This window comes from Hyaena hyaena, unplaced genomic scaffold, assembly GCF_003009895.1.
Source record: "Hyaena hyaena isolate Hyena2069 unplaced genomic scaffold, ASM300989v1 scaffold_242, whole genome shotgun sequence".
Lineage (NCBI taxonomy): Eukaryota > Metazoa > Chordata > Mammalia > Carnivora > Hyaenidae > Hyaena > Hyaena hyaena.
The window spans coordinates 68,233-189,650 of NW_024080869.1; the positions used below are offsets into that span (position 1 = coordinate 68,233).

Genomic DNA, 121,418 nt, shown 5'->3' on the forward strand with positions numbered 1-121,418 from the left:
GTCTCCCTCTCTCTCTGACCCTCCCTTCTTCACGCTGCCTCTCTCTCTCTCTCTCTCTCTCTCTCAAAAATAAATAAAACATTTTTAAAAAATTGCCCAAACTTGAAAGGCAACCAAGATGTCCTTCAATAGGTAAATAGGTAAGTAAACTGTGGTACATCTAGACAATTGAATATTTTTCAGTGCTGTCAAGTTATCAAGGCATAAAAAGACATGAAAGAATCTTAAATGAATATTCCCAAATGAAAAAAGGTCATAATATATGATTCCAACAATATAGTATTCTTAAAACCACAAAACTATGAAGAAAGAAACTGAATTAAAGAATATATGTGCTTTCCAGGAGTTAGGGGATAGAGAAGGATGAACAGGTAGAGCACAGAGGATATTTAAGGCAGTGCAAATACTCTATATTATAGTATAATGATAGACACATGTCATTATACATTTGTCCAAACTCATAGGATTTACCATACTGAGAGTGAGCCCTAATGTAAGCTATAGATTTTGGGTGATTATGATATATCAATGTAGGTTTCTCAATTGTAAATAATGTACCTCTTTGGTGGAGGATGTTGATGATAGGAGAGGATGTGTGTGTGTGAGGGCAGGGAGTATGGAAAGTTGTATACTTTCCTTTCAGTCATGCTGTACACTTGAAACTACTCTCAAAAAATGAAGTCTTTAAAAATAAATAAAATTAATTTTGTGACACAGTAAAGTGGATAATGTATTTTATATAGGAAATCAGATCATGTGCCTTAATGATTACATGCCAAGTCCACTGCTTACCGAAGAGTGAATTGCCACTATTTCAGCCAAGTGTTATTTTTAAGGAAGAGAGACCCAGTAAAATGAGCTCAAGAAAAAAAATAACATTCAATAAAGAACATAGGGGTAACTCAATGAACTCAAGCCCAAAAGTATAGCAGGATCTCATGCAGCCCAGAGACTGATGTTTGGAAAGGCAGGTATTGCACTAGTACTCTCCTTCTTCATAGGCCATCTTTCAGTGTGGCTGAGAGTAATGTGTAGTTCTCCCCAGAAGTTACAGTCTGTACTTTTTATAGGATTGCTCTGAAACTCATTATCTTTCTCTGCTCCCTGTTATTTTTCTATTTTAGCCATTTGCTACTGTAAACAGGAAAACGAACCTTTACATTATGGAAAGAAATGAATTAATAGAGTAGTACAATAGACAAAAAGATTATGTCCTTTCTAAGCTAAAGATTTAGTAACAGGCAACAATATGCTTATGTCTTCAGGAATTTCCGTGGTTTTACATAAACCAAGATGACACATGTATAATTTTTCATAAAAATCACTTTTTTGTAAAGGACTCTTCTGCAATTCAGTTCAGTCTATCAACAGGTAGTGATTGACCAATAGCTACATGCCAGTACTAGGTTCTAGGTACAAAAAAAATTAGGCACATTTATGCCTTTAAGCATATAATAAGAATATTATGTATAGCATTTACACCTAAGAGCACATAGAAGGATATTTATTTGCTTTGGGAAATAATATCACCTTGAGGGTATAACAATTTCCCTTCAATTCTGCTCTTCAACACAGCTTAAAAGTATAATCAGAATTTTTTAAATATATGAAATGTATACAATTTTACAATTGTGTTCTTTAAGAATCCAAATTTTATAACATTACTACTACTAATAAAGAAAAGATCTGGCCATACTGAAAACTTTTTGGTTCTTTACTGTGGGGAAAAAATAGAGTAATGGTAAAAAAAAAAAATAATTCTAGAATTGGATCATGACCACTCTGCTCAAGGATTCTGCCATTTTCTAGCTTGGGAAAATTACTTAACTAACTTCTACATGTCTCACTTTCTCCATCTGAAAAAATGGTGTGATAACTAATAAGACCTACCTCATAGAGTTGTCAACATCAACTGAGTTAATAAACATAATGTGATTGGCACAGGACTTAGCTCAGGTAAGCACTCATCGAATGTTGACTCTTCATGTTGTCTCACAAACAAGTCACTTGCTTCCATTCTGTTATCAACTCTCACAACCCTTCCACTGGAGGCTATCAGTCTCTATTCTTCAGTTCAGAACTTAAATAACATCCTCCTCCATTGACCCCACTTTGTCCTAGTAGATGTCTCTTCCTGCACTTTCAGACCATTTTAGATGTACACATACGGGCATTTGCTTTATTGAATTGAATCACTTACTCCTCTATGCTTCATGTGACAAAAATTGAATGAGAGAACACTGTTTGTCTGTGTTCAACATGGGAGAGCAATAGAGCATGACTTCTAGAGACTGTGGAATAAAAGAACCATTCAGGGAACGTATCAGATCTGATCATACAGGATAGGAGGCAAGAAGGGACAGAAAGAACCTAGTCTGAAATAAGACGTAAGTAAATAAAGGAGGGAGTAAAAGAAGAATGGGAAGAAAAGGAGTCAGAAATGATATGGAGTAATTTGCATCATGAAGTTTTGATTATTAACATCTGAGTCTTCTAGGCATGAGGTTATTTCACCTCAGTAACCCACTCCAGAGTTTCTCCTAAGAGGAACAAGTTATTGGAAGTAACTTCCCCCTTTTTTCTTGAAAAATAGATTTCTAGCCCCTCCCATGATTCAGAGACTTTTCCAGAAAGATTTAGCAAGGCTGTCTTATAAGAAACTGTAGTGTTTGGAGTCAGATAACTTTCTGCAAAACTAATGCATTTATTTGGGGAATATGTAAGCTCAGCACAGTCATTACCAAGAGTGCTCAGACTTGATTTTATTTTCATTCCAACAGAAAAGAAGGAAGGAAAACAACTTCTTTTCAAAACCTGAAAAGTCACCTCTCTGTTCCTTGCTTCAATTTATTCTTCAAACTACACAGCAAAACAGAGAAATAAACTTTAAACATACTATTACCATGTAGTCAGCCTTCTTCAAGAAAGTAATAAAATAAGATTGCTGCCTTCTGGATGATGTCTATTCAAACCACTTTTTTTGTTTTGTTTTGTTTTATTTTCTTTTCTTTTAATATCACCCATCTCCTCTCAATCCCCAGAACCGCTGCCTTTCTTATGACAAAAGGATCTTTATACTAGTCTCCCACCTACTACCCTGTCCTCAGTCTTATTGTTCTGTAATCCATCTTCCACACCATTGCCAGAGATGTTGTGAAAGCCTGACCTTGTTCACTTCACCTTGCTTTTGTCTATGCACTCCCATGTTTTCTCCTGTTTCCAAGTTCACAAAATGCTGCCACCCCTTCCCCCTCCCCCCACCACCTGAATACCTCCCATTCCTAACCATCTAGTAATCTTCTCTTTCTCTTCAAGGAGTCAGCAAAAGAGTGCCTTTCCCTGTGGGGAGCCATTTATTTTGGTTTTCTCCAGCCTGAATTAGGTGTTGTTTCATGTTCTTGTGATACTCTGCATCCTTCTACCCAGAAACTCACAGGGTGATTCTATAATCATAACACTTCTAATCCACTGGTGTACTGTACGATCATTGGTCTGGACTATGTCTTATTGATCTTTTTGCCTCCAGCTCTTACTAAACTCCTGGGAACATAGGGAATACTCAGAAATATTTAATGAAATAGGTTCATATAGTTATTATAGGCTGCAAAAAGTATGGTCAGGCATCAGGAATAAGAATATAAAAACTGGGACAGCCCATGTAATCTGAGATCTCTGAGTAACTTAACTACAACTACTGAGGGGGCAAAATCTGGTTTGGGGTTTTATTTTCCTTTTCTTTCAAATTGTTAATATTTTCAGGTTAGAGAGTTAAAAGTGACAGAAAAAAAACTTAAGATGGGTAGTTAAACAGAATTACTTAGACTATTGTGAGTTACATTTCTTTAAAAATATGTATTAACACTTAGAGGAATTGATATGTAAAGCAAATAATATTCACACCAGGAAATCACATAGTTCTAAATCTTATTCAACAACGTTTTCAAATCTCTCCTATATACCAGACACTGTTCTAAAAATATTAATTCATTTAATTCTTATAACAACCTTAAGAGGTCATCACTAGACAACTTTGGAACTTTCTGTACTGTCTTGTGATACTGGGCTGACTCCTTTCCTCTCCATCCAGAAGAAAGATTCTGAATTGAAGGAACAATATCTACCGATCTAAAAAATTATGTCTAAAATGATATCTAAAAGATATCAAAGCATCTAAGGAAAGAGATCACATCAAAATGAGTACTGCAATATTTATCCTCTCTAACATGCTTGCAAAAAATAAAATAATACTTTGAAGGTCTGAGTGAAATTTTTGTATGGTAATGGAGTACCACATACAAAATAAATCACCTATAAATTATGGACAAAAAGAAATGGAACACTCTTCAAGATAAATCCAGGCTTGTCACAACATAAAACACATATCAGAAAGAGATATATTCTCATTTCTCCTTATTTACACTTCTAGTAAAGAGTGATGATTAGTTGCAGGTAGAAGATTTAAAGAGTGGACTGAAGTATAGGTGACTTGAAGAGTCACACACACAAAAACACTGAGTACTTAGAAAATAGCCTCCTGGGTCCATATTTGTATATTGTCAATAACAAGAAATTTAAAGACATCAAGGAATATAGATTGCAACTAAAGTAGCAACAGACTTTCCTGTGTTGAAAATAATAGCACATGGAAGAGGAAAAAACAGACATTAATAAATCAGAGGGACACATTATACCATAGGATAAAGTTAGCAGATTTGTATCAGTGAACTTGAATGAAACCACAGAAGGCCTGCTTGTCAAATTTACGATGACAATAGGTCTGGCGAAATGGCTCATGCTTTGGATAATAGCATCAGCATTTAAGATCTGGTTAAACTTCAAATTAGAAAAATTAAACTAATGTGTGCATATATCATGGGAGCATCCTACTTACATGTCATCTCTTCACACGGACCTTTTGATCATGTTTCTAACATGGCCTTTAGGATTCTCCCCTCCCCATCACTTCACTGGATTTTGTTTTAAAACATAAGATTTATCCCTTCCTAATATTTTCGTATGTATTTATTAGTTGATTTGTTCCCTTTCTGTCTTCCCTAGAAAGTAAAGTACATGAAAGCAGTAACCTTGTTTAACTTGTATCACTGAGAGTGGAATAGAAACATTAAGTAAATATTTGTCAAAGAAATCAAATGCCTATTTATTTTCCTTCTCTTAAATGACTAGTGCAGACTGGAAAAATAGAACAATAGTATTTCTTGTGAAATATGACATCTGTAGAATAATGGAAACCCCAAGCTGGGATGTGAAGAACAAAACAGTCTTGTCACAGATTAGTCACTCAACCTTTGGTAAATTGTTTAATTAACTCTAGAACCATTTCCTCATCTGTAAAACAGGGCTAATCACAGTCAACTCCTCAGTGGTCTTAAAATGAGTATGAAAGAATTTTGCCCAATGTAAAGTGCAAAACAAATGGTTAATATAAGTATGACTATCATAGGGTTAGGAGGATTGACTTAACATTAAATGGGAACCAGCAGTGTCTTGTGACAGTTGAAGAAAGTAATTAGTCATAGGCATTGGTTGCATCCACATGATAATGTATATTTTGTACCAGCAAGACACAGACAAAATTACTATATCTCCTAGTTTCATATTATGCAAGACATTGACAAGTATCTAAAGGAAGACCCAATGAGTAGAGGTCATGGGGATAGTGTCATTTGAGAAACAGTGGAAATGTAGAGGAAAATGGGAAGAAAGGAAACAGGGCTGTGATACTTATTTTGAGTATGTGAAGGATTGTCACGTGGAAGATTTATTCCATTTAGGACCAAGATGCAAACTAGGAATTGAAAATAAAAGACTAAGAAAGTTATATGTTGGTTTAATATCTTACTTTGATGTAAAGAGCAGTTCTCTAAACCTTAGAGCAGCCCCGTGATGGTGAAAATCAGAAATTGAGGTGGTCCATCCAAACTAGGTGGCGAGAACATCAGCGAAGTTATGAGAAGGCTTCTGATACTCAGCTAAAGTTCAGGCTAAGTGATGTCTGAGAACCTTCCCCTGTACAAAAGTATAATCAAATGCAATATTCCTATCACGGTTATTGAGAATGAAAGGATCCTGAATTCATACTATGACATATCCCAAAATACCATTTTTAGAGACAAAATCAATTTCATTAGAGAGCGTCAGGTGACACCAGTCCTGAGTCAATAAGAAGAAAGACCAGTGGGGTGTGGTATTCATCAGAGAGCGCTTCTGCGTATACCACTACATCCCTACATCCTGCTAAGAATCTTGTTTCACCCTGTTTGATATGTAGATGTCTCCTTTGCTTGACAACATTAACTAGGAGCACATTTATGACCCTAGTGTCCTTCAAGGAATTGCTGCTGTATTTCCTATGACACTTGGTAGTGCAAGTGCAATTCCAGCTAAGTATATCCTTCAGTTCAAAAATGGTCTCATTTCCCAGTTTGGAGAAGGGGGAGAGGAGGTGCTATCCTTAAAATTCAGCAAGTGCTAAGTTGGCAAAGCCAAAGAAACCTTACAGTGTTTGCCTGAAATGACTTTTGCATGGTCCTCCTCGAGGAACCCAGTGGCCTCTCATTACTTTTATGTTTACATTAAAAAGAAAAAGGCATCAACAGATCCTGTATTAACCATATGTTGACATGATGTCATGTCCACAGACCTACACACGTCTGTGCATGGATTATGGGAACTGCGCGTGAGAAATGGAGGAGAAAAGTAGAAAAGAGTGAGAAACAGGAGAAAATAATTTTCGTAACTCGCCTCCGCCCCACCCCCCTCACCCCCACCCCCACCCCACCCCCAGCTCCAGCTCTCCCTCAGCACAGGCGGAGGCTGTGGGCTGTGGACTCCGTGCTGGAATGAGGAGTAATTGAGCCTGAGCGGAGCCCGAGGTAGCTTTCTCCCTCGGTGTCATTGCTGCAGCCTCCAGTGCCCTGTCCCTAGTTCCTCAGCCGCCTCTCTTGAAAAATCATCTGCAAAGACAGCGAAGCCGCCGCAGAAGTTGCCGGGCACAAGACTCCGGAGGCATTGGCTCAGGAACTTTTCACGTCATTTTCTGCTCGGAGCCCCTTCTCGCGTCTCCGCGCCGCCTTTCCCACCGCAAATCACAGCGCTCATGGGGCAGGGGAAGAGCGGCTTGCGGCACTGAGCGGAACCGGACTCGAGCCCGTGATGTCCGGTACCAAACTGGAGGACTCCCCCCCTTGTCGCAACTGGTCATCTGCTTTGGAGCTGAATGAAACTCAAGAGCCCTTTTTAAACCCCACCGACTATGACGACGAGGAATTCCTGCGGTACCTGTGGAGGGAATACCTACACCCGAAAGAATATGAGTGGGTCCTGATCGCCGGGTACATCATCGTGTTCGTGGTGGCTCTCATTGGGAATGTCCTGGGTGAGTGTCGTCCCGGGCAGCCCTCCAGAGGGCTGTCAAGTCCCCTCCGCCCCTGGCTGCAAAGGCTCAGAAGACCCCTCCCTCCCCTTGGGATGCAAACAAAGAGGTCGCTGCTCTCGGGGTGGGGTTTCCTATTAAAAAAAGGAAAAAAAAGTTTTCTGATTTTTGGAACCAGGACCCAGCCCCTGGAGTGGTAATTCCTTTTTGCATTTGCAGGGAGAAGCAGGGAAGCGCGTTTCTTTTGCGATCACCTCGGTTACAAGCGCCAAGACAGGGGGCAGTGACGAGGTCTCAGGTGGATTGTGTTGAGTATGGGGAAATTAGTCATCCTTTTGTGTAAAGTAGCCGGTGTTTCGGGGGGTTTTCCCCGAGAGGTAAAGCTGACAAAATGCAAAGCTGTGCTCCTGAGTAGCAAGCTCTCTTTGGCCACTGGAATCATAAAGCATTTGTGAGCTAGGTAGAGTGCCCTTTGGCGAGGAGATTTAGGCTCTGTCTAGAGGTGGTAATGAAAGGGCAGCGAGTGGAGACAGAGGCAAAGCACAGAGATGCACTCGCGCACTGAAACAGAAACCATGCCAGGAGCAAGCAAGAAGGAGGGGCATCTGAGAAAAGTACCGAAGAGATCGCAGTCATTCATCCAGCCATCCATTCATTCATTCATCCACTCAACCAATATATATATATATATATTTTCCAGAACATGCTTGTTGCCAGGCTAGGGAGAATTTTGTAATATTTTTTTTCCCCCTCCAAGAGGAGATGGCAAGCTTAGTGCTAAGCTCTCTATTTGTTCCTGTCTGTGTTCCTATGCAAACATAGATTTCCTCGTCCATTTCCCACCTTGGCATAATTTCTGAATGTTGGGGAGGGGGTGCAGTGTGGTATGATGGTGGAGTGTATTAGGGCAGCTGGAGAATCCACTTAAAGAAAAGGAGCTTTGGAAGGGAGGGATGGACTTAACATGAATTGTGAATGGAAGGAGCATGTACCTTGATGAATGGAGAGTGGGAGGCGTTTCAGATGCAGAGGGCAGTGTAGAGGCAATCTCTGTTGAAAATGACAGTAGGAGATGAGGGAGGCTACAAGATAGATGCTCTTGATTTTTAGTTATAAAAAGGGAAGAAGATGGGTGAGGTGAGGATAGGCTGAATAGTTTTGAAGTCCAAAGCAAAGAATTGGTAGCTGCAAGGGAGGATGATAAGGAACTTACTAGGCTTTCAGCATGAATCTGATTTTTACCTTTTCTCCCCAAGTGTGTCAGTCTGGGTAGGAAGCATGCAAAGTAGTCTCTTACCAATTCATCAGGCAGAGTAGTTGCTAAGTATGTGACTGAGAAGCACTCCAGAGAGAGTTGGTAAAATATTATTTTTGAAGAGAGGTAAGAATCCTCTGAAAACTTTGTTGTTGTTTTTTAATTCTTGCTGTATTATTTTCAGGATACTTTCCTTTTGTTGATTTTTTAAAGGTAGTCATAAAGGGAATCTTCGGGCGATGCAAATAAGGTGGATGAAGGTGAAAATACACATGCTTAGGGTACTTTGCTATAAACATTGTCTGTTAATAATGATCCCTTTCTTGTTTCCCTTCTTGGACTCCATTCTTAGAGTTTACACTTATTAAAACACATGGCCACTAGCATAGAAACCTATCACTGTATTATTCCAGCACTTAATGAGAAGTAAATAATCTAAATTGAACATCCATTGAGTACCTACCAGTATGCCAGATCTCTTTGCATATACCCTCACTTAAACCTCAAAGTAACCCACATTTGACAGGAGAAGACACAGGACTTAGGGAAATGAAATGGCTTATTAAAGAATATGATTCAGATTCCACTCCATTTCTTCTGACCTCAGATCCAGAATTCTCCATTGATATTCCACTCTAGAGCTAGAAAGCATAGAGAGAATGAATTCTTTGCTCCTTGTTGTCTGCAAGCTTATTAAATGCACTTCCTGTTCTCTCTTGCATCTATGTCCACTGTTAATAAATTAACATGAAGGGTTAATGGCTCTGTCATTGTCTCAAGAAAAATCCTATCCAGAGAGGAATGTTAATGCATTGCAGTAAAAATTTGACCTGTTTTGCAGGAATAGCTACTAATCATAACTACTTCCCTTCCCTAATATTTATTTCATACTTAATCTCTGTGATAAAATTTGTTTCCCTTTGCTTTCACTTCATCCAGGCCTTACACAGGATGTTGATGCATAGTCTCCATATTCTAACTGCATAGTTTAGGGATATAGGTTTGTTAGCCTGGAGAGTGTTACAGTTTCCAAAAGGAAACACCTCTACAGTAAGACTACGTGTTTCATAATATGAGGAAGAGAGCACTGTCCACAGCGCCAAGTGCTGAAATGGCCAATTCCATTCAGCTTAAAAAGAAAAATTTACTCAAAGCATTATGCTCTCAAGCTAACAGCTATTTTCTTCAGGACTAAATGATACTGAAATCCTCTCTGGCTCAACGGAAACCTATTCTTTACTGACATATTCTCTGAAAGTTGATGAAGTTTAAGTTTGACATTTAAACAAATGATCAGTGTCATTACTCACAGACAACTTCCTGCTCTTTAATGTCACTGTCAAATTTGCAAAACGGATTAGATTGAGAATTGCCTTTTTGCCCCTTTAGTGTAAGTAATTTTACGCATAGAGTAGCAGGACAAGGAATCACATTATTCATGTAGGATAAAGAGGCAACATTAGGCATGAAGGTGAAAGACCACAGTGTAGGCAGCAGATGTAATCCCTGACCCTTTGGGTCCATTCACCATTTGCACTTTTATGTAACTGACTACTTGGAAAAATCTCAACCTTGTTGAACTTACAAATATAATGTGATCAGTTAGAAGTCATTTCCCCCACACTGTCATTTTGTAAAGTGATGTAACAGGATATGCCCTGAGCAGAATGACAAATTCTTGATCATATCTATGTTTTTTACTTCTTTCCACAGTTCAACTCTTTCATTGCGTACCTTCTCCCATATGTATCAGATATTTCTTCCCAATGATGGAAAGCAGTTTTCCGAGGAAAAAACAACTGCAACACAAGTCATTCAAACTAAGACAAAAGTTACTTTACATGAAATTTAATGAGTATATGCATTCTAATAAAAGACTATAGGCATGTCTGCTTATAGAATTTTAGGTCATGGGAAGAAAGGACAGAGTTCTTTTTGGAAACAGTGTTTTTCCAGTATCTTCAAAATTATTCCATATCTAACCTATTCCTAAGTATGTCTTGTACTATAGCCAAGTAGATGCATTCAATTATTTGACCAGTGCATTTTGAGCAATGTTTTTAAAATTAATGTGTATTGAGGGGAGGGCTTTTGGGGAAACTAAAAGTAACATATTTGATGTTATACCTATTTCTTTTCCCTTGAGTTGAAACTGTGTGGAGTGATGGTTTCTGGTCAATTCAAACATTAAACATCTGGAGGATATGGGCAAGTCTCTGCCTCTCTTACTTCTGCATTCAAAGATATCATGATTTTTCACCTGGAATGCTTCTAGCTTCCCTATTGCTATCCCCATGTGAAAAATGAGGAGAACATTCACCAAATGACATCAGTCCAGCTGTGCTTCTTGCTTCTTGTGTGACTATTAGCAAGTTATTGAACTCTCCAAATCTCTCTTTTTCTAATTGAAAATGAAGGTTAATAATCCCTGCCTTGTAGAAATCTTATAAGAATATAATATATTCAGGAGTATATACACATACATATGTGTGTGTGTATTTTACCTGGCATATAGTAGACATTAAACGCCAATTTCTGTCTCTTCATTCCCATTATTGAAATCTCCCCCTGATGTAGTTTGCAGCCATCTTCTGCCTACACAGCCAGTCTGTAGCTCTTTGTGACCTCTGTCCTAGCCTTTTTATCATTTCAGAGGTTTCCTAAAAGCTATTAGTAAAATAGAGTTGGCACATGTTGTTCACCTTTTCCATACCAGCTCCACCTACTGACCCACTAACAGGTGTTTAGTGCCCTCATACTAACTACTTAATATTACCTTCTCACCTCTCAGTGAAAGACTTTGCTATCATGATAATACTCTGTCCTTCAGTTTAAAGTTACCTGCATAGGGTTCCATATACTGAGTTATGGGTTGTTGTTGGGTTGTTGTTTGGTCTCTTAATGTTTTATATAGAATGTGTGCATGCACATGCGCGTGTGGGCGTGCGCGCGCACGCACACACACACACACACACACACACACACACACACACAATATGTTGATTTAACTCAGTTGAAGCACAGGGCCTATTAAGAAATTTACCCAGTAATGGTTAAGCTAAATTGGATGGATGAGATGGAGGAATATCTGTAATGGGTTGCTTCTTACAGAGCTAATCATATGTCACAGATATGGAACTGGCAGAGTTACAAGTTCCCACTACTCTTAACCCTACAACACATTTCTTTCCTGCTTATCCTAATGCCCAGTTCACAGTTGTGGGTGTTTCTAAACCCACCCTTTCCTTTACAGGCAACAGAAAGAGGTTAGAGATAATACATTACTCATTTCTACCAAGACCTGATAGAAGTCATGAATGATGCCTATAAAAGCTTATATTAACCATTGAGCTTTAAATTTGTGTGTTTTCATTACAGAACGTCAAATATACTTATCTGAATATGAATTAAACAGATGCCTCCACACTTTTACTAAACTCATAACCACCCAGTTTTATTGAGTAAAATACATTATGTTTTTGATTTGAACAAAATCTCAGTGGTCACTTTTTAAATGCCTGTTTCATAGATAACAGCAACATTTATCATGTTCAGAAAGAATGAGATAACATGTCTTACTGATAATATAAATGTAACGAATTCTTCCTATATTTGAAAAAAATGAGGAAAATTGAATAATGAAAATACAAACTTTCAAAAGAGGAAAAATCTAGCACTCAAATACAAATACAATATTCTAGTTTTTAAAATTGTATTGATTTCATTAGGACATATATATTTTTTATATGTTTACATTAATATTCATCCTTTTGTATTCTAGAATATATTTGCAAATCCTCATGTACTCCAGCTATATTAGCATTCCAAAGTTCCTGAATCCTCATTCAGCTCCCCAGAGTATCCGTTGCTGGTGTTATTTTACAGGCGAAAGAAGATTTTGCCATCTTTCTTCTTATAACATTGAGACATAGCCTGCTCCCGTAGGGATTCAGGTTCTGTTAAGTATGGGCTCACTAAGAGGAGTCAGTCAGTGACCTGTGATGGGGGAAGCTGAAGATTCATCTCTAGTTCTTTTTCTCACTGCAAAGGAAAATGAAGAATATTTATTTAGTACTATATGCCAAGATCTGAATACTAAGCTCCACAATGAATGTATGTATTTTATTGATGCCTCATAACAAACCTATAAGGAGGAGATTAATAGCTTTGCTTTACAAATAAGTAAAATGAAATTCAAAGCTATTTTAACTTGTTCCAAAGTTTAGTCAGACAATAAGTGACACCACTAAGTTTCAAATATGGGTTGAGCAGTTCCCATGGCCCACCTGCTTTCCATTACTTCATCCTGTCTCCTTTATTTCTAATCCTGACTCAGAAACACAGACGAAAGAAGAGTAGAAATGATGCTTAGATGTGTCCTCTAGACGATTTACAGAGTTGTTCTGGCATGTTGCCATGCTATATCTCTGGTAGACTACAGTTCTTCAGCTATGGGGATGAGCTCATTTGATAAGCTAATCAAGGGCAGGCTAGGGTTACTTTACAAGAGAAAATTTCAAGGTAAAATAGGTGCTGCCAAAAATGCTTTTGCCTGTTCAGGTTGTGTGTGGTGGGGGTGACTCATTGGATAAATGCTAGATAATTGTGGCCCAGGATTATTTTGTTATTGAATGTGCTATCTTTAGACACACCTTAAGACTGAGAACCTAAACATTTAATATGTCAAATATTCTAAAAATCTTTTTTATTTCTTTTTGGTTTTCAAAAAGAAATATGTATTTTGTTTTTTCTTTTTCTGATATAATAATTGTTAACTTTAAAAAATATCTTATGTTTCTACTGATTTGAGTGAGTAGGTCAATCTTTATGTCAAATAATTATGTTCCTGGAGCATAATGGTGTTATATATGTCCAAAAAACATTGCTCTTCACACCAGACATAAAATGACCTTTAAACACAGACAAGAGAACACTTTGAGATGCTATTGGATGAGATAATATGGCATATATGACCAGTGTTGAATTGCTGACTCTTTGAGCTGAATTTATTCATTTTAATTTTGTTCTCAATGAGAGATTATCTTTTAGCCAGGTAAATGGATATAGGTTATATATTTTAAATAGCATTAAGTTTGTTTCCAACAGAATATGTACTTTATTCTTAAAAATATTTTGATATTTCTTCACTGAGTTTTTTCTAGTAATTTTCTTTCAATATAAAATACATATGAACAATATTTAATAACTGTATAGTATTTTACTCTTCAGAAGACACTGTTACGTTTATACTGTCTCCTTTATTCTCTGCAACAGTATTATGAGGTAGGTATTACTTAGTGGATCAAGTACTTGAAGTGAGTTAAAATTACTTTGAAAGAAAAGTTTGAGTACATGGAAATATCAAGGGGTTATGTTTCAGCTTGGGAACAGCTTTCCAGTCATGTATTCCAAGAGTCCAGGATGAGGGATGCTAACTACTTTTGTCTGGCCTTCAGCTGTGATGTGTTTGATACCTGATTTTGTCAGTTTTCCGAGTAAAGATTAACCAAATTCATGATCCCGGCACAAAAGAAAGAATGGGAAGGATTCCAGTGTTTTGATTTAAAATAAGAACTTACTTTTTATAAATCTTAGAATATTTGAAGTTCTTTCAATCATCATATCTCTTTCAATCGTCATAGGTACAGGAAGAGCTTTATTGCCTAGAATAGCTAAGCTATGCTATGGTAGCAAATAAACCCTGAATTTTCATTGGCTTAATGTCACACAAGTTTATTTATTGTTTATTTAACATTTAATATGGATGGGAGAGTCTGTTTCATACAATGACTCCTGGTTGAGCGGTCCTTCATGTTTCATGCACCACCTCAACATGTGGCCTCTGTCGTGACCAGCCTCTAAAATGGTTCCCAGGAATTCCCCATCAACTCATCAACTGCAACACTGTGTAACTTCCTTTCACATTGTGCCAGAATTGGTCTGGGTGGCCAACAACATACAGCAGAAGTGATAGTATATCAGTTTCAAGATTACATTATAAAATGTTACAGCTTCTGCCTTGAGTTCCCATTCTCTCTCTCATTCTTGGATATCTTGCCTTGGAGAAAGTAAACTGCCTTGTTATAAGCAACCCACATGGTGGGAAATTAAAATATCCATCCAAAAGCCAAACAGGAAATATGCTCTACTAACAACCACATGTATGATTTTGGAGACAAATCCTTCAGCCAGAGTCTGAGATAATATAATAGCATCCTCCCCCAAACCCCTAGCTTAACTGAAACCTAATGACATACTCTGAGACAGATCTCACTAAATTCCCTATAGATCCTTTAGAAGCTGTGAGATAATAAGATTATCTTGTTTTAAATTTTTAAATTCAGGTATGAGTTATTAAGCAGCCTATAAAGTGTCAAGCATCCTCGTTGTAGGAGAAGAGTGAACTGGAAACATATACTGGCTCTAAACTACTTTTGCCAAATATCAACACATGTTAGTTATGTCAGTGATCATTTGGCCAAAACCAATCACATTTTGTCACCCTAACTCCAAGCAGGACTGGAAAGTGTAAGGGAACACTGTCTCTGTTGCAGAGACCATGCAGTGGATAAAAATATTTTTAACATTCGTAGGCTGAGAATAAGGAAAGTTAGAGGAATCAAATACCTAATGGCATAAGCCTAAGAGAAGCTGATAGATATATCCATTTCACATTTTGGATCTCTGCCAATGGAAATAACATGATATTGGGAGACTTTGTGCCAATTACTGTGCTAAGAATCTAGGGTACAAAGATAATAGAAACGAAGGAACCTACACTTCAGCTGCAGACAGGCATATTAACAGATAATCTCAATATAATGTGGCAAGTGCTTGATAAATGGGTTACAGGATGCAGTGGAAGCATAAAGAAGGACACTTAGTTCCATTTGGGGGATTAGAGAAAGATTCAGGAGGAGATGACACCCACGCTGAGTATTAATGCATGGATTCAAGTTCCACAGGTGAAAAAAACTGGGTAAGGATGTTCTAAGCAGAGGAAACAACACGAGGGAGATCAAAGAGGCGTGAAATAGCATGGGCTATGAAGAGAATGCTAAGCAATTAACTTCAGTGTACGTGCAGAAGAGGAGAATGTAGAGATGAAGTTGGCACAGTCGATAAGGATTGGGTTAGGAAAGAAAGGCCTGTGTATCATCCTGAAGATTTCAGCTTGCTTTGACACTGCAGTTTAGAGTGAGCCCTTTGAGGATTTAGGGAGAACACCATCATGAGTTTGCATTTTTCATGAGACCATGGTAGAGCTAATGTAAAGAATAAAACCAAAGGGAGAAATATTTGTGAAGGTTTTCACACTGGGTTTTGTGTCCTTTTTGGGGTTCATTTAATCAAGTTCAATGAAAACAAAAGTGATAGTAAAAGACATAATCAATATTTTCTAGATAGTTACTTCTAGGAGGCTAGAAATGTCACTTTCAATATCCCATTCCAAAACATTATAGCTTCCATATTGCATTCCCATTCTCTCTCTCTTACTCTTGAATTTCTTTCTGTTATGTTGCATATGGAAGGAAAAGAGAAAAGGAGAAAGTGAGAAATGAAGAAGAAACAAATTAAGGAAGGGAAAAGGAAGCTGACTAAAATATAGCAACTGTTGCTATGTTTGCTTTGTAGAATGTTTCAATTTGAGAAGTAATTTATCTTTAAAATAAGTTTCACGTCTTCCCTGAAATATGTAATTATGATTCTTTTTTTTTGTACTTTATGATTCTTACATGCCATAGTTCTAATAGCATTTCCAATATTACGTATAGTTTTTCACAAAATAATTTTTGTAACAACTTAGTTTTGAGATTTTGATAGGTTGCTGTACTCTTAGCTATCCACCTTTCTGGTCTTTCAATTATGCTTTGACCTCACACTGAGGTCAAAAGATTTTTAAAAATTGGAAATCTAAAGAACATTTTTTTATATTTTCCAACCAAAGCCCCCAATTTTTACTCCAAATTAGTTGCATCTTTCTAAATATGTTCATTTGAAATTTTACCTTAAATGGACATTTTTGTCATTCAAATAATCAAAGATGGTAATACACTGACCCCAGGGCAGCCCTTAGGGAATTACCGGGAATAGTTCTTCACAAGCTGACATGGTAACACTTCAAAATTTCTAAAACTGTAGTTAGTTTAAAACATTTTATTTGCTCTTCCTAGCTCACAATGGGAATTCAGCAGTTATTATAGATTGTAATATCCATTCCTAGATTTTCAGTGAGTTTTTATTCCTACTCAGTGACTATAAGATGTATTTATAAAGCACATGGTTTACAAACCATGTAGGGCTTTGATTTTATCATTACATTGCTAGAAATGGGGTTAGAAAGCCATTGTCTATAATAATTTATTTTATCAATTTAGATTGAATTTAATGAGTCATCCACTTTGGTAGAGAACCATATTCCTCATAAATATCATTTTGAAGCCAATTTGTCTTTCTTAAAATGTGCAGATTGTGCTAATCTTTTAGAGACAGAAGTAGAGAGATATGGTTAAATGGTTATGAAACAATTTTGTCAGTGGATGAAACTAAGTCAACTTTTGGTTCTAAAAGAATAGCTAAAACCTAGTCTCTCCAATGAAAATACTTACTATAAAGTTTCCCAGTCTTAGAAAGCTCAAAAAAAAAAAATTAACAAATTTCACCAGCTGGTGCAGGAAAAAAGACTTCATAATTATTGGAACATTTATGTACTTGGGGTTGATTTATATTTTAGACATAGGAAAGCCTAGAAAGACCTTGTTCTTTGAAGTCATCAGAGATGATGATGGTGACTCATAGATTCCTGAAAGTCAATAAGATTACCTAGTGTATAAATCTATGTTTTTTTTTCTCCCCCAGATGTAATGAACTTTGCAACTGGTCACTGACGGGAAGCAAAACTATCTCAGTGGAAAAGGGGAATATAAGAATTTAAGAACTTAAAAATGCATAAAAATAAAAACACATAAATCAAAAATAAAAACACTGTGTGTGTGCGCGCGTGCGCACGTGCACGCACACGCACACAGTCACACAGGTATTTGCATTACATGACTAATATGATTTCAATACATCCTAGTTTTTTCATGCAGGATTAAGAAGCTACGTTTGAAACTTGAAAAAATCTAAAAACTCTATATAAGACCTTGACTTTGACAAGGTAAAGAGATATTTTCAACTATCCCTTGAGTAATTGAACTAGCCTTTAGGGAAGCAAAAAGAATAAATACACAGAGATGAGTAAGTCCTTGAATGAACACTCATATAAGTAGGAGTATCCCTTGGGTGATTGATCATTGTAGCATAATTTCTTTTCCTTGACCTGATTCAGTGTATTCTTGCTTTAGAGTCTTCACAATTTCCAACTCCCTATGACCCTCTCACAGCTGGCTCCTACTCGGTTCACCTGTTTGTTCATTTTTTCTCAAAGTCGTTTTACCAAGATCCTTCCAAATAACATGGTATATTTCCAAAATAATGAGAAGAACATGTAATATACAAAAGCCTTACTTAAGCTGTGTTTGCTTCAAAGTAATTTTAGTTGTTTTTATATTTAATGAAAGTCTAAGGAAACATTTGACCATTCGTGTCCCAGATGAAGTAAGAGAGCTGTGACTGAATATTACTTTGATTCCATACTTTCAGAAATTAAAAGGACTAAACATATCCCCATCTGAGCCCAGAATACTTCGGAAATGCCCACCAAGTCTCATGTTTAGGAATTCTTTGTCATTTTCTTCCATTGCCAGAGATTTATGCCAGTTCTGGTGCACTAGCCACACCCAGACAATTGAAAAAAATAATTTCTAATTCAGATGGAGTGCAAGAATAATGTTGGGAATAGCTGGATAGTTCCAGATGTTTCATTTAATGGGGAATAAGGGCAACAATAAACCCTTTTGACTAACTTCAGTCTTCAGTTTCCTGAAATATCAATCAAATTATACATTTCAGAAGATTGAAGTTCAGTCATTCCCAGAGTTGGGAGGTATTGCTAATTCTAGAAGACCCTTGACCTTTTGAACCAATTTTATTAATATTTCTCATGAATGAAGTGAATTACAGTAGAATTTACATTTTAGGCTTTTTGTAATTGTTATAGTACCCTAGTTAGGTAGCTCTTTAACAAAAGTATTTGCTATTCATTCCCTTAGTTAATCCTACAACAATTTGTGTGATAGGGTTATTATTTTCTCCTTTTCCCCAGATACTGAAATTTTGTATTAGAGAGCTGCTATCATGTTGATTGTTTGAATAGCTTTACGCATTATCATTTGGCTTGCCCATTTCTGAACAGCAGCTAAATACAAATCTGTTCTCCATTTCTATTCCTCCTTTGATAGCACAGCTATGCTAGTATGCATACCAAGTTGAAAAATATGTGTGTAATATAAGGAAAATGCAAATTCTCATGTACATTATTTTGTAAAGTCTATTGAAGCTTCATTGTCTAATTGCCACTGCCTTAGTGATCTTTAACTCATTGTCAGTACCTGGCCACAGAGACTAGAGGGGAAGAACAGCAATAGCAAGTCAAGCTTGGCATAGATTTTCTTTCTTGGTAAACAGAAGTTCATTTCACCTCTCTGAATGCTGAGTCACTATCAGGAACAATGGCAGTATCTACAGACTGTTAGTTTGAAGTCATGCACATACTTCTTTATCATTTGGAGGTAAAAGCAACATAAGAAAATCAGTGGTCTCAGTCCAACTGTAGCTGCAAAAGATACATACACCAAAAAATAAAACAGCCTGAGTCAACACACTGGTTTTCTAAGACTTATTTAATTTGAAGCTATTTCCTTTTCTTATTTCATTCAGCAAATATTTATTGAACATCCACAATGTGTAATCTGTTCTATTACATTCTGTGGAGGAAATACAGAAGTGAATGAGACATTGTCCTTACCTACAAGGAATTCCTAATCTTGTAGGAGAGACTAACATGTAAGCAATAGACTATAATACGAGTGTTACTGAAGAGGCATATGTTAAATGTTAAAACACAGATACATAAAAGTTGGATCTGGCTTGGGATAAGAGGTACACCTTCACTGAGGAGGTAGCATTTGAGGTGTATTTGACATGAGAGTACAATTTTAGAGAGTTCCAAATGATGAAAAGATGTACACCTAAGTTGATGAAGTAGGAAGAGTAAATTTATGATTGCTTGCAGATATATAAATAGCTGTGATGAAATGTCATTCAGGGAATTGCATTAAAACAGGATTTCATGAACTTTTCTGGGTGGTTTCAAAAAATAGAAACTTTAAGTCATCTCCTTTGATGCTTTACATTACTCACATGGTCTTTTTTGGTGGGTATCTGCCACAGTCTTACCTGCAGTGTTATATCATGCTGGATTAGATTTTAAAAGTTTGAAAGCTCTAAAGTTATTTGAAAATGAGTTCTAATATGTCACAGCTTCCTGAAGGAAAACTAACCTGAGCAATGGTAAGAATGGATTGACGTTATGAGAGACCAGATACTGGGAAGATAGAAGTCTTTTGAGACTTTTCGGGAAAGTAATTATGAGGGTAAAACCAAGGCAGTAGAATTGAATATGGGAAAAAAGGAAACAAATATAAAAGGCATTCTGGATATAGAAATTAGCAACTCATCAGAAGCAGAGGTTGATAGTAACAAAAAAGAATCTTCTGGTTAATAGAAGTTTTTAGGTTAAAGAGAGTACAGTGACTGGGGCACATGGGTGACTCAGTGAGTTAAGCATCTGACTTCCGCTCAGGTCGTGATTGCAGTTTGTGGGTTCAATCCCCACGTTGAGCTCTCTGATGACAGCTTGTAAGCTTGAGCCTGCTTTGGATTCTGTGTCTCCCTCTCTATCTGTCCCTCCCCCACTTGCACTCTGTCTCTCTCTCAAAAGTAAACAAACATTTTTTAAAAAGTACAGTGATTATCTTATTTGTCTTTTTCTTAACTTAGAACATGTAGAAAGAAACAGTGTCATTAGTAGAGGGGTCATGATGAATTTGGCCAAGGAAGCTTTAGTTTGAATTGCTAGAAGAGTATTCATGTATAACTGTTCACTAGGAAGTAGGGCTTCCTCCCCCATGTGCAATTCATAATTAATTTACTACTCTGAGTGATGTCTTTCTTTGTGCTGTACAAGCAGTGTATACAGTTTATGTGAGAATTTCTTAGACATTGTCTTCTGGAATAATAAAAGTAATAATATGATTTTAATAAAATATGCTTTTAAATAAATGGCTTTAAAAATAATAATATGCTTTTAAGAAAAGCATACACAGACTATAAACTTCTCAATGGGTACATTGGGTGGTAAGACCTTTTTTGCAACACTCATTAAATTCATTGGTTCAAAAAAATATTTATTGTGTGCCTACAGCAGCAAACAAAATAGACAAAGCTTCTTCTCTTAGGAAACTTATATTCTAATGGTGATATTTAGGATATATATTGATAATATAATCAATAGGATTTGCTGAGGGACTGCATATCAGTGTCAGTGAAAGAGAGAAGTCAAAATTTTCATATCAGGATGGATGATGGTACTACTGAGATATGGGATCCTAGGTGAAGGGCAGGTTTGAAGCAGGGAAGGAGAATCAAAAGTTTGGTGCCACCCATTCTAAATTTGATGTAATAAAATTAGGTATATGATGAGCACTTGAATATGAAGTCATCAGGTTAAGTAAGTCAAGCCAGGTGAGACAAACCTGAGATTTATAACAAATATCATTTTTTATGCCCATATCTTTTTACATAGTCCCCATAGATATGGAAGACTATGGCAGGAAATTCATTAGGGAATTAAAAAAAATAATGTCTTACAGATTATTTTACTCTTGGCTTCCTCCTATTTGGAATCATCACAGCTTTATTTCCTTAAATCTTGAAAATTATAACCTTGAACCATGCATTAAAAAATAAAACCAACAAACAAAAATGGGTACATGGTAAAAATCTTGATTTTAGAACCTGTGTCTGACTTATTGAGTCAGAATTTCAGGGGGTGGAGACTCTAGAATCTACATTTTAAATAGGATTCCAGTACACTCAATGTGAGAATCCTTGCCATTGGAAAAAGTGAAGGTAAACCTCCTATTATTTGAGGCTTCCTGTTTTTGGAAGCCAACTTGAAAGCCAGGTGTGTATACAATTGACACAAATATCTCAATAAAGAGATATCAGAGGAGAGAAGATTAAAAGACCTGCCTTGAAATGGGATTAAGCAGAAAGACAAGAAACTATAGCTTGATGCCTATTGGAGAAGTTAGAAAAGAAAAGGAAGGGTTAAATATGCCAGAGACTTCCAAATTCTGTCAGTGATAACTTTGAAATTATAGGGATGGAAAAAAATTCCCTTCTTTCTCTCTTAAGTTCTTTGGCTGATCTAATAATTAAATTCACATAAAACAGATTAATTAGACAAAAGCAAATTTAATTTCTTATGCATGAGAGCCCCAAATATACTTGACCCAAAGGCATGTTGTGCAATTGAGGCTTGTATGCTGTCCTGAACTAAGGAATGGGATAGAGGCCTGGGACTTCACAGGGGGAAAGGGTGATTCACAGGGCAATAAGAAGAGCAGATGTTTGGTAATTAGATGTTTGTGCTGCTGTAAAGATAGACCTTTCAAATAAAAATTTATCTCCGTAATAGATCTCTTTCTGAGAGAGGCCCCCTATTCAAATTCTTTTAGGTAGTTAAGGAAGAGGTGAAAGGTTTTCATGAGTCTTCTGTGTCTTGATTGTCTTTAACTCAAAATAATCCACATACTAGTAGTATATTTTGGGACCACATATCCTGCTCCTCCTCAAAGTGATATTTAGTTATGTAACACTTTAAGCAGAGATATTAGTGTGTCTATTGGCTTAATTTATTATTATAGTAGTTAGTACATAGTTTTTGTTCTACAGCCTTTCCAAAAAAGAACATTTTAGAAATATGGCATGATAAGGAGAATCCACTACATATAGAATTAGTGTTGGAAAGTTCTGGAAAAAATCTAAAGAAAGAATTAGTAATGCAAATTCTTTTCTGTGCTCTCTAATTTATAATGTTTCTATATGAAGTCATTGCTTCTGAGTTAAAGTGAAATTTACTTTCTTCTGCTGTGTGTCCCTTGAGTTATTAAACAAAATCCTCACAAATATTGTTAAATATAATAAAGGTAGTTAATCACTTATATCGTGGAAAGTATTGGAGGGTTGCTATGAGAATAAAAGCTGTTTGACCATGCAAATGCATGCAAAGAATGGGCTCTGATTTAGATCTAGTGGTGCTGATTTTTAAATAATAAATATCAGGAATTGCTGGTCACTGAATAGATACTAGGATTATGTGAAATTCTAAATCATCAAAAACATTTTGGCAATAATATCAAAGATATGGAAATATTGGATGGATATGGATTAAGTCAAGGAAGAAAAACTCTACTCCAAGGACTCGTCCAAACTATGATTTTAGAAATACAAATTTTCAATGAGATATCCTTAATCCTCTGTATGCAGACAAGGAGGAAACAAACATAAGACTCTAGCAAGCTCTATGTAGTCAATTGCAGGCAGATGATTACCTACATTTTCCTTCAATATACTGGAGTTTACAGAGACTCTACCTCCAAAGGATAAGTGTCACAAAAATATTAGAAAAAATTTAGAAGACTTGAGACATATTTGACTATAGCAGGTTAGAAAAGAGACACTTTTATTTTGGACTATAATAATATGGATTTGGACTATGTAAGTCTAATATTTTTCATATAATTGCATGTATATTGTATACACACTTAAAAACTTATGTATGCTAATATCTATTTTGAAGAGTTGTTGATGTTGTTACTTACAGATAATTTGATTCTCCCTTATATTTAGCTCAAGTGACTCAAATTTAAAGCTTCCACTTTCATTTCAAGAAAAATATTTAGGAACTTTTTCAAAAAACTATCTTAGGTTTATCAAAAAAAAATAAAAGAAAAAGAGAAAAAAAGAAAAAAGTTATTATCTTCGACTTTCCTGCAACTGGGTTCCAAGTTATTATTTTGTGGTTACTTAGAGTATTGATAAGTAAGATAAGTATAGATTGATAAAACATATTAAATTCATTCTTTACAAAATCTAGTTGTCCTCCTCTCATAGGTAATCTCTAAGTATTATATATTCATCTAAATACCTTGAATCTAACACAGGAACAGGAGAGGATATATGTTTTAGTTTTTATGCTCATTTTTCTATTTAGAATTAAGCACCAAAAGTTCTATTGTTAGCATTGTGTGAGTATAAGAAAATATAATCTGTTCCCATATTTAAGAAGTGAAGAATTTACTGAAGGCTTCTGGATAATGATTGCAAGCTCATAGGGTCTGAATTCCTTTGGAAGGTCATGGACTACCATTTTCTTGAGAGAAAAATCAGTATCCTGCAGCCTGGATACTGATGTTCTCCAGAGATCTAATCTGGATGGTATGCTACTGTCGAAAGGGTATTATTAACTCTGAGTAATGAGAGAATATTCATTCATTTGTTCATAAAATAATTATTGAGCATCTATTTGTTACCAGTCATTCTCCTTGACGTTAGAAGGAACAAAAATCAAAGAGATATTATTATTTTCCTCAGGGTTAATGGTCTCCTGGAAAGGACAGAAATGCAATATATTACATAAAAACACAATGTGTTATGTACTATTAGACAGATATGAATAATGCACTGAAGTATAGGAACATATGTATAAAATTTACTCAGCAGATAAAAAGGAAACAGTAACACAAAAGATGGGGCATCAAGAAATAGATGCTGGAGTGACAAAAGATGAAGCACAAAGTGCAATAGAGACACAGCACAAACAAGCTAAACTCTAGCAACATTTAGCTTTTAGTATCCTTAAAAACACCCTTGTCCTTGAGAATTCTTTTAAATCAATTTATTTAAATTAAGTTAGTTAATATACAGTGTAGCACTGGTTTCAGGAGTAGAACCCAGTGATTCATCACTTACCTATAATACCCATTGCTCATCTCAACAAGTGCCCTCCTTAAGGCCCATCACCCATTTAGCCCATCTGCCCAATCTACCTCCTCTTCAGCAACTCTCATTTTGTTCTCTGTATTTAAGAGTCTCTTATGGTTTGCCCCCCTCTCTGTTTTTATCTTATTTTTCCTTTCATTCCCCTATGTTCATTTGATGTGTTTCTTAAATTCCGTGAATCACAAATACGTGAAATCTTTCTCTGACTTTTTCATTTAACATAATATACTTCAGTTCCATCCATTTTGTTGCAAATGGCAAGATTTCATTCATTTTGGAGAATTTTTTTCTCCCTTCCATCCCAAGTAGTAAACCTTGGGGTTTAATCACCTCTCAGACAAACCACAGTCTGTGGAGGAATTCCCACTGCCCCTACTCTATCTTCCTGTTTACCTATGAGACTTGATAGAAGGATCATTATCTCCGAATTTCTCAAACTATTACTAAAATGAAATAGTTGGGTTGTTTTATTACAACTTTTTAAAAATCGATTTTTTAAAATAAGTCATGTAGAGTTAGTATTACTAATTTTATCATTGTAGGCCTGTGGTGCTACAAAGTTAATTCCTTTAATGGATACATTAATACCATTTGGTTTCTGACCTTTGCATGTCCTTTCCTTCTCTATTGCTATCTTAATACTAATTCTCAGCTTGTTATCAAATCAGCAATGGCACATAAGTGAGTGAAACATCTCAAATTGATAGTCCACCCCTGTAACACTGATAAGGTTTTATTATCTCATCATGAAATTTAAAAGAGTGTCCTATATAAATTTTTGTTTTATTTCCTAAATTCCCTTTGTTTTTCATGGTCATAGAAAATTGAGCTAAAAAGGCTGTATCTCTTGCATTTGTTAGTAGTAACTTAACATTAGTTAAGGCGAGTAAAATCTCACAAATCTTAAAATAGGAGTCTCTATAGCTAGCTTAAATGCTTAGATTTTTCTTATTTGCAGTAACTTTAGGAATTATAAGATATTATTGGAGACATTGGTCATTTGGAAGTTCATTTAATTAAAATTCTAATAGGAAAAAAGTATTATGTTGTTGAGTTTTAAGTAATTATGTGACCTCTCTTTAAAATAAAATAATGCTTTATATTTGAACAATAATAGTAAAAGAAGTAGAATTTCTTTTAAACATATACTTTTATATTTTAATGCATTCCATTTAAAAAATAACAAGTATGTCTTACAGAGACTCTACTCATATAGTGGAATTTTGAAAATAATTCAGTATATAATTAAATATGGATGTTCATTTTTAAATTTCAAATTACAAAATATATCTGCGATGCTAACTCTGTTATTCCTACTTTACCATCAACACTATACATCTTAAAATATTAATACTAGGACCCAATTTTATAATAACCATGATGAGCAAAGTCATAGAAATAAACTTGAAATTTACTTTGGGAGATTCTTTTCTATTCAACTTCATAATGTTCAGTTTCTGCAAGTTTGGTATTTAATTATATGTCTGTGTCACTGAGTGGGCTGGAAATATGACTTTTGGGACACCAAAACAATGAGATATTAATGATAGTTCTTTATCATTGAATCTGGGTCCTTTTTAATGAAAGAGATGTTGGCCTCTTGAATTTCTATAAAGCTAAAAATTTTACTGCATTTAATGAAAATATAATCATCAGGGAAGACAAAATTAGATTAAAAACAAACATGGAGTGACTCATATAAAATATTTTAAAGTTTAATAATGCAGACAGAGACACATTGTTTCTAGCGGTCTTGTTTTACAGTAAAATTATCACCAACACCCCTGTGGAAAATGACAAGTTAGAAGTTATTAACTTTTAGAATAAAGGGCAGGAAGAGAAAAGAATGAATGAAGATACCGAGTAACAATATAGAACAGAAAGGGTAAATGACGAGAAAACGAAAAATCAGTAGGATATTGACTTAAAACACACACACACACACACACACACAACGGAAGCATCACAATATAAAACACCTCAGGGAGGGAAACACACACATACGGACACACAGAGACACACACAAAATGAAGGGGAAAACATACCAAAATGACTTGAAGACTAGCTTAAAACTTTTAAAATGCATCTAGGTAACAATATCATTATAAAAATGTTGTATTAAGTTTTCTAGGTACCTACTGAAGATGAAACCAGACAAAATGCCTTAAATTAAAACCAGAGAGAATGAAAGTAGTGGAAATAGGCCTAGAAAGAATATAGAAGTGACATATCTCAACAATGCCTAAAATGGCAAAGATTTTAAATTTCACTGTATCATAGGGATCTGTAATAGATACCTGCTTTTTGTCTTCCCAATAGCCACATTTGCCCTTTTTTGACATATCAGTATTACCCCTTCATTTCAGAAACTGTATTTCTATTTCATGTAAACGTGGTGAGAGGCAAGAAAGTGTCAGTAAAAGTACTACCCCACCCTCAAGATCAGAAACAAAGGGACTAATCATTTCCCATCCCCTAACTACAGTGCTTGACAAAGGAATGATAATTTGACCCAAATAGAAACATAATTTGTCTGTTGGATTTTGCCTGTCACTTATGAGAGATAAATGAACTTTTTTTAACCTAAGATTTTGCTGCTTGGGATGATTAGACTTAGAGATTCCTAAGATCTTCCCTTTTGCCACATAGAAAAAAAAAATCTACAGTTGGAGAGTTAGGCTATCTTCCAAAGATACAGACCAGGAAATGGAGAAAACCCTAATGATGTTGTTGGAAATCCTAGAACTAATGAGACCACTCCTTCCCAGGTACATGAGTTTTATTTTGTTTATATTCATTAGATTTGGATAATCAGGACTGGACAGTACTGATTAAAACTGGAACCAATCTGCATTATATTGGTAAGTGAGAAGGAAGGAGGAGAGAGAAAATGAGAGTAAAAGGAGAAAAAAAACAGGAAAAACTGGAGAGGAAGGTGAGAAGCCATAGACCTTTATTCTCTGGCATAGTTTATGCTCCTCAGAGATTGTTCTTCTCTGAGTTCCTGTAGAAAGATGAAGATGATTCTATGTGGTTGCAGCCTGGGTGGTCCTCCAAGGAATCCTGACTAAATGTGTAAAGGAGTATGTTGTTTCCTCAGGAACCTCAAATCTGTCTTTAAGCCTAACCATACAGTAACACTAATGTTTAACCTGATCCTTCCGATATACCTACCTGTACCCTAACATTAACAATCCTACCTCTAAGCATAACCTAACATTAAACCCCAAAATAATGCTGATTCTGATTATAGCCATAACCCCATCCTAACTGTGACCCAAAAACCACCTGTAAAATTAAACCCAACCTTATGTCTAAACCTAAGCCTGAAAATAACCACAAATCTACCTCTGTATCCAGTCATAAAACTAGCCCCAACCATATCTCTTACCGAAACCCTAACACCACCCCTGTACCTATCTCTGATCCTACCACTAACCATAACCTTCATATTAACCCCAAACCTACCTAACACAAGCTCTAACCCTAACCATAATTGTAACCCCAAACTTAACTTTGATTCTAATTATAACTCAAACTCCAACCTTAGTTATTGGCTCAAGGAACTGTAAAATCCAAGATTGCATTTCACAGATACCTGGATTCAGAGGTTCCAATGCTGCCATCAGGAACTGGTCTGTTTCCATCTCCAGACTCTTCTTTCTTCGCTTCATTTCCAAGTTCCCTATGTCAAGATGGCTGTCAACAGCTCCAGTCCTTAACACTGTAGGATCAACTCCAGTGGAAAAGTCTTCCTTTTCTTCTGGCTCCTCAAGCCCAAATACCAGGATTGGTTTAGACTGAACCTGGTTGATTTTGCTTGGGTCAAGGTTCAATCCTTAATTAATGAAGACTAAACTGAAATGATGTCATGATTGGCCAGTTCTAAATTATGTGTCCATTCCCAGAGATGGGAAAAGAGAGGAGCAATGCCTCTGGATCCAGTTATGTGAAAAGAGGAGCTTGAGGGTTTCCCCCAAAAGAAACATCAGGTCACTGTTCACAGGTGAAAAGGAAATGGATACTGGATGGCAAAAAGCATGAATGTCCACTACAAATTTTGAGAAAGAATTTCCCTTCATTATCATCCAGTCTAACTTTCTAGTTTTACGAATGAGGATATTATATGTTTTACTATTTTTTTTTAATGTAACGTGTCACAAAGTTAGCGATGAATCAGCAGCATCTTCAAAATGTAAAGACTGCTAACTAAAGATGTTTAGAAAGAGAAACGTTGAATACATTCAGGAATGTGAACTTTCTATCTTGGGCAATATAAGTGCTTGCTAGAAAAAACTGATTTATGACTTTGTTTTGTTTCTAAATCTTTAGTATAGTTATGTTTTTTAAGTCTGTGAAGTTATCTCCTTTCTTGTCCTAATATATCTACCCTGACTACACATATCCAAATTAATGTTTTCAATTGCTTTTTCTAATAATATATTGCATCTTTCAGAAAAAAAGGCAATGGGAAGAATACTAAAAAATACAGTTATGCATTTAAAGATAATAGTGGTAAATGTCTCTTATGTGCACTTTAAAATAATTACATTTGTCTTATTTTGAAAAAACTTAGGAAGAACATGTAATTTGGGTATAATTTAAACTATGAAAAAAGCATTCAGTATAATTGATGATGTGAGAAAAATATTATATTAAAATTTTCGGTTTCTCCTATCCTGTGAATGAAATGAAAAATACATAAGGGAAGGATTTAATCAGTCAGTCAAAAATCTAAAACCATCAAAACGTTATTCACTGTGTACTCTCAGTGTGTTCAGGACTTGAATGAATACATTTAAAAAATCTATATTCTGTGCCATGAATGTGAATGAGTACAGAATAATGGTTAAGGCTGGTCTTCGGTACCTGATAGACCTAGGCTCTGGCATTTACTGCCCCAGGTGAACATTTCCATCCATCTGATTTTTCCACCTGGAAGAACCACATTGATTGCAGCAATCAAGATGAAAATGCATATAATTTAAGATAGATTTGTAAAAAATTTTAGTTTAATCTAGGTGTTCTTTTACTGTATATTTATCTATACTTAAAACATCTTTTTCCCCCAATTTTACTGTATATGTTTTTTATGCTTGTTTATTTTCTTATTTGTTTTTAAAAAATTTTTAAATGATTTTGAAAGTGGGTCTTACAAGCTTATTCTACAATGGTTGTTTTTAAGTCTACCAACTGTTGAATTAGTAAAGGCATTCCCTACTTTCCCTCTTCCCTGCTTATAATTTTTCATGATTCCACACACTTCTTTATAATTTCCTTGATCCTATTCTCAAAATTAAAATCTAAAGAATAATTTCTGATTTTTGGCATTCATGACAAGACATTAAGTACAATTTTGATTCTTCTTGTCTGTAAGTACAAGCTTACTATATTTTATATAATATTATTTTATATTCCATAAATCATATTTTATACAGTAGTTTTCAGTTTATTTCAAATTCTGTATATAGTTTTACAAATTATTCATTATTATATGATATAATTGGTTTCAATGTTCATGTATAGTTACTCATACTTTGTTTTTCCAGTTGTTGTCTTGATTTTGATATATCTATTAGTTTTGTGAATCCAAATTTTCCTTTCCCTGAAGAGAGTATAATTTCACTAGCTTTGCAGATGAAAGCAAGATTGATTTGACATAAAATTTTTTAGTAATGAATTTTTAAAACCTAATTGTATATACATTTTCCAAAGGTCTTTGCATGTTAGTGCTGTGGAGAAATAATTTTAGTCAAATACTAATCATTTTTTCTTTTTGAGATCTAATGTTTTCTTCCCTCCTTGGTAACCACTCATATCTGAAATTGTGTGAACATATTTCATCTGATTTGATTTTTATAGTTAGAATACATATATATTATTTCATATATTCTATATGCTTATTTCTGAATTTTCATCAATAGTACATATAATTCTTAAACTGTATATCTGTTCTATTTATTATCTTCTCTTACATAGTTTTTGTTTTTCTTTTGAATTCTGGGATGTTTCTTTGCACAGTGTTGGTTCTAGTTTTCAGTACCTCTTGCTTTTAAAATCTTCCACTGAATTTGAAGTTTTATTGCACTATTTTATTTTTAATTAATCTCCTTTTTGTTAAACTTCACTTCATTTGTAAGTCCTTTTTCTTCTTCCAAAGAGGTCACCATACTTTTCCACTTTTGGACAATTCAAGCAAAATGTTGCTCAAGATTTTCATCTGCTTCTTAGAATAACTTTTAACTAAGCTTTGTTTTTGGTCTTCAGTCCGAATTCTTTTTTCTTTACTCGTGCATTCCCCTGCCACATATACTTTGTCATTCATTTTTAAATTTGAGGAGTGATATCCAATTTACCCCAGTGGTGAGTTCCAGAGGAGTGCTACCTCCCCTTCCTGCCCACTTGAATGCTGGCAGCTTTTCTTTCTCAGATTCAATCTACAGTGTCAAGTTTATGAACACACTAATCATCTAAATTTCTGTAATACATAATGCCGACTTTGGGGGCTAGTATTGAAGTTTTTTCCTCTACGGATTATGACATATTCTAACTCAAGTAACATTAGTTATAGTTTTTTTTAATTTTTAATGTTTATTCATTCTTGAGAGACAGAGACAGTGTATTAGTGGGGGAGGGGCAAAGAGAGAGGGAGACACAGAATCCGAAGCAGGCTCCAGGCTCTGAGCTGTCAGCACAGAGCCTGATGAGGGGCTCGAACCCAGGAACAATGATATCATGACCTGAGCCAAGTTGGACACCCAACTAAATGAGCCACTCAGGCACTCCAACATTAGTTATAGTTTTTAATTCTTGAAATAAATTTAAACCTAAAAGATAAAAGATTAAATCACCCAGCAAATATAGATTCTACTTACTCTTCTTTGCTCTATACCTATTTACATTTTTTTACTTGCATAAATAAGAATCCTATCTTTCTTCTGCTTGCTTCCATGCTGTGTGCTTGCATGGGCATAGAAAGAGTTGAACTGATGACAGAAGCAATTAAGGTAGATGTTTGGTAGGTTTTCCCAAATTTTAGAGGATGACCATCTTCTTTTCCTTCTTGGTCATTGAAGCTCCTTGTATATTGGAATTAGGTGCAGGCAGAACAGCCCTATCAGACTTTCCCTGTCTTCCTTGGTACCATTGTTCTTTGTTTCTGTTTGGATCATCCTAATTATTATGGAAGTCCTGTACAGAAAACGTAGAGAAGGTGCATCAAAACACACATATATTCATTTCTAAAACATGTGTGTGAAATTCTAAAAGTAAATTTTCAGTGACTCAATTCTAATTTACAATGGAAAAAATGAGATGATTTTTTGGTGCATTTATAAACATATTATTAAATAATAGACATAATGCATAAATTATCCTTTTCTTTTCTAGACACACTGATTTGTTAGTAACAAAGAGAAAGCCATGAAAAGCTAATTTTTCAAGAGAATTAATGAACCCATATATGAGACATACAGTGCTTAGGTGGAATTTACATAAGTCCAAGAGTTACATTTCACCTTCCTCCTAGCAAGAAGTTAATTTAATATTCTATACTTCAGGAAAATTTTGGATAGGCCTAGCATTTTGCAGACTATTTAGATCCACATACTACGTACACATTTTATAGCAAGTATTAGAAAATTAAGCTAGAAACGTCTACTAACATCTCTTATTCAAATGTACGATATAATTGTTATTTTTATTGGTTTCAAAATGTTTCTTGACAATATATCTAAATAATAAATTTATTTAAGAAGCAATTTTAAGAATCCAATATTAGAAAAGAACTTGAAATAAAATAAAATTTAAAAAATTAGTTGAAAGTCCCTGCACTTACAATAGAAGTGAGTTCCAGGTTATATGAAAGCCCATAGGTGCTCATATTTGGAAAGAAGAGTAGAGAAAACTTTTCAAATCAAATAACATATTAATTAAATTTTAAAGAAAAGCTTTGATAATCTGGATAATTTTTTTTATTTCTGTCTTTGCTTTTAGGTAAGAGATGATAGCTACTAGATACATAGATCAGTTTCTTTTCTGTCTACCATTGATTCTTGCTATTTTCTTTTTGCCCTTTCACAAAATTAAGTATCACTGGAAATATTAAATATTCATAAGTAAGATACCTCTTTTTTGTGGAGGTGATAGACCTCATTAAAGAAACAGTCAATCTGAATCCTAGGCTTCATGATATTTGCCTTATATATGCCTAACTTTAGGAGCTGATCCGTCTTCCTAGACTAAATTTTTTTTTGGATATAGCTCTGTCAAAACTATGACAGGGAAAAATAGTATCACTACACACACATAAACACATACCACTTTAGCCTTAGCAGTTCGAATTTTATCTATGTGGCATTTGGCTCAACATCAAAGTTGTTTAAAATGTATTTGAATTGCTTTAAAATGTGAAAACAACTACTTTAGAAGGAATAGTTAACTTTTAATATTCAGAGTTCTCCAGGTTTTATTGATATGTCAAAATCAGAACTAGGAAAAACAACATAATTAGATCTAGGTATGCTAACCTCCCCCCCAAACTGTATCTATAAAGAGGTAAACTATGTGCTCTAAGCTTTATGAAGATAATATCTATGTATGAGTGTATACTATAAAATTTTTTCAAGGATGGATTTTTTCCCTGTCTGGCATATATATAAACTCATCTGACAAGTAGCCTGCATAATTCATGCTTGAGAAATATTTTTCCTGATTATTGCCTATCTCTCCTATTAAACAATGATAGTCAATGGCATTCAATATTGTAGTTATGGTTGAGGGTTTATGTTTTTGTTTTTATTTATTTCATGGTAGATCTATTAGGTGCCCAATCGTATTGAAGTATGGAGAGTAGAGAAATGAACTAGACAAAAACAGTTGCTGTCCTTGTGGAACTAATTTCTTTTGAGAGTTGAGAGACAATCAACAAAAGTGATAAGTAAAATATGTACATTAAAGTTATAGATGCAGTTAAGTGTTATGGAAATAAATAAAATGGGAGAGGGGGTAGGGAATACACAGGAGGATACGGAGTCCCTTCAAGATTGGATGGTCAGTGAAGTTCTCTCTGAAGAGTCACATTTGAGCAAAGATTTTCAGAAGGAGTGAGAACCCATAAAGATATACTAGGAAAAAACATTCCCAACAAAGGAAACATCTATTGTAAAAGCCCTGATGTTGAATCAGATTATAAGGGTTATATGAGGAAGAGTGAGGAGTTTAGTGGCAGTGAAAAGAGAGGTAGTTGGGGAACAGATGGAATATCTGATAAAAATTTGTAAGCCATTGTAAAGACCCAAGATTTTTTTCTTCCAGTAAGATGGGAATCCATTAGAAGAGTTTAAGCAGAAAAGTGAAGGATCTTATTTACCTTTCCTGGGATCACTCTGTGGCTGTGTTGAAAATATACTTTGAGGACATATAGGAGATGCTGTGTTGACTCTACTTTTATCTGTTCAATGCTTAATCCCCCAATCTGACTTTCAAATCCTATGATGTTTTGCATAAAGGTTTTTTCTTTGTGTTCTCATAAGGGCTGTAGCAGCCTAATCTGCCCACATATCTAATAGATACATGGAGTCTTACTCCATGACGTAATTTTTATTAGTTTTTCTCTTTCTAAATCCACTTCATTATTTCTCAACAGTGTTTCTAGGGAATACTTCCCAAATAAACTACATTTGTTTGAATTTTTTCTTAGAATCTTCTTCTAAGAAGACTCCTAGGTAAGTCTGAGCTATGACTAGGACCAAGAGTGGAAGCAGAGAAATATTTTTTAGGCTATTGCAATGATACAGGAAAGAGCATGTTAGCTTAAGTAAAGGTGGGAGCAATGGAAATGGTGATAGTGAGAATTATCATACTCTGGACATACTTTGAAAGCAGAGCCAACAATATTTGTTGACAAACGGATTGTAGAAAATGATTTAAAAAGAAAGAAAGAGAATTACGAATGTTACCAAAGTTATTTTCATAAGCAAGTAGAAACTTGGATTTGGGAGAGTTCTAAGCAAAAATAGCAAAATTTTATCTTCAGATATTTGAGTTTGAGCTGTCTATTAGCTATCCAAGTGGAGAATCCAAGTAGACAATTAAATGTATGAGAATGGAATGTAATAGAGAAGTACAAGTTGAAGATATTTTTAGGGAAATATCAGCAGGTACTTGGTATTTAAAGTGGTGAACTTGGATGAGATCACTAGGTGAATATAAAGAAAAGAAAATATCTGAGGAGTGAGATATGAAATACTCCAATAAAATGTTAGAAAGAAAACAATGAAACATTGAGAGGAGACTGAGAATAGTCAGTGAAGAAGAAATCCAGGGAAGCTAAGATCTTTAACTATTTTAAGGAGAAAGTAATTGGCTGTTTTAAGTTCTACTGATAAGTCAAATGAAATGGGAGAAGAGAATTCACGAGAGAATAGAAGAGAGATTAGAGATACTGATATGGAAAATTCCTTCAATAAGCTTTACACTTAAAGAAAAGAAAAGAAGAAATAGGAAGTGCTTGCAGAGCAGAACACTCTCGAGTGATTTCTTGAATTTTTTTTTTTGTTGTTGTTGTTGGTTGGTTGGTTCATATGTTTGATATTTAAGTAGAAGAAATACCATCATTTGTATTCTCGTCCATGTGCTTATCCTTACTCTGGCCTTCTGGTATAACACATGTCTCTTGTTAATCTTTTATAGTTTACTTAGCCTGAATTTTTGCATATACTTATTTGCATTCTCATTTTTTAAAATTATGAACTTTTTATACTTGGTAAAGTTTACTAACTTTTAAAATTATTGAAAGTGTTCTCTCATTTTTCGGAAGATCAGGGCCTAAATAAGTATTTACTAAGATTTTGAGGGGTACCTAGGTGGTTCCAACAGTTAAGCATCTGACTCTTGATTTCAGTTCAGGTCATGATCTCATGCTTTGCGAGTTCAAGCCCTGCATCAAACTCCACACTGTCACTGCAGAACCTGTGTGGGATTCTCTTTCTCTCCCTCTCTCTATGCCTCTCCTCTACTTACTCTCTCAAAATAAATAAACTTAAAAAAAAAAGTCTTTGGGGCGCCTGGGTGGCTCAGTCGGGTGGGCATCCAACTACAGCTCAAGTCATTATCTCACAGTCTGTGGGTTTGAGCCTCGTGGTTGGCTCTGTGTTGATGGCTCAGAGCCTGTAGCCTGCTTCTGATTCTCTGTCTCCCTCTCTCTCTGTCCCTCCCTTGCTTGTGCTCTGTCTCTCTCTGCCTCTTAAAAATAAATAAACATTAAAATATAATTTTAAAAAAAGGCTTTGAGAAGTACTTAATGAGACTTACAGAAGGCCAAGTATTGGTTGAAGAAAATTTCAGATATTTTGATAGTAGAAAGGACTAAGTTATGGCTCATACAGTTTTAATACAAGAATGGGTGTAGTTACACAAATTAGTAGTTTTTATTAAAAATTATTTGAATTGATAATATTTGAAACAATTTGAAAATCATAGAATCAGTATGAATGATTATAAAAATGTAAAACTGCAAGGTAATTATACACAATAAATGATCTCTTGACTGAGGTTACACCTGAACATTTTCTTCATGTTTGAAATAAAAATATTTAGTCTCTTATTTTTATTTATTTTAGAAACTAAGATAAAGTGTAGGAAAAGACACAGATTCTCAAACAGAAACTGGAGGTTATGGAAACCATGTGAAACTACTAAGAATTGAAGCATTTGGCATATTTTAAAAGAAAAATGAGGGACACCTGTGTGGTTCAGTCGGTTAAGCATCCAACTTCGGCTCAGGTCATGGTGTCATGGTTTGTGGGTTCGAGCGCAGCGTCGGACTCTGTGTTGACAGCTAGCTCGGAGCCTGGAGCCTGATTCAGATTCTGTATCTCCCTCTCTCTCTGACCCTCCCCTGATCACGCTGTTTCTCTCTCTGTCTCTCTCTGTTTCTCTCTGTCTCTGTCTCTCTCTCTCTCTTACTGTCTCTCACCCTCTCTCTTTCAGAAATAAATAAAACATTAAAAAATTTTAATAAAAGAAAAATGAGTGCAAGAAATATACTGAAAAGTAACATCTACCTGTCAGGATTTGCAAAACCACTGATGTTTTTAAAAATAGCAACAAATTGAGAATTAAATTTCATGTCCTTGGCTCATCCTAATTATACCCAAAATAATGGCTGCAAAAATAAGATATGTAACATTTACTGAAAACATGAAAGGTTCTGTATGTATTATTATACATCAGAAAGATTTTATCATTTAATTAATTTCAGAAACTTTTAACATGACCTGGTCCTCTTTAAAAGATCACATCACAAAAGGCAAAAATAATTGAATGATTATTGTAAAATAAATTTCGTATGTGTGAGAATTATCATTGACTTGGGATAATTTTTCAAGTTAAGGATTTGTCATGCAATATGAAAAAATATCTTGTTGAAAAGACAAGAGATTTCACAGTATTCCTGTCTTTACAACTAATGGATGTGTGATCATATAAAATCTGCTTAACTGTCTTGGCCATGCTTTGCTTTTCTACACAATGGGAGAATGGAAGATAACTTCCAAAGTATCTCAAAAGTCAAATAACCCTTTTATTTAAATATAGAAATTTGAAGGCCTGCCTGAGTGACTTAGTTGGTTAAGTGTCGGACTCTTGATTTAGGCTCAGGTCATGATCTCATAGTTCGTGAATCTAGTGTAGAGCCAACTTGTGGTTCTCTCTTCTTCTCTCTCTGCCCTTTCCACATTCTCTTTCTCTATCTCTCTCAAAATAAATTTATAGTCTTTTAAATATAGAAACTTGTAGATTATGAGATTAAGTCCTTTTATCAGATTTTATAGCAGTATTGAAAATTAGTTCTGAATTCTTTCCAAATTACATTCAACAATAAATAAACACATTTCACTAATAAGCTAAGAACAAATGATTTTACAAGTGTGTGCTTCTAGTTTGTAAAATAAAAACACTCAATTTCAAAGCATTTGTTGGCATTCTAAATGAAATATGTAATATGCATAACAAAATGTTTTCTTTGCTTTGAACTCAATTAAATATAGAAATTAATAAATTTGGAATTTGATTTTCCATGAATTTAATGATTCTCTCTCTTTACAATATTTTCCATATCAAGTCTAAAAAATATGCATCTGATTTCTCTTAAACTTGACATCTGAAATAAACCTAAAAATCTTATTAGATTATGAGATGAGATATAGGAAACAAGGACCAAATTGATACTCTGTGGAACTGTATTAGGACAAAAGGGTGGAAACTAAAGGGAGAAAAGTTTAGGTTACAACAGAGAAGAACATGCAATAATTAAGTGAAAGAATAGGTTGAAATGATGACATCGTTTCCTAAACATTTTCAGTTTTTAAACAATTCACTGTATTAGGGCTAGATTTTTTTGCCTTGAGTGGGAGGTCAGATCAGGTGACCTATCAATTTTCTTGTAACAGTAAAATAGCAAAACTCACTTTTTAAATTATCCTCTAAAAGTATGTACTATTAAGAGAGGGCATTCAATAAACTATTGCTAAATGTCTGTCTGTATTCATTTTTAAATATGCCACAACTCCAGGTATTAAACAGCTTGTAATCTGTGTGATCCTATAACAAATATAGTCTTTAAAATCATGCTACCCTTTCTTGTTTTAATGTTTCTTCTTTGGATCTAGGTGAGTTTTAATGGCATCATCATGGGATATGGCTTGAGATTTATATTTGGAAAACCTGTGAACAACCATGGATTGGTACCTTAATGAGGTGACATTCAATCTGTTTAACAAGAGCTATTTTTTATCTAACAACCCCCATTTAAGAATGTATTACTTATAAATTTCCCTCATTCCTGATTAGATCTAATCCTGCAGAGATATGTATTTTGATGGAAACAGGAAGGTTATTCCAGGGTGTTATCCATGTCATCTCTTGATTTCTGTTCTGATTCATATGGATGAAGTTGCACCTCACATTTTAAGCTGGTATCATTCTTGCCCTTTTCTGCTGTGATGCGCATTTCAGGACCTCCAGATTAAATCTGTAATAGAATTCAGCCATGATAAATATGTATAGGTGTATTTAGATGGGCTTAATGATGAGCTATGTTTTAATCAACATCAGACTTAGATGAACTACTTAAATGAAAGAGTCATGCATTAAATTGCCATTTGTGCAAAAGCATTACTTGCTAGGGTTCTCAATAAGTTAAACAGAGTCCTTAGAATACAAGGACTATGTTGAATTACACTGTCATTTTAATCATGTCTTTTGGGACTTAACTGAAGGCCCCCAAACAGGTATTGCTACTGAAGCATCTCTCAGTGAGATAATGTGAAGTATTGAAAAATGTTTGCAAATTGAAAAATTATTTTTATGTAACATACCATGATTCTTTTATTATAGATGTATTTTTGAAGTTAACTCTTTTCATATTAAGGTATGTGCTGTGCTAATATAATCATAACATAAGTCAGACTATTTTCTAAATCCATTACAGTAGAGTCCCCTAAGGGAGTTCTAAACAATTATATTCTTCCATATGTTATTGGCATGCTTCATGAGATAATGATTTAATCTCTAGGCTACCTGAATTCACGTACTAATGAGTCAGATAATAAAGGAGACTTCATCAGGCTATCTAACTGCCGATGAAAAAGGTTTAGCGATCAAGAAAATTGACTTAGAGAAAGATTATAGAATACCTCATTGAAGGGAGCAGTCCTCTCACAAATGTCCTTTGGTTTTATCTTTAAGCATGGCAGCATTCAAAACTATCTAACTCAGGGTAGCTTCTCTTATTTTAACAAATAAAATACATAGATACAGAGGATAATTAGAAATGTGTTATATCTTGGGGTGCCTGGGTGGCTCAGTCAGTTAAGCATCTGACCTCGGCTCAAGTCATGATGTCATGGTTCGTGGGTTCAAGCCCCGTGTCGGGCTATGTGCTGACAGCCAGCTCAGAGCCTGGAGCATGTTTAAGATTCTGTGTCTCCCTCTTTCTCTGACCCTCCCCTGCTCACCCTGTCTCTCTCTTTCTCAGAAATAAATAAAACATTAAAAAAATAAAAAAGAATAAACACTTGAAAATTAAAAAAAAAGAAACATGTTATATCTTTGCCATGTATTATCATAGCCATAGTATAACTACATAATTTAATTAATGTAATTAATAACACAATTATTAGAATATGAGAAGTCTTTAGCCTCTTAGTGCTATAATAGAATTTTGAACTTTTATTTCCTAACTCAAAATAACATCTTTTTTGGGGACCTGTTCCTTAAAACTGTGGGCCCAGATGACCAGCAGATATCAACTCTGTAGCCCTGTAGTTCTGATCTTCACTGAATAGACCAGGATGAACATCTGCCATGGGGCTACTCAGATTGTTTCTTCTTAAAATTTATCATATGAAATGAGAAGCTGTAGCTCGTCTCTGACATCACTTATATTAGAATAAGACAGGTACTTGTATTCCATTGCTGCAGGGGTGATCTGAGAAACCTAGTCCACAGAGACAACAAAGAGAAGAATAAAATAGTTCAGCAAGAACAGGAAAGAGTAGAAGACACACAAAAATGGCCTTGATGGTTTTTCATTTCCTGAATACAGTCCCTTTTGGTGGCCAGATATGAACATGTCTCTGGATTCTGTAAGACATGGTTGCATTCTTACAACACATCTCTACTTCTTTTCATATGCTAGAGTGGTTTCTTTTACTTACAACAGAAAGACCTTGACTGGTAAACCCTGATTTTGCCACATTTAAGAGATCTGGATTTAAGAGATCTTTTGAACGTCAATTGACATTGTTTTTTTTTTTTTTAACTTTTTAAAGGTATTATTGTCTATTTTATTTAATAGAATTTGATCATGAGATCAAAAATAAGTAAAACTTTTGAAGGTACTTTAAATTTCAAACTATGAATATCCTGGACCTTCAGTTTCACAAATGTCTTGCAAATGATTATAATTCATATCACTGCTAAAGTGCCTTCAAGTAATATCCTGCTTGTTTCTGGAAAAGACATATTGTCTAAGTACTGATAGAAGAAGGTGGAGCCCTTTTTCCTATTCCTACACATTCCATTATGCTCAGCACTTCATTTAATTCAAGGTCTAGGTGTTACCTGTCCCTGTCTGTTGTAGCTGGGGACAAATTACAAGTGCCTTGTTATTTTTGAAAGCCCTTCATGATCTAGTCCCATCTTTTATGACTGTCCTTTCCAACTCTGCCATCCAGCTTCATCTGATTTCCCTCAGATCTTTGAATACACCATTCTTCCCTGTCCTTAAGCCTTTGCACTTAGAGCGTTCTTGATGTAGAGCTGCTTGGCAAACTCCTACTTCTCCTTTAGGTCTCAACTTGAATATCACTTCCTCTGAGAAGCTTTTGATAATTCCCAAGATACTGGGATATGTACTCTCACAGCATGCTGGACTGTGTACCACAACGACACCTACCTTATTTTATTGTTATTATTTGTTCAACAATATCACCTGGCCCATGAGTAGTGTGACAGTAGAAACCATAGCTGTCTCATCCCTTTTATTACAAGCTCCAGTACTAAGGATGCAGGATGAATATGACATGTCCTAAGAAGTTCTCAATGGCTGCAGTTCTATCTTGGGTATGAGGTTTGCTTCTATTGTAAATGGAGAAATTTTGACCCCTCAAAGCAATACATATTTGGAATGACACTGAGGTGGACTTGGGTAGACACCTACATGTCATTCCTTATTTTTCCTTACTTTAGGCGTCCCAAATTTGTTCAAATGTCTATACATTCAGGTTTGGTGATGATTCATGATTTTTCTAAAGCAACCATATAGATCCGATTTCCCTTTCCCAATGATAGATATGGAGGTGGACATGCCAATAACTTTTACCTAATGGGATTTAAATTTTGGAGATTCTAATAAAGGTTTTGCTGTTTAACAAAAAGCAAAAGCAGCACCAGGAGATGATCCTATTTATAATGCTCTTCTCTTTGGCTTGGATGCAGTTATAAGAGAGTATGATACCAGGATTTGAGGTAGATATTTTATACTTATCTGATGACTAAGTTTAGGATAAAAGCCATATGCTGAAATGGTAGAGTGAAAGAATAGAAAGAGACTGGGTCCTTTTTACTTCACAAAATGTTGGCCCAACCTTAAGACAGTATTTGCCTGGATCCTTGTTAAATAATGTGTCCTTGTAGTTTAAGTTATTCTCTCCTAACAAACACATCATAACTGATAACACATATTTCCTTGGCCTAATAAAAATTACCTGACAAGGGATTGACTAGTTTAAAAGTTCAACAATTTAGTCATCCTAATAAAGTCAGTTCCTCAAAAATATACTACAAATATGTTCATCTGTTCAATGCGGATAAGTTGTCATGCTCTTTCTTTGTTATTATAACTGTGAATCTTGGTTTTTATTACAGTCTGGATCAGATTATGGCTGGGTGATTCTCAAGGGAGAGAAGAAAAATTAAAGTACAAGAAAAGAAAGAGAGGTAGGAGGAGAGAGGGCTGACAAGAAAAAAGGACAGAAGAACAAGGTCAAATCCTGGGTAGGAACAAGAAGGTGCCAGTACAGAGCACAAAGGCCTGCCTGATGTATTGGAGAACTTGAGAAGGTAGAACAGAATAAAGAAGAAAGAATATGAAATGGCAACATGTAGAGTCTTGAGGAATATAAAGGGTGCTGGCTGTTTATTAAAGGTCAGGTTTCAATAAAGTGATAATCTGTGACATCTTAAGATCTTTAACATAGAAAGCAAACAACGATTATTATTTGCTGAGTTTTGCTACTTATTAAAAATTTGGGGAGAATTTAAAATGAATGAGTAAGTGTATAGTAACATCAGCAAGATATAACATAGAAAGCCCCAGACCCTCCTTCTTCACTCAACAGAGATGCCAACTCAGCAACAACACATGGGCCAGTTCGCTTTGTGAGAAATTCAGAGACCTATTAAAAGACTTGCATCCCAGGCAATCATGAAATGAGTCCCATTAGTATTGGTAGGAAAATTTGTGCCACTCACTCACCATAGCCCATCTTCACGGTATGCCACAGAACAACTGGAAAATAAATTTCTTATTCCAGGCTTTTCTTTAGGAGAAAAGAGGAGACTAAAATATACGCCTAACATTCAGACTTCAGGGACCTGCTGAAAGGACTTGTTTCTGTCTTGCCTAAATCTAAGCACTGACAAGGAATGGCACCAGGTTGAGGGCCACTGAGAAGATAGGCAGTGATTGGACTAGCATCAACTTACTCACCAGAGTCCCTCCCCCTGGTTTAGTGTGGAATGAGCAGGAGAAAATTCCAAACAACTATTTTTTCTCTGAGGAAGGAAAGACTGGGGGCATGTGTATAAAGTTCCAGCATCTCTGGTGACTACTAGAGGCACTAGTTTTTGCCTCACCTGTCTCAGAGAACTGATGGAACCCCACATACTCTAGATGCCTAGGGACCACTGAGAACTAATGAGAGGTTGGCAGCTTGCTACTGCTCTGAAAGACCCAGAGTACCATAGATAGGCCCAAGAAGGAATAAGAGATTACAATCTCCTTAAATAAAAGCCAGTGTGGTGGGGGGAAACTTACACACAAAGTCCAGAGAAGACTCATCAATATGCAAGGTTTGAGAGGTCCCCAGAATCTCTAGTTGGGCTGATGGGTGAAGGCCATTCCCTGTACAGAGCCAGTCCATAAAGATTGGATGAGATTGCTTGTTTTCTGTTTGGTTTTGGTTTTGGTTTGTTTTAATGTGTGGATGCCAACACAAATTTACAAGACACAAAGAAACATGAAAGCTTGGCCCAACTAAGGGTATTAAATAAATCTCCAGAAACTGACCCTAAAGAAACAGAGGTATATGATTTATCAGAAAAATAATTCATAATAACCATCAGAAGCTCAATGAGCTCAGGAAAACTATGCATAAAAAATGATAGTATGAAAAAAGATAAAACTATTAGAAGAACCCAACAGAAATTCCAGAGATGAAGAAACAGTAATTGAATTAAAAAATTGTTAGAGGTGTTCAGTAATGAACTAAATCAAGCAGAATAAAAAGTTAGTGAACTTGAAGACAGGTCATTTGAAATTATCCAATCAGAAGAACAAAAAGAAACAGTAATGAGAAAAGTAAAAAAAGCCTAAGGGATTTATAGGGCACCATCAAAAAGATTATTATATGCAAATGGAAGTTTTGAAGGGAGCAGTGAAAGATAAAGAGGCAGAAAGCTAATTTAAAAAGATGATGGCTCTAAACTTCCCAAACTTCACTTTCCTCTGGGAAGGAAAATGAACATCCATATTCATTATGCCTACAGGATTCTAAATAGGAGAACCCAAAGAAGACAACAGTGAGAAACATTAAATTGTCAAGCCAAAGACAAAGAATTTCAAAAGGATCAAGGGAAAAGTAACTTATCATGTACTAGAAAGCACCTATAAGACCATTAATGGATTTCTCAGGAGAAATCTTGCAGACCAGAAGAGTGTGATAACGCATTCAAAGTATAGAAAGAAACTACCAAGAAGAAATATTTTACCTGGCAAAACTGTTCTCCAAAAATGAAGGAGAGATAAAGTCTCCCAGAAAAACAAAGATTGAGGGAGATCATCACCACTAGTCCTGCCTTACAAGAAATGCTAGGAGTTCGACAAGTTGAAAGAGCACTAAACAACATCACAAAGTATCTATAAATATAAAACTCACTAGTACAGGTAAATAAATAGACAAAAAAGAATAATTCAATACTACAATGGTAGATTATAAATCATATTAATTCTAAGTTAAAAGACAAAAAGTATTAAGAATAAATATAACAACGAAATATGTTAATGGATATATAATGCAAAAATACGGTAAGTGTAATATCAACAACATAAAATGTGTGTTGAAGGGGAGAAGTAAAAATGTAGAGGTTTTGCATTTAGTTGAAGTTGTTAAAAGGTTAAGATGGACTTTAATAACCATAAGCTGTTTTATGTAAGCCTTATAGTAATTACAAAGAAAATACCCAAAGAAGATACACAAAAGAAAAACAGAAAGAAATCAAAATATTACTACAAAAAAAATCAACAAATCACAAAGGAAGTCAACGAGAGAAAAAGAAGGACAAAAACAGATAAACTGTATAAGACAGAAAAATAATCATATTATAAAATAGTAAGTCCTTCCCTATAAGAGTTACTTTAAATGGATTAAACTGCCAACAAAAAGGCTAGATGAAAGGATTAAAAAAAACCAAGATGTCTACAAAAACTCAATTTAGATTCATGGATACACATAGGCTGAAAGTAAAGAATGGGAAAAGATATTACTTACAAAGGTTAGTGAAGGGAGGCTGTGTAGCCATACTTATATCATACAAGAGCTTTCAGTCAAAAACTATCACAAAAATCAAAGAACATTATATAATGATAAAGGATGAATTCAACAGGAATATATAAAAATTTTAAATATAAACTCAATATCAGAAACAAAATTATATGAAGCAAACATTGACAGAAATAAAAGGAGAAATACACAGCAACATGATAATAGGGTATTTCAGTATCTCATTTCAATAGAGATAGAACAGCAATAGAACATCCATACAGAAGATCAAATAATAAAACAACAGACTTGAACAACACCATAGATCAAATGCACCTGATAGACATAACAAACCATTTCACTAAGCATAGCAGATCATATATTTTTCTCAAACACAATTTGGAACATTCTCCAGGAGAGAGCACATGTTAGATCACAAAACATGTCTTAACAAATAGGAGATTGAAATCATACCAAGTATTTTTTCTGACCATGATGGAATAAAGCACAAGATCTAGAAGAGATATTTGTGCTCGTATGTTTATTGCAGGATTATTCTCAATATTTTCATCATTATTCTCAATAGCCGAGAGATGAAAAACATCTGCGTGCCCATTGATGGATGAATGAATAAAGAAAATGTGAATTATCTATACATTCATTCGTTCAACAATGTTCAAGTTGCTGGTATGTTATGATTCCATAATACATATTTTTTTTTACTTTTATTTTTATTTATTTATTTATTTATTTTTACAAATAGTTTATTGTCAAATTAGTTTCCACATAACACTCAGTGCTCATCCCCAAAAAAAACAACAACAAAACCAAACCCCCCACCCCCCCACATCCAACAGTCCTCAGTTTTTGTCAGCATTCAAGAGTCTCTCATGGTTTGCCTCTCTCCCTTTCCCCCACCATTTCCGCCCTTCTTCTCCCCCTTGTTCCTCCGTCAAGTTCCTCCTAATCCTCCTATACGTGCAAACATATGATATTTGTCCTTCTCTGCCTGACTTATTTCGCTCAGCATAACACCCTCAAGGTCCATCCATGTTGCTACACATGGCCACATTTCATTGTTTCTCATTGCCATGTAGTATTCCATGGTATAGATAAACCACATCTTCTTGATCCATTCATCTGTTGATGGACACTTAGGCTCTTTCCATGTTTTAGCTATTGTGGAGAGTGCTGCTATGAACATTGGGGTACATGTGCTCCTATGCCTCAGCATTTCTGTATCCCTTGGGTAAATTCCTAGCAGTGCTATTGCTGGGTCATAGGGGAGTTCTATTGTTAGTTTCCTGAGGAACCTCCACACTGTTTTCCAGAGGGGCTGTACCAGTTTACATTCCCACCAACAGTGTAGGATACATATATTTTTCACATGAATGAAGAATGATGCTGTAATTGATACATTGTAAGTACATTTGAAAATTTTACTAAAATGGAATTAAAATTATTTTCTTAATCAACAGAAACTAAAATATAATTTCTGTTAAGTTAATGACTTAAGCATAACTTCTATTAAATGCTCTTGACATTCTTTGCTTATATAAGAGTTTTTATACTTAAAATGCTTGGTAAGCCCTATTTCATCTGCTTATCATTGACAAAACATTTTCATTTGGTCCCTACCATACTGAGAAAGAGGCCAGACTGTTTTGTCATAACTTAACTGGGCATTAATGTGTAATGGAAGGGGTACACAAGATGATTTTAAGTTCAGGGACATTGGGTTATGAGATCCTTGAGGGATTTATAAGAGCAGCAGTTATCAAATATCACCAGGCATATACATTTAGACACTGTGTTGATCCTTATGCCTCCTCCCTTTCTCTGGATTTTCTCCTTTCTTATTCTCCTCCTTTTTCTTTTTACGTCTGTGGCTTAATAAGTGTCATTAAGCACATATTACAATATAAGATGCATTAAAGTGCTCTAAAATGCTTTCTGTTTGTTCAGGATGGATTCAGAAAGGGAAAAATATAAAAGATCAATATGCATAAAGGAAGTTTAAGACACCTAGAGTCTCATTGAACTTATGTTCAGTCTCTGAGCTATATGAGCTTATTGGGTGATATCAAATCACAAAAGACTCTGTGTAGTATGAAAGAACTCATGAAAACAGAATGTAGATATTACTGAAGCATTTTTTTCATTAAAAATAGCTCTTCTTATTTCAAATTTAATGTGTCTATTTTGTAGAAGTGATAGAATTTAGATATTAATTATAGATGAAGTAAAACAAAGAAATATTATCATAATCTAACTACAATGGATGTTTATAGAGGATTTCTTTTTAGATACCAGGCATTGTTCTGTTATTTGGATTTCCTCATGTAGTCCTTACAGCATTCTATGAAATCATTCCTATTTGTATCCCAGGGTTGCCTTTAGGGCTTAAGAGATTTAACTGATGTGGTAAGATTATACCCTTGTAATAAATAATTGGCACCCACTCAGCTGGAAAATATTTACTGTCTGTTTACTGGGAGTCAGGCCCATGGAGATATCAACAGGTGTTATATCCATTAATTTTTGTATAATTCCATGTGGTTGGAATTGGTGGATCCATTAGTTTTAGATCTTTGAAATATGTTGATTGACGTCACAGAGCTTATGTATTGAAATCAGAATTGGAATTCAGTTCTGTCTGATTCCAGTTTGTCTCCCCCATTTCTTGAGAGTATGTGTATGTATGTATGTGCATTCACACACATAAAACCCTGCCTCATTTTCTGTAACATAAAAAGCATTAATGTTCTAAAATGTGTGTTTGGATTGGGAATTTGGTACTGCATGGAAAGCTATTCTTGCACAATATATCTAACCAGTCACACAGAATTAAATATTTGAATATTGATTGTCTTTGTATGTTTCTTTGATTGTTTTCAATTTCTATGGAAACTGGATTATTCTGAGGACAGGTACTGCATCATATATAATCTCTAGTTTCTCCATGGTGCATTGTACTTGGTTCAAAACACATGCTCTTCGTTATACTTGGTGACAAAAAATGGAGGAATTAAAAATGGAGAGTCAATTTCTATTGTGAACAAGGAAAGGAGAAAAATGAAAGATTAACTGAATTAAAATGAAATTGAGATTTAGGAGGATATATAAAGCCATAGAATAAAGATATCAATGTCCTGAAACCGTGAGTTCAGAGAAGATATATAAAGATGGACATAACAATTATTATTTATCTAAATAAGTAATAACTTGACAATTGGAAGACAGGAACTTATTTAGACACTGGTTAGAGTCTGAAAGATGTTTCACTAGGTTAGTTTGTTTGGGCTCAAGTCACTGTGATATGAACAGACATTGAGGGAGGATTCAGTTAACACTTAGAACAAATGGAGAAGTCATGGTTGAAATAGTGAGAGGATTACTCGGACAGTGAGGAATAATGGAATTATAGCAGAAAGAGCATGTGGACGTATAGCATAATGAGTAATGATAGACGAGAGGAAGATAAAACAGAATGGGGGTGAAGTTTTGAAATTTGTGTGTAAGATTCAAAGAAGCTAAAGCCTGGAAAATGAGAGTTTTTTACTTACAATGTAGAAAGAAAATAAGAGAATTTAATTAGCAAAAATCAAAATGTGAGGGTTCAATATGTGTGATATTGTAGAGCTTGGCCACTCTTAGCTTGTGAATTCAGTTCATGATGCTATTTAAAGCATCTTTTGCTTGAGATGTAGATTGAAATGATGTGTAAGACTTCCTATGTTGTATAGTCTGTGACTGTTGACAAGTAAGGGCCATAATATTGATGACATCCATTATTTTTTCATCGAAACTTCAATGATTTCTTCAGTACACTACTAGTTATAATGTTGATAGACATTATAAGTGAACCAAAAATTTTTCCAATAACACATCCTGATATTCTCCCACAAACAAATGGCCCCTGAGATCTCACCTACATTCCACTTTTCTGTTGAGCTCTCATTCAACTGGTTGTATCAAGTAAAAACAAATGCCTTACACACTAAGTTCACTTGCATTCTTAAGCTTTTTTAGATTTAACAATTTAATTTGTTTTGCCTTTATTCTGAAATGACACCTTTAACAACAAAACAACTGAAACTTTTTCAACATCTCTCCATTCAATTTTAAATTCTGTAGTACAGATCTAGATATAACAAACAACTCAGATTTGACCAATGGCCATAAATTTCATAAATTTTATAATTTATAAATAATATATTAGTGCAATATTATTGTAATAATAACAACAATGGCAACAACAAGGAAGAGTTTGTGATGACGAGATCCTCGGAGCTTCAGTACCCACAGTCTATGTCATAGATCAGCAGCAGTTATGACTTAATTCAGAAATTTCAAGAAATTTTTAAAACTTCATAATATGAAGAAAAGATGAGATTATGCAAGAATTGAAAGGGAATCCATTTAAATGAACTAAAATGAATTTAACACATACAAGATGGATTACAGAGATGAGTTATGGAAATTATATTAGTTTTTCTGAATTGATCTATCCCAGCATGGGAATGGGGAAGTATTCAAGGAATGGCATCAGAACATTTTCACCATCACCAATTGTAGTGACTGGCATATATTAGTTAGTATATAAATCTCCACATAATATGAATGTATACACAAATACTCGAAAACAGATGAAAAGAATTCAAACCACAGTACATGGTTTTGTGTTTCCCACAAAATGAATGATCATATGGCAAAACATGTAAATTATTTTTGCAAACTGAAATATGATCTTTAATAAATGTATGTTCAAACAGTGAATTAATGAATAAGAATTCAGGCAAAAACTCCAGTGTAGCACAATCATCGGAATGCTATTACCCAGGGAAGTAGTTAAAAGCCTTCCTTTCTAATTCATTTTTAGGTGACAAGAACAAGGCTCATACCACATATTAGCCTCTGTATCTTTCCCTGTTTCAGAACCAATCATTCCCTCTTAGTCTACCCTATGTCTGGAATGGCAGAGAATTTGCTTCAGTCATGTACATATCTTGTACTGGGGGCTATGAGTTGGTGAGAAAGATCAGGTAATTTCATATTTCCATGATTTGCCCAGGCAATTTCTGCTTCCCGTAACTACTATGCATCTAGGCTCTTCCCCATACCACTTCTAGAATATAGTGTCATTGAGACATGAGGTATGGGTAAGCACTGAGAAAAAGACAAAATTTTGTTAAAAAACACAGTTCCATCAATGTTCTACTTATAGTGTCTACACACATTTCAGTAACTAAGCAAAATGCATGAAATTATAAATAGCACTTATAATAATTGGCATAGACTTAGATGTTCTATAAGAGTACTTTTTAATCTTTGACCTTCAGAAATTTCAATATCCATTTTTGTTTTTTAGAGTTACTATAATAAAATTAAACATGTGTAGAGAAAATAATACTGTCTTGTAAGAAGAGCCTGAAGAACAAAATATCCATATAAAATTATACACTGGATCATTCTCTTAGTTTTAATAGAGAACAGAATCAAAAGAAATACAATTAAAAGTGTCAAGGTTGTTGATTTATCATTTAAACTATGGGACTTACATTTTTTAAGTCAAGGAAGCAAGAATTTGTACCAACAAATGTCTATTTCATGTCTTTTCAAATTAGAGATGTATGACCCTAAGATAGCAGGTTCAGTTATTATGAAGTATTATTTGGGAGGGAAGGGAGGAAGGGAGGAACGGAGGAAGGGAGGGGGACGGAGGGAGGGAGGAAGGGAGGAAGGAGGGAAGGAACCCAGGCATTAAAAGAGAAAGATGGCCAAGTCTTGCAAAATTATGAGGTAGGGAAATACAAACTTTAAGACAAGACATTGTGGGCTTATTTTGACAAGGCTTCCCTTTAATAAATGCTGTATCATCCTAGATGAGTCTATCTTTAATCATACATTTTTTGTTTGTTGTTGCTCTAAATTTAACTACACCACAGCACATTTCCTGATGGATGATCCTTCAGCACATCAAATTTAACATTTTCAAAATGAAACTCATAATTTTCTCACCTCTACCTTGCTTCTCCTACTGTGATTAATTTCTCCCCTTTTGTTAATTGTCCACCATCTTCTACAGAACAGATGTGCCCTAACCCATTTCTCTAAACATTTTTTTGTGTATCAGATTATTTCTTTTTTTTATCTCAAAGTTCCATTCTGACAGAAATATTTAGTTTCAGTATATAATTAAAAACTTAACAATGCTAATAGTTGCCTCAAAGAGCATCCTCTCTGTGTCAGTGTGCAACTATTTACATTAATTTTCATGTAATTCACTTTCATATCCATTCATTGAGGTATGAACATTACTTAGTCAAATGGACAATGAATTAATACAATCTTTACATATTCACTTATATTAAAATGCACCACAGAACTCTTATTTTCCTGGGAGTTCTCACTGAATCCATGGGATGTGATTTTTGAACAGCTGCAGGTGTTTATGCCATTGCTCTTATCTAGAGGGGTCAGGGGGACATTCTTTTTTTTTTTTTTACTCCATTGACTTAAAATAAAAAATCACTTTATCTGACATGCTTTCTGTCTAAAAGTATGTCATCTTACCTTACCCAGTGTGAGCACTAAAACTGGGAAATGTTTACCGATCACTGATTACAGGTGAAATTTTATCTCCTCAGTAAAGATTAAATTCTCCAATGAAATTTTAAAAATATCCAGTGTTAGAAGTCTTTGTTTTTGAATAACATAGATAATTTGGGGAGACTTTTATTAAGCTTCACTCTATTGAAAACTGTATAATTTTTAGTGGACATCTTTTGTGCATTTATGTTATAAGATCTGTGCCAAGTACTTTTATGTTCATTAAAACAATCTTATGGGATAGAGAAAAGCATCTCAATCTTACATATGTCAAAACTGAAGCACAGAGAGCTTGAAAACTTTCCAAAGGTTAAAAGACATTGAATCTGGGATTTGAATTTGGTTTTTTAATTCTAAAATGTGTGACCTTACCTCCATAACAGGTATTTTTATTTTAAGAGAATAATTTCAATACAAATAGACTGATGATTTAAAAAGTAGTCTATTTCAAAAATGATATTTGTATACCATACCAGACTCTTCACAGTAATTTGGATAATTCTTATGATCCAAGAAAAATGAGATACATTTTATATAGCCAAGTGGGAGACAAAGATACATTTTTGAATATTAATAAATCATGTTTTTTAAAAAAGAGCACTAGGTGATATATGGAAACCGACTTGACAATAAACTATTAAAAAAAGAGTTATTATAGAATATTATCAAACTTTATTTGAATGTCACAATTCAGGATAAGACTAAAATTAGTAATACTTGAAAAAAATGCAAATAGTCCCTTTATTTCACTTCTTTGCTTTGTTATTGCAGCTGTATTCAGTGGTAGCAAGTGAAATATGGTTTTAAATTATTTAGTAAAGTATGTAATAATAAGTAGTTGATCTACATATATTCATTAAATAAAAATTACTTTAATGTACAAATCAGTATGCTTTGTAGCAGAGAGTGGACTTTTTATAATTATAATGTATCTATGCTCCAACAGAGAGATTTTTCTTCTGTTGCTAGCTTGGGTGAAAACATAGTTAATGTGGTCCATCCTGTTATCCAGAAGGTCATTCTATTGTTTTCAGTCTCCATCTAAGACACTCTTAGACACTAACTCTTCCAGGGATTTATGTGAGCAGAATTATATAAAGTGCCAATGTATAAGTTGGTACTATGTTTTACCTGTACTGAATTCTTTTTCTTGATATCCTCTTTTACTTTCAAATATCCAATAAACATATAAAATGTGTTAAACCTGATCCAATGGAACATCTGACATGAAAAAAGAATGACAGTAACAAGTGTTGGTGAAAATATAAAACAAGTGAGACACTCACACCTACTGATGAGAGTAAAAACTGATACTGCAACAAGCATTTTGGCACTTATGTAGTAATGGTTGTCCTATGCATATTCTATGATTGCAATCTCACTCTTAGATATATAACTGACAGAAACCCATATATGTGTTCATCAAAAAGCATATACAAGACTGTTAATAGAAGCCTGGTTTATAATAGTCCTGCATTGGAACCAACCAAAATATCCATCAATAATAGAGAAGGTAAATGATAACCTAATTATGCATTGGAATACTATACAAAATGAAAATTAAATAACTGTAGCTACACATATAATATGAATGAACTTGCAAATATAATGGTGAGTGAAAGAAGATAAAATATAACACATGCCTCTTGATTCTATTTTAATCAAGTTGAAAACAGGTAAAATTATTCTCTGCTGTTACAAATCTTTTTGATTGCAAGAGCATATTGGTAGGCAGGAAATGTGAATAAAAGCTTCTGGATTGGAGTTTGAGTAGTAGTTACAAAGGCATGCACACTTTGTCTTGTGATATATTTATGGTGTGTTCATTTGCGTATTTTTCCACGTGTGAACTTCAATAAAACATATTAAAAGCAACAAACAAACCCCATTAACAACAAGGAGTAATGATACAAATTGATCTTTTACAAATAAATGCATTGGAAATGTACATTCCTACTTTGTGGCATGTATCTTTATGCTCTTTTGATGTAACTTAGAGTTGTTTAACTGATCAAATTTTTCCTTTATGTTTAATTTTTTTGAGAGAATCTTTTAAAAACATGCTTATCTATCGCAAGGTCACATGATGTAAGATTTGTCAGTCTTCAACAGAATATGCTGAGATTTTGATTAGAAAATCTGCATTGAAATTATACAAGTTTAGAGAGAATGGACATCCTTATAATAGTTATTCTTCTATGAATATTCTATGAACATAGTTTTATCCCCCCATTCATTTGTTTTTCAGTCATTCTCATGGTATTTTATAATTTTCTCTGTAGAAGTTATATGCCTCTCTCACTAAATCTTGTCTAGATATTCATTATTTTTATGCTTCTATAAATGTTATCTTTTTAGATTGCATTTCCTAGTTGTGGGTGGTTTACAGAAACAAAATTTGTTTCTCTATTACACATTTCATATGTTGCTTTACTATATTTTATGTATTACTTCATGTTCAACTGTGATAAATTCATTTAGTAAGAGTAATAGTTTATCTGCTGATTCTTCTGTACTTTTACTAACAAAATTATGCCCTCTGTAGACAATAGTAGGCGTTATTGCATCATTTCTAAGCTTTCTGTCTTTTACTTCTTTTTATTACTTTATCGTACTTGGTCCAGCACAATGCTGAACTGATATGGCCATTGGAAGGAATTATTTACTTATTCCTGATTTGAGGGAAAGGCTATGAGTATTAGTAAATTTTCTTGTCGTTGTTGTTGATAGTATTTTTCAGATTGAGGAAGAGCCTTTCTACTCCTCCTGTGCTAAGAATGTATTTATTAGTGGATGCTGAATTATAGCAAGTGTTGTTCCTGCATTTATTGAAAGATCATATAAATTCTGTGCATATTTTTCTGTCAATATAGTGAATTACACTGAGCGACTTTTGCACATTAAGCCAAATATATATTGGTAGTAATGAATTATTCTTACACATATCACTAGATTTGTTTTGCTGGTATTTTTTCACAATGTTAAATTTTTTTTCAAAGGAGTTCATGAGATCATGACTTTTTTTTTCTTTGAAATATCTTTTTCAGGTCTGTAGTACCAGGATTTTTATTAGCCTCATAAAGTATTGGAAAGTATGCTCCTTGCCTTAATTTCAAAGCATTTAATTTATACCTTTAATGTTTAGAACAATTCATCAGTGAAGCCATAGGGACTTGGAGCTTTCCTTATGGAAAAGTTCCTTTTTTCCAATTATAGATACAGTTGTTTCAAACTGATAGGTCACCTCAGATTTTCTATTTCTTCTTGTGTCAGTTATGATGACCTATATTTTAGGAAAAGTGGATTCATCTAAATTTTTAATGACATATTTTTCTTGTATTTGCTATACCTTAACGCACATAATATGTATGTTACATTTATATATATATTTATGTATTATGTAAAAGTTACATTTTTTAAATCTTGATTTTAATATTTCTGAATTCTTTGTTTTTTAGTCACCTTGCTATGAAATTAATAATTTTACTAGTGTTCAAAAAAAGCCACTTTCGGCTTTTGGTTCTAGTTCTTGTATATTTATCTATAATTGATGATTTCAGTTCTACTGTCTTTGGTTTTAGTTTTTTGTTTACTTTTCCCATTTTGAAATGGATACTTATATCATTGACTTTCAGCTTTTGTTTTCAAATAGATTCATTTAACCATATTAATATCCTTTTGAACACAAGTTTAGGTTATCCATTCTATGGAATTTGATAATTTGCACTGTATTATTCAGTTCAAAATATATTAATTTTTATTTTAATTTAGTTTATGTCTCATGCATTATGTAGAAGTGCATTATCCAAAATTCAAATATCTATTTTTTTTGCAAATTTTTATTGTTTTTTAATTTTGTCTCAATTTTCCTAAGTTTAAATATGATATTCTTTATGATTTTCATCCTGTGAAGTGTGTTGAGATTTACTCCATAGTCCCAAATATGGAAAATTTTGTTTCAGATATAATGCATACTCTAAAATAATGCATATTTTTCAGTTTTGGGATATAGTATTCCAGGCAGATTGAGATTGTGATTGAAATTTATAGATATGTTAAGTCAAGTTTGTTATTTAAATGAATCTGAAATGTATTTTGTTTTGTTTATTCTATCAGTTACTTAGAAAAATATTGTATAACGTACCTCTCTGAGTTCCACTTCAGCTGTATTATCTTTAGCTTTGTATGTATCATCGAGGTTAAGATTTTAGAAATGTTCGATCTTCCTGGTGGATTGATTCTTCCATTTTTAAAAAACTTTCCCTCTTTAGTAAATCTTTTTGCCTTAAAATCTATTGCGTTCAAAATTAGTTTAGCTATATCACAATTACCTAAGTAGGTATTGGCAACGTAAGTGCTCTCCATCATTGCATTTCAAGTTTTGTTGCTTCCCTTTATTAGGAGTGTGTTTCTTATAAGCAGCATATGGTTGAGTTTTCTTTTTATCCTCTTTAATAATCTTTTTCTTGTAATTGGAGTTTCAGATCCTTTATATTTAGTGTAATTACTGGTATATTCAGTTTTAAATCTATCATCCTATTCTTTGTTTTCTCTTTGTCCCATGTATTCAATTTGTTTTGATGACTTTTACCTTTAAAAATTATTTTCTTCCCATTTAGCTTGTTAGTTGTATATTCACTTGTTATTCTTTTTATTTTTTTATTTGTTTTTCATTTTTTATGTTTGTTTATTTTTGAGAGAGAGAGAAGGCACACAAGCAGGGAAGGGAAGGGCAGAGAGAGAGGGAGACACAGAATCCGAAGTAGGCTCCAGTCTTTGAGCTGTCAGCACAGAGCACAACGCGGGGCTCAAACCAACAGACTGTGAGATTATGACCTGAGATGAAGTTGGTTGCTTAACTGACTGAGCCACCCAGGCGCCCCTCACTTGTTATTCTTTTAGAGATTTCCCTAAAGATGACAATTCTGTCACTGATACTACATTTAATATAAATTAGTACATTTAACAATTATTAAACACTGCAATAAACTTGGAACACTCACCTGACTTCACTTACCCCTGCTTCTTTTCTTCTTTGTTATTAAAACCTCACAAATTATGATAATGATGCTGTGATGTTTATTATTTTATATAGTTAATCATAATTGATGTTTAGTCACATATTTATCATTTCCACTATTCTTAATTACTTTCTATGCTTATATCTTCACCTGAGATGATTTTCTTTCTAACTCCCTTTGGATTCTCCTTTGATTTGAAATGTAGTTCACAAATTCTTTCAGCTTTTGTTGTCTGAAAACAATTTTATTTCACCTTTATTTACCAAACATGTGTTCATTGAATATACACTTTTAGTTTTTTTTTTTCTACTTTCAATATGCTGATGACATTTTATTGTCTTTACCTTCTTATTTTTTTCTTTTGAGATTTTAGCTGTCGATGTCATTTTAATGAATTTATAATGATACATTTTCCCCCTTGAATTAAGATTTTTTCCTTTGTTACTATTTTCAGCAGTTTTGCTATAACTGTGTGTCCTTTAATATTTCCTGTGGTTGAGCTTTGTAGCACTTCTCTTATCTGTGGTTAGATGTCTTTAGTCTTTGTTTTCTTTTTGGTAAAATATAGTGTACCTAGAATGGGTTTTTGAAGATAAGTGCAGGAATACATTTATTTCCATCTTAGCTCATATTAAGTTTTCCCCATTACTACACCCTGACAGGGATTTTTTTTTTTTTACAAATAGTTTATTGTCAAATTAGTTTCCACATAACACCCAGTGCTCATCCCCATCCCTCCTCCCCCCCACATCCATCAGTTCTCAGTTTTTGTCAGCATTCAAGAGTCTCTCATGGTTTGCCTTTCTCCCATTCCCCCACCATTTGCCTCCTTCTTCTCCCCTTTGTTCCTCAGTTCAGTTCCTCCTAATCCTTCTATACGTGCAAACGTATGATATTTGTCCTTCTCTGCCTGACTTATTTCACTCAGCATAACACCCTCAAGGTCCATCCATGTTGCTACACATGGCCAGATTTCATTGTTTCTCATTGCCATGTAGTATTCCATGGTATAGATAAACCACATCTTTTTGATCCATTCGTCTGATGATGGACACTTAGTCTCTTTCCATGTTTTAGCTATTGTGGAGAGTGCTGCTATGAACATTGGGGTGCAAGTGCTCCTATGCCTCAGCATTTCTGTATCTCTTGGTTAAATTCCTGGCGAAGAAATGGGCAGAAGATATGAACAGACACTTCTCCAAATAGGACATCCAGATGGCCAACAGACACATCAAACGATGCTCAGCATCCCTCCTCATCTGAGATACCACCTCACGCCAGTCAGAGTGGCTAAAATGAGCAAATCAGAGAACTCTAGATGCTGGAGAGGATGTGGAGAAACGGGCACACTCCTACACTATTGGTGGGAATGTAAACTGGTACAGCCCCTCTGGAAAACAGTGTGGAGGTTCCTCAGGAAACTAACAATAGAACTCCCCTAGGACCCAGCAATAGCACTGACAGGGACTTTTGAGTCAAGTGGAATCCAAAATATTGTTTCTCCCAGCTTTGTGCCATCTTCAAGGTTAACAAATATGCCCTCTTATTTCATCTTTTAAGTAACTGTTTAAAAGTTTGAACAATAAGATAATGTGATATTGATTAATTACTAATTTTAATCTTGAATGAGATCTCTAGTGATGTGTTTCAAAACTCTACCTTTGATTTTGAATTTTTAAAAAAAACACCAGATAATATCCTTTCTTGACTAATTATCTTTGTGCATACATCACCCTACTTCTGTTTTCACACATTGAAAACCCAATTACACGTGTTTTAGAATTTTCACCATGAATTACTCATACACCAGGAATTACTCTTTCCTATTTTCTCAATTTTTAGCTTGGATATTTTTCTATTAGATTTAGTTTGAATAGTCCTATTAGAGAGCTCTATCTAATCTTCTGTTAAATTCATTAACATGTTTCCAGTTAACATATTTTTAAGTTCTACAGGTCTCTTTGAACATTTTTCCAATTCTTTATTAATATTCTGTACAATACCGTGTAATTTCTTGAACTTATTATTTCAACTCTTTTAAAATTTCTGATGAATTTATCTATGTATTTCAGAATAGACTTTGGTCAAGTGGGATTGACTTATTGTATGTGCCTGATTATTTTTTTTATTGAATAACATTTTATATGAAAAGTTGTAGAAGTTATTTGATGTTATAGTTAATATTTTCTTCTTTCATGGGGAATTTGTTTTTTTGCTTTGTCAGGCTGTTAGTGTTGGAACAAAAAAGAACTTCTATTTGGTCAGTAAATGAAGAGATTTGAAGTTAGGCCTCATTCCTTAGGAAAGCTTATCTCCATCAGGTTCATCCCTACTAGAGTTTGCACTTTAGGGGTGTGGCTGAAGATCAGAGCTCTTTACCTAGTTGATAGACTTTGAACTCCAATGTTGCTCTCTGTTCAGAGGACTACTCAAGTTCCTGCTCAATTTCTCATATTATTGGCTGCTGCTTTTTCTTCTGTACTTAGCTAGTGTATGCAAATTGCCAAAAGCTTTGAGAAGATAAGAAGTCCTAAATGCCAGGTGAACATCTGCCCTCTTTCCTTTTCTCCAGGATATTGTCCCTTCAACTCTTTATTGCAATGGTAGTGTTCAAGGTCTTAACGACATGCTGGTTGTTTTGGATGGGAGGTTTGGTCTACAGTGAAGTTATCTGTCATTATCAGATATGAGAACTATTTTGTTATAGTAAAACCAGTGTTTCCTTCAGTATTATATTTAGACTTCAAAGGAGAATTGACACTTCTTGGATATTTGTCATCCAAGATTATGTGGCTAAAATTACCTAGTTCTCTAGACATAACTTAGACCTTCCCTTCTTACTCTAGTTCCATCCTTGATTGATCTTATTTATTCATTTTGGCTTTTATTGCTACCTCTATCCTGATTAATTCCAAATATTTGTTTATAACTGAAATATATATCCTGAAATATAGACCTACACATCCAAATGCAAAATGGATATTGACTCTGGGATAACTCACAAGTGGTTCTTTTCTTTTTAAAATTTTTTAATGTTTTATTTATTTCTGGGAGAGAGAGACAGCATGATCAGGGGAGGGTCAGAGAGAGAGAGGAAGATACAGGATCTGAAACAGGCTCCAGGCTCTGAGATGGCTGTCAGCACAGAGCCTGATGTGGGGCTCTAACCCACGAACCATGAGATCATGACCTGAGCCAAAGTTGGATGCTTAATCAACTGAGCCACCCAGGCGCCCCAACTCACATATATATAAAACCTACATATATATAAAACTCACATATATATATAAAAGGGAATTCCTCATCTTTTATTCGCACTTTCAGATGTGTCTACCTTATTTTCCTTTATTCCATAGCTCAGTGAACAGCATGATCTTCTCCCCACCTACCAAGCAATATACCTCATTATCATCCTCAGTTTTTCTCACTCCAACATCTTATACCTAATCCTTCATGAGGGTCTTACACTTCAACCTCATTGTTGTTTCTTGAACTCATTCATTTCCCCCTCATTCTTTCATTGCCACCTTGTTTCCATAGAATTATAAAACAGTCTTAAAATTGGTCCCTCTGCTTCCAATTTAAGGGCATGAATAGTTTCCACATTCTCTCTAAGTCGTCTTTGAGAAAGATGGGATCTTGCTACCCTCTTGCTTAAAATCCTTCTGTGATTCTCAATAATCTGCAAGGCAATGCCCAATGCTTTAGTGTGATCTATGAGTTGAGTATGAGGTAGACTAGAAGATAAAATATTTTAGTTAGAAATTCTAATATGAAATGTAAAAGAGAGCCTAGAACTAGAGTCATAACATTGGGAATTGTTTGCTTAGAAATGAGAATTGATCCTGTGATAATAAATAATTACAAAAGTAGAAAGAATATTGGAGAAAAGCACAAGACAGTTGAAGATATATATGATGTAAAAGAAGGAAAACAGTTCTGCAAAGAAGACCCAAAAGATAAGTTCACTGATAGAAATAAGTCACACATCATGGGAAGGATAGGTTGCTTGTGTGTTAAGTGGTGCAAAAAGGCCAATGACAAGATCTGACTCCTTGTCTCTGAAGACAGGGTAGAGATCCAGATACAATTCTGAGAGTCTGCCCTGGAGACAGGAACGTCTTGTGATTTACCTGTGAACATTAAAAAGACATGGATAACAATGAAGTTGATAGAACACTCCCCCCTTCCCCCAAAAAAAGAGATTCCACTGAAATGAAGTTACAACTATCAAGTATAGTTATTAATATAACTGCAGGTGCCAAGATCATGTTGTCTTCCACCTTCTAACCTTCGTCTAGGACAGTCATAAAGGCTTAGGAATATCTATTAATACCAGCACTGTTTTGATCTCTGTCAGCTACCGTACAAAGCCTCGGTGTCACTTTGTGGTTGAGCCTCTCCCTGAAAAAAATCATGTCATTCACAGACAGCTGAAAGGTCAAACCTAGTTTCCCACTTTCGTCACTGTTCCTCTCTAAAGAATTTCTTTTGTACTTGATTCCTGTAAATTATTATGTCCTTTTTCTTTCTGTTCTGTAACATTCTCCTATGCACAGTTCCTTTCTGCACATTTGTGTTTGTGAAGATACTGTGTTTCTAAATCTCTTCCCAGGCAAATTGTTATTCCCAACATTGCCTCACTGGTATCAGCACCACAGTGGCATCATCATTATCCATGGGAATTCCCCCGCCTGTGTTAACATAATGAGCAGGGGCCAGTAAGAACCTATTTGTCAACTTACGGACTTTTATATTTTCTTGAGGAAACAAAAACTAAAATAAATTTCAAACATGTTGTTGTATATGTGTATACAGTAACTTTTTTTTGAAAATTTGCTCCCAATTAATATTAGACAGTCTTTTAGGTGGCACATTTCATACCGCAGATGTGCTTCTTGGCGGTGTCCCATATGTCAGACTTGTAAAAAAGAAGTAGCACCTTTGTCTGCTGGTCTTCTGAGTACAGACAGAGAGATTTATAGACAACCTGGCCAAGGTGTGGAGGTGGAGAATGGAAGACTGAGCTAGGTATATTGGCATATAGGCCCAGGAAGAGAAAAAGGCAAAACTACCAGTAGGAAGAATGGTCAGTACCAGAGTGATGAAGTGCAGTGAAGGTGAGAAAAAGGAAAATACCTCAGGATTTCATGGACTTTGTTTTACCCTTATAGGATCATACCAATGATCAATTTCTCTGCTTCTTAAATTTACACTCTGTAATGATTCTGGATGACCCTATTTCGTGACCTGCTTTCATGATAGATTCCTTACGGAAGTTAAATATAGACTATCTTCTTTGTGTATTCAATTCCTTTTTGTATTATTGTTCTCATTTAGAAAAATGATTTTATTTCACCTGACTCATTTCTTTGTATGCAGTTTAAAAGATGTTGGCCATTTTATCCTTTCTTAAAAGTTCATTTTGGACTAGAAAATCACAATTGAAATAAATATATTTATCTCTATGTTATAAAGAATTTTGCAGCTATCTTACTTAACCTTTAAAAACACTGAAGTAACAAGGCAAGCTGCTTCAAGGGCTTTCACTGACCCTTTGTGGCAAAGGGAGGAACTACAGTATTTTTAAAGGTTCTCTGAAATGTTTACCATCTTCTACGTATGTAATACAGTCAACGAATCTTACATACCCATACATATAAATAAATAAACTACCAATAAACTAACAATATTTCACTAAGGTATTACCTAAATTATAATATGACAATATCCTACAAATAATACTTGGTTTTACAAACAATTAATACAAAAATCATATATAAAACCATGTGACTGTAGTCTTTAACATTGCCATTAATATATTCGAACTACAATTTTTGTGAACAATTGTGTTTTCTTTCGCTATTTAGCTATACATTTTAAAAATTTATAAAATGAGCAACTTAGATTGTTCCTTGGTATTTTCATTCTGTGTTTAAAATTTTTTTTATTTACTTATTTATTTTGAGAGAGAGAGAGAGAGAGAGTGAGCGAGCAATCAGGGAAAAGGCAAAGAGAGAATGGGAGGGAGATAATCCCAAGCAGGCTCTGCATTCTCAGTGCAGAGATCATGGACGTAGACCCCAAGAACCGGAAGATCATGACCTAAGCAGAAATCCAGAGCTGGAAGCTTAACAGACTGAGCCACCCAAACATCCCTGAGTTTGGTTTTTGAGGGACATCATTATGGTTCAAAATTTTATTTTCCACCTTATAGCCTCTTTTATCTTAGAAAAATTTTAAACTGTGTTAAATTATACATAACTTAAAATTTACCATTTCAATCATTTTTAGGTATACAGTTCAGTGGCATTAGTAGATTCACATTGTTGCACGATAATCACCACCATCTCCAGAATTTTTCCATCTTGCAAAACGGAAACTCTGTTCCCCTTAAAAAGAACATTCTATTCTCCCCTCTTCCCAACATCTGGAAATCACCATTCTATTTTCTGTCTCAATGAATTTGACTACTTTAAGTACTTCCTGTTAAGTGGAATCATACAATTACTGGCTTTTTGTGTCTGGCTTATTTCAATTAGCATAATGTCTATACTTTGTTTAGTGCTACAAAAATTAAAATTATGAATGCTTAAAAGGAAGTTGCTGTATATAGTACAGGTCTTTTCAGAGTCCTCAGTAGCATACTAATTATATATTATGCACCATCACCTCTTAATATCATAATACCAACTGTTAATTGATATTTCAGGGCCCAAGTGTATGTCCAATTAGAGATACAATTTCATTTATATGGTTTACATATTCTTAATCAGGCCATAGCACCAACAGATTAACAGTATATCAACTCAGTTTAATATTTTTCAAGTGTAAATATTGGTGTGCAAAAGAAAATAACTTTGTCCATGTATGGGCCTGATAGATATTGAAAGCCAGTTTATTACAAGTACAGATTAAAGTGGCAAAGTCTTGGGGCACCTGGGTGGCTCAGTCAGTTAAGCGTCCAACTTCAGCTCAGGTCATGACCTCACGGTTCAGGTCATGATCTCATGGTTTGTGGGTTCGAGCCCCGCATCAGGTTCTGTGCTGACAGCTAGTTCAGAGTCTGGAGCCTGTTTCAGATTCTGTATCTCCCTCTCTCTCCGACCCTCCCCTGCTTGGTCTCTCTCTCTCTCTCAGAAATAAATAAGAGAAAAATTTTAAAAATGACAAAATCCTATTTAAAATAGTATTTTATTTTCTCATTTTAAAATCAGTTTAATCTTGGCCCATACAATAACATGCAGATGGCTACGGTCATTTCTAAAGACTATATCTATATATTATTTTAAAAACTTGTCTAGCATCACAAACTGCAGATGTTCCCATACAGCTTGAGTCACTTTCCATCTTTCTGTCCTGCAGAGAATAATTGGGAGCCATATGTCATCAGATTCTTACAGAGGTGGAGTTTCACTGAATTCTCATTCTTGCCTCTGTCATTCCTTTTATTTTATTCCTCCGTGCTCAACAGTTCCTCACTCGTTCCTGATTAGCAGAGACGAACTTATTAAGTGCACTAGCTAGCTATAATGGACTTTAATATTGATGTATCATGATCATTCTGGTAACTGAATTCAAAAATAGTACCAAGTTCATGTCTCGGGACTTACCAAAGTTAATCAGAAGGTAATGTACCAAGGACTGAGAGCCAAGAAAATAATTGATAAGTAGGTAAATTATCTGAAAGCTCTTAGGCTTTATTCAAAAAGAATGAAGAAAACAAATACTCTGTTCTGCTATTGGGTTCCCTTTTAAGGGAGCTCATTGGTAAATGTCCCATACCAATGGCAGCCACATGCTATAAATTTATGAACAAATCAATTCTACGAATATTTTTTTTGGTAAAATATGTTCTAGGTAATGTTTGTGTTAGAAGAAAAGCTATAAAAACCAAGAAAAATAAGAGAAAATAAAAGGCCAGCTCCAAATGATAAAGAAATTTTGTACCAGTAGAGGGAAATAAGAAGAAAATATATACAAATACCCACCATAATGCATAATAATTCTAGAATGTGATTTACAACAGGAAAAGAACATGTGTGATAGGGTTTCAAAAAAGAAAGAAAGAACGTGACCTAGGTTAATTATGAGAGACTTTGTGAAACAGAAATTTGTGTGTGTGGTTGGTTTTGAATAAAGTTTAATGATTTGAAAAAGGAATTCAAATGCGATATAGGCATTTTTCAGACAGAGGAATTGTATAAACAATGGAGTAGGAGGTTGCACATAGGTATAAAGTGAGATATCAAACTTATCCTGGAATTATGAGTATTTCAGGTGCAACATTGTAAAATATAGAGGGAGGATGTTCAACTCGAAATCAATGGTAAAACGGCCATCTGAGGATTTTGTACTTAATCTAGAAGAAGAGAAGAACTCCTATTGAAATGAAAGACTTAATATAACTGGAGTGAAGTATTAATGGATAAAATGGATAGAAGTTAAGATAGGCAGGTGCAGGGTGAACTATTAGGAAATTACTGCAATACTTTAGCTAATGGTTTCTACAGTATGACACCAGGTATTTGCAATAGGGATAGAAAGAAAATGATAGAGGTAGGCCATACTTAGGGAGTTTCAAACATAAGTTACTGGAGACATAAAGGAAGAATATTATACTTCAGAGAAATATAAAATCCAGAATGAGAATATAGGAAAAGATGGTGAGTTTAACTTTGCATACATTTGATGCACTATCAGGAGAACATGGTGTTTACCCTGTGCTTTTAATAGTTTCAGTGGGTGAATGAATGAATAAATATTTGTTCAACACAAATTTGGAAGACATATACCTAAAGATGTGTGAGCAGTTCTGGATAGCTCTTTAGAGATATGTACTGATAATCTGCAATACTTTCACAGTAAAGAGACCAGGGTGATCAGAGGGAAAATCCTGTACTTACATACGAATGCTCTGGTTATGTTCAGCCCAGAGAAGCACAGTCTTAGGAAATAGGCATAGCCACAGTCTTTAATATTTGAATGTACATAATGTGAACAGCATACTTAAAAAATTTTTAAATGACAAAGTAATATAATCTAACATAAAGCCCAAATTCATATTTATCCGGTTGTCTCAGTACTGTGTTTCATAGAGTTTTTTTCCTACCCAGGATTCAAATGTAAAGATTTAATCTAATATCTATACAAGAGAGCACATTTCCAGTAGTTGTGTGCATCTATAATCCAAAAAAGTGACTTGGTGCTGGTAAGAAAGCTAACAAGATTTTAGGCTGTCTAAGTAATGACCAAACCAATCATGCTGTTCTTTGCTGCCTTGGTTAGACGGCACCTGGAAACATGATCAGTTACAGATGTCTCATTTAGAGCCATTGCTGATAATCTGGAGGATGTTCCGAATAAGGGATCAGGGGGATGTAAGATACAAAACCCTGCAGTTGCATGTGAGTTTCTGGAGATTTTAGATTGTGTAAGCAAGTGCTTGGGGAATGATTATTGCCAAAGTCTTTAAGTATTTAAATTGAGTACTATTATGGGTTGAACTGCATCCTCACAAAAAGATAGAATATGGAGTCCTAACCCCAGCACCTCATGATGTCAACTCATTTGGAAGTAGGATAGTTGCAGATATAATTAGTTAAGATAAAGTCATACAGGGCTAGGTTGGGTCACTAATCCAATGTGACTTGTTGTCCTTATAAGACGTCTATGTGAAGATATAGATCCAGGGTAACACCATGTGATGATGAAGGCAGAGATTGGTGTTATGTAGTTGAAAACCAAGGAACGTGAAAGATGGCTAGAAAACCACAGAAGCTGAGAAGAGGCAAGGAAAGATTTCCTTACAGGTTTAGAGAGAAGGGCCACCATCTAGGGTTGGTTGGTTGGGACTAGCATCCCGTTAGGTTGAGGAGACAGACCATCCAGCCAGAGAATTATTCTTTAGTCTTAAAACCTAATGTAATTTGCCCTGCTGAATTACAAACTTGCTTTTAGCCCAGTGACCCTTTTGTTTCCAATTTCTCCCTTTTATGATGGGACTATCTACCCTATACCTGTTCCATCATTACATTTTGGAAGCACATAACTTGTATTCTAGGTTTCCCTGGTCCACAGATGGAGAACTTAGCCTCAGCAAGGAACATACCCTGAATCTCACCCATATGTGATTTAGATAAAATCTGGATGAGATTTTGGATTTAGAGCTGATGCTGGAATGGGTTAAGAATTTGCAGCATGTTGGGATGGAATGCATGTGTTTTGCATGTGGGAAAGACATGAAGTTTTAGGGACCAGAGGGCAGATTACTATGGGTGTAACTGTGTCTTCTTCAAAAAAGATGTTGAAGTACCTTGGAATTTGATTTCATTTGGAATTAGGGTAGTGGCAGATGTAATTAGTTAAGGTGAATAATACTTGAGTCTAATGTTTCCCTACTGAATCATGACTGGTCTCCTCCTAGGAAGACAGCCATGTGAAGACAGAGACACAGGGGAACACAATTTGAAAATGAAGGCAGAGATTGGAGTTATGCAGTTGCAAACAAAGGTGTGTCAGAGTTTATCAGGACACCACCTGAAGTTAGACAACAGGCAAGGAAGGATTATTCTACAGATTTCAGAGGGAGCTTTGTCCTACTGATACCTTGACTTTGGACCTTTAGTATCCAGAACTGTGGAACACCAAGTTTATGCTGCATTAAGACATCCAGTTTGTAGTACTTTGTTACAGCATCCCTAGGAAACAAATACAGGTACACTGTAGTAAAAAATAAATTTTATTCCTTGAGTTCTAGGAAAGAATTACAAAACCATGAAAATAAAAGAATCAGATATCAACTCAACATGAATAAGAACTTTTTAGTGCTAAAACCACCATATAAAGAACTCAAAGTCTACAGCAAGTCATGAATTCACCGCTATTAAAAGTGTTCAAGAGGAATGGATGCAGACGTAATTTATATATCAGGCATCAAGATAGACTGAATGATCTCCAAAATTCCATGGACTTATGTTAAAACCCTGTCAAACAGTGAGATGACAGCTTCCTTGTCAACTTCTGTTTCAAAGATGTATTAAGATCGTTGCTCCTATATCTTGGCTATTGTTAATACTGCTTCAATAAACAGAGGTGTGTATATCTTTTTGAGTTAGTGATTTCATTTATTTGGGTAAATAACCAATGGTGGAATTATTGGATCATATGATATCTTTATTTTAAGTTTTTTGAAAAACCTCCATACTATTTTTAATTGTGCTGTACCAATTTACATTTTCACTAACCATACATGAGGATCCCTTTATCTCTGCATTCTCGCCAACACATGTTTCTTGCTTTTTTTGGCTTTTTAAGTTTTTATTTTAATTCCAAATAGTTACCATATTTTGTTATATTAGTTCCAAGTGTATTATATACTTATTTAACGCTTCCACCCATCACCCAGTTTCCATCACAAGTGCACTTCTTAACACGCATCACCTATTTCACCCATTTCCCCACCACCCTTCCCTCTGGTAACCATCAGTTTGTTCTTTATATTTAAGAGTGTGTTTCTTGTCTCTCTCTCTCTCTCTCTCTTTTTTCCTTTGCTTATTTGTTTTGTTTCTTAAATTCCACAGATGAGTGAAATCATATGGTAATTGTCTTTCTTAGACTTTTTTTCACTTACCATTATACTTTCTAGCTCCATCCATGTCATTACAAATGGCAAGATTTCATTATTCTTTTCGGCTGAATAATATTCTATTACACACACACACACACACACACACACACACATCTTTCTCCATTTATCAATTAATGGGCACTTGGGCTGCTTGCATAATTTGGCTCTTGTAAATAATGTTGCTATAAACATAAGGGTGCATGTATCCCTTTGAATTAGAGTTTTTGTGTTCTTTGGGTAAATTCCTGGTAATGTGATTGCTGGATCATAGGGTAGTCCTATTTTTAACTTTTTGAGCAACCTCCATACTCTTTTCCTCAGTGGCTATGCTAGTTTGCATTCCCAGAAATACCTGAGTGATCCTTTTTCTCCACATCCTCACCAACACCTGTTGTTTCTTGTATTGTTGATTGTAGTCATTCAATATTAATAAAGTGATATCTTATTGTAGTTTTGATTTGCATTTCCCTGGTGGTAAATGATGATGATCATCTTTTCATGTGTCTCTTGGCAATCTGTATATCTTTGCATAAATGTCTGTTCATGTCTTCTTCCCATTTATTACTTGGATTATTTGTTATTGGGGTGTTGAGTTTGGTAAATTCACCAAAATTTTTTTAAGCACATTTATTTATTTTTTATAGAGAGATAGAGTTAACAGGGGAGAGGGAGAGAGAGAATACCAAGGAAGCTCCACACTGTTAGTGTGAAGCATAGTGTGAGGCTTGAATGCCTCGAACCCACGAGCCATGAGATCATGATCTCAACCCCAACCAAGAGTCAGACACTTAACTGACTGAGCCACTCAGATGCCCTGAGTTTTGTAAGTTCTTTATAGATTTTGTATACTAACTCTTTATTATACATTCATTTGCATATATCTACACCCATTCTGTAGGTTGCCTCTTAGTTTTGTTGATTGTTTCCTTCAGTGTGCAGAAGATTTTGATTTTGTTGTAGCCCCCAAAACATTTTTGTTTGTTCATTTGTTTGTTTGTTTTTGCTTTTGTTTCCCTTGCCTCAGGAGACATATCTAGAAACAAGTCACTACAGCTGATGTCAAAGAAGTTACTGCCTGTGTTTTCTTCTAGGATTTTTATGGTTTCAGATCTTTCATTTAGGTCTTTAATCCATTTTAATTAATTTTTGTATATGGTGTAGAAAGTGGTCCAGTTTTCCCAGCACCATTTGTTGAAGAGACTGTCTTTTTCCCATTGGATATTTTTTTTCTGCTTTGTTAAAGACTAATTGATCATATAGTTGTGGGTTCATTTCTAGGTTTTCTATTCTATTCTATTGATCTATCTGTCTATGTTAGTGCCAGTGCCATATTGTTGTGATTACTAAAGCTTTGTAATTTGAAGTCCAGAATTGTGATGCCTCCACCTTTACTTTTCTTTTTAAAAATTGCTTTGCCTACTCAGGTTCTTCTGTGAAATTATAGAATTGTTTATTCGAGTTCTTTGAAAAATGCTGTTGCTATTTTGATAGGGTTGCATTAAATGTGTATATAGCTTTGGGTAGTATAGACATTTTAGCAATATTTGTTTTTCCAGTCCATGGAATGTCTTTTCATTTCTTTATGCTGTCTTCAATTTCTTTTATCAATGTTTTATTCTTTTCAGAAAATAGGTCTTTTACCTCTTCGATTGGGTCTATTCCTAGGTATCTTTTTATTTTTGGTGCAATTTTAGATGGGATTGTTTTCTTAATTTCTCTTTACTCTGATTCGTTGTTGTATATAAATGCAACTGATTTCTGTACATTTATTTTGTATCCTGTGACTTTACTGATATTATTTATTAGTTCTAGCAGTTTTTGGGTAATATCTTTTGGGTTTCTATTTTTGTACCATGTCACCTGCAAATAGTAAAAGTTTGACTTTTTCCTTGCTGATTTGGATGCCTTTGTTTCTTTTTGTTTAATTGCTGAGGCTAGCACTTCAAGTACCATGTTTAGTAAGATTGTTGAGAATGGACATCCTTATCTTGTTCCTGACCTTAGGGGAATGGCTCTCAGTTTTTCCCAATTGAGAATGATGTTAGCTGTGTGTTTTTCATATATGGCCTTTGTTATGTTAAGATATGTTCCCTCTAAACCTACTTTGTTGAGGGGATTTATCATAATGGATCTTATATTTGTCAATTTTTTTTCTACATCTACTGAAATCATTGTACTGTTCTTATTCTTTCTCTTATTGATGTGGTGTCTCATGTTGATTGACTTGTGATTATTTTTTTTAATGTTTTATTTATTTCTAAGAGAGAGAGAGAGAGAGCGTGAGCAAGGGAGGGTCAGAGAGAGAGGGAGTCATAGACTCCGAAACAAGCTCCAGGCTCTGAGCTGGCAGTCAGCACAGAGCCCGAAGCGGGGCCTGAACCCACGAACCACGAGATCATGACCTAAGCGAAAGTCGGACGCTTAACCGACTAAGCCACTCAGGCGCCCCGATTGACTTGTGATTATTGAGACACCCTTGCAGCCCAGGATAAATTCCCCTTGGGGCATCTGGGTGGCTCAGTCAGGTAAACATCCAACTCTGGGTTTTGGCTCAGGTCATGATCTTATGGCTCATGAGATCAAGCTCCACATTGGGCTCTGTGCTGACAGCAAGAAGCCTGCTTGGGATTCTCCATTTCTTTCTCTCTGCCCCTTCCCTGCTTGTGCATGTACTGTCTAAAAATAAATAAATGAACGTAAAAAAAAAACCACTTGATGGTGGTGCATGACTTTTTCAATGTATTGCTGGATTCAGTTTCCTAGTATTAAAGATTTTTACATCTATGTTTATCAGGAATATTGGCCTGTAGTTCTCTTTTTTAATGATGTCTTTATCTGATTTTGGTATCAGGATAATGCTGGTCTCATACAACAAACCTGGGAGTTTTCCTTCATTTTCTGTTTTTTTTTTGAAATAATTTGAGAAGAATAGGTATTAATTCATATTTAAATGTGTGATATAATTTGCCTGTGAAACCATCTGGTCCCAGATTAGTGTTTGCTGTGAGTTTTTTGATTACTGATTCAATATTTTGCTGGTAACTGCTCTGTCCAATTTTCTATTTCTTCATGTTTCATTTTGGTAGTTTATATGTTTCTGGAAATTTATCCATTTCTTCTTGTACAATTTGTTGGTATACAGTTTTTCATAATATTCTCTTATGTTTGTTTATATTTCTCTGTTGTTGGTTGTTATATCTCTTCTCTCATTTGTGATTTGTTTATTTGGGTCCTTTTCATTTTTTTCTTAATAGGTCTGGCTAGAGGTTTATCAATTTTATTGATTTTTTTCAAATAACCAGCTGCTGATTTCATTGATCTGTTTTATTATGTTTTTTAAAGCTTCTATATTCTTTATTTCTGCTCTAATCTTTATTATTTCTTTCCTTTTGATAGATTTAGATTTTGCTTGTTGTTCTTTTTCTAGCTCCTTTAAGTGTAAGGTTGGTTTTTTGGGTTTTTTGGGCTTTTTTTTAGATTTTTCTTACTTCTTGAAGCAGGTCTGTATTACTCTAAAGTTCCCTCTTAGAACCACTTTTGCTACACCCCAAAGGTTTTGGACTATTGTGTTTTCATTTTCATTCATTTCCATGTCCATTTATTTTTCTTCTTTTATTTCCTGGTTGACTCATTCATTGTTTAGTAACATGTTATTTAACCTCCATCTATTTGTGGTCTCTTCAGATCTTCTCTTATGATTGACCTTTAGTTTCATAGCATTGTGTTCAGAAAAGATGCATGGTATGACTGAGCTTTTTGAATTTGTGGAGACTTGTTTTGTGGGATAATGTGTGATCTATTCTGGAGAATGTTCCATGTGCACTTGAAGAGAATGTATATTCTGCTGTTTTAGCATGAAATGCTCTGAATATATCTGTTATATCCATCTGTTCCAGCATGTCATTCAAAGCCATGTTTCCTTGTTGATGTTCTGTTTAGAAGACCTGTCCATTGATCTAAGTATGGTAGTATGGTGTTAAACTCCCTCTACTATTATAGTATTATTATAAATTAGTTCCTTTATGTTTGTTATTGTTTAATATATGTGGATTCTTCTATGTTGAGTACACAGATATTTACAGTTGTTATATCTTCTTCTTGGATTGTCCCCTTTATTATTACATAGCGTCCTTCTTTGTCTCTTACTATAGTCTTAGTTTCAAAGTCTATTGTGTCTGATATAAGTATTGCTACTCTGGCTTTACTTTGACAACCATTTGCATAGTAGATGTTTCTCCATCCCCTCAATTTCAATCTGCAAGTGTCTTTAGGTCTAAAATGAATCCCTTGTAGGCATATTTTATTACTTGTTTTGTGATTGTTTCTGAAGATTTTCTCTGATTTTTTTGTCTTTCTTTTATGGTTTTCTGATTTTCTTCAGTGATATATTTAGATTTCTTTCTCTTTATTCTATGTATGTTTATTAGTGGTTTTTGATATATAGTTACCTTTAGGTCTGTATCTTCTGCATAGAACAGTCTATATTAAGTTGATGGTCATTTAAGTTAAATACATTCTTTACTCTTGTTATCCCTATGTTTTAGGTATATAATTTTATGTTTTACATCCTTTCATTTTGTGAGTTCTTCGATTTTTTAAAGAAATCTTTATTTTAACTGTCTTTGTGTTTCCTTCCTTTGTACTTTCACTCTTGGTCTCTCATTTCCAATCAGAGAGTCCCCTTTAATATCTCTTGCAGGGTTGGTTAATTGGTCATGAACTACTTTAGATTATGCCACTCCTCTGTGACTTGGAAAGTTTCTGTTGAAAAACCCTCTGCTAGCATTCTGGGATTTCTTGTGAAAGTTACTGACTTCTTTTTGTCCTGCTGCTTTGAAATTTTTTAGACTATATTTTGCCAGTTTAATTACCATATGTCTTGGCATGGATCTGCTCTTGTTGATTTTGATGAGAGTTCTCTGTACCTCCCAAATACGGATATCTATTCCTTTGCCAGATTAGGGAAGTTTTTAGCTATTATTTCTTCAAATACATTATTTGCCCCTTGCTTTCTCCTTTTTTAGAGATTCCTATAAGATGAATGTTTATACATTTGATGAAATCACCGAGATCTCTAAGTCTATTCTTGTTTTCCATATTTTTTTCTTTTGTTCACATGATTACTTTCCATTATTCTTCTGGGTCGTTAAATTGTTGTTGTTCTTCTTCCAGCCTACTGTTTATTCCATAGAGCATATTTCTCCTTTTGTTTATTGAGTCCTTTATCTTTGCTTTGTTACTTCTTATTTCTGTGTTGAAAATCTCACTCATGTCTTCTACTCTTTTCTTGAGTTCAGTGAGCATTCTATGACCATTACCTTAAGTTCTCTATCAGGCACTTGTATCTGTTTTGCTAAGATCTCCAGCTGTGTCCTTGTCCTGTTCTTTCATTTGGGATACATTTCTCTGTATTCTCATTTTGTGTAAGTCTCTGTGTCTTTTTCTCTGTGTTAGAAAAGTCAGCTATGTCGCCAATTCTTGAAGGTAATGCTCTTATGAAAAAAATATCATGTAGGGCCCTGCTGTGTAATGTCCCCTATTCCCTAGGGCGTGGTACTTCCAGGAGTGTCTCCATTGTGTGGTGCATGCACTCTGTTATTTTGTTCTAGCTGCCTTATCTTTCAGGCCTATCATTTGCAGAGGTTTTCTTTGCCCATTGAAGGAAGAGTTTGATCCCTGGTCTGAATGTGGCATGTTTTAACCAGGTGTGTTCTACTCTTTTTGTGAAATGAGACCTATTATTGTGGCATCTGGAATTGAGGCTCTGTAAAACTGCTTTGGGAGTTGTACTGTGAGCAAGTGTTTGGGCTAGTCTTTTGGGGGAGGGGAACTACTGTACTGGGACTGAGGCAAGCATGATTGGGAGGGGCAGTTCCACTGGAGTGAAGTAGGTCTTGTTAGAAGCAAGTTAAGTGGCGAGTGTGGACACTGCATTGGTTCCCTCTACTTTTGCTGAGGGACAGATAAGGGAAAGGCACTGACCAGTTCCTTTGTTCCCAGTGGGGTCTTCCCATAAACACTGCTTCTCTGGGACATGCTCTGAGGTGAGTGAATGACTTCCTCAATATGTGACCCAGACACTCTTCAGATTGCTGTTTCCATGCTGAATGTCCACAGGATATTTGCCCTTGCTCTTCTCTAAGAGCAGCCCCAATGTCCTCTTGGCTCTATCCTAGCCAAGCATCCTGAACTTTAAAACTTCAGACTTTAAACTCTGCTGTTTGCAAGCTCACAAAATCCAGCCTCTCTTGGTTTCCAACCCAGTTGCTATGGGGGTTTGTTTTCCACATGACTCCCCTATGTGCTAGTCTGTCTTTCGCCCTTCTTTATGACTGTGGCTCCCTCCCCACCACAACTAACATGATCTATTTCTCTCCCAAACTGCATCTCCGCACTTCCTATCTTCTTTGATGTATCCCATTCCCTACCTTTAGTTATGGAGTTTGTTGTTCCAGTCTTTAGGTTGATTTTTCAGATATGTAGGATGATTTGATAGTCACGTAGTTGTATTTGTGGGATGAGGTTAGCCTAGGATTCTCCTACTCCACTCTCATCTTCCAACATCTACCTCTTGTATTTTTTATTTTAGTCATTCTAACAGGTATAATATAATATCTCATTGTAGTTTTTCTTTGTATTTCCCTGACAATTAGTGTTGTTGAGGCTCTTTTCATGGGTCTTTTGGCCATTTGTATGTCTTCTTTGGAAAAATATCTATTCAGATCTTCTGCCCATTTTTTAATCAGATTATTTATTGTTTCAGTGTTGAGTTGTATGCATTCTTTATATATACTGGATATTATTATTAACCCCTTATCAGATATAACAGGCCTCCAGTTATGGAATGAGTAGGTCATAGGGATAAAAGTAGAAGCATAGGAATAAAAGTGATATTGTAGTAGTAATGTAACAAGATAGATGGCATAGCCAAACTTGTGATGATATATCATAATGTATAATCTTGCCAGATCACTAAGTTGTATACCTGAAGCTAATGTAACATTGTGTATCAACTATACTCAAATAGATTTTTTTAAAAAGATATATTAAGATGGCATAGCATGGGGGGTAAAATTTAAATATGAGCTCTAGCACTTGCAGACTATTTGTCCTTAGGTAGTTTCTTTAAGCTCCCTAGATGCAGTTTCGCATCTGTTAAGCAGGGAAAGAAATAGTAATCATGTATAGTGTTGTTATGAGAATAAAACTAGTTTATAATTTACATTGCTTAGAATAGGTCATGATATATAGTAAATAGTATAGAAATACTGGCTGAAAATATACTTTTCTCATATTGGCTAGTCATAATGCATCAGTACTGTCTTTCCATCTTTGTTTCACCTCCAAAATATGGAGAATTGGGATTAAATCTAGAACTGGTTGTATTTTTTTAAGTCTTATTTTCTTGCACCATTTGGACCATTTCCTGACCAAGTATTAATGGTGTGATACTTATATCAATTTCCTTAGAACAAGTTATGATAATGTCTTAGTCAAATCCTAGCATGCCTTTGTGTATGTGTGTGTATGTGTGTGGGGAAAAATCATTCAGTAATATCCCTTTCAAATGATAAAGGTTACAGTTTTCCCTAATAAAGTTAATCTTAGTTTTTGGATCGTAGTGTACTGGAATTAGAGAAAGATGTGAGTTTTCAAAATTCAATCCTCAGGAATTCAGGTATTTTATTAAATTAGCACCTGTTGGTGACTGAAGGGTAATTTCACTTCAGGAGCTAATGAAAACATTTTTCAGCACGTGAAACTCTTAATAAATGGTATATAATTGTCCAAAAGAAATCTTTATTTAGTGACTTAAATTTAACAAAATGTGCTTTTATTTATTCACTACATAAAGTTACTAATCACTGCATCATTTAGGTGCATAGGTGACAGCTCTGACAGTTTAATGATACCCAAGGCAAATTCAGTTACTTTTAGTGAAGCAAACCATCAATAGATGTGGGTAGCAGTGCTTACACCTATATAATTCTTGAGCCAGTGATTATGTAACCCTTGGATACATCACACAGAGGAAGACAGAGAATTGAGGAACTGAATGTTCTTTTCATAAAGAGCAACTGAATAAAGTAGAACAGCTTTTAAAAATGAAGATACACTGAAAGGCAATGAGGAAGGCTCGAGTCTGAGAGTATTGAAAAACGTGTTTGATTGGAGGCGATGTTTAGAAGCCATCAAGAGTAATAGCGAGGAAAGAGGATTGAGTCTCTAGAGTTTATATGTACTTTGTTATAATTCCTTCATTTTTACAAGTAAAGAAAAAGGAATGGTGAAAAGACCAGTTCCTCACTTGGTGTTGAATCCCGGTTGCAGCTGTAGTTCTGTGCTTTATGATCCATTTGTCCCTAGCCAACCTCCACAAATTCCCTGTATCTCAATTACTTCATGTAAAAAATGATGGTAACAATGTCTTCCCTTGGGATTGTCAAGATTAAACGACCTAAATATATATATGAACCATATAGCTCAGTGTTTGCCAATAATAGGGGCTGAGTAATTGTTGGCTTTTGTCTTTTAAACCTCTTCATCTATTAAAAGTTCTAAATGCAGAGATTGGGAGCAGATAGGATAAACGTCATGGCTGAAGCAAACACTATAGGTCATTGAAAATAGCTAGCTCCTAATTCATCTCACTTCAGTAAATATGTCTTGAGTCTCTACTACATGCTGAGCACTAAGGGAATAGAAAGAAGAATCAAAGATTGTTCTTTAACTTCTGGGAATCATGATTCAAAGTCAAGTAAAAATGAATGCAGCCTTACGATCCACTGAGACATAAATGAACTGATTTTAAGTATGGATTCAGAATTCACACAAGTTGACTGATTCAGTGAAAACAGTACAGCCTTAAATCACCTTCCCTTTTCTATGTTTATTTGTGGACCTTACAGGAGTATTAATTAGGTTGGCAGTATTTCCTCATCAGTATCTATTTTCCTTGTATTGTTACTGTCTTAGTTTTTGGGGGGGCTGCTATAACAGAATACCATAAACTATGTGGCTTATAAACCACATACATTTATTTCTCACAGTTCTGAAATCTGAGAAGTCCAAGATCAAAGCTGTACCAGCTTCAGCATCTGGTGAAGGCCAATTTCCTGGTTCAGAGCTTTTTCACTGTGTCCTCATATGGTGGTAGGGGCAAGGAATCTCTCTGGGGCCCCTTGTTATGGGCACTAATCCCATTATTGAGGGCTCTGCCACCATGATCTATTTATCTCCTAAAGGCCCATTTTCTAATACCATCATACTAGGTGTTAGGATTTCAACATGGGAATTTTGTGGGGACACAAGTATTTAGTTCTTAATGGTAACTATTCTTTTTATTTTCCCCAAATTAGTTTGTGTGGCAGTGTGGAAAAACCACCACATGAGGACGGTAACCAACTACTTCATAGTCAACCTTTCTCTGGCTGATGTGCTCGTGACCATTACCTGCCTTCCAGCCACATTGGTTGTGGATATCACCGAGACCTGGTTCTTTGGACAGTCCCTTTGCAAAGTTATTCCTTATTTACAGGTAATTGTTTTCCACACATCTATTAGTTTAAGCAGAAGCTAATGAAAAAGTATTTTCAGTTAAGAATTGAAATTATTTTCAGTTATGGTCCTTTGGTAAATTAACTAGTGAGCTAAGAGAAATATATTTGCTTGAGGAATTAGCAGACTTAAGAAAAATAATACTTGAGGAGTGCCTGGGTGGCTCAGTCAGTTAAGCGTCCAACTTCGGCTCAGGTCATGATCACACGGTTCGTGGGTTCGGGCCCCACATCGAGCTCTGTGCTGGCAGCCAGCTCAGAGCCTGGAACCCACTTCAGATTCTGTATCTCCCTCTCTCTCTGACACTCCCCTGCTCTCTCTCTCTCTCCTTCTCTGTCTCTCTCTCTCTCTGTCTCTCTCTCTCAGAAATAAATAAAACATTTAAAAAATTTAGAAAAAGAAAAATAATACTTGATACTTTCTGGGTAAATAAGTTCTGGGTGAAAAAATCAAGCAACAGAATCCTCAAATCATCATTAGATGCTGAGCAAACCTTTTATTTCTTTGATCTCTAATTTTCCCATCGTAAAATAAGGAAATAGAACAAATTGATGATTGAGCGTCTTCTACCTCAAATAAGCAAGGTCTGTTTATTTTCATTTTTATAAGTGGTTTTGTTTCACAATGAGAAATTAAAGTTATGTGATCAAAGTAGTGCAGTGAACAAATTTCAGTGTTGGTTTTGAATCAGACTACCAGGTTTGGAATCTCTGTTCTGCTATTTACTGAATGTATGCTATTGATCCAAATACAAAAGCTCTTTGTGATTCACCTACTATAAAAGGATAATAATTTTTATTATAGCTAACTCTTATGCTATAATAGAGTGGTGAAATAGAGTGGTAAAATGTGGTGACATTTTACTTAGATAATTTACATAAATTACATGGCATAGTGATTACCCTCTGAAAGAGGACGATCTTAAAAAATATAGTATGTTCTCAGTAACCATAAGTTATTATCATCATCATCATCTAGACATTTTATTGTTCTTTGTGAAAGTAGTTTTTCTACAATAAAATTTCCCAGAAGAAATTAGGAATAACCACTTTCAGAAATAATTCTGTGATGGGTATTCTGACAGTGATAGGTATTCTGGTAATTGATAAGCTGACTTTACTAATATTAAAACTTCTGCTCTGTGGAAGACAAGTGACCAGAGAAAGGGAACACAAGCCACAGACCTGGAGGAAATATTTTCAAAAAGACGCATATAACAAAGGATTGATATCCAAAATATACACAGAACTCTTAAAACTCAACAATAAGGTAACAAATAACCCAATTAAAAAATGGGCCAAAGACCTCAACAGACACTTTGCTAAATATTATATATAGGTGGCAGAGAAGCATATTAAAAGGTTCTCCTTATCATATATCATCAGCAAAATGTAAATTAAAACAACAATGAAATACCACTATACACCTCTTAGTATAGCCAAATTCTGGAACACTAACAGCACCAGATGCTGGTGAGGATGTAGGACAACAGGAATTTACATTTATGGTTGATGGTAAAGCCACTTCGAAACACATTCTGCAAGTATCTTGTAAAACTAAACATCTCTTCATCTCATCCAGCAGTTGCGTTCCTTGGTATTTACCCAAAGGAGTGGAAAACTTATGTCTATTCAAAAACTTGGATACAAATCTGTATAGCAGCTTTCTTCATAATTACTAAAACTTGGATGCAACCAAGATTTCCTTCAGTAGGTAAATGGATAAATTGTGGTACATCCAGACAATAGAATATTATTCAGTACTACAATGAAATGAACTATTAAGCCATGCAAAGATATGGAAGAAAGAAGAAATATAAATGCTTATTATTAAGTAAAAGAAGTCAATCTGAGAATATATATATTGATGATTTCAGTAATATGACATTCTGGAAAAGGTAAAACTAGAGAGACAAATGGTTGCCATTGGTGGGCAGGGAAGAGCCCAGAAGATAATATAGTGGTGGATATATGTCACTATCCGTATATCCAAACACATAGGATGTATAACACCAAGAATGAACCATAATATAAACTATGGACTTCGGGTGATTATGATATGTCACTGTAGGTTCATCAGTTATAATGGATGTACCACTGGTGGGGGATGTTGATATTGAGAGAGATAGAGAGTAAATGGAAAATCTCTGTACCTTCTCCTCAGCTTTGCTGTGATCTTCGAAGTATCCCCCAAATAAAGTTTTAATAAAACTAAAAGTTGGGGGAGATCACAATTTGCTCATTGCTAGAAAATATATGGATAAGACTTTTGGATCTGAAGTGTTAGGAAGAGATTTTTAGCTTAATAATTCTCAATTAATACAGTGAACTTTTATAGGAAGTTATTTCTTAGGTTAGACACCACTGATAGAATAGTAAGTGTAAAATGCCATGGACATTATAAACTTTATTGCAAACCTTAGCTATATGGTTAGTTTGTGTCAGTCATATGAAAACCATGAATGTGTCACAAAAATAAAATACAGTATTTTTTTGTTTTGTTTTGAGATTAATAGTACATTGAGTAGCAGAGAAAAATATCCTCTTTGGGGAAAAAACTGTAAGAAAATGGTCTTATGGTTTTGCATGAAGACACTGGGGAAATTATAAATAGCAGAGAATTTTAATATTTCGCCATCTCTTGGTTTTAATAACCACCCAGAGGAAAATTTGAGGGGGTCCTCTTAAGCTTCAAGATGGCTTCCGTTGTCCAGAATCTTCCAATGGCTCAGTGCCGATATTTCACGCTTTCTCTGCAAACAAGAAGATTCCACAATGAACAGTGCAGCGATGAGAGAGGGATATAACATCCTGTAGTTGCTACAGTCCTGCTCTAATACACAGTGATAACTTCTTATAGGCCAGGTATTTCAGATTCTCCACTGAACAGGCAAGGACAGACTGGATGCAGTGTATACCCAGTGAGCGATGCAAGGAATGGGTCTCTCATAAAGTTATTGACAGTGCTATTTCATACAGCACAACTTATTAGCAAATCCTCCAGTGATGGAGCATTTTCATTTCCTGAGAGATTCTGTCTGCTTCTTTATCAACAGTCCTCAGTCTAGTCAAGTCTTCAGCTAATTCTCTCCTCCATAGGCCAAGGGAAAACTTCTGGTTAAATACAAGATCTGAATCAGGTGAAAAAAAATTAGATCCATTCATTACCTCATTCAGCATTGCTGCTTTACAAAAAGTTATAAATGTACAAAAGTATTGGTGCACTGGTAGAACTACTGTCTCCAAAATTTCTCAGACATTTATTGCCCATTTCCATAGAACTTCCCCAAATGGTATGAACAGCACCAATGGGAAATAAGCCATTTATTTGATATTGAGTAGTTGTTTTTCCTTAGTTGTGATATTCTGAAATGGATGGCTTTTGTCCCTTATATGAAACTTACATCCTACTTAATGTTTAAAAACATGTTATAAAAACATCCAGCCAGATTTTAAGGTTATTCAGTTGTATTTAAGAATGTTTGGACATGTACTAATTTTATGACTTACATGTTCTTTTTCTTCTAAATACAATACGATACAATAAACAATACAACCTTTAGGTTTATGACCAATATACAGTAATACTTTGGACATGTTCAAAAATCTTAAAAAGCTCATAAATGTAATAAAGCTTAGCTCAATAATTCAACTGACCCTTTTGTGTCTTTAATAATTCTATATATCCAAGATCATTAACATTTACTGGGTTATTTTTTAAATAATTAGCATGAATTTCTTAGAAAATTATAACATATTTCAGTTTTCTTCTCACACATGTAGGAGCAGTCAGCTATTTTTTCAGAGTGCCTTTTTTTTTTTTTTAACTGCAGAAGAAGGTCTGAACAGGAAGTGTCAGGAAAAGAACAAAGTCAACTGAGATGAAAGCGGTGGGTGGTGGGTGGTAAGATAGTCTCCCTCACTCTCTTGGTCACATGTTCCCACTTTCCAGTCTATTAGTTCCTGTGTCCAAATATGCAGAGTGGCAAAATTTCTATTTCTTTTTTTTTTAATTTTAAAGTAATATCTATACTCAATATGGAGCTCGAAGCACAACCTTGAGATCAAGAGTCGTATGCTCTACTGACTGAGCCAGCCAGGCACCCCAAAGCTTCCATTTCTACTTTCCATAGATCTCTGATGTCTTTTTGTCATATCTATATGCTACCATGATGAGACAGACTCATCATCTACCAAAGCAAGTCTCCAGCATTCCCCTGACCACAGGGTGCCCATAGTATGGGTGAAAGATCAAGCTCTTAACAGCAGAAGTTCACATCATCTTATATCACTTCCTTTACAGCATTTATAATCTTTACTGGATTCATTCTCAAATGATTTGCTATCAGGTTGATTTAAGCTAAAGTCAAAGTCTAAATAGAAAGGTACCCAGAAGTACACTCCTAGAAATGAAAACAGCAGCACAACTCTCAAATATAATCACCTACACTAAGATGAAATTTTATATGTCTCCCAAGGAAATGTTGTTAATGGGATGCTAGTGTGTATTATTCACCAGCAAATATAGTAGTCAAGCAGTGCGTCTTAAATCATTGATTGCTAAGGGTCCATTCAGTGGATTCTATTGTTAGATGAACCCTGTCAGCATATTCTTTTGCGTTGCTCCATATTACAGAAGAGGCTCTGCTCCTTGGCTCACTGTTGGGACTGGATGGCAGTCTTTCAAGTGAGTTTTTAATTGATTATTACTATTTAATAATAGAGGAAAATACTAGAAATGACTTTTGAATTTGAGCCATGCTACTTCTATCCCATTCAGCCATGTCAATTAGAATTCATGAGTGATAAATTACTAGGCCTTGTTGAGCATTTTAAACTTCTGATAGCTAGTAGACTGGGTAAATACATCCCTGGCCTGGCAGCAATGAAATGTCTGCTGTGAAGCTCTAGCCTTCCATACTTCTATTCCCAAGTTAGCAATAGTATTGAGGGGTCCTGGGTGCTTGGCACATTTGTAGGGAGAAAAAGGAGGCTGGAGGGTGAAGGGGTTGGTTTGAGAAGGACACTTGAATTAGCTCTAAAACAGCACTAAGTAATTCTCAGTAGTCATCAACCAATTTAAGACTTCTCTGAGGCAAACCATGAGAGACTCTTGAATGCTGACAAAAACTGAGGACTGATGGATGTGGGGGGGAGGGGGGGATGGGCATGAAGGAGGGCACTTTGGGGATGAGCACTGAGTGTTATGTAGAAACTAATTTGACAATAAACTATTTGTAAAAAAAAAAAAAAATATGTCTCATCTTTACACAGGTAAGATGTATCTTTATACTGAAATATTTGGAAATACAGGGGAAAAGATAGAAATTACCCTGTGTCTCTCTGTGGCTCAATATCTCTTATAATCAAATTGAACTTTTTTTCAAGTCTTGGTATAATCCTTTCACATGATCTGNAAAAAAAAAAAAAAAAAAAAAAAAGACTTCTCTGATAGAGTTCAGCCTTTAAAGGTACACTGGACATTTACATCCAAGAATTTAGTATAGGCTTTTACTTGTAATTTCTGTGATATTTCCTCTGTTCCAATTAAAAGCAATCCATTCCAGGGGTGCCTGAGTGCTTCAGTTAGTTAAACGTCCGACTATCTCTCAGGTCATGATCTTGCAGTTCATGAGTACAAACCCTGGGTTGGGCTCTGTGTTGGCAGCTCAGAGCCTGGAACCTTTCAGATTCTGTGCCTCCCTCTCTCTCTCTGCCCCTCCCCTGCTCACACTCTCTCTCTCCAAAATAAATAAACATTAGAGAAAAAGTTAAAAAAAAAAGTTTTTTTTTAAAAAAAGAAGTCCATTCCAATTAAAAGCTAGAATGCCAAGTTTGAGAATGGAAGAGAAAACTACTAGTATAATCACCATTCTCATTGCTATAATCATAATAAGTAATAAGAGCTACTTGCACAGCATTTACCTGACAGGCCAGGGCTAGGCATTTCACATCTGAACTGACTCTCCCCATAATTCCATGGTTGGGTACTATTATCAACCACTTTTACAGATGAGAATACTGAGGTATAGAGAGGTTAAGGAACTCACCCAAGATCATACATTTATCAAGTGAGATGGGAATCATGCCCAGGAAAGCTGCTTGCAGAATTGATTTCAAGTACACTGCCTTTCCCGTAGAGAAACAATAATTGTATCTTCTCAGTTTCACTCATTTAACAGAAAAAAAAACAAAAACAAAAACATATGCATTTGGCATAAAACTGTAGAACAAGATGACCCAACATTGCACAATGAGCTGGTGGGAGAGTAAAAATAGGTCGTCCTGACTCTTAGTCCAGAGACTTTTCTCTTGTGCTGCACAGGCTCTTTGATCCCTTTCTGTCATATGAACCTATAGTCAATGCATCAACAGAGAAGGTCCTGAGGGAGGAAACAGACATGTCTGCCCTTCCACATATGGTGGGATCAATAAAACCAGGACAGGAAAAGTAGAGAGAGGACTGGATCACATCTATTACCTTAGATTGAGTCTTATCATTGTTCCTTAATTCAAAAAAAATTTTTATTAAAGCACTTCAAATACTGTGCCAGGTACAAGACACAGTTGTGAAAATAAAGGAACAAATAAATTAATAGCAGTCCCTCCTGCCACAGAACTTTGTTCTAATAGAGAAGAAAGACAATAAATAAATTAGTTGAACAAAATAATTGTACTATATCACATGGTACTTACCATAAGTACTGAGAAGAAAATAAATAGAAGTCTGTAACAAAAAATAACAGAAAAGGGAATGAAGTTTCTTTCTAATGATGGGGTTTTGAGACTGATACCAGAATGAATGATTCATCCAGTATAGGAGCATACATTACATATAATTACACAAACTGATCATGTGGGTATAGGCATGCTTAACACATATCTTTACTACTTCCTTTAAGTTCCAAGTTAAAGTATCACTTGTGGCAGTGTTAATTATATGGAAATGTGGACTAGGTGAACCTATTTGAGTTTGAAAGGCAAGTTGCTAACACCAGCAATAAGCAAACTATGGTGAGGAGACCCACGCAGGATTCTCTTCTAACATAACTCTTGCCTTGAGTTACACGCTAGAAATTAACTGATGCACAAATAGGCTTTGTTATTTGAAAATACGGACTGCAATATCCATAATTTTTTTAAAAAAATCCTAGCTAAATGCAATTGCAATCAAATTTCTATATATTTTAAAAGCTAAACATGTCGCATTATCTCTATAAGTGAGAGTTTTCTAGTTCAAACTAAACATACATGTTCTATATTTTTTTCTTTTGGAAGGTTTTTTTTCCCCTGTCAATGCAAAGTTGCAAGATAAAATGATGACAGTATTCAAAGAGTGCCATATTACAAATTAAAACATTTGGCAGAAAATGGTTGCAGTGTTTTCATAACATCTTTTTCATGTTTCACAAGAAACATATTTTTCCCTAATACCTTTTTAATATTATTATTATGCATTTTAGGGGAAAAATTTGCATGAAATATTTTCTCACCATTTTGAGTCTGATTATCCGTGTGACCCTTTCTAATATGGGAAGTATATTAAGAGTGGATCCATTTAGGGGCGCCTGGGTGGCTTAGTCGGTTAAGCGTCCGACTTTCGCTTAGCTCATGAACTCGTGGTTCGTGCGTTCGAGCCCCGCATCGGGCTATGTGCTGACTGCCAGCTCAGAGCCTGGAGCCTGTTTCGGAGTCTGTGACTCCCTCTCTCTCTGACCCTCCCCTGCTCACGCTGTCTCTCTCTCTCTCTCCTGGAAATAAATAAAACATTAAAAAAAAAAAAGAGTGGATCTATTTAATACCTAGTGCTTCTCTTATCCTGTGTTCTTTCTCTCTCTAGACCGTGTCGGTGTCTGTGTCTGTTCTTACACTGAGCTGCATTGCCTTGGATCGATGGTATGCAATCTGTCACCCTTTGATGTTTAAGAGCACAGCCAAGAGGGCCAGGAACAGCATTGTCATCATCTGGATTGTCTCCTGCATTATAATGATTCCTCAGGCCATAGTCATGGAATGCAGCACCATGCTCCCTGGCTTAGCCAATAAAACCACTCTATTTACAGTGTGTGATGAGCGCTGGGGAGGTAAGTACATTATGAGCCACAAGCGGACATTTATATTACAGCTGCAAACTAAAATTTTGTTTTGCATACCTATTGTAAAGCTGGCCTTGTATGCTTTATTGGCATCTGTTAATACAGTTTTGCAAAAGCATGAAAACCCGGTTGAAACCCAAAACAGTTTCACAGAATAGCTCCACCTACCTCTGTCCTAAGGAAATCACTATATACGGTTGTCTAGTTTTCAGTTTTCAGGTGGAGAATGAATGGGAGAGCTTTTCCTAAAATTCAGATTTCATTATGCCAGCTTTTCTTAAATTGTCTATAGCAACGACTCATTTATGTAATCCAAGTATATAATACAGAATGATTAACATTTTACAAGATAGTGCAATGTTATATTGCTTCAAGTGCCAAATTATGTAATGGGCTTCAGGAACTGGGAATTTTCATTTTACAACTGTGTCCTGCCTAGAATCCTGACTGGAGTTGAGTATGTAGACTTATGCTCTTTAAATCAAATTATCTAAATTTGCTGATTATATTCATAAAATGTTAAACTGATAAATGATCACTGACATAATTATTTACTAATTTAAGAGTTATATTAATTATGGGGGCACCTGGGTGGCTCAGTCAGTTGTCTCATTGAGTCCCTGATAGGTGTAACCTGAAGGACAAAGTGTTTGTAGGTTATGGATAATTAGATTAACATGTTGGCTCAGTAATGCACTTTAACTCACTGAGATTAAGTCTTGCCTTGTTAACATAGGACATTATTCTTTAGTCTCTGATTTTGAAGCCTAAATAAAGATCCACATTTTCTCCTTAATTATTGGTTTGGTATATGTGGAAGAATTTATTCAGATTGTGCCTATTTATTATTTAAGTAGAAACCAATCTTGAATGCTTGTCAATCTTTAAGATCCTGTTTTATAATATGTCTGCTTAAGCACAACAAATTTCATGTAACTATATTCTAGTTTATATATAAATGTCTTGAATATATAGAAGACATTGTTCATCAAGTGCAGAGAGAGTTTAGGAAAAGTTTCAACACATTCAACTTAAAATTCCACTGGCATTTCTAGGTTTTCAATTAGCTTAGACTGTAAGCATGGAATGAAGAGTGTTAAGACTATCATGTTTCCCCAATTATCTTTAATAATCTCTTTTTTTAAAACAATCAATCCCAGCCTGCAACTGTAATTTCACTTGATCAACTTTTCTCTGTGTGGGTGTTCATTATCATAATATGCATTTACCACCCAATTACATATTTTACAAACTATTTATAAATATACTGACCACAGAATGAGCTTTCTCTCCTATCTGTTTAAAACCCAAATTGTTATCGTGGTGATGGTATCCATAGCTGCAATTAAAAAAGAAAAATATTGCCTCTCAAATCTACCCTTCTTCACTCAGTTTTGTCTGAGGTAGACCTCAAGGCTTTACACGTATGTCAGCTTCAAAGGTGTATTTTTTATGTGGGAGCTCATGTGACACCTTCAAAACAAATAAAAGTTCAAAGGCATTCAGGTGCCTGGGAAGTGTCCAGGTCATCCTCTAGTCCCCTGAAATTGGCTTACCAAATACTGCTCTGGCTGTAGCACTTCAAAGGGAAAGACTGTTATTCTTCCAGTCACCGCTCAGATTCTATCACTTTTTATGTAACTGGCATGGTTTATGGGATAAACTTAAAAGCAAGTTAGAAACAGATGAGCTAGGTGTGAGCCAGTTGGGCCACAGAAGAGCTAAAAATGACACCCCACATCAGTTCCGTTGATTGCTCTATATCAGAAACATGGGTACCCTGCTGTCCCCTCTGAAGATTACAGTCAAGAAAAACATCTACATGAGAAAGAAGATGAAGTTTTAGAAGGAAAAATAAGGACAATATTAAGCTCAACCGTCTCTAGAAGAAAAGGCTATGGACTCAAGACTGTGGAGAATATTCAGCTCATAGATATATTTAAAATATATTCAGTAACAATTATATGAATGATTGTTCAAAACATATTATCAATCTTTGTGTTCATCTTCATAGTTACTATTGGTCAATCCTGACTGTAAATTGTTCTTACCACATTTGATAACATAACTGAGTCTTCATGCTTCTACATGCCCTTTCTGAAGCAATGAAAAAAACAAATGCATGAAGGTGATAGGATTATCCCTCAATAATAGTATGGAACTAACCTCACTGCCAATATCACAGTCAAATTAAGCTGCTTAAGTAAAAGTAACTGGATCACTTGTCACATATTCAAATACAAGTATGGGAAAAAATATCCTTGAAAGAATTTAAAAAGTCAGTAGAGACTCCTGGCTGGCTCAGTCAGTACAGCGTGTGACTCTTGATCTCAGGGTTGTGAATTTGAATCCCATGTTGGATGTAGAGATTACTTAAAAATCAAATCTTTAAAAAAAACAATTAAAAGTCAGTAATAAATATATTTAGGAAAGCAAAAAATTATATTAAACCACAATGTTATTAATTGAATAATTGACTCTTCAATAAATGCCTAATCTATGATATGTATCACCTGTATACATAGACTTAATGGCAAGAAATTGCTACAATATTAGAAGTGCTTATGACTAAATAAATGAGATGAATATATAAAAAATACTTGTTTAAAAATTAATAAAACCCAAAAATATTATTTTCATCAATACATTGCATACATACATATACATACAAACAACATACTGAGAGAGAAATTTTATATAGTTCTGACAATCAACAAAAAGAATCATTAAATGTTTGCTGTGTTTATTTTTCCAAAAATTTTCCACACTGGGGGGTACAACTGGGAATAGCTTCCCATTTCTCAAGAAACATATTCTAATGAGGAGGAATCAACTGAGTTTACACTCTTTTCCCAAAAGCATTAGCAATTAGATTTAAATTGTCTTGTTTCTTATTACAAATTTAATTATAGCATATTCCAAGCTAATTTTTATTAATTAGGCTAGATATAATCAGCCAAAAAAGTTCTTCTTGATAAATGAACACTTGACTTTGGATAGCCTATGTTAACACAAATTAAGAAATGGCTAATTGTTATTCCTCTCTGAGTACATTAAGTGAAATTAAGACTTCACATTTAGAGTGTGTGTGTGTGTGTGTGTGTGTGTGTGTGTGTGTGTATCATATCAGTGAAGTCATATTGAAGTTAAATGTACACTTTGAAGGCAGAACATTGACAGAAATACCTTTTAAAAAGTCTGTGAATTATGAAACCAGAGTTTATTATTTTGGCTTTCATTTCAGGTGAAATTTACCCCAAGATGTATCACATCTGTTTTTTCCTGGTGACTTACATGGCCCCACTGTGCCTTATGGTGTTGGCCTATCTGCAAATATTTCGTAAACTCTGGTGTCGACAGGTATGTGATTTCAAATAATTTCTTTATGTTTTCTTTAGGATGTGCTTAAAAATAAAAGCTAAGAGTATATTGAACCAACATAATATGCCTAGCAAAAGACTATATTCTTCTAAAAGAATGAGACCCTAACCATGGAAATATGCCTAGGCAATTTTTAGGGTGATATTTAAGGAATGTGTTTTATGAACTGCCTTACTGACTTTAAATTTTAAAGCTCCGTGATGAAATGATTTGATTTTTGTCTGGGACTCATAAATTTTACTTTGTCAAGTAAATAACAAAAATTCTTTAAAGTTTCCTGAAATTTTATGTAAACAATATTGTCATTTTTATGAGATATATGTAGTACGCTTTTATTATATGGGTTAAATCTCCAACTTCAAAGATCTTATTTTTCTTTAGTACATTAGAGAATCAGACAGAATTTAGAATTTTAGAAATTGTTTATAATGCTGATTTGTGAGTATTGTAATTTGTTAAGTAATTTTGCTCTGTCCGTGAGTATATTCATTCTTTGTTGCTCATTTATCAAGCATTTATCGTATCATATTTCTTTTGCACGCATAGCTGATAAAAAGCTGAAAGCCCCTGTCCGCATCACTGATGAATTCATCGACTAGAGGAGGGAAAGAGTCAGATGCACAGTGAAAATCATCTTCATAAACATAAGCCAGAGGATCAGAGGAAGGCCTGGTGGAGGGGTATCTAATTCAGAGCAGAAAACATTTAAGGTGAACCTTGATGATTCAAAGTAAATCAACAACAAATACATGTAAAGGTTTATAAAAGTTTAGACTAAGGATATAGCTCATACTCTTATATACTTTACCCTAAAATGCCACACCTCTTGGAGATGTATCTCTCTCTTTCTCTAAACTTCTTGCCAGTACTTAGAGTTTATCAGGCTTGTAGAATCCATGTACTGGGCCACCTTAGTGCATTAAAAGGATTCCACAAAGCTTTCCTTTGGTTTTTGAAAGTGAATCTTAATTTGGGTCTCCTTCAAATTTTGTTAGTCAAAGCAAGTTTTTCAAGATATCTTTTACTGGTTGAATATCAGTAATGGTTGCATTTTTTAACCATCTATCTTAAAATTCCAACTTTTTTCTTTTCCTCTATTTGTATAAAGAATTTCTTTTATAATATTAAAAATGTAGCTAGTATGAATACCTATCATCATTCTGACCTCTAACCTTTTCAACTAAGTAACAAATATGTACCCCTGTAGAACATGAGTGCTGTATTCTAGGTCCCAGTAATAGTTTCCTCAGCGCTTTCCACATGGCCATGGTATCACACATTTTAGGGTGTTTGTTACTTGGTCCCCACTTCTTGGTAACTATTATTATACTAGTCATTTTTTGCTAAGCTATTCTGCTGGGAAAAAAAGGACTTAAAGTATGTGGCTTTGCAGCAACAGTTTTTCTCACGGCTCTTCTATGTCAATATTGAGAATGGGCTGTGGCTGTGTTCTCCTTGTCTCATTTTGGAACTCAGTCTAAAGGAACAGCACTTCCTGGGACTTGCCATTCTGGAACTGAGGGAAAGGGCAGGGAATCTGGAAGAAAGATATACTGTGTCTTAAATCTTTGCTTTGAACTGGCATCTGTTAAGTCTCTTCATATTTCATAGGCCAAAACAAATCTTGTGATTCAGCTCGACTGTGGAGAAGGGAAGTATCCTACTCTCACAGAAAGTACTGCAAATGAATGGGCAATGGGAATCTTCTTACAAGCTGAAGAGTGAATAATTGGAAATGATATATTACAGAGAAGTCAAAAACACAGGCTCAGGGTTGAGACTGCATGAGTTTGAATCCTGACTCTGCAGCTTAATAGATGCATGAATTTAGTCAGTTTCTTACATTTCTCTGCCTCTGATTATCTTTAGAGTGGAGTTGCATAGCATCTACCTCATAAGAGTTGTTACACTTATTTGATGAATTAATTAAAGTGCCCAGAGCATAGAAAGTGCTCAACAATTAAAATACTTTAACAGTATATACTATTCATCCTTTCAACTAAATCTGCTTATATATCTAAGATAACAAGTATCTGTTGAATCTGTGTATGACAACTTTCTTAAATAGGTCTCTTTCACAGTGCTTTAAATAACATTAAACTGACTTTTTTATTTGTCTGTATGCTCTATTCTACAGATGAAGATGGTATACTCTAGCCTTTATCTTGTATCCCTCCAATTTGTATATACATGGAACATATAGTTGCTCAATAAATACTTTACAAGAAAAAAAGTGAGTAGAAAAATAATAGAAAGTTCTGGGAATATTTAGATAGAATTGAACATTGGGGAATCCATTGCCAAGTTACTCAGAGAACAATTCATAGAAAAATTGGAATTTGAATATTTTCTTGGAACAGAAAAAGCTTTTGAGTTTGTAAGAGTAAAGATATTTTAGATTTTGATTGAGATTTTTGACTAGGAATATTCACTGTTAAGAGCATTCCCTACTTCCATATTTGTTCTAGTAACTGTGAATTACATATAGTAGATGATTATATTGGCTTATTCATTGATTTCCAGATTGACATAACTTTAGGGAGCACCTAAATCTGTATTGTTCATCATTGAATTCCCAACACTTAGTGTGGTATCTTGCACTAAGAAAGTAATCCGAAAAATCTTGAATAGTAACTACCAAAGTCCAACCAGTTTATTTCTCCATTATTTAAGCTTATAGCTCTTCATTTCTCAAACTCTAAAGTAAATTCAAAATTGTGTTGCAGGTTTAGAAATAACCCACATTTTTTTGATGAATTGTTCTGGTTAGCACAGACCACATAATCTAGGAGATTTGCAGTAAAATGCTTAGGCTGTGAAACTAAAAACATTTACAAAACAGATTGGGATGGAAAATGACAAGTTTAGCTGAGCTCACTTTAGCAGGCACAATAAAGTAAATTAATCCCAAATGTGTGATTACGTAGACTTCTGCTTGAGCAACTGAATTTCCAACTGTTAATGTCTATAAACTGCGTTCCAAGGCATTATGTGTACCATAGGCTATGTCAAGTGGGCCATCCAATGGAGGCCTATCCTATTTGCTTAGCATTACAGATGTGTGAAATCTGTTACATACTTTGGAATTTGTAAGTGTAAGATTGTTAGTGAGTAAAGCATGTGACCTTGTCTGACTTTCTCAAGAATTTTTAAGCTTTGTTAAATGAATTAACTAATGCTTCGCTATAATCATGACTTAAATTCTTTTTGTATAATGTGACTCAGGAAATTCATTCAGTCTGAAAATTCTACAGACTCTTCTCTAAGACTGTTCTAAAACCCGCTTAATCTTAGTTTATGTGACTCTGTCAATGTCCTTTCTAGTTATAGACCATGATAATTCAACCCTTAATTTCTAATCATGTGAACTCATGTTAACTCATTCTAAAAATATTTTTTAAGCACCCACTGTATTATTGGTACTGTTGGAGGAACTGGGGATAAATCATGATTGATATTTGAGTTTGGACTAAGTTTCAAATTACCAAAGACTATAGCTTTGAAAAACTTTTCCTGTTCCAATTTTTATCACAGTCTTTTCTATTGCTCTTTATTCTTCAACATTCTTCTAAGTAAACTTAAAATAATTAATATTAGGTCATGACAGCTCAGTCTAGTATGAGAAAATAGACAGCAAATTGTAATTGAGAGACAGAATCAAAAGTTAATAACTCAAGTCCACATGGCGAAATAAAGAACACTAATACAAGTAACCGCATAGGTAAATATAAAAGAGAGTATAAATATTTTTATTTGTAATACTTTTTTCTCCTACTTAAAGACAATAACATAAAGCAATAATTATAAAATAGTATAGATTTAGCTAATAATGTAAAAATGTAATTCAAAGGAAGGATAAGGGAATGAAGCTAGATTGGACCAAAGTTTTTATACACTATTGAAATTAAATTGTCATTAATCCAAACATTGTTTGTGTTGCTAATTGTAACTCTCAGGGCAACAACTAAGAAAATAACTCAAAAAACTATTGTGAAATAAAAAAGCAAGCAAGAGCATTAAAGTTGTATACTAGAAAGTATTTAATATAAAATAAAGCAGCAGTGGAGGAATAGACTTGACATATACAGAAATAGACTTGATATATACAGAAACCAATAGCAAACTGACAAATACAAATTATTCCTTTTCAATAATTAAATTAATGTAAGTGAATAAAACATTCCAGAGATTGACAGAATAGAAAAAAACAGACATAAAATGATCCAACTTTATGCTATCTACAAAAGACACTATCTCATATTCAAAGATACAAAGTGTTAAGTGTAGAGTAGTGGGGGAAAATAAACTATGAAAACAGTAACCAGAAGAAAGCTGAAGTAGCTGTAGTAATATTAAAGGAAACTGTAACAAAAACTGTGACTGTAGAATGGCAGCCTAGCCTAGCTCATTCAGTAAAGCCTGTGATTCTTGATCTCCAGGTTTCGAGTTTGAGCCTCACACTGAGTGTAGAGAATACTTAAAAATAAAAATCTAAAAAAAAAACCCCAAAAAACAAAAAACCCCAACCTGTGCCTTAGGGGCGGCTGGGTGGCTTAGTCAGTTGAGTGTCTGACTCTTGATTTTGGCTCAGATCATGATCCCAAGGTCATGGGAGTGAGTCCCACATTGAACTCTACTCTCTGGAGAGTCCCTCTGTGCTAAGATCCTCTCTCCCTCTCTCTCTTTCTCTCTGCCCCTCTCTCCTGCTGGTGCTCTCTATCTCTCAAGTTAAAAAAAAAAAAAACAAAAAACTGACTATGGATAAAGAGGGATATTTCAAAATGATAGGTCAAGTTTCAGGAAGTTATGAAAATTATAAACTTGGGGTGCCTGGGTGGCTCAGTTGTTTATGCATTTGGCTTTTGAATTTGGCTCAGGTCATGATCTCATGGTTCTTGAATTCAAGCCCTGCATCAGGCTCTCCCTGAGATTCTCCCTCCCCCCACCCTTTGTCCTTCCCTAACTCACATGTGTATGCTCTCTCTCTCTCAAAAATAAATAAACTTTTAAGATATTTATAAGAAAAATTATAAACTTATATGAACTTAGCAAGTGAAATCCACAATACATGAAGCAAAAACAGATTTGGGAGGAGAAATACGCAATTCAAAAATAATAGTTGAAAAATTTAGTATTCCTCTTTCATTAATGGATAGAAAAACTAGGCAGACTATTAACAAGGGAATAGAAGACTGGAACAAAACTATCAATCAACTAGACCTGCCAGGTATCTAAAGAACATTTCTTCAAAAACAGCAGAATCTGCATTCATCCAACATGCACATGGACTCTTCTCCAGGCTAGATCCTATGATAGGCCATAAAGCAAGTCTCAAAACACTTAAAATGATGGAAATCCTAAAAAGTACATTCTTCTACTATAATTGAATTACATTGGACATTAACCAAAGACAGAAATTGGGAAATTCATTCATAAGCATATGGAATTTAAATCTTGAACTTTTAAATAACCAAAATAAAGGGGCATCTGGGTTGCTCAGTTGGTTAGGCTTCTGACTTCAGCTCAGGTCATGATCTCATGGTTCATGAGTTCAAGACTCATGTTGGGGTCTGTGCTGACAGCTCAGAGTTTGGAGCCTGCTTTGGATTCTGTGTCTCCCACATTCTCTGCCCCTCCCCTCTATCTGCTCTATCTCTCTCTGTTTCTCAAAAATGAATAAATGTTAAAAAAATAAGTGCTCTAACCATTTAAAAAATAAATAACCAAATGTTAAAAGAAGAAATTACAAAAGAACTTTAAAATACTTTGAAATAAATAAAAATGAAAACAATATATCACAACTTATGAAACTCAGCAAAAGAACTGTTTGGAAAGAAATTGATAGCTATGTCACCTATGTTCAAGAGAAGAAAGATCTCATATTAATAAAGCAAAATTTCACTTTTAGAAGTTAGAAATAGAAGAAAATATTAAAGACCAAAGCAACTAGTAGGGACCAAATAACAAAGCTTAGCATGTAAGGAAATAGAATATGGAAAACAATGGATAAAAGTCAATGAAAATGAAAATTGCTTCTTTGAAAGATAAAGACAAGAAAATACGAAAAGATTCAGATCGCTAAAATCAGAAGTAAAAGAGGAACACCACCACCAATGTTACAGAAATAGAAAGGGTATGAGAATACTATGAATAACCGTATGCCAAAAAAGTAGATAGCATAGACAAAATGGACACATTCATAGAAAGACACAAGTTACTGAAACTGCCTAAAGGAGAATTAGAAAATCTGAATAGACCTATTTTAAATGAAGAGATTAAATTAGTAGTGAAGACATTTCCCACAGAAAAATTCCACTGGTTGTGGGGCGCCTGGGTGGCTTAGTTGGTTAAGCGTCCGACTTTCGCTTAGGTCATGATCTCGCGGTTTGTGGGTTCGAGCCCCGCGTCGGGCTCTGTGCTGACTGCCAGCTCAGAGCCTGGAGCCTGTTTCAGTCTGCGACTCCCTCTCTCTCTGACCCTCCCCTGCTCACACTGTCTCTCTCTCTCTCTCTCCTAGAAATAAATTTTAAAAAATTTAAAAAAAAAAAAAGAAAGAAAAATTCCACTGGTTTCACTGTTGCATCCTACCAAATATTTAAAGGATAATTAATCCCAAACTTTCATAAACTCGTCCAAAAAAGAAAGGAGAAAACACTCCCCACCTTATTCCATAAGGCCAGAATTGCACTGCTATTAAAACTAGACAAATATACCACAAGACATACAGACTAATATACTTATGAATATAGAGTAGTATACTCAACAAAATATTAGCAAACCAAACCCAATGTATAAAAAAGGTAATACATGATGACCAAGTGTGATTTAGCATAGCAGTGCAATGTGGGGTTAACATTTGAAAATTGATTGGTATAATACTACATTAACAGATAGAAGATAAAACCCACATGGCCATCTCCGTAAATGCAGCAAAAGCATTAGATAAAATACAACACCCTTTCAAGATAAAAGCACTTAATCAACTAGGAATAAAATAGACTTCTTCAATTTGATAAAAGATATCTATAAAATCCCACAGCTAACATCATACCTAACAGTGAAAGACTGAATATTCCCTTGCTAAGATCAGGAACAAGACAGGGGTATCTGATCTTAGCAGTTCTATTTAATCTATTCAATACTGAATAGAACTATATTCTACCCAGGTCAATTAGTCAGGAATAGTATTAAGAATAATAATAAAAGGCATCAAGATTGGAAAATAAGTAAACTATTTGTAGATTATGTGATCTTATATATATAAAATCCTAAAGAATCCACATGTAAAAAATTAATAAATAAGTTCAGCAAGTTTTGAAAATAATAGGTCAATAAATAAAATTAGTTTCACTTCTATAATCTAGAAAAGAAAACCTAAAACTGGAATTAACAAAATAATTCCACCTCAAATAGTACCAAAAAGAGAAAAACAGTCATAAATTTAATAGAATAAGTGAATAACAAATTCAAATATGCAGGATCCTTTAAAAATTAAAGAGGGACTACATAAACTACATAAATGAAGTGAAATTCCATGTTCATGGAATGGAATACTTAATATTGTTAATATAAAATATTCTTCAAACCAGCATATGATTTCATCACAGTCCCTATCAAATATCTTGTGTGTTTTTTGTTTGTTCTTGTTAATGTTGTTTGTCTTGTGTGTTTTTGTTTGTTGTTTGTTTTTGCACAAATTGGCAAGCTGTACTAAAATCAATGAAAGGGACCAGGAATGCCCAAAATAATCTTCAAAAATATGAAGTTGGAAAACTCACTTCTCAATGTCAAATCTTATTATAAAACTAAAGTCATCAAGATAGTGTGGTATTTGCATATAGATAGTCATACAGATCAGTGAAATAGAATTCAAAGTCTGAAAAAAACCCTTATATTTATGGTTAATTGATTTTTAACAAGAGTGTCATCAGTATTCAATGGGGAAAAATCATAGTCTTGTCAGCAAATCCTGCTGGGACAACTTTATATACTGAAAATAATGGACTTGGACCTCCCCTTACACCATATATAAAATTTAACTCAGAATAGATTGTAGACTTAAATATAAGAGTTAATACTGATCCTCCTCGACTTACAGTGGGGTTACATCCCAATAAAGTCATCATAAGTTGAAAATAACCAAAGTCAAAAATTCATTTAATACATTTGACCTGTATAAAACATCATAGCTTAACCTACCCTAATTTAAATGTGCACAGAACTCATATATCAACCTACATTTACATTTGGGCAAAATCCTCTAACAGAAATCCTATTTTATAATAAAATGTTAGGGGGCACCTGAATGACTCAGTCGGTTAAGCACCTGACTGTTGACCTCAGCTCAGGTCATGATCTCACGATTCTAGGGATGGAGCCTCATGGACTCTGAGCTGAAAGCATGGAGCCTGTTTGGGATTCTTTCTCTCTCTCCTTCTTCTTCTTCTGCCCTTACCCTGCTGGTGTGTGATCTCTCTCTCGCTCTCGCTCTCTCGCTCTCTCTCTCTTTCTCTCTCAAAATAAATAAATTAATTTAAAAAATAAAGTGTTCAATATTTCATGTCATTTATTAAATACTGTACTGAAAGTAAAAAATGATAGTTTTAAATGTATCAATTGTTTATCTTCATGACTGTCTGGCTGACTGGGAGCTCACTGCCACTAACTAGAATCATGAGAGAGTATTTTATCACATATTAATAGCCCAGGAAAAGATAAAAATTCAAAGTACAATTTCTACTGAATGTGTATTACTTTTGTACCTGTATAAAGTTAAAAAAAAAAAAATCATAGGTCAAACCATTGTAATCCAGGGGCCATCTGTGCTATAAAACTCTTAGAAGACAACACATTCATTATATTACTGTGGTCAGGCATCATTATGACCTTGGTTTAGACTAATGGTTTAAATCATACCAAACCACAAGCAAAAAAAAAAAAATTAAAAATAGATAAACTGGATGCTATTGGAATAAAAACATTTGCACTTCAAAGTATACTATGAGGAAAGTGAAGAGGTGACCTACAGAATGATAGAAAATGTTTGCAAATCATATATATGATAAAAGACTTGTATAAAAATATATCAAAAAGTCTTATCACTCAACAATAGAAAAAAATAACACATTAAAAGTGGGAAAAGATTTGAATAACATTTTCTTCAAAGAAGATGAAGAAATGGCCAATAAACACGTGAAAAGATGCTCAACAACATTAGTTATTAGGAAAATGCACATCAAAGCCACAGTGAGATACCTCTTCACACTCAATAGGATGGCTAAAATAATTTTTTTTTAAATGTTTTTTTTTTTTTTAATTTTTATTTATTTCTAGGAGAGAGAGAGAGAGACAGCATGAGCAGGGGAGGGTCAGAGAGAGAGGGAGTCACAGACTGAAACAGGCTCCAGGCTCTGAGCTGGCAGTCAGCACAGAGCCCGACGCGGGGCTCGAACCCACGAACCGCGAGATCATGACCTAAGCGAAAGTCGGACGCTCAACCGACTAAGCCACCCAGGCGCCCCTAAAATAATTTTTTAAGATAGCAATTATTGGTGAGAATGCAGAGAAATTAGCACTCTCATTATATGACTGGTAAAAACTGAAATTAAGTCAGCTACTTTGGAAAATGGTTTGGCCATTGCTCAAAGTCTTAAAGAATTACCATGTGGTAGCAATTCAATCCCTAACTATATCCCCAAGAGAACTGAAAACATGTCCACATAAAAACTTATACATTGTTGTTCATAGCAGCATTATGCATAGTAGTCCAAAAGTGGAAACAAACCAATGTCCATGAATGGATGAATGGATAAACTATTTGTGGTATAAGCATACAATAGAATATTATTCAGCTATAAAAAGTAATGAAATATTGACATACTACAAAATGGATGAATCTTGAAATTATTATTAAGTGAAAATAGCCTGATACAAAAGACCACATATTATATGATCCTGTTTACATGAAATGTAGAGAATAGGCAAATTTATGGAGCCAGAACGATTTGTAGTTGCAAGGGGTCATAGGATGGGGGAGCTAGGAAGTGACTGCTAAAGGGTTTGGAGTTTTATTTCAGAGTGTTGAAAATATTCTGGAAGTAGACAATGATGGGGTGATAATTGTGCAACTTTGTGAGTACATTAAAACCTACTTAACTCTACCCCTTAAAAGGTGAATTTATGGCACATAAACTACATCTCAATAAATCTGTTTAAAAAAAAAAAATTTGTGAATTTGAGTCCTGAGTCAGGCAGGCTCTTTGATGGCTCAGAGCCTGGATCCTGCTTCTGATTCTGTCTCCCTCACTCTCTGCCCCTCCCTTGCTCATACTGTTTCTCTCTGTCTCTCTCTCTCTGAAAAAGAAATAAACATTAAAAATTTTAAAAGGAACAAAAAATGATGAGTTTTTTTAAATTAAAAAAATTAAAAATGGAGAGATTTCTTTTATGAAATTCTTCTGCTCAACTCTGGGGAAGAAAAAAAGGTTAAACACACATGTTGATACAATAAGAATATATAATGGGAATTATCCAAAGGTTGTTTGTGACTGAAGATTTTAAGGTCCATAGAAGCATGGAAGCATGAGAGGATCTATTCATTAAAAGCATTTGTTGGATTCCAGGAAGGGAAGGGGAAGCCAGTTTCTACAAAGAAGGGCTAATTGTGTGATGGAGTAATGTGGAGATAGCACAGCGGGGGATGGCAAAGGATAAGAGCCTTGAGTTCAGGGGTTGGGTGGGAGAATCAGGGACAGCAGTTGTAGTTGCTGTTGTCTGTAGAAGAGTCACCTGTACACTCTGAAAGTAGAGCCATTTATTGCAAGATTGTGAGAATGAAGTCAAGACATGGGGCAGATTCTTATCCTGAGGATGTGCATCTAAACTCTAGGAAGGCTGTGCCTTGGGCGCCTGGGTGGCTCAGTTGGTGAAGCGTTCAACTTCAGTTCATGTCATGATCTCATGGTTTGTGGGTTCGGCCCTGCAGTGGGCTCTGTGGAGCCTGGAGCCTGCTTCAGATTCTGTCTCCCTTCTCTGCTCCTCCCCTGCATGTGTTCTTGCTCTTGCACACGCTCTCTCTCTCAAAAGTAAATAAATAAACATTTAAAAATAAATAAGTAAAAGGGCTGTGGCAGAATTAAAAAAATAAAAAAGTCATGGAGTTATATGGAAAACAACGTTCCTGAGTGTTAAAGCCCAATCATTTTCAAATGGTAGTGTAAAGAGTAAGAAAAAGTCCCCCTGTTCCTGCCAGACACACGCAGGAAGATAGAGATTATAGTTTTATATAAGATGACATCTACCAAAAAAAAAAAAAAAAAAAAAAAAAAATGACATCTACCAAGCATCGCTTGTACTCTCTTATGATAAAACGGGTAATGAGCTAAGAAATAGGGGAAAGGTAAAGAAGACGTGTCCTCTGNAAAAAAAAAAAAAAAAAAAAAAAAAGATGACATCTACCAAGCATCGCTTGTACTCTCTTATGATAAAACGGGTAATGAGCTAAGAAATAGGGGAAAGGTAAAGAAGACGTGTCCTCTGGGCATGGGCATTTTTAAGGACTAACTCTTGTCCTAACTCTCACTCTTCCAACTCCTAGCTTAACTCTTTCCTCCTCTTGCTAGTTAAAATGCATGACATTTTTATTAGTTGGCTCCTTTTTATCTCACCACCTTCCACCCCCACTGATCTCTCAGCCCACTTTATTCTCCTTCAAATTCTATCACTGAAACATCTCTTACTAAAGTCACCAATGATTTCCAAACCATGTTTCCCTAAGGATTTCTTGTTTGGTCATTTGCCAGCATTGATCAGTATTGTTCATGGCCTGTTTCTATATCACCTCATGGCCCTCCTGTCTGCCTTTCTGCTTCTCATTGCTTTGAATATATATATTCCCTTTGCTGACCATTAAGTGACTCTGTCCCAGGTTCCTTCATAACTGCACAGCCTTTTTAGGTGATCTATTTTCCAAGCACTTTTTAAATGAGGTGACTTGCAAATTACATTTATCAGACTCTTTCTTCTTTTTTCTCAAACTTTGTTCATTTTTAAAAAGTATTTTGGTTATTCCAGTCCCTTTTGCATTTTCATAAACATTTTGCAAATTCATGTTTCACCCTCCTCAAGAAAATTGCTGCTTTTTTTGAATGGGATTGATTGTGTTTAATCTATGGATCTGCTTGGGAAGAATTGACATATTAATAACTTTAAGTTCTAATCCATTGATATGCTGTATCTCCCCATTTATTTGGGTCTTTTTTGATAGCTCGTAACAATTTTTATAATTTTATGTGTACATATTTTGTCTATGTATTGTTAATGAGTAAGAATACTTGTTCTTTCCTTTGAAACTGTGTTATTTTGTAATTGAATTTTTCAGTTGTGTATTAATGGTTTATAGAAGTTCTTTGAGGTTTTCCAGACTTAATTCTAATGTTTGGGGTGTGGGGTTCCAGCACACAATACCCATGTCAGCAGTTTCCTTTATTTATTGAGATGGTCATATTTTTCTCTTATTCTGTTAATATGATAAATTACATTAACTTTTGAATGGTTAATCAACACTGCATTCCTGCAATCAATCTGATTGTTTTATTGAGTGAATTTTATTATCTTTTTTTATATTGCCGAATACAATTTGATAGTGTATTTTAAGGAATTTTTCATCTCTATTCATGAGAGATAATTTATCAATGGTTTTCTTTTGTTGTCATGTCTTTGATTTTTAGGACAACTGTGGTCTTATAAAATTGGTCAGAAAGTATTACTGTTTCTTTGAATTCAGAAAGAGTTTGAATCAGACTGATAGTATTTATTTTATACTGTTTGATCGAATTGATCAAAGATCCTTATCTGGGGCTGGACCTTTTTAAAAAAAAATTTGTAAGAAGGCTTGGAATTATAGTGTCAGTTTGGTAATCTTTGTTTTTTTTTTTAAAGGTATTTATCCATCTCATTTAAGTTTACAGATGTATTGGTTGTTCATAATATCCACTATTCTCCTTTTAATGTATGCAGCATGTTTGCTTTCTCTTGTGGCTTAATCCTGGTCACAAATAGTTTTTAAGAAATGGCAGGTTTTGGGGCTACTGAGTGGCTCAGTTGGTTAAACATCTGACTTCCACTCAGGTCATGATCTCACGGTTCATGGGTTCGAGCCCACGTAAGGCTCTGTGCTGACAGCTCAGAGCCTGGAGCCTGTTTCAGATTCTGTGTCTCTGTCTCTCTCTGCCTCTCCCCCACTCATGCTCTGTCTCTCTCTGTCTCAAAAATAAATAAACTATTAAAAAAAAAAAGAAAGGGCAAGTTTCAAGGTCCATCATTTACATGATGTTTCCAATTCATAATTGTGGTAATATCTTTTCCAGGATATATTTTCATATCAAAGATGATTTTAAAGTTTATTTAAAATAGTGGAATAAATGTAGTGTGTGTGTGTGTGTGTGTGTGTGTGTGTGTGTGTGTGTATGTGTGTACATGAGCTTTCCACAGTCAGATGGTTGAGCCTTTCCTAAGAAGTCAGGGAAAGACCTTCCTATGTGGACAGCCTACCTGGATTTCTAATGCCCTTTTGTATGATTATTATTCCTTGTAACTAGGCATATACTGAAAAATTTGCTGACTTCCATAATACATTATGTTGAAGCTTATAAATGGAAACCTTACATCAGAATGGGAAGGGATGGGTTTTGCAGTCAGACAGGCCTGAATACTAATTCTAACTTGTTAGATGGAGACATGGGTATTTTATTTAAGCCTTCTCAATGTCTGCTTGATCATCTATAAATGGAATTTGTAATAATCTGCTTTTAGTAGCACATTAATGATTACTCAGGACTGTACATAGTTCCTGATGCTCAGCTACTATAGGTGGTTTCTAGTATCATTATGCAGACTTTCTCTAGACATGTGACATAGCAGTGGAAATATTTGTAGGTCTCCTCAAGATGAGTTCAGGATTTAACATCTTTTGTCTTTATTTAGGTCCTCAGCTAAAAGACAACATTATCACTGGTTTTGTTTGTTTTAATTCTGATGGCAGGGACCATAGCCATTTTCCCTGTGGCAGTTTCTCTTTATGGGAAATCTGTTTCTGATGGTTGAGGAAGTTATCAGCAGCAGGATATTGTTTCTTTCCTTCAGGGGAGCACTCAATAATAGAATTGCTAAAGTTTAAATGATCTCTCAGAGATCATTTAGAAAACAGTTCAAGATCATTTAGCAGACATTTATAGGGTTACTCATGCTAGAGTGTTTTTGGAACTTTCCAACATCCATTGCGGCTTCTCCTCAATTATTTTAAAAATGACTATTTAAAAAAGAGACTCACAGAGGGAGAAGGATTCTCACTGCCTCCCCCAACCAATAATATAGATAAGATATTTAGGATCACTGCTATGTGAAAGGTCAAGTCTACAAGACAGAACATACAGAGCCAGAAGAGAAATAATTTATCATCTGTTTTTCTATTTAAGGGCAAGTTTTCATTAACTTCATGTGTTTCTTTTTGAGAGAGAATAGCTATTGGTCAACAGAAGCTTGATATTAATTTGTGTGGAAATCAAAGTAAAATTCTGTTTTCAAAGATTTTGTAACATACTTGGATCTTGTGATACATAGCAACAGAATCCATACAATGTCCATTCTCATAGAGCACAGGAACACAATGGTCTGTCCTGGCTTGCAGCACAGAGATAAAAGCAACAATTGAATAATCTTAACAGAACTAAGGTGACCACAGAGTGAGTCTTCCTTAGAATGAGAACATGGTTATGGTGTGCTTGTTGGCACATTTTCCTCTAAAAAATTAAGCGTGCTGAATTTTATTGTTTTGCGCAGTAAACCCTATCAATCTTCATGAGCTTATAATTAAGAAAATATTATACTTGGAAGGACTCCCTGCTATTATCAAATAACTTTGAAAAGACATGGAAAAGTACAAGTTGTATAACTCTTGTTACAAATTCCAGCTATTTGAAATGTTAATGTAAGACCACAAGGGATTCTCGCTGTTTTTGTGTGCATTTTAAAGAACCAGACTGGAACACAAAATTGGTTTCAAGCATTTCATAACAATAAATTGTAAACAATGGAGAACATTTGATTTTTTTTTAGTCCCTTCATTCAAGGTTTGCATTGGCCAAACCTGAGAAACAAAGTCGGATAACAAGCACTAGGTAGTTAAGTCCTATCTATCCGGCTGACAGCAGATGGCAGTAGTGATGCATGAAAAAATCCATTCAGGTTACTTTTGCAATTACCTACAAGGTTTTCCCTGTCTTTAAACTGAGCTATCTGAACTGCCTATTAGCCACCCATCCCATCCCACCCCCACTCTCTGGCAACCATTGGTCTTTTTGCTGTCTCTCTAATTTCACCATTTCTTCAGTGTCATATAGTAGGAGCTTTGTCAGATTGGCTTCTTTTACTTAGTAATATGCATTTAAGTTCCCTGTGATTTTTCATGGCTTAATATCTCACTTATTTTCAGTCCTGAATGATATTCCATTGTCTGGATATACAACTTCTCTCTTTATAAAGAGATAGCTTTTCCATTTGCAGCTCTCTTAGACCTTGACAACAATGGGATGTTTCAGGGACACCTGGGTGGCTCAGACCATTAAGCATTTGACTTGGGCTCAGGTCATGATCTTGCAGTTTGTGGGTTTAGGCCCCGTGTCGGGCCCTGTGCTGACAGCTCAGAGCCTGGAGCCTGCTTCAGATTCTGTGTGTGTCTCTCTTTCTGTGCCCTTCCCCCCCTCCTCAAATAAACATTAATTTTTTTTTAATGGGATGTTTCAACTTTTCTTTTCCACTACAAATCCTATTTGACACTCAGCTCTATTACTCAAGAACATACTTAACTCAGAAAACATTCTGAGGGAAACAGATCTTGAGGCCTGCCTGGACCACAGGCATCCAGAACAACCTCCTTCCTTTATCTTCTAGTTACTTCTCCAAAGTGAAATGTCCCTGTGTCAGATGGCAATAAAGATTTTCTGCTCCTTTCAGATCCCTGGAACATCATCTGTAGTTCAGAGAAAATGGAAGCCCCTGCAGCCTACTTCACAGCCTCGAGGGTCGGGACAGCAGACCAAGTCCAGGATTAGTGCTGTGGCCGCTGAAATAAAGCAGATCCGAGCCAGACGGAAAACAGCCCGGATGCTAATGGTTGTGCTTTTGGTGTTTGCAATTTGCTATCTACCGATTAGCATCCTCAATGTGCTAAAGAGGTAAAGTTCATCTGTTCTTTCAAAGTAAAGTGGCTGTCATTTCTCGCTTTTTAATTAAGTACTTTTTTTTCTTTCTTCTTAAGCCAGAGAAAAATCTAAGCCCTTTGCCTAGAAAGTCGTCAGGCCAGATAACTGAATGTGTTGTGACTAGCAGGTAAGGCAGGTGGCATTTTTAGAGTGCTCAGGCTCTACATGCTCTTATCCATGGAAATTCTCTGTTGAATGGCAGACATAAAACAGATGTCCCCTGACCCCCTTAAGCTAATTGCTGAGCCTTAGATGCAGAAAAAATTCTAATGCAAAAGAAAGGAAGGAAGGAAGGAAGGAAGGAAGGAAGGAAGGAAGGAAGGAAGGAAGGAAGAAAGAAAGAAAGAAAGAAAGAAAGAAAGAAAGAAAGAAAGAAAGAAAGAAAGAAAGAAAGAAAGAACCACCTCATTTACAGCTTTACAGCTTGGAGTTCTTTTTTGATCAGAACAAATGGGTTTTCTAAAATCCTGTTCTCATACATAGGGAATTATGACAGAATTCTATGTAAAAATACAAAAGAGATAATGTTTTGTTAGCATTCTCAGTATTCTTAAAAGTGCATTTGTGAACACACACACACAAATGGAATTAGGACTCATACTATGCTTTAAATGTTTAAAATGAAAAAGAAAGGAAGGAAGAAAATCAATTTCCTGAAGCATTGAATTAAGCTCAGGTTGACTACTAATAAAACTAAAAGAAAGAAAAGGAAAGAAAAGAAAAAAGAAAAGAATAGAAAAGAAAAGAAAAGAAAAGAAAGAAAAGAAAAGAAAAGAAAGAAGGAAGGAAGGAAGGAGGGAAGGAAGGAAGGAAGGAAGGAAGGAAGGAAGGAAGGAAGGAAGGAAGGAAGGAAGGAAGGAAATCCATTTCCTGAAGACACTGAATTAAGCTCAGGGTGACTATTAATAAAAATGACCACAAAACTTTTCTGCAAGAGAAAAGTTAAGCCGCAGATACACCGTTAAGTGAAAACAATTGACCAACATGAACAGCCAGTACAGGGGCCACAGTCCACATGAACTTCACAGCCAGCCAATTTTATTGGGAATTATCATAACTGTTGCAAACAGACTGGCCCCAAGGTAATAGTAATTTTGTTTATAATAGGACTTGGAACTTAAACGGGATTGCTCCTCTCAGTTTTCCCTGATTCAGAGTCCATATCCTTTTCCTCACACAGCTGGAGACTCCGGAGAGCGGCAGCTTTGGCTGGAGTCACGAGCGCTAAAGGTGGTATAGCCAGCTGCAAAGATTTCTCATTCTCCTTGGCCCTTGTTTTTGAGCGCTTAATAACTTTTTCGATGGAAAGTGAACTTTTTCCTCAGTAATATTATTTAGTATAGACACAGCCTCAAGGGTGTAAGGTTTTGAGCAGTATGTATCCTGGAGACGGATCCTGACTCACAAGAAAACGATAGTGACTTTGCCCTCCAGAGCTTTTCATAGTTCCTCTCTTATTTTCCTGGACCACAGAAATCCCATACAAATTTATTCTGGTCTTTGGCTAGATGATGTTTCCTACGCCTAAGAGCCTTATAAATATGCTATGATACTGAATGATTTTCTCCTCTTTAAAAAAATTTTTGGACTTCGTAGTGTGTCTAAGTTCGATGAAAGTCAAACTCACTGCTCTCTGGATTGCTCATTTGGATTTCCTGCATCCTAGCATTTGTACCTGTCCTTTAGTTAGTTCCAAATACCTACTTGTCCACTATATTTTTCTTATTTTTTCACCTTCAAGATCTCCTTTTCCAAGGGAAATAAATGGCTAAGAAGAAAATCTATAATATTGTCAATTTTTTTTCTTTTAGCATTCTGCTATTTTCCATAAAATTTGGGGGGGGACACTTTAAGTAGACCTGAAAATTATTTTTCTCTTTATGAGCATTTTCTTCAAATGCTTATCTTTTTATTTGCTCTCATAGGTTATGCTTGTGGTTTCTTTCTCTCACCACTGCATACCTAAATCCTTTTTCCTGGAAATGTTTTTGCTCAACTAGTCAAAAGCAGCTTCTTTAAAGGAATTCTAGTTTTTCTAGGATTTCAAAGATATATTATGGTGGAGGGTCATAACAGACCATTACTTCCATTTGTCCATGTTTTTTTCACTCCATATTATATTTTTGTAAAACTCTAGTACTTCACAGAGCATCACTTGATTACAGAAATGCAGATCTATCAAAGGCATCATCATGTATAATCAAATTACACAGTCATTGATAGAGCCTCTGGCAGGAAATGCATTATAATCTTCAGCCTATAAAATTAATTTCTGGATGCTTACAAGTTACCTGCTATTGTCTAGTGAATAGAATTTGAGAGAGATTTCTGAGTATGAAGCAAATCATAAAAATGATGTTTAAGGATAAAATAAACAAGTGTTTTTCAGAGTTTAAAATAGTAAAGATTTTTCTAATGTGTTTCTATTTATTTTGAGAGAGAGAGAGAGACAGAGAAAGAGAGAGAGTGAGCACAAAGGGAGGAGGAGCGGAGAGAGAGGGAGAGAGAGAATTGCAAGCAGGCTCTGTGCTGTTAGTGCAGAGCCAGATGCGGGTCTTGAATTCACAAACCATGAGAGATCATGACCTAAGCCAAGATCAAGAGTGGGACACTTAACTGAGTGAGCCATCTGGGTGTCCCCGGAGTTTAAAATAATCAACAAAACACTAAAACTCATGAATTTTAAGAAATTACCGGAATTTTACCTACTGAAAACTAGTTCCTCTCTGGCCATAATGAATTCCCAGAAGGCAAATTTCAACAAGACTGGGGAGGTTTTAGTTGAAGAACTGTGATACTTTGATCCATGTACAAAGGCAGGGGGAAGAAGTACTCAGAGACTGCAGTTTAGGAGTGCTTTTTAAATGATGCCCAAAAGAGAATATTAGCAAACATTGTTCAATGGTATTTAGAAACAATATGAAAGAAGAGACATAGATATATATTTAACTTCTGTACTCTTACCCACCACAAATAGTATTGCTTTTGTTATTAATGAGAGAGAGACAGAGAGAGAGAGAGATCCTTCTCTGACCCAGTTTGGCTTTTAATTTACTAATCGTGCCATCGAGAGTTTGTTCCGGTACTGAGGTTTTTCTGAACCCACCATGGTACCATAAACCAATGCCTACTGCAGGGGGGAACAGGGCTTAAGCAGCTTCGATCAAGGGCTGTGTTCACCCTTGAATTTCATTATTTGCAAGGTACTTTTGAAAATCACATTGGATTTTCTGTCATTGTTTTTTGGTTTGTTTTGTTTTTCCTACAGAGTGTTTGGGATGTTTACCCACACAGAAGACAGAGAGACTGTATATGCATGGTTTACATTTTCACACTGGCTTGTATATGCCAATAGTGCTGCGAACCCTATTATTTATAATTTCCTCAGTGGTGAGTTTTCAACTGTTCCTTCCATGCAAACCACAATTCTAACCAAGGGCTAGAGATCAATGACCAGAGGGTGTTGAATACTCTTGAAATGTGTAAAGAGCTTAATTGGTATATAATGAGAATTTTTTTCTCCTGATGTAATTTGAGGGTTTTTTTCCCCTTATGAGAGGGAGCACCTGTTACCTAGTTCATCAGAGAGTATCATCAGAGAGCAATTTTCCCCATAAAAGTTAAAAGACATGTTGAAACAGGAAAGTGAAAATTTTAAGAACTGGATAACACAGTCCTGCTTGCCAAACATTAAACTTATGATCTACCAAAATGTAAAATAATTTCATCTGAAAATAAAACAGACTTGCTATATTATTTCCTTGGACAACACTGAGATTGCCTAATTGAGGTTGAACTGGAACCCTTCCACTTTTAGGTATGTTTCTATATTTATATTTCTCTCATGAGTTACACCTCTTGGGTTTATCTCAAGGTTTCTCACTGACTACTGAGAAAATGATATTATTCCTAAACAACACACAAACTAAATCATACACACACACACACAGACACACAACTGATTTAATCTGTCTCTGTTTATTGAACCAACATAATTATAAAAATCATTTAACTAATTGTTTTATTTATAAACATTTGCCTGGCTGACTTCTAAAGCTGTGTTTTAATTAGCTACATCTATACACTGTCTTCTTCTCTAATCGGTTGGCTATTTCTTTCTCATGCTATCCCCAAATATATGATACCTTTATATGGAAGAAAAAACAATTCATTTTATGGTATATTTAATAAAATATGTGTATTTTCCAACTTCCTATTTAGCCTTGCGGGTTGTATAGGTTATTACAATAAAAGACAATCCATCAATAAGATTTTTTCCAGGAACTTTTCTTGTTTTTTCTTGATCATGGCATATACCGTATATATACCTGCTTGATTTCACCTTTCAGAGATTCAGGTGGTGTATATTTGAGCTTAATTTTGTATTCTGTTGCCCCTTTTCATGTTTTCCCCTGCCACATTCAATAACTGTCTCTAAAATAAAAAAGGCATTAGGTCTGATATAACCAGATACAGCTCACTGCTCATGTGCTGTGTTTGAAGGGACAAGGGGCCATGTGGAGTTGTGGCTTCGATAGCAGTGAAGAAGCCATTGCCTTAGGGTTAGGAAATGACTAAGGGCCTGACCTTTGCACTAAGCAGATAAAACCCACTAGGATATTGTAGGGAGAAGTATTTGAATTCAAGGCCACAGAAGCTAGTCAAAGTGCTATCTGAGGTTTGAGTGAGGCAAGGGAGGTGGCTGATAACCACGGGGGGCTTGGCAGGTGCCTGATATTTTCCTACACCTTTGACCCTTCATTTCTCCTGTGGTCACTCAATCACCCAGTTTGCTAATTGAGGCTGAGAGAGAGAAATACTGTTCCCAGTACTGTTCATTTCTCCTTAAAAAGATGATTATTTCATTTTCATACATCTCCAGTTTCATGTCAGTAATTTTAAAGGCAATAAATAACTTCTGAGGTTGATACTTTTAGTTTTTCATTCTGCTTTATGCTGATAATGGAACTTTAGAGATTTTCTACATATTTTAAATTTTTTTCTAGATCCTTTGTTGATCTGAGTGTGCCAATAGAACAGTTTCTTCAGAGGACAATGCAGGGGTAATTTCAGTATAGTCATGGCTATATACAGCCTTCATAATTTTTGAAGTTATTAAATATCTCTGGACATCCTACTAATGGTCACTTTTATTGGAGTTATCCAAATAACCCACATTCACAAATACAGAAGGTTTGACCCCTGAAAGAATAAATCAAACTCCAAACATCATACATGAAAAGCAGTTACATTATTTAAGGAAATACCTTTTTTCAGGAGTCTACCAAGCTTCTAATAACACAGTTTTCTATTCCTATTCCCCACTTTCCCTAAAATGTTGTATCTCATTGTTAGTGTTGCTCAAGGGAGCAACTCATTTGTACCATATTCATGGATTTGTTGAAACATGTATGCATAATTCCTTTTCCTTTCATTCTCCCCGGTTTGCCAGGAAAGTTTCGAGAGGAATTTAAAGCTGCATTTTCTTGCTGTTGCCTTGGAGTTCACCATCGTCAGGAGGACCGGCTCACGCGGGGCCGAACCAGCACAGAGAGCCGGAAGTCCTTAACCACCCAGATCAGCAACTTTGACAACATATCCAAACTCTCCGAGCAAGTTGTGCTCACCAGCATAAGCACACTCCCAACAGCCAATGGAGCAGGGCCACTTCAAAACTGGTAGAACATTCTTTCGTATTACAGGGATATCCAAGTAAAACTATTCCTTTCTAAAGACCTCTGTACACACAAACTTTATTATCATAATGATCTGACGCTAAAATTACTTTGTGGACCTTTTTTTGTTTTTTTTCCTTCTTACTCTCATTTTAATCTATTGCTCTTTGTAAATTAAAAAAAAACAAAGTCAGTTTAATATAATTTCTCCACTTTTGATTTAAACGTGTTAGAAGTCTGACCTTCAGCTGAATTTATTTCAGCCTATTTCACTTTTAGCTTCATGTATTATGATTTATGTCAATTAAATGTTTGAATATTTTTAAATTCTAATTGTTATTTTAATCTCTCACCTTCAGATCAACTGCAAAAAATTGCCAAAAGTAATCCAATGATTTTCTTTTGTCAAAAAGAAGTGGTAATTACTAACTCTGCATTAACAAGAGACATGTTAGTTGACTTCACAGTTTTAAAAAAGTCTCAAAAGACTGTCATTATGATGTACCATCTGAAAGAATATTTATATACAAAATAGCATATTATATTAGATAACTCTCAAAAGTTATATTTCAAAACTGTCTAAAATATATACTATTAGGCTTTATTTTCCATTAATCTTCTCACCCATTTACACACTTTTCTCAGGTTTGTAACCTTACCATTGCTAACATTTCTCATCTCAACATATGGCCAGTAAGACTGTATTAAAATAACAATTTTGGAGTAACTACAAATACATAACAATCTCCATCTCTAAGAAAATACTTCAACATTTGAGAATCACATAGGACTCTTCTAACCAATAAAAATGATGCAGTTGACCTTGCTGGATTAGATTAAGAATGCAATTTACAGAAGAAAGGGATAGCACAGGGACTACGAAATCACATCTGGGTCCCGTTTTGGAGGCAGTTATTACTGCCATGGAGATTCCTTGGTAAACATTTGCATTTATTTACATTTCATAAACATTTATCACATATTTACAAAAGAGCACCCACTGTGCTAGGTGCTAGGGAATGAGGTAGGGGTGGATGTACACGTGCCTTCAAAATTGCTCTAGGTTACTGAGGGGGACATGTTGATAGAGTTTGCAGGGCAACAAACCTCTCTAGGGGACAAATTTGAATGTGGGTGAAGCAGTGAAGCAACCCACATGGGACATAAACAGTAGAGTTGTGCTGTTTCTGCTTCATTCAGTGACATGGTCAATGTCCGCAGACTCTGTGTAGACCGGCAGGTGGCTAGAATGTAAGGGCTGGCTCTTAGCTCCCACCCACATGAGAAGCCACCCAGCATATTCTGTACAAATGTGAGATCTGTGATTCAAAGCACTGAATATCTCAAACTTGTCCCTCTGCAAAATTCTTCTAATTCAAATACTCACTTCAAAATTGAATTAAAAGTAGAAGAGATATTAATGAAAACTGTTCTTCTGCTCATGTGATAGCAGCAGATGTCCTTATTTTACTGAAATAAAAGATGTGGAGAACAATATTTTTAAAAGATTTTATTAGGAGATAAAAGTTATCTTGTTCATTTCTTACTACTTCCCAACTCATCACTTTCCGAAAGACGTAACACAACCAGATTATTGACAAATTGCTTTCCTGTTTTAGAACGTGCGACCACCATGTGTTTTTTCCTAGTCAAAGTCAGAATGACTCTTGTATACAAGTTTTATCAAAATTAAATTGTTAATTATGAGAAAGATGTCAACAAAAGCAAAGTGTTATAACTCTCTCCTTTCTTCCCTTTGTACATTTGAGAACTTTCTTATCTATGCTACATGAAAGGAGGGTTGTAATTTTCAGATTGTGATGGGAGCTAGCATTTTAAATAGTCTGAGGGTACTTCAAGTAATATTGATAATATGCCTTAATGCCTAAATAGTGTCTCAGAATAAGAGCTAAGTTACATAGATTGTAATATATCTAGTTCCTTACCATTTAAGAAAGACAGGGATTGGGAGAAGGAGAGCAAGACAGAGGGAGAGAAAAAGAGGCTCATAGAAGCAGCAGCTATAGGATGGCAGGTTAAGGACAAACTCAGAAGTCAAGATTCCTTTGCTATAAATCAGTGACTCTCAAAATGTGGTTTCTGAACCATCAACATCAGCCTCACCTAAGAACTTATTAGACATGCACATTTCCACCCTGTCTCAGATCTGCTGAATCAGTAACTTTGGAGGTGACACCCAGAAATCCACATGTTAACAGGCCCTACAGATGATTCTGAAGCACCTTCACATTTGAGAACCACTGCTTCAAACCCCACCTGGCACCTGCTAATTAGCCCATGCAAAATATTTTACTGCACAGCTCTCTACAGCAAGCACGATCGTCATCACTACCAGCAGCATGGCTAGAGGTCTGAAAGAAGAGGCTGTGTGTCAGTGGTGAATGTCACTCACTGTCATCCTAGGCAAAGAAATAGTGGTTTATGAAACAGTGACCCCTGTGTTACGAACGCAGGGTCAAAGACTAGCTGTAAAGCACTTGTGTACTTCACAGATACCTGGATGACTTGAGTTTCTAACTAAAACTTTTCAAATCTCCAACTGTACTTACGCTTACTAAAGGCTAAGCCTTGTGGAAGCAGACAAAATTGATCTAAGAATGATCATTGCCTGGAAGGAAAAAATAAAAACAACAAAAAAACATCAGTAACTACTGGAAACTGTCGTAATGGACTAGCGGACTATGCAGGTTGCTTTCAATGTGTTGATACAGGAATCCTTCTAAGAGGCTTGGATTTAGAGTGGTTACCTTACTAGGACAAATGGTAAAGAAAGAGGTGTTCCCCAAACCTGCCAATCTTATGGAACAAAGGGTCAACTACTCACCTCATGATATGCTGAATAACACAAATGAGAGACTTCTTACGAAAAGAATGTGTTGCAACTGTTTTATGCTATAATTAGACTATCGCTCTTTTTTTGCTATGTTTCAAAGATTTAATGTAAAATGTCATTAGTGTTACTGAAATTTTGTTATCAATAAGGATGTGATCATTTTATCTAATACAGAATGCATTTAAACTTCATTATTTCTGAATTTCTACAAACCATGATATTTGATATTTGAACTCATTCATCCTCAGGAAGAGAAGACTCCCAGTTTCTGAAGAAAATGACATAAATTCTCCAAGGCTTGGAGTGTTTCTTGGATGTTAAATAACTGTTATAAACCATTGATGAGTTAATTGCAAAAGTGTTTAACATAGTGATATTGAATTCCACTCCCAGTGTACATTGTTTTATCAAAGATACAGGTAAATACGTTTATAAAATGTGGCCTGAAAATACATAAACCTGAAATATCATAATGAAAAGCACCCAAACATGCTTGTGGACACAGATTGTGAGGAGGGCTATTATCATTTTAATATCAGTGTAATAATGATAGAATCTTGATAAAAATTGATAAAAATCATAATCAACTGCATTACAAAAAAATCTGATTAGTCATTACAATTTAGAAAGTTTTTCAATTCCAGTTAATTTTACAACAGACAACTTTTCTACTTTCTACAAGTTGCAAATCAAAAAAAGTAAATTCCATTAGTTATGAACAATTAGTTTTCAAATGGCACGAAGCAAAATAATTGATTTTTTAGAGATAATATGTAAACAAAAATATTGTTAGTCTATTCTACTACTTTATGTACCTCAGAAAATGAAGTGCAAAGGCATGGACAACACTGTTATCTTCCCAAATTCAAAAAGGATTGTTTTCTAGAATACTGCTGCAATTAAAGTGGGAGCAAAAAACTCCCTCCCATTTGCCACGTATTTCTATTCTCTTAAATTTTCTTTCTCAGTTTTGGGGTTAGAATGTCTTTGAAGTTTTTCCTGAAATGTATTTCTATAACTGTTGTATCCCATGTGTGTGATACCATGTTACTGTTTAACAATTATCTTACACATTTAAAGTTCTTTATGCCTGATTTACTGTGTCTTCATGAAGAAATTTCTATCAGATCCAATGGGATTACATGCCAACCACTGTGAAGGATGCTCATTATGCAGTTTTTAAACAATTTTTTAAATATTTATTTATTTTTGAAAGAGAGAGAGAGAGAAGGAGACACAGAGAAAGCATGAGCAGGGGAGAAGAGACAGAGAGAGAAGGAGGCATAGAGGCCGAAGTAGACTCTAGGCTCTGAGCTGTCAGCGCAGAAACAGACACGAGGCTCGAACTCAAGAACCATGAGATCATGACCTGAACCGAAGTCAACCACCTAACCGACTGAGGCACTCAGGTGCCCCTCATTATGCAGTTTTTAACTAAAAACTATATTGAGAGTTCTATAATCACATTCACACTGCCCTCTCTATTGTATGAAATATCGTGTTGTTGTCAGTTGGATATGTTGGATATTCACTCATAACTAATGTCAAATCTTTGCAGTTAAGGATTAAATTAAGCCCTCTGGTGCAGTGCTTAATGATAAAAATATTTTCCCAATAAGTTTATATAACCAGGGATAATCATGATATAAAAGGTTTTTAATGTTATTTTTAAGAGCAGGTACTAAAATAAGATTAATACAGAAATGTTTCATAAAAATTATTGAAAACCATTTGCATATATCATTACATTTTGGAGCTTTTATCATAGTCAAGATTTGAATCTCGTTTTGATTTAGACAGAATGATGACCTCGTGATTTTCAGTTTATTATTAGACTAATAAGTATGGCTTTTCTATAATTAAGCAATTCTTTTTCTTGGTCATTATATATAAAACTTTTAGGGTTCTTTTAAGTTAGTGATACATTTTAAAATGTATATTTTCTGGGGTTTTGTTTTTACATCCTAAATGATTCTGATAAATGACAGAATCAATTGCCAAGGACTTTTATTTAAAAATCCATTTTTATTCAGCACTGTTTATTCTACCTGGCATTGAAAATGCAGCCAAAGTAAGTGGGCAAGGTAAATAGTTGGCTCCATATAGGAAAATGTGATTTGAGTATGAGGTGGTTCACTTTCTAAAGACAAAGTGACACTCTCAGCATAGAATCTTAAGACCAGCTATTTCAGGGGTAAGGGTGTTTTGCTTTGCGTAATCCATTATTATAGACGGGGTACTTGGCGATTCCTCCTCTCAGTGTCAGCCCTGACGAGAGGTAATTCATCTCCACTTTCAGCTAGGTCAGTGGCCGTGAATGGGAAATAGGTAACAGAGGACAAGTTTCTTGAAGCACCTCTTTGGCCTTGCTCTGCTTTTACTATTTCTTCACTCCCCAGCTGTGGTCCTCATCCCAGACTCCCCAACACTAAGCCTGAGCAAACCTCCCCCACAGCCTGCCTTGCTCTATGCAGTTCCCTGTCCTTTGTTCAGCTCAGCCTCAGAGGTTCTTGTTATTTCCTGAGGTGAGCCACTGCAAGTGGTTAATTTGAGAACAAATGAAGCAGAGCTCAAGGATAAAGAAAGAAAAAACTGTTTTTATATCCAAAAATTATAATTTTACATCCTCCCAAAACAAGCTATTTCTTTTCTTTCCAGAATATCTGTTTCTCAGTGGCCTGTAGGAGCTTTGTCAGCTTCCATTCCAAGCCCTAGCTAAGCTTGCTGCCTCAACTTGGAAGGGAACCCAGCTTTGGGACACTCAGGCCAAGGACATGGAAGGTCACCAGGGATAGATGCCCGAGGAGGCAATGCTTGCATCCTCTTTGGAAAGAAAACATCTATTCCATCTTTTGGCTTTTCATAAGTCCAGCCGCTATGCAATAGCAGAAAGATAATAATACTGAACTAAAAAGAAACTCTTGTTTATTATGTAATCAATTTCTTTTTAAGAAAAAGTGTTTGTTTATTTTGAGGGAGAGAGAGAGTGAGTGCAAGCAGAGGAGAAACAGAGAGAGAAAGGGAGACAGAGAATCCCAAGCCATCAGTGCAAAGCCCCATGTGAGGCTTGAACTAATAAACCATGAGATCATAACCTGACCTGAAACCATTAGTTGGACACTCAACCGAGCCCCCCAGATGCCTCTGAAATCAATTTCTAAGTAATTTCACAGCATATTAATTTACATGATAGTTTCCAAAGGGAGAAGGGTATAAACGAAATGTTTGTTGCGACAGGGAAATCTTAACAGTGGGTTGCATCATGAAGCTTAATTTGTTGCAGATATGATAACAAGGAAGGTCATGTCTGGAAAGAAATGATGCTCTCTTTCATAGGGACCACAGATTAAAAATTTCTCATTATATGGCTCAGGTAGATGAAGTGGAGAACTGGCTTATAAAGCCATTTCTAGATCATGCAGAATATTCCCTAGAGATTGGGAAAAATTGTCATTTTAGAGTATTACCGACACATCAACACATATACACATATGTATGTATGTGTGTATAACAATGATTACATATATATGTGTGTGTGTATGAGATAGATATATATTATTTAGTCTAAGAATGTCATGTGTGCTAATTGCATACCCCAGGCTTTTAAAGATTTCCCATCTTCATCCTTCATCTGTTTTACTCCTCTCTTGGATTATATCTTTTAGACTGGTGGCTAGTTTTCCTCTCTTATACAAATACCTAGCTTTCATATTTTGGCTATTCTTGACAGCATTTTCCCTAAAAAACCTTTCTTTCTTTCTTTCTTTCTTTCTTTCTTTCTTTCTTTCTTTCTTTCTTTCTATCTATTTATTTAACTAGTATTCATAGAGTTATAACAATTTAGGACAAGTAAAGAAAAAAGAACTCTATAAACTGCCTATGTCCTCCAAAATTCTATATAAATAATCAATAAGAATTTAAGATTCTTGATGCCACAGACTTTCTCTGTATTGTTTACTGCTATATCCCTGGGTCCTAGAATGATTCCCAGCAATAAGAAGTTGCTTGTGAAATATGTCTTGAATTAATGAATTAATAATAATTACATGGCAATTGTTTCCCCAACTCATCTTTTTGTTTCATTTTTGCCCATTTCTTTCCATGTGCTCTCTGAAACCCCTTTTCCGCTAAGAACAAAAGGCTCTATTTTCCCAGAATCTACACTGATCAGAGCTTTTGTGTGTTTTTTAAGCCAAAATTAAACCATGTGTTGAGCACACTGATTTCCAATCTGCAACCACTATTGAATTGGGAGATAACACCAGTGTCCTCCTTGTCACCCGTCCTAGGCCCAGAAGATGACTTTTCCATTTATTAGTATGGCCCTCCCAAGAGCTTTATCATCATTGATGTCTCTCTTTCACAGGCATTGTCAGCCTCTTGAGCTCCCCTCATTTCACATGCATTAGCTGCTAGCTTGACGTCACACTGTCCAGCCCCAGGTCCATGTAGGTGATGCACCCAGCATCCAGCTCTATACTGCCTTGGTCTCCTTAATGTGAAACACTTTGATTTCTGCTGTTCCTCACAAAACCACTCATAGTTTTGCTTAGTGCAGCTCATAGGTTGTACCTTGCGCCTTATTATTCCATATGACAGCATATCCTCCTCTGAAATGTAGAACTCTGATAACTTTTTCTCATCCAAACATTTATTATCCTTTATTCTCATACTTGTGTTCCTACTATAACTTCCCTCAAATCCAAATGGACTACTGAATTCTTCACCTTTTCATTTTACCCTAGTTTATTAGTCACATCTTGGATTACCTTCTTTCCCATCCAGAGAAAAACAAGATCATCAGGCAGTATTGCACTCATTGGTTGACATTATTATTTTTTTTTAAACTTTTTTTAAAAATTTTATTTATTTCTAGGAGAGAGAGAGAGAGCGAGCGTGAGCAGGGGAGGGTTAGAGAGAGAGGGAGAGACAGACTCTGAAACAGGCTCCAGGCTCTGAGCTGGCAGTCAGCACAGAGCCCGACGCGGGGCTCGAACCCACGAACCGCGAGATCATGACCTGAGTCGAAGTCGGACGCTTAACCGACTAAGCCACCCAGGCGCCCCTCATTGGTTGACATTATTGACTTAGAAAAACTTCTTACTTTTTGCTGTAATGAAAATCATGACATTTCACATACACAAGAGTGTGCCTGCTCTCCTGTAGTGTTGCAAATAAATGATTTGAGCAAGGCATAAAAGCCTTACTGAGTTAAATTTTCAGACCATAAGAGCCAGACACTCTTCTCTGATTTGGGATTACACGCCAGAGACTCACATCTCCTGGTGCAAAGTCACCCTTGGTATTAATTACATCATTTACCCAATCTCTGCTATCAGGAGCCCTTATTACTTTTTCTCCTGTGTCAGAAATTGTCTTGAAAACAATGTCCTTATTTACAAAGTATCTTTAAGACCGTATTTGCTTAATTTGATTTCGTAAATCCTCTACAATTCTTACTTCTTATTATCCAGTCTTTTCTCTTAACTGTGTATGTTTGGGGGAAAGAATAGGACTTCTCACTTTTTTTTTCTTGACTGCTTGTTAATGATTTTCTTATCTTTAAAAAAATTTTTAACATTTATTCTTGAGAGAGAGAAAGAGCATGAGCCAGGAAGGGGCAGAGAGAATGAGAAACAGAATCCGAAGCAGGCTCCAGGCTCTAAGCTGTCAGCACAGAGCCCAATGTGGGTCTTGAATCCATGAACTCCCAGATCATGACCTGAGCCAAAGTTGGCAGCTTAACCCACTGAGTCTCATAGGCCCTCCAATAATTTTCATATTGATTCATCTTTTAAGGATAGTAAATTATCCATTTTGAATATATATGCAGATGAGGTCCTTTTGCTTTATGAATCCTATGGCTTTATGCCCTTTGTTGAGAGCTGTTATAGTAGAACTTCCCTTCCCACGCTCTGGCATCATGAAAAGGCAGCAGAGCTCCCTTCATTGGGTTATAAAACTAATCACCCTGTTTTCCTACACTCTTGGTCAAATATTTTGACTCTTAAGAATTGGTTTAAGTGAGGTGCCTGGGTGGCTCAGTCAGTTTAGTGTCTGACTTTTGATTTCAGCTCAAGTGATGATCTCACAATTTGTGAGTTCAAGCCTGCATGAGGCTCTGCACTGATAGTGCTAAGACTCCTTAGGATTTTCTCACTCTGTCTCTCTCTCTCACTCTCCCACTGCTTTCACTCTCTCTCTCAAAATAAATAAATAAAATAAACTTAAGGAAAAAGAATTGACAACTAATTTAAATATTTCTTATTAGAAAACAGTACCTTTCTCTTTACAAAGTCTCTCTCCCTTGCATCTGTATTTTATCACATTTACTTAAAAATGTCAAATCCATTTAAATCCTTTCCCAACTGGTAGGTTTCAAATCCTTATGAATATCTTAACTATGATTTTTTAAGACTGAAAAGGTAAACTTAAAATTTTTTAACAGTTATTCTTTTTTTTTGATGTATTTTATTTTATTTATTTTTAAATTTTTGGTTTTCTTTTTTTTTTTTACAAATAGTTTATTGACAAGTTGGTTTCCATATAACACCCAGTGCTCATCCCCACAAGTGCCCCCCTCCGTGCCCAACCCACCCCATCCATCATCAGTCCTCAGTTTTTGTCAGCATTCAAGAGTCTCTCATGGTTTGCCTCTCTCCCTTTCCCCCACCATTTCCGCCCTTCTTCTCCCCCTTGTTCCTCCGTTAAGTTCCTCCTAATCCTCCTATGTGTGCAAACATATGATATTTGTCCTTCTCTGTCTGACTTATTTCGCTCAGTTATTCATTTTTGAGAGACAGAGCATGAGTGGGGGAGGGGCATAGAGCAAGAGAGACTCAGAATCAGAAGCAGGCTCCAGGCTCTTAGCTATCAGCACTGAGCTCGATGCAGCGCTCAAACTCTGGAACTATGAGATCCTGATGTGACCCTAAGTGGGACACCTAACCTACTGAGACACCCAGGCACCCTAAAAAGTAAATATTTTTAAAGAAGTGTAAACAACTGTCCTTTCAGAAATTATTCAGTAATGTACTAGAAATCCTTTCCAAATCCTGTGGTACCAGTTATTCTCTCAATATATTATAAATTTGGATCTTTTGATTTAGGGGTTTTCTTCCCTGTTAGCACATAAATTATTGGAGGGCAGGAACTTGGTTGTATTCTTAAGATTTGTGTGTCAGCCCCTGGGCCTAACACAGTGCCTCATAACATATAAGCACTCAATAAACCTTTGTCGACTAAATTAATAAATGAGGATGTCTCCATATGATGTTGAACTTTATTTCACTCAATTATGAAAAGTGTTAGGAGCAATGTGAGATATTGTTCATGAAGAAAATACATTGAT

The 121,418-nt window shown here is 35.2% G+C and overlaps 1 protein-coding gene across 1 annotated transcript; it reads left to right on the plus strand.

Annotated features, from left to right (window-relative positions):
- Positions 1-7,173: 7,173 nt before the first annotated feature.
- Positions 7,174-113,589, plus strand: HCRTR2 (hypocretin receptor 2). The gene is made up of 8 exons (XM_039244321.1): positions 7,174-7,396; positions 77,605-77,783; positions 85,643-85,886; positions 89,143-89,258; positions 105,291-105,511; positions 108,807-108,928; positions 110,991-111,219; positions 113,538-113,589. Exons 1-8 carry the CDS (start codon positions 7,174-7,176, stop codon positions 113,587-113,589), a joined length of 1,386 nt encoding a protein of 461 aa, XP_039100252.1.
- The last annotated feature ends 7,829 nt before the right edge of the window (positions 113,590-121,418 follow it).

What these genes read in the sequence shown, in the direction of transcription:
- HCRTR2 (XM_039244321.1), top strand. Translation starts at nt 7,174, where the DNA reads ATGTCCGGTACCAAACTGGAGGACTCCCCCCCTTGTCGCAACTGGTCA. An exon ending in ATCCTCAATGTGCTAAAGAG is followed by an intron (nt 105,512 to 108,806) that starts GTAAAGTTCATC and finishes TTTTTCCTACAG; the next exon opens with AGTGTTTGGGATGTTTACCC. An exon ending in TATTTATAATTTCCTCAGTG is followed by an intron (nt 108,929 to 110,990) that starts GTGAGTTTTCAA and finishes CCGGTTTGCCAG; the next exon opens with GAAAGTTTCGAGAGGAATTT.